Source organism: Narcine bancroftii, chromosome 3 (genome assembly GCF_036971445.1).
Source record: "Narcine bancroftii isolate sNarBan1 chromosome 3, sNarBan1.hap1, whole genome shotgun sequence".
Lineage (NCBI taxonomy): Eukaryota > Metazoa > Chordata > Chondrichthyes > Torpediniformes > Narcinidae > Narcine > Narcine bancroftii.
In genome coordinates, this window is record NC_091471.1 from 158,575,219 (window position 1) to 158,704,979 (window position 129,761).

At 42.4% G+C, this 129,761-nt stretch overlaps 1 protein-coding gene across 3 annotated transcripts; it reads left to right on the forward strand.

The window, feature by feature from the left end:
• Positions 1 to 4,180: 4,180 nt before the first annotated feature.
• LOC138757764 (broad substrate specificity ATP-binding cassette transporter ABCG2-like) lies at positions 4,181 to 120,519 on the forward strand. Of its 3 annotated transcripts, none has more exons than XM_069925599.1 (16): positions 4,181 to 4,393; positions 11,641 to 11,852; positions 14,472 to 14,531; positions 19,614 to 19,728; positions 21,766 to 21,918; positions 26,082 to 26,239; positions 60,717 to 60,868; positions 61,314 to 61,418; positions 66,209 to 66,462; positions 70,765 to 70,847; positions 77,151 to 77,240; positions 86,080 to 86,204; positions 103,750 to 103,904; positions 111,971 to 112,060; positions 113,661 to 113,761; positions 118,976 to 120,519. In XM_069925599.1, exons 2-16 carry the CDS (start codon positions 11,659 to 11,661, stop codon positions 119,121 to 119,123), a joined length of 1,983 nt encoding a protein of 660 aa, XP_069781700.1. In that variant the 5' UTR covers positions 4,181 to 4,393; positions 11,641 to 11,658; the 3' UTR covers positions 119,124 to 120,519. The 3 variants fall into 3 exon arrangements, with proteins under 3 accessions (XP_069781700.1, XP_069781701.1, XP_069781699.1); XM_069925598.1 differs by lacking the exon at positions 4,181 to 4,393 and adding an exon at positions 4,544 to 4,718; XM_069925600.1 differs by lacking the exons at positions 4,181 to 4,393; positions 103,750 to 103,904; positions 111,971 to 112,060; positions 113,661 to 113,761; positions 118,976 to 120,519 and adding exons at positions 4,539 to 4,718; positions 96,460 to 96,539.
• The last annotated feature ends 9,242 nt before the right edge of the window (positions 120,520 to 129,761 follow it).

A 129,761-nucleotide genomic window follows, 5' to 3' on the forward strand; every position in this document is an offset into this window, starting at 1 on the left:
CGCTCCATCCTCAACATTCATTGGAGCGCTTTCATCCCTAACGTCGAAGTACTCGAGATGGCAGAGGTCGACAGCATCGAGTCCACGCTGCTGAAGATCCAGCTGCGCTGGATGGGTCACGTCTCCAGAATGGAGGACCATCGCCTTCCCAAGATCGTGTTATATGGCGAGCTCTCCACTGGCCACCGTGACAGAGGTGCACCAAAGAAAAGGTACAAGGACTGCCTAAAGAAATCTCTTGGTGCCTGCCACATTGACCACCGCCAGTGGGCTGATAACGCCTCAAACCGTGCATCTTGGCGCCTCACAGTTTGGCGGGCAGCAGCCTCCTTTGAAGAAGACCGCAGAGCCCACCTCACTGACAAAAGGCAAAGGAGGAAAAACCCAACACCCAACCCCAACCAACCAATTTTCCCCTGCAGCCACTGCAACCATGTCTGCCTGTCCCGCATCGGACTTGTCAGCCACAAACGAGCCTGCAGCTGACGTGGACTTTTACCCCCTCCATAAATCTTCGTCCGCGAAGCCAAGCCAAAGAATCATGAACTCAACATTGACTATGGTCTCAGTTCAAAGAAGGAGTCTTCACCAAAGAAAAACAGGGGAGGCAACAACTATAATTTGTAGGGTCAGATATCATGATGGATGAAGAGACATGATCTTCTAATTCTATTTAAATTTGGAAGTCGAATAACATATTGATTTCCATGATTATAATGACTTCACTGTTGTTCTGTACTAAATGTATAATTTTAGTTCTGTACAGTCTTAAGTTTGAATTTCATTTTTTATGAGTGAAACTTGTTAATCCTTGTTTTGATAGTTTTATTTAGTTGGTAGATGTTATGGATTTTCACTTTCTGATTGATTTGGCCTTTTTTATGCACTTTGATCTAAAATGACATTCCTTTTATTTAATAAGAAAGTGAGCAATCTTATTTTGATCTATTTAAAACAACTTCTTTCAGTTAATATAGTTGCTTTTATATTCTATGCCACCATTTTCAATTTTCTCCCCATTTAGAAGATAGTCTGCCTGTTTATTTTTTCTACCAAAGTACATGACCCATACACTTTCCAACATTTTATTTCATTTCTCATTTCTCTATCCATTCTCCTAATCTGTCCAATCATTTCCTCAACATTACCTGCTCCTCTATTTACCTTCATAATCATCTGTAAACTTGGCCACAAAACCATTCATTCCATAATCCAAATCATTAATATACAACATAAAAAGATGTAGCCCCAACTCTGACCCCTGTGGGACACTACTAGCAACTGGCAGCAAGCCAGAATATCATCCCTATATTCTGTCTCTCTTCTTCCTGTCAATCAGCCAAAGCTCTCCCCATTCTAGTAGGTTTCCTGTTATACCATGGGCTCTTGTTCAATAACTTCATGTGAGGGACCTTGCCAAAGGTCTTCTGAAAATCCAAATGCACAACATTCACTGCATCTCCTCTATCGAGCCTATTTGTCACATCTTCAAAAAATACCAATATGCTTGTCAAGTAAGATTTTTCCTTAAGGAAGTCATGCTGATGGGGGCGTGGGCATGCTGAAGACCCAGATTGATGTAGGCTGGAAGAGCTCTCCATGAAGGTTGATTAAAAGATAGATTTAAATTCATCCAAATTTTTTTTGTGTTTAAAAACAAAGGATTGATGGGTAAAGAAGAACAAGACCCATAAAAATAAAACTGAAGAAGCTCAAAAAACACCGAGATTGCTGACAGAAAGTTCATAAGGGAGTGGTGAAGAAGGTGTAGCCATGATGTCGGCACAAACCCAAGGAAATGGGGGATCATCACAGGATTGCCAAAAAATGATAAAGTCTATGGAAGTTCTGAGTGAACGATTCTCCAAGGTAGAAAATGTGTTAAGAGAGGTGGCAGGAAAAGTAACAGAAATAACGACAGCAATTGAATGCTTGATTACTCAGGAGAGCCAGGTTGAAAATGACCTGATAATGACAAGACAATTAAAAACCCTGGAGGAAAATGCAAAGAAGTAGAAAGCTGCTGCTGGACAAAAATCGACCATGAAGAAAATTTCAGCAGAAGAAATAATGTCTGAATCATCAGGCTGAGAGAGGGGACTAAGGGGAAAGATCCGATGAATTTCTTTGAAGAGTGGATCCCACAAGCGCTGGGAGTGGAAAAATTCAAGGGAAAACTACTAATAGAGAGAGCTCATCGGATCTTGGGCCCCAGGAGGTGGATGACCAAAGACCAAGACCGGTCTTGGTGAGAATTTTGAGTTACCAGGATCATGAGGCAACATTGAGAGCAGCAGTGGAGTATGCCAGGGAAAACTGTGGCTGAGTCAAGAAGGAAGGAGGAAAGGTACTATTTTTTTCAAGACTTAAGTGCTAATTTAGTAAAACAAAGAAAAGAATTGGTGATGTTAAAAATGAATTAAAAACACAGAATATAAAATATGCAATGTTGTACCCAGTGCCACTTAAAGACCTCAACAATAAAGACGCTGTTTACATCCGGTACCGCACGGATGGCAGTCTCTTCAATCTGAGGCGCCTGCAAGCTCACACCAAGACACTAGAGAAACTTGTCCGTGAACTACTCTTTGCAGACGATGCTGCTTTAGTTGCCCATTCAGAGCCAGCTCTTCAGCGCTTGACGTCCTGTTTTGCGGAAACTGCCAAAATGTTTGGCCTGGAAGTCAGCCTGAAGAAAACGGAGGTCCTCCTTCAGCCAGCTCCCCACCATGACTACCAGCCCCCCCACATCTCCATCGGGCACACAAAACTCAAAACGGTCAACCAGTTTACCTATCCCGGCTGCACCATTTCATCAGATGCAAGGATCGACAACGAGATAGACAACAGACTCGCCAAGGCAAATAGCGCCTTTGGAAGACTACACAAAAGAGTCTGGAAAAACAACCAACTGAAAAACCTCACAAAGATGAGCGTATACAGAGCCGTTGTCATACCCACACTCCTGTTCGGCTCCGAATCATGGGTCCTCTACTGGCATCACCTACGGCTCCTAGTACGCTTCCACCAGCATTGTCTCCGCTCCATCCTCAACATTCATTGGAGCGCTTTCATCCCTAATGTCGAAGTACTCGAGATGGCAGAGGTCGACAGCATCGAGTCCACGCTGCTGAAGATCCAGCTGCGCTGGGTGGGTCACGTCTCCAGAATGGAGGACCATCGCCTTCCCAAGATTGTGTTATATGGCGAGCTCTCCACTGGCCACCGTGACAGAGGTGCACCAAAGAAGAGGTACAAGGACTGCCTAAAGAAATCTCTTGGTGCCTGCCACATTGACCACCGCCAGTGGGCTGATATCGCCTCAAACCGTGCATCTTGGCGCCTCACAGTTTGGCGGGCAGCAACCTCCTTTGAAGAAGACCGCAGAGCCCACCTCACTGACAAAAGGCAAAGGAGGAAAAACCCAACACCCAACCCCAACCAACCAATTTTCCCTTGCAACCGCTGCAATCGTGTCTGCCTGTCCCTCATCGGACTTGTCAGCCACAAAGGAGCCTGCAGCTGACGTGGACTTTTTACCCCCTCCATAAATCTTCGTCCGCGAAGCCAAGCCAAAGAAGAAGAAGAAAGAAGAAGGTGCTTTCAAGCTGCCTTGTAAAATGGGATTAACCAGGTAATTTGCCCTTTAGCGCCCCACTCACACGGCAACTTGAAAGGATCCAACCACAACCAAAATCAACGGGTCCCTGCCCTACCTCGGATGGTCAGGGAGCCCAGTTAAACTTACATCCTTCGGCAGCCTGGAAAACAAAATTGGCCGACTCAGTTACTCCGCTGGCGTCACAGGGAAACCTGGCTGAAGTGTCTGCGCTGATCGGGGGGGAGAGAGGGGTCGCTGCCACGGGGTGGGAGGGACACAATTGGGGGGGGGGGGCGGGGAGTGAGGTTGATGCCGCCAGGCGAGGATAGCACAATCGGTGGGGGCAGAAGGGTCGGCTGCCGTGGGATGGGGGTAGGGGGTGGGGGTGGTGGAAGCGCAATTGACAGTGGGAAAGAGAATGACATCCATGTAGGGGAGGGGGTGCGACTGACAGCTGGTTGGGGGGGGGGGGTGACGGGGGAGACCGACCACCGACAGTTTGCGTAACGCGTTTCTTACCGCGTCAGCGCAGGGGGTGGGTCCCCCCTGAAATTGCTGGGTTGGCGATGTAATGGGTCGACCCCCCTGCTGTTTAAAAGGTGCTGGAAGCACCTTCACCCCAGTAATCGCATCTGGATCCCAGGAGGGCTACCCAAGTGCTGCAGGCTCAGAGGAAGGGGCGGAGCTTCCCTGGGAGAGCACGGTCCCGAGTGTCACGGGGCGAGTGGAATAAGGCGAAGTACCGGGAATTTCGCTGCCTAGAGAGAGAGATCCGGGCTCCGCTGCAGAAGGGTGAGAGAAAGCTGAATTGTGCACATGTCAGACGGCAGAGCAATGCATCTCTGGAGAAAAGAGAGGGAGCTGAATCAGTAATTGGGGAGAGCGACTGCAGGGGAGGGAGAGCGAGGCGATCAGTGCATCTCCAGGGGGAGGGAGAGCGAGGGGGTCAAAGATCTAGCGGGCGAAGCAACAGTTTTCATTGCAAACATCCGAAAGCCTCGAGCGTTTGCACATTGTGTTTTGCTGCTGTTTGGGACGTTTTGTCCGTCCTTGCTGCAGAAACCTCTGGATCGTGGACACGGAGCTTTGGGGCTTGCGTACTTCCACCAGAGCTCAGGTAATTGAGGGGACTTCGTCCACGACGCAGTGACAACGGGTGGCTTTTTTGTTTTGGAGTAAGGATTGCGACCTGGTCATTTAGATGCTGTCACTCAACGGTCGGCAATGATTACAAATTACTGTATCTCCTTGCACTAGGGTTGGAATATTGTGGGTTGAGGTTGCATTGCAAAGACTAAACTCCTTGACTGGGGGGATTGTTGATGCAGGATGACCCTTCAGTCACCCACTTGGGGGTGGGGGGGGGGGGGGGGAAGCTGCACATTTTGCAACTACCCTCTTTGGGAGAAGCAATAAATGGAGGCTCCTGTTTGCCTCTTACCAAGCCACTACTTTGGAGAAGGCAGGATTTCATGTGAGGCTGAATCTATCACGTTTCAGTTTAGATTACTGTATTCGAATGTATTCATTTAGTTCTGTAAAGCAATTCCAACACTTACAACCAAACTATTATTAAACGTAACAAGGTGCAATGTGCAGAATTCGGATGTGGTGGGGGGGGGGGTGCAGAGGGAAACAGCCCAGTGGTGTGAAAATTGAAATTAAATCCTTTCTCCTACAGATCTCCTTTAAACCTCCTTCTCTCATTTTAAACCTTCTCATTTATTTTTGAAACCTCCATCACAGGAAAAGAATTTTGTTGTATAACCTATCTGTGCCTCTCTTAACGTTATAAACCTCTATCAGGTCACCCCCTCAGCTTCCTTCACTCCAAGCCCAGCTTGTCCAATCACTTTCATATCAGCAGTCCTCTAATCCAGGTGACAGCCCACCCCCATCCCTGCTCTCCCTGTCAAGGTCAGCTCTTTACCCCCCCCCTCCAATTCCTCATCCTATGCCCTCCTCCACCCCCATCCTGCCTCTCACTCTGTTACTCCCCTCCCTGGAAGTTGTACCCCTGTCTTCACTCTCCTATTAAAATTGATCTCTTCTATATTTTGAATGATTCATTTGTTCTTGCCGTCATGAACATTTTGTGGGTGGGCTGGTTCCACATCTTTTCTATGCATTGTGTATCCTGACACCAGTCTTGGTGTTAATTTTGACCCTTTATTGTGCAGATTTTCCCCAGATCTCCAGCAGAAAAATCTTTTCTCCCCCACCTCCTTCCATTGTAAATATCAGCCAGGTGGACGTCACACCCACTCATCCAAGTTAGTCTGTTCTAGCTCCAAACATAATATGTTGAGTTTAGCCCAGGCCATACCACATTCCATCCCTTTCACATCAGCCTCTCCTCCTTGTGCTGTCCACAGCGCACACAGTGCATTTGGGGTCGATTATCATACATTCTACATTGCTCGGTATCCAAGATGAAGTGTAAATTAGATTGGACTTTGGCTTTGCAGGAGAAGCCAGAGAATGACAGCAGATGATTGCCTCTCTGACTGGAGGCCTGCGACTAGTGGTGTGTCTCAGGGATCGATGCTGGGACCATTGTGTTGTTATTGACATCAACAGATATGGATGATAATGTGTTAAATTGGATTGGCAAGTTTACTGATGACACTGAGATTATATGTGTAATGGACAGTGAACAAAGTTTAAAGAAAAATGGCCTGCATGCGTGAGGTGTCTCTCTTTTGGAGGACAAACTTGAGTAGGATTCGCACGCTAAATGTTAGGGCACTTTGGAATGCAGTAGAACAAGGAGATTTTGAAAGATGTGTCACAGAAGGATAGTCAAAAAGGAGGGCTTTGACACATTGTCCTTCGAAAATCAAAATATTAAATACAGGAGTTAGGATGTTCTGTTGAAATTGTATAAGACATTGGTGAGGCCAAATTTGGAGTGTTGTGTGCAATGTTGGGTATGTATGGCTATGGTCAGGGTTGATGAGACTAACAGAATAATAGATTTAGGACAGACTGAATGGGCCAAAGGATCTGTTGCTATATATACTATGGCAATCTCTGGTTGCAAGTAATGCAGAGTTGCGTGTTCACCATTGCCCCTTTCTGCTGGCAGTGGTTTGTCACCACACAGTTCCCTAAATCCATGTTGAGACCATTACTCTCAGTCACCCTGAAACAGCTTTCTTCCTTTGGTCATGAGACAAAAATGGGCGGAAGTGGCTGGATGCTGCACTTCTATTCTGCTCAAACTGCAGAAATTTTGGTGAATAAATTTGGAAAAAGAAACCTCCACAGCTTCCTTTCTCTGCACCACTCAATTTCCTTCCAGTCACTCACCCTGCAGCAAGTGTGAGAAGGTCATGCACTCTGTCGGTTTCCTCTGCCACTTCCTCCCCTTCCCCAAGGTCACTAGGGGAATTCCTTATTCTATCAGTGATTTGGATGAGCATACAAGTTGGCATGGTTATTATATTTGCAGATGACATTAACACTGGTGGCATTGAAGAGGTTTATCTGAAATTACAAGTGGATTGAGATGAACTGGGAAAAAGAGGCCAGGAAAGGCAGATGGAATTTAACTTGGGGGGAGGGGGTGTGAAGTGATGCATATTGAGAAGTTAAACCAGGGTAGGACATGTACAGTGTGTGGCAAGGACCAGTGGAGTGTGTAGAACACAGAAACCTGGGGGCACAGAGACATAGTTCGATGAAAGTGGCGACAGAGGTAGAGAGGATGATGTTACATGCTTGCCTTCATCCGTCTGGGCACTGAGCATAGGAGTGGAATGTTATGTTATAGCTGTACATGATATTGGAGAGAAAATGTTTAATATTGGGCACAGTTCTGCTCACCCTGTGTAGGAAGAATGTCATTTAGCAGGAAACAGTGCAGGAAAGATTCACCAGAGTATCACCAAGACTGGAGGTCTTGAGTTACAAGGAGAGGCTGGACAGATTAGGACTTTCTTTCTGGAGTGTAGGAGGCTGAGGGAGGTACCTATGAAGGACTATAAAATCACGAGCAGCTTAAAAAAGATGGATGCTCTTAGTCCTTTTCACAGGAAAGTGGGCCTAAACCTTCCTTTAAGAGTGCCAAAAATCAGGCAAACACCTGAATAAGAAGGTGGGGCAGAGGTTTAAGGGGAAGGGGTCTGAGGGGCAGATTCTTCACACGGAGGGTGGTGGATTGTATGGAATGAGGAAGAAGTAGTGGGAACTAATGTAATGATTTAAACATTTGGACGTGAGTAAATGAGCAATGGTAAATAAATGTTCAGGCAGGCACTCATTTTAGAGAATGGGCAGAATTAGGATCTCTCCATCTCAGCATGTTGTTGAGGTAAAGTTCATTGATGGAATTGGGGATGCTGGGTGAATGTAGAGGGAATGGTGAGGTGAAATGGAACAGGAGGAGGTGCGTGGAGTCTCGACACTGAATGGAACTGCAGAGTTCAATGAGCTCCATGTAAATTGGAATATACAAGGATTGCGAGTATTGTGTAAAACATACTGTACTCATGAATATACATGTGATTTACACAATACTAGAGTCATCAAGTTCTACAGCACAAAAACAGCTCCTTCCACCAAACTTGTCCATGCTGACCAAGTCAAGGTACCATTTGGCTGTGTTTGGCCTATATCCTTTGAAAACATTTTCCGAGGGCGACAGTTGTATATGGATTGATATAGATCTCTTGTTTGGGGACGAGACCGGACAGGTGTCAGAAGTAGGTGGAGGGGAGCATTTGCCATTAGTTTCAACATAATTATGGAAAAGGACAAGTCGGGGCCTCGGGTTGAGATTTTTAACTGGAGAAAGGTCAATTTTGAGGAAATAAGATGGGATTTAGAATGCCTAGATTGGGATAAGTTGTCTTCTGGCAAGGCTGTGCTAGGTTAATAGGTGAAATTTTGAAAGTCCAGAGTTTAGGATTAAAGGCAAAGTTAACCAGCATAGGGAACCTTCGTTTTTGAGGGATATTAAGAAGAGAGAGGTGTATAGCAGGTATAAGAAACAAGGAACAAATGAGATACTTGAGGAATATTTAAAAAAAATACAAGAAAAAGCAAGAAGGAAATCAGGAAGGCTAAAAGAAGACATGAGTTGCTATGGCAGGCAATGTGAAGGAAAATTCCAACGGTTTCTGTCGATACATTAAAGAGCAAAAGGATAGTAAGGGACAAAATATGACCCCTGAGCCTCTTTTCCACTGGCACCCTGCCCCAGGAATAACCTGGGAATTTACTGGGACAAAGTCCAGTGGAAAAGGAACACTGTCCGAACACTGACGTCAAATAATGTCATTTCGTGCTGAGGATTAACCACCTCGACCTCTACTTGTAGAACACTCTGATCCCTTGTGTTCAGTGGAAAAGCAATTAGTGTCCTAGTTAAAGGTGACCCAGTAGAAACGGCACAAAGGGCTTCCTATCCCTGGGACACTGCACAGCCAATTAACTGGGATGCCAATGGAAAGGAGGCTCTTGAAGATCAGAGTGGCCAGCTATGTAAGGAGCCAGAAGAAATGGGAGAGATTTAATTTTTTTTTCCATCTGTATTTACTCAGGAATCTGGCTCAAATTCGAGGAAAGTGAGCAATGATGTCATGGAAGAGGAGGAAGTGTTTGTTGCCTTAAAGCAAATAAGGGTGCATAAATCCCCAGGGCCTGACGAGATATTCCCTCTGACCTTGAGGGAGGCTAGTGTAGAAATTGCAGGGAACCTGGCAGGAATAATGTCCTTCGCCACGGGTGAGCTGCTGGAGGATTGGAGGGTACCTCGTGTGGTTCCTTTTTTTTAAAAAAAAAGAGCTCCAAGAGTAATCCAGGAAATTAGAGGATGGTGATCCTGACGTCAGTAGGTAAATTATTGGGAAGGTGTTCTAAGCGATTGGATATATAAGTATTTGGATCGCCAAGGACTGATTGGGGATGGCCAATGGTTTTGTGCAGGGTAGGTCATGTTTAACAAACCTTAGAGTTTTTCGCAGAGATTACCAGGAAAGTTGTTGAAGGAAAGGCTGTGGATGTTATTTACACGGAGTTTAGTAAGGTCTTTTCATAAGGACCCACGTGGAAGATTAATCAGGAAGGTTTAGACCCTAGGTATTCATGGTGAAGTAGTGGACTACATTTGACAATGGATGGATGGGATAAGCCAGAGAGTAGTGGTGGATGATTGCTTCTCAGACTGGAGGCCTGTGACTAGTGGTGTGTCTCGCGGATCTGCGCTGGGACCATTGTTGTTTGTCGTCTATATCAATGATCTGGATGATAATGTGGTAAGTTGGATCAGCAAGTTGCAGATGACACAATGATGGTGATGTTGTGGGCAGAGATGAAGTCTTTCAAAGCTTGCAAAGGGATCTGGACCAGCTGGAAAAATGGGCTAAAAAAATGACAAATGGAATTTAATGCAGACAAGTGCAAGGTGTTGCATTTTGGAAGGACAAGCCAAGGTAGACATACATTGGAAAATGGTAGGGCACTGAGGAGTGTGATAGAACAGATGGATCTGGGAATGCAAATAAATAATTCCCTGAAAGTGACATCACAGGGAGATAAGGTTGTAAAGAAAGCTTTTTGGCATCTTGGCCTTCATAAATCAAAGTATTGAGTATAGGAGATAGGATGTTATGGTAAAGTTGTGTAAGAGTAATATTTGCAGTGTTGATCACCTAACTACAGAAAAGGTATCAATAAGATAGAAAGAGCACAGAGAAGATTTACTAGGATGTTGCTTGAACTTGAATAGCAGGGAAAGATTAAACTGGTTAGGACTTTATTCCCTGGAGCATAGAAGAATGAGGAGAGATTTGATAGAGGAACAGGTATACAAAATTATGAGGGGTATAGACAGAGTAAGTGCAACTAGGCTTTTTCCACTGAGGTTAGGTGAGATACAGTTCAGAGGACATGGGTTAAGAGTAAAAGGGGAACAATTCAGGGGGACCTTTTCACTCAGAGAAGTGGGAATGTGAAACCATCTTCCAGTTGAAGTGGTGAATGCACACTCAATTTTAACATTAAAAAAAATTTGGACAAGTACATGGATAGGAAAGGTATCGAGAGTTATGGACTGGGTGCAGGTCAGTGGGACTGGGCAGAATAATAGTTCAGCATAGACTAGAAGGGCCAAAGGGCCTGTTTTCTGTGCTGTGATGTTCTATGGTTCTAAATACCAGAGGACATCTGTTTAGGGCGAGTGGATGAAACTTTAAGAGGGGTATCAGAGGTAGATTTTTCACTGAGAGTGATGGGTGCCTGGAATGCATTGCTGGGAGTGGTAGTGGAGTCTGGTACAATAGGGACATTTATAAGACTCTCAGATAGATACATGAATGTAAGAAAAATAGAGCATTGTGAGTGTGAAGTAGGGAAAGGTTAGTTTGTTGTGGAGTAAGTTTACATAGGATAGCACAAGATTGTTAGCTGAAGGGCCTGTACTCTTTGTTCTTAATATTGTGTATCCTTCAATTTTGCTTTTTCTCTTGCTCTGGTAAGTGCAAAGTCTCTGTTTATTGTGTGATCAGTTTGTAAAAAAAAAAAAAAAAAAAATGGGTTGAAGGCTTCTGATAGTAGTAAATTTGGGAATGAGGTGTTTTTCCCCATCAGCTGCCCAGAATTCACCTCCTGGCATTCATTGACTTCAGCGCAACTGAATATTGGATCAGTCAGCATCTGCAGAAACTGGTCAATGATCCTTCATCTAATTAATCAATCCAATATGGACTTCAAGGAAAATGTCTTTCCTGTGTCAAGACTCCAGGAGTAATTCCCTGTTTCGGAGGTATTTAAAGATGAACATTAGGAGTAGAGGATGTACAAAATGAAGGGAAACTCGTGTGGAGCAAAAAACGCAGCTAAATTCAAAGGCCAAATTCTGTTTTGCATGTTAAAGCCATTTAGTATTCTTTCTTGAGTTTGATGAAAATAATAATTCCTACATTTCTACAATGTCCTTTAAGTGGACAATGCACTGTAATTTGCATGTTAAGTGATGGATTGAGGATTAGTTTATGGGTCTGTTAAACCTGCAAAATGCTTGTGTTTTTGTGTAGTGCTGTTAATGAACATACATGGAGCAGAAGGATCATACCAACACTGTGCATAACTTCTCTCCCACTGTGGGACAGAACAGTTTTGATGTCTCCAATCATGAAACATTCAATGGATCAACAGTCACCTTCAACAATCTCTGCTACCAAGTGAATGTCAAGCAGGGCTTGTGTCTACGCAAGACTATTGTGAAGGAAATCCTCCGTGACATCAAGTATGTCGAACAGTATGCGTTGGAGGGGCACCCAGCAACGGCGGAGAAGGGGAAGATTGGCAATGGGAGGGGGGATAAGTGAAAGAAAGGAGACCAAGACAGAGGGGTGTGTGTATATACATTCATATGTGCATGCATCTGTGTGTAATATGTATATGCCTGCATGTGCATTTACATGAGTGTATGTACAAATGTGTGAACATGTTTATGCATGCATATATGAGGAAGAGTGTGAGGGGCTGTGGAAAATGCAGCATTGCTTCTGGATCCTTGCATCTACTAACATCACTTTTAACTACAGTCATATCTTCTTAGAAGTCATCTCTTCACACATACTGTTCATTTTAGTTTTCACTTCCATAAATCTTTGATTTATCTGTGTAGACATCTGCATTGACCTATTTTCCATTTGATGAGGAATCCCTTCCAATATTGTAAACACAGAATCCAGTCCAGGTTCCATCACTTCCCCTTGAGGCCTACCTTCTCTGGTCCCAGCCCCCATATACTCTTTCTGTGTTGGTTCCAATAGTGCTGAGCTCTCTTTTTCTTCTGACATGATGATTCCTCTTCCAGTGCAGCTACGGGTCTGGATACCCGTCAACAGCACGCTGACCTCATCAGCTCGCCGTCTTTCAGGTTCCCCCACAGCCCACACCTTCGCTAACAATTCCCGAACTCATGACGTACCACGCATGCCTGGAAGAGTCGTCAACCGTGTAGGTTCATCCTCCAACACTACACTGCATGCCCCTAGATCACCAGGCACTAATGCAGACTCCTGCGCCTGTCCCTGCTCAGCCGACCTGCCTGGACTCAAGGGGGCGCGAGTCAGGGCCGGCCGAGCTCATCATAGAACCGGCGCCATCTTGCAGATGCGTGATCGGCGCCAATGTAATACTCAGCTGAGCAGGGGTCCTTTGAGGCTTGGGAGCTCCAGTCAGCGACTCCGTGGCTTCAACTTGGTAGGCCTCAATTCTTCAACACTTTTATAAGGTAATTTCTTTTGTAACTGAGTTTTTGATTTCTTCACTTTTGTAGCCACTTTAATCCTCCACTATTCCAAACTCTGTAAATACTATTTTTAACCACTTTTACAACTTTTAAAATCGGGTATTTAACTGGGGAAAGGTGGAACGGTGGAACAGCACGACTTCCCTCTACGCCATCTTGCCACGTCCCCTTGCTCCTGGATCCTTATCACCATCTGTAAATGCTGTATGATAGTCTCCAGAGTGACAGGTGGCAGGCTGGGAGGATTAGCATTAAAGTGGGGGTGCAAATATGCTGTGGCAGACCCACTTGGGGTTTTCCTGCAGTCATTCGGAGAAGTGGTCATAAGCAGTAATGGACTGAAGTGGTGTATGAATGAGATCCTGTGCCATAACACCTGAAGTCAGAAGGTAAGGTTTAGAATCTCAACCTTTAACTAAAATAGAAAATAGGAGCAGAAGAAGGCCATTCAAAAAATCCTGCAGATTTTGTGAACTCTTACCCTATTCCTGCTTTCTCTCCACATCCCTTCAGCCAGAAGGACCACATCCATCTCCCTTCTGATTATATTTAATGAACCTCCTTGAACAACTTTCTGTGGCAGGATGTTCCACAAGTTCACAGCTCTGAGTGAACAATTTCTTCCTCATCTTGGTCCTAAATGACCCCACCCCCCACTTCTCCTTAGATTGTATCTCCTTGTTCTGGAATGCAACATCAGGAACATTCTTCCTGCATCTAACTTGTCCAGTCCTGTCAGAAATGTATACGTCTCATTCTTCTGAATTCCAATGAGAATAACCCAAATTTATCATCTTTGAATCCTTTGCTCCTTCGAATGTCCTGAGATGTCTTTATCTGATGATCTGTTAGTGCGAGGTAACTAGTTAATGAAATACCTAGATTTATCACAGTGAAATTAAACCCCAAGACAATCTTCCCATGACGCACACACCAACAATGTGGACAATTATTCATTGACTTCACTCACTGGTTTTCTATTCCCTCTTTTCATGTTGAAATCTCTCAGCTTCCTCCTGCCAATTTCTTTTACCTCTATTGATTAGCAGGGTGTCACTTGGAGCCATGGAGCAACGAACTCTCTACTCGAGGAATTCAGTGGGACAAATACCATCTTGGGGAGAGAAAGAATGATTGATGTTTTGGGACAGAACTGTTCAAGGGTTTCAGCCTGAAAGGACAACTATTTTTCTCCCACTTGTGCTGCTTGTCCTGTTGAATTACTCCAGCAGATTGGGTTTGGCTCCAGATTTCAACTTTAAAGTCTCCCGTGTATCTTCCTTTGGCTTTTTTTAGAGTTGTATCGTGGCAATTAAACAATTGATCTTGCATCAGGTGGTATAATTGTGGGGTGTGCCTGCTTTAGTGTGTGATTAAAACTGGACTGTGATCATTTCTCTGATTCTTTTGGCCTGAATCATTCACTTTCCTGTGGACCTTTATTTTTAACTTTATGAACTATTGCCAGCTCAAGTCTTCTTTAATGCAGTGTTTGTAGCTATGAATTGTACTTGGGATCATTGTAGCAGCTCTCCACCATAGTTAATTTCCCTCTTAACAGTCTGTTGTAGTTACACAACTTTCCCTTGCTATTTCACTTTGCAGTGGCATCATGCGGCCTGGTATGAATGCTATTATGGGCCCCACTGGCAGTGGCAAGTCATCGTGAGTATTGCAATTAAGTACAGTCTGCAGCACAAGAGTAGGCCATTCAGCCCAGCCAGCATATCCAGGAGCATAGGAGGCTGAGAGGGAAGCTTATGGAGGTGTATAAACTCATGGGGGTCACAGTCTTTTTCCTCAAGATGAATCTAAAACTCGAGGGTAGAAATTTAAGTTGTATGGGGAAAGATTTAAGATTTGGAATGAGCTGCCAGAGGAAGTGATAGAGTTAGCTACAATTATAACATTCAAAAGATATTTGGACAGGTATATGGATAGGAACGATTTAGAGGCTATGCAGATGAATGCGATTAACTTGGTCAGGAGGGACATGTGGGGCTGAATGGCCTGTTTCTGTGTTTGTTCTGTGATACTCGTCAAATGTAAAATTCTGTAAATGTAACTCTTTGTCTCATTGTAGTGATGTACTGGTAAGAACCTGGGCTTAAGGTGTTATCAAGTTGCAGAGGCTACGTATTGAATTGACAGTTCTAAACCATGACAATGTCTTGGAGATTGCTTGAACACCATGTAATTTGAAGGGTGTAAAAGGCTGTTGGATAGCAAGTTATGTCTTTTTAATGATAATGAGTTTGTCATATACAATGCACACATGCACCAAAATTCTTACATGCTGCAAGTTCAACTTCATTATTATCTGACTGTATACCAAATCAACTCAAATCAAGGTTATTGTACAAGTATAACCCGATGAAACAGTGTTTTCCAGTCCTTGGTGCAAAACATGCAGTCACACAGCCAGACATAACACACATACAGACAAGCAATACATATGCAGGACAAGTATTTCATCTATACAAATAAATAAATATTGTTTCATGAATACAAAAGTCTTGATGGTTAGTGTGAGCAGTTCCTTTGGTCACTCTGCATTCTCACTGCCTGTGGGAAGGAGCTGTTCCTCAGCCTGGTGGTGCTGGCTCTGATACTCCTGTATCTCTTCCCCGATGGGAGCAGCTGAAAGAAGCCTGTGTGCAGGGTGGAAGGGGTCCTCAATGATTTTGCGCACCTTCTTCAGACAACAATCCTGGTAGATCACATCGATGGTAGGGAGGGAGATTCCACTGATACTCTCTGCCATTCTTATGGTCCTGTGGATTGACCTCTAAGCCATTTCTCTGCAGCAATCATACCAGGACACTTGATAGGACGCATATAGAAGGTGGTGGCTGGAAGCCTTGCCCGCTTCAGTCTTCTGAGCAAGTGCAGTCGCTGTTGTCTTCCTGACAAGTGAGGCAGTGTTGAGTGTCCATGATTGGCCACTAAGTGAACTGGAAGGAACTTGGTGCTCTCCTCTCTGACAGAATAGTTGATATGTAGTGGAGGGTAGTTGTTTTTGGTTCTACTGAAGTGCATGATCATCGCCTTCGTCTTCTCCATGTTAAGACTCGGGTTGAAACTCTCGCACTGTTTTGCAAGATTTTCCACTTCTATGAAGTCTGACTCATCATTGCTGTGATGAGACCAACTACTAATGAGTCATCCTCAAACTTGATGACACTGTTGAAGCTGGATCTGGTGATGCAGTTGTGAATCAGTAGCGTGAACAAGAGCGGGCTGAGCACACAACCCTGAGCTGTGCCAGTGCTCAGCGTGACTGTGTGGGCATTCTGGTACCAACCCGGACAGACTGTGGTCTTCCCATTAGGAAGCCGAGGATCCAGTGACAGAGAGGGGAGTTGAGTCCCAGGGAGGGCAGCTCCTCCACCAGCCTCTGGGGAATGATCACATTAAACACAGCTGGTCAATGAACGGCAGCCGGGCATATGAGGCGTTCTCCAGGTGGATCAGGCTTCAGCATCATCTGGAACAGTTTTTTCTATAGGCAAATTGAAATGGGTCCAGTGTCTCTGGGAGGTGTGCTTTGATCTATTCCATCACCAGAAGCGTGAAGCATTTAATTATGGTGAAGGTCAATGCCACTGGGCAGTGGTCATTGAGGCCTGTTATTGTTGCCCTCTTGGGTACCAGGATGATGGTGGCAGTCTTGAACCCTGCAGTTACAAATGACTGCTGTGATGAGATGTTGATGTCCATGAAGACCTCTGTCACTTGATCTGTTCAGTACCCAACCAAGTATGTTGTCTGCTATCTTGTGTGGGTTCACCTTTGATAGGATTCTCCTCACCTCGGCAACAGCTATGCAGGGGGCCCTTTCACCAGAGGTACACAGAGCTTTCTTTGGCGTCATCCTGCTCTTCTCATCGAATCAAGCATAGATGATGTTCAGTGTTTCTGGAAGGGAGGCGTCATAGTCTTTAACTCGCAAGGTTGACTTGTGATCCGTAATCGTCTTGATCCCTTGCTCATGCACTTCTTGTCGCCGGTGTTGCACACCGGTCTGTGGATCTTCCATGTGTACCCTCCACTTTGGCCTTCTGGATTGCACAGGAGACTTCACCCCTGGCTGATCTTAGTGCCATTCTATGTTCGACTTTGAAGGGAGCATCACGAGCTCTGAGGAGGGCCTGGATCTCTGTAACCAACCATGATAGCTTTGGTTGTGAAGCATTTGATCACAAGTGGTATCATCGATGCAATTGCTGATGTAGCCAGTCACTGACCTTGTGTGCTCCTCTATGTTAACATGACCATTGTAGGTGGCTGCTTCCCTGAAACAGCTCCAATCTGTGGTCTCAAAGCAATCTTGCAGTGCTGCTTCCTCCCTCCAGCCAACCACCCCACTGGCCACATTCTGATATCCCTGCGAAGTGACCTACTTTGCTTTGCCAGCAGTCTGTATGCCAAGGTTAGGAGGATGAGAATGTGATCTGAGTAACCAAGGTGGTGGCAAGGTGTAACCAGGAATTGAGAGAAATCAGTAATCAGAGATGAGATTGCTGAGTCTGGAATGGTGTCCTGGATCCACTTTTCTGTAATCAGATTTCAGATTCACATCTAGTGTCAAAGTACATACATGACAGCATATATACACTCTGGAATTCTTTTTATGCAGAAGGTGTTAATTCTCAGTCTATCCCCAGTGCTGGCCAGTTCCACGCTTCTGCCTCCTCCAGCAGTGCTTTCGATGGCCTTCCACACGTTTCCCATGATCTGCTCCGTAGTTTGCAGCAGTCTGTGTTCCATGCTTCAGTTGTTTAAACTGCGCAGAATCTTACTGATCCGATTCACCTACCTTCACGTACATCAATCCCACCCAGCCTCTTGCCATCTAACAGTTTGGGTGTACCAAGAGTTGGTTGTTATAAAATGTTTCCTTTTGTCAGTTAAATCAATGATTTGATGAGAACATTTAGATTATCATAGAATTCCCATAGAATTTAGTTCAGTCAAGTGTTTGATAGGTTAAATCATGACTTAGATGAATGGGAGAGCCCTGGGGAGTGTTGTCGAAAAGAGATATACAGGTATATAGTTACATGAAAGCAGCAATGCACTTGTCTTTATTAGTCAGGGAATTGAGTTCAGAACATCAAGTTACAACTGGATATGACTTTGTTGAGACCACACTTGGACTGTACTTCCAGTCACCCAGATGTCAATAAGCTAGAAAGGGTGCAGGAAAGATTTATGAGAATGGAAGTGGGACTGGAGGACTTGAATTATAAAGTAGTTAGGCTATGACTCTCTGCAGACTAGGAGGCTGAGGTGGGACCATATAGAGGTTTATAAACTCATAAAGGCCATATATAAGGTAAATAGTCACAATCTTTATCCCAGGGTAGGAAATCTGAAACTAGAGGGCATTGATTTGAGGAGAGGGGAAAGATTTAAAATGGACCTGAGGGGCTATCAGAAGTGGTAGAAGCAGGGACAATTGTTAGGTTCAGTGGTGTGTAAAGGTTTAGAGGGATATGGGCAGAACACAGGCAAATGGAACTAGCTTAGCTTGGTCAGCATGAGTAAGATGGGCTGAAGAGTCTCTTCCCATGCTGTAGAACTCTGGCTTCAGAAAGTGGAGAACAAAATCCCAGTTGACAGTGGCATTGGGCAGATGAGGAGACGCTGCATCCCCTGGGGAGACGCTGCATCCCCTGGGGAGACGCTGCATCCCCTGGGGAGACGCTGCATCCCCTGGGGAGACGCTGCATCCCCTGGGGAGACGCTGCATCCCCTGGGGAGACGCTGCATCCCCTGGGGAGACGCTGCATCCCCTGGGGAGACGCTGCATCCCCTGGGGAGACGCTGCATCCCCTTTGCATCCCCTGAGGAGACGCTGCTGAGATGAGAAATCAAGGCAATCTCAGGTGGATAAATTTTGGACTAGGTGAACAGTGGAAGTGATTCTCTGCTGAGTCTAGGCCAGTATTTACTACTTGGCCTTCATTACTGAAACAGATTATATCATAACTACCATATTTCTGTATGAGGGTTTCCTATGCACAAATCAACTGCAATATTTCCCACAGAACAATGTAGCTACACTTCAAAATCAACTGTGAAGCACATTGAGACAACTGGGGAAAATGAAATACTTATGCACTAAAATACCCACTCTCTAAACTAGTGGTTCTCAACCTTTTTCTTTCCACTCACATAGTATTAGTAAGGGATTACTTAAGGTGGTATGTGAGTGGGAAGAGAAAGTTGAGAATCACTGCTCTAGACCCAATTGTTACTGAAATATTTTGCTTGAGAAAAATTGTCATTGGCCCATTTCCTGTGGAGGTATGAAACCGTGCACATAACGGGTCAATTAGGTACGATTAAAACGGTGGTTTTCAAACTTTTTCTTTCCACCCACAGACCACCTTAAGCAATCCCTTACTAATCACAGAGCAACGATGGCATAGGGATTATTTAAAGTGGTCTGTGAGTGGAAAGGGAAAAGTTGAGAACCACTGCTCTAAACAGCTCATTTTCTTCAATTTCCAAATTAATGAGCCAGAAATGATCTATGATATAAAAACATAACAAAGCATGACTTTAGCTAGTGACTGGATTAGTTTAGTCAATAATCTTTTGCCCATCATTATCTCATGGGGCGGGGAGTGGGAGGAGGCTGGTTGTTATATTCAACTCTGAGACATGGGCACTGGGCTGTAAGAGAGCAGAGCAGCCAATTATGTGAATTTTATGAATGACGACTGTGTTATTTCTTAGCTTATTAGATATTTTAGCTGCCAGAAAAGATCCTACTGGTTTAAAAGGACAAGTGCTCATAGATGGTGCTCCACAGCCTACCAATTTCAAATGTATCTCTGGTTATGTGGTGCAGGTAAGAATCTTTTCTTTCTGGGAATAAAATTATTCATATTTCAGAGATTCGTCATAACACTTTCAGATCTACAGTGTTCTTTCCCTTGAAAATGGATTGACAGAGGGTGTGGGGGGGGCACAATTAGAGAGTCAGATGCCTGATCTCAGCGGACCTATTTTGAACCCTGGAGGGCTGGATGAAGAGTGTTGTCCTGGATTACTGTTGAAATGTGTTCTGAGAACCCAGCAAATGAAGGAATTTGAGTGGGTATTGATGTGACTGTTCTGGGAATCCCAAGAAAACTGAATGTAGGAAATATTCAACATCTGTGGAGTTTTCTTGCCTTGGAGACCTCTTTGGCAGTTTCAGTCCTCATTCAGCTCAATTGCCCCCTTGGTACTATCCCTGTGACTGCAGGAAATGCTATAATTTCTCTTTCACCCCCTTCCTCACCACTATTCGTGGCCCCATTCAGTCCTTCCAAATGAAGCAACACTTTGTGAATCTGCATGGGATCATCTAATGCAACTGGTGCTCCTGATAAGGTCTCCTCTACATCAGAGAAATTGGACATAGATTGTGGCATTGTTTCGTTGATCATCTTCGCTCTGTCGCTGCAATAACAGGGACCTCTTAGTGGTCAACCACTTTAATTCTACACACCATTCCCACGCCAACATGTCTGTCCATGGCCTTGTCCTGTCAAATTGAGCCACACACAAATTGGAGGAACAACACCTAATATTCTGGACAATCTCCAACCAGATGGCATTGGCATTGACTTCTCTGGTTTCTGTTAATCCCCTCCCTGAGGTCTCTTTTTCCTCATCTCTGTCTCCTTTCCTCCACCTCCCCTCCCCCTTCCTTTCCCTCTGCTATGTAGAGTTGACCCCTTTCCCTATAATTTCTCAGCTTTTTTATTCTTTTCCGCTCCCACCTGTATCCATCTATGACGTCTTAACTGTTGGTCTGTACTCCACCCCTGCCTCTTCCTCCCTCCTCTCACCCCCACCTCACCAACTATCTTTTTATTCTGGCACATGCATGTTTTTGCTTATCCAGTAGAACTCTTGATTATCCAAAATGATCGGGACTGGGCTTGTGTCAGAAAAACAGTTTTTTCAGAGAACAAGTCAATTTTTTAAAACCGCCCAGTAGCAACAGCAAATCACTTGTATCAGTGTTTAGATAACAAGGGAAGGCTTTTTAAACACTAAAATAATGTTTAATTCTTACCAAAAAAATGCTGGTCGCCACAGATCACCAACCCTTCCCCACCGAGGTCCCACTCCTGCCAGGAGGCTGCTCTCCGTGATGATGCCAGGATAAGGGATTCTTCAGACCGCTTGCGGCTGGGAGACAGTGGCATGCAGTTTGATGGGGAGAGTTGGAGAGGAGTCAATAGGGGAAGGTAAAGAAGAAATGGAAAGGGAGGGGGGGAGTGAGCTACCTAAAGCAAGGACCTTCGTCATTCTAATCTCATCGGGTGAATCTTTTTCAACCTCTGAGGTCAGTTCAGCTCCGTTTATATATTTTTTAAAAAAAATTTTGGATAAGAGGTTTTTGGAGAATCCCTATTTAGGATAACTGGAGTTGTACTCTGTGATGAATGACCAAGGCCTGAAATGTTGGTCACCCTTTTCTTCCTATGGATGCTGTGTGACCTGTTGAAGTTCTCCAGCCCAGGTGTGCATTGCACATAACCCTAGCATTTGCAGGCTTTCTCGTTCAATGCTGTTAGTTACCATTTGCAGAAGATATTCCATCCTTTACCTGTCTGAGCATTTCCCAAAAATCCTTGGAGAGTATGGAGAGTTTAAGGTTGATCCTTTTTTCCAAACCAGCCAGGATCAGTTTGCACTTTGTTTTCTTAGCCTTGTCTGTTAAGCTTGTTGTGGAGACCGGTTTAAATCCATTGTTATTGCTTTCATCTCTGAGCAAAGGACGTGCTTCAAGGTGTAACAGTAATATTTGTTGTAGTCTTGTGATACCCCATCCTGGTTGATCCGTGCAATACCTGTAAGCTGTCTGTTCATTGCTTTTTTCGTGTTCCAGGATGACGTGGTGATGGGCACGCTGTCGGTGAGAGAGAATTTTCAGTTTTCTGCAGCTCTGCGGTTACCGAGCACCATCAACAACAAGGAAAGGAACGAGAGGATTGACCAGGTCATTAAAGAGCTGGGACTGACCAAAGTTGCAGAGTCCAAGGTTTGACCATCTTTGTCATCTTTATTGAAAACTCCAGTTTTTTTTTGCCATTTCTTTTTAAATGTTCAGGATTTAACAAGAACCAGAACTCGCTGCGAAAAGAATGCAGTGTGCAGTACTGTTGTTGGCGCCTGACCCCTGCCAGAGCTTTTGTAAGGCAGGGATTGGTTGTGACTTGTCACTGCCAGTTTATTCCAATATAAGAAGTAGGAACAGGCTATTCGGTCTATCGAGCCTGCTGCACCAGTGAATGAGATTGAGACTGATCAGCTCCACCAACCTCCCTCTTCCCCATGACTTCACAGAAATCTTTCCAACTGCATTTTAAATGCATTTAATGAGATGACCTCCACTGCTTTTCTGAGTAGAGATGGAAGAGGAGTCCTTCCTTGGAAGAGACTCTCATTTGCTTTTCTTTCCCTAATCGGTGGAAAGGAATAGACAGAGGGACGAAGATGTGGGCGAGTGGGTTGTTGTAATGGAAACCGGAGAAGTCTATGTTAATGCAATCCGGTTGGAGGGTGCCCAGATGGAAGATGAGATGTTCCTTCATTTTTTGGGTGGTCTCATTCTGACAGTACATGAGATCATGGACAGACGTGTTGGCAAAGGAATGGAAGGCAAATTGAAATTGGTGGCCACTGTGAGATCCATACTATTGTGGCGGACAGAGCCGTGCTGCTCAACAAAGTGATTGCCCAATTTTTGATGTAGAGGAGATGACAGCGGGAGCACCGGATTCAGTAGGTGATCCCTGCAGATTCACTGTGGTGTTATTTCACATGGAAGGACTATTTGAGGTCCCAAATGATGGTGAAGGAGAAGGTGTGGTTGCAGGGGAGCATCTGTTTCGGTCATGGGGGATCGTGCAAAGGGGAAGATTGGTGGGGAAGGAGGAATAGATGAGGGAGTCATGGAGGTAGTGGTCCCTATGGAAGGTGGAGAGGGGAATATGTATCTAGTGGTGGGATCACGTAGGAAGTGGCTGAAGTGGCTCAGGAGGAAATGTTGGGTGGTAGATGAGGGCAAGGGGTATCCTGTCCTTGTTACATGTGCGGGTGGGGGAGCCAGGGCAGATGTGTGAGTTATGCAGTATATGTAAGTTAATAGTGAGGGCCAAGTTGATGGTGGTAGAGGGAGAGCCACGTTGTTTGAAGAAGGAGGATATTTCTGATGATCTGGCATGAAAGACCTCATCTTGGGAACAGATGAGATTGAGAGAAAAGAATAGAATGGGGACAGGGTAGGAAGAGATGCAATTGAGGTAGCTGTGTGAGTTGGTTGGTTTGTAGAAGATGTCCGTCGAGAGTATATCTCCCAAGATGGAGACAAAGAGATTGAGAAAGGAAGACTGTTGCTAGAAATGGACCAAGTGAATTTGAGATCAGGGTGGAAGATGGATAAAGTTGATGAGCTCATCATGGGTACATGAGGCAGCACCAAAGAAGTCATTGATGTAGTGGAGGAAGAGTTGAGGGGCCTTGCTCCACATAGCCAACTAAAAGGCAGGCATAGGTCGATGCAGGTTTTTATGGCTACCCCTTTGACTTGGAGAAGGTGGGATAAGTCAGAGGAGAAGTTATTAAGACTGAGGACAAGTTCTTCCTGCTGCAGGAAGGGAGTGGTGGAAGGGAACTGGTTAGGATTTGACTCACTGAAATTGAGAAGAATGAGAGGGGATCATATAGAAACATAAAAATATGAAAAGAATAGCTCAGATAGAGGCAGGAAGGTTGTGTAGGTGACAGTAGAACTAGGGGACAGAGCCTTGCGATTTGAGGAAGTAGCTTTAAAATGGATTTGAGGCAGAACTGCTTTTCACAGAGAGTGGTGAATTTAGGGAATTGTCTGCCCAGGGAAGCAGTAGAGGCTGCCTCATTAAATATATTTTAAACATAGATTTTTGCAATGTGTGGGGAATTAAGGGTAATGGGGAAAGGCAGGTACAGTGCCCTCCATAATAATAGATACTTTTTTCCTTGATTTGCCCCTGTGCTCTACAGTTTAAATTTGTAATCAAACAATTCACATGTGCACATTCCAGATTTTATTCAGTTATTTGTATACATTTTAATTTGACCATGTAGAATTTGCAGCTCTTTTTACACATAGTCCTGTCATTTCATAATGTTTGGGACATTATGGGACATCATAATGTTTGGGACATTTGGCTTCACAGGTATTTGTGAGTTCTCAGGTATGTTGAATTGCTTCATTGGTGCAGGTATAAGAGAGCTAGACTTCCTTCTATGCTTTTGATCACCTTTGGAGTCTGTAGTTGGCATTTTTCAACATGAGGACCAGAGTTGTGTATGTTTAATTACCTGAATTATCTTTGACCAAAGTCAAAGATTCCATTATGAGGTTGAAAATCAAGAATAAAACAGACATCACCCGAACATTAAGATTAGCAAAATCAACAGTTTGGAACATCTTTGAGAGGAAAGAGCATACTGGTGAGCTCAGTAATCACAAAGGGTCAAGAAAGACCCCCACCGCTGATGACAGAAGAATTCTCATCATAATGGAAAAAAAAATCCCCAAACATACTGTATGTCTGACAGATCAGAAACACTCTTCAGGAGGTGTGGATGTGTCGATGACTACTTCCTGCAGAAGACTTCATGAACAAATCACTGCAAGATGCAAACCATGGCAAGGGTGGTATGCTTTGTATCTTGGGCAGTTCTTTATGCTTCCACACTTTGCTCTTGCCGTCACTCTGATACCAATCTTAGTCTCATCTGTCCACAAGACCTTTTTCCAGAATTCTGCAGGCTTTTTTAAATACTTCTTAGCAAACTATAATCTAACCATCCTTTCTGTGGCTAACTAATGTTGTCTCTGAATTTCTGTTCATGGTCTTCTGCAGACAGTACTCATTGACATATCCACACCTCCTGTCTCCTGAAGAGTCAAATCTGTCAGATGTGTGTTTGGGGATTTTTCTTCAATATGGTGAGAATTCTTTGTCATCAGCAGTGGTCTTCCTTGGATACCAGTCCCTTTGCGATTACTGAGGTCACCAGTACGCTCTTAATGATGTTCCAAACTGTTGATTTTTGATAAGGTTAGGGTGATGTATCTTACAGTTTTATTCTATTTTTCAGCCTCATAAGGGCTTCTTTAACTTTCATTCCTCATGTAGAAAAAGGGCAGTCTCCAAAGGTGACCAAAAGCTTGGGAGCAAACCTAGCTCTCTTATACCTGCACCAATGAGGTAATTAAACATACCTGAGTACTCACAAATGCCTGTGAAGTCTAATGTCCTGAAATGAGGGGGTCTATGTATAAAAAGTGCTATAATTTCTACATGGACAAAACAAAGTGTATCCAAATAACTTAAATAAAATCTGGAATCTGTAATTACATGCGAATTGTTTGAATACAATTTTAAAACTGGAGCACAGGGGCAAATAAAGGAAAGTGTCTTTGTCCCAAACATTATGGAGGGCACTGTATGTGGAGCTGAGCCCACAGCCAGGTCAGTCATTATTGAATGGTGGAGCAGGCTCAATGGGCTGGATAGCCTCCTTGTGCTCCTGTTTCTTGTGTTGACCTTTGGCTCATCCATTGCCAAGGTGAGGCCAAGTGTAATCTTAAGGAATGATGTATCATAATCCTACTAGATAGCCTTGAACCCAAGCACATGAATGTTGAATTTTACAGTTTTAGGTCCTATTGTCCCACCCCCCCCTTCCAAAAAAAATCTTTGTCTGATTTCACTATTTCTAATCTGGTAATTATTCCCATCCTTAATCTCCTCTTTAGGCTTCCCCTCATCATCCTTTCCACATTGGTATGCTCCTCACCTGTCTCTCTGTCCTGTATCCGATCAATTTCTTGGCCACTCTATTCCCTCCGCAGCGCTTTATTCATTTTTCATACTCCATTGCTCTTCCTTTCTGGAGCCATCTCCACATAGACCTATGTAATTCCCATTTGATGCCAATGTTTTCCTGTTCTATGAATTTGTTTTTAGCTTGTTTTGACAGTGTTAACAATGTGAAATAAAAGTAAATTTGTCTTTTCCCTTTACCCAATTAGGCTACTTTGTAAGTCTGGATTGTTGCTAAATTTTTCTTAAGTGAATAACACAAACTTCTCCATGTCAGATGCGCCAAGAAGTCTTCAGTGGGTTTTCCTTTTAATGTTTTAAATAGGTTGGAACTCAGTTTATTCGGGGAGTGTCTGGTGGAGAAAGAAAGAGAGTAAACATTGGAATGGAGTTGATTATTGATCCATCAGTCTTGTTTTTGGATGAACCTACCACAGGATTGGATGCCAGTACAGCACTCGCAGTCCTGCTGTTGCTACAGAGGTGCCTTGTTATATTCAAGTTCGAGTTTATTATCTGACTGTACATGTTTCTCTGAAAACATACAGCACATAATTACACAGCACATAATTACATATGTATACACCCAGGTATAAAATATGTGTATAAGTATTTTATAATAATTTACTCAGTTTCATTTATGAGACACCCAAGATTACAGGATATCATTCATCAGTATCATGACCTGTGGTAAGTCACGACCTGTGGTAAGTAACTATTTCCCAGCCTGGCAATCCTAATTGTGCCTCCTTCCTGATGGTATAAGGTCAAAGATACTGTGTACTAGAGGATAGGAATCCTTAACCACTCTGATCTCATTTTAAGCAACGATCCCAGTAAATTTTGTCAGTAGAGGTAAGGGAGACACCAGTGAACTTCTCTCTGTATCAACTTCTGGTCCGATTCTTTGCAACTACCATTCCACACAATGATGCAGTCAGACAGGACACTCTTTATTGTGTTCCTGTAAAATATTGGCAAGATGGGGGTCAGTAGTCTTCCCTCCTCAACTTCCTTAGGAAGTGCAGGTGCTGCTACACCTTGACTAATGAGGACTTGTTGTGGTCCAGGGTAGGTTGTCCATTATGTGCACATTAAGGAACTGTGCTCTCCACAGTGGAGCCATTGATATGTAGTGGAGAGCATAAAGAGAGTTTACTTAGTTAACTACAGCAGATAATAGAAATCTCAGTTGAAAAGAGGTGCAAAGAAGGACTACTTTAACTTGGAATGCAGGAGAAATTCAGTTGTGGAAATTAAAAAACACAAGGGTTGAAATGGATAGCAGTGAGAGGAGGAATGGAAGGGGTGTATCGAAGGTGCTTCTACTGGCAGGAGATTTAGTGCTTGCACCTGCCGCCAGGGGAGAAATGGAAATTATTGACGATTGTGAGGATGCACTTAATTGCAAACTGTCTCCACATTTCAACTGGATAACTTTTGGTATATTTTCTCACTGTTTCCTCAACTGCAGCGAGGGTGCATTTTGCAAGATTTCTGTAAAGTTCAACACCGCAACCTGACAAATGGTTTTATAGTTTCCGTCTGGCATTTTTGGCCGTGAGAAGGAATTGCATTCAGGGATTTGTGCAATTAGAAACACGAGTACCTAATTTAACCCCATGACCACCTCTGCCATTCAATGAGATTAGAGAAGATCAACACCTCAGCTACATTTACCTCAGATTCTTAAAACAAACAGTTCATAATAAATACTAGATAAGTTTTCGGATGTTATCTGAAGAGACACAATATGCAAGTATTTGAATAGACATTCATTGAATAGGGCTTTGTGTGTGGAAGGTCATGTCGAACCAATCATAGAATTTTCAAGGAGGTTACAAGGAAAGTTGATGAAGGCAAAGCAGTGGATGTTTTCTACGAGAACTTTAGTAAGGTCTTTGACAAGATCCCTCGTGGAGGTTCATCGAAAAGTTTCAATCACTTGGTTTTCAGGATGAAGAAGCAAATTGGATTGGACATTGTCTTTGTGGGAGAAGCCAGAGAGTGGTAGTGGAGCCCTGTGACAATTGGTGTGTCTAAGGAATTAGTTAGTTCCATTGCTTTTTGTCATCTATATTAATGATCTGGATGATATTTTGGTAAATTGAAGCTTCAAATTTGAATGTGACCCTAAAATTGGGGGTGCAGTGACAGCGAGAAAGGCTGTCAAAGCTTGCAGTGGGATCTGAACGAGCTGGAAACAATTAGTTTCAAAATGGCATATGGAATTTAACGCAGATAAATGTGACGTGTTGCATTTTGGGAGGACAAACCAGGGGAGGGCATGCATGGTAAATGGTAGGGTACAGAGGAGATACATAATTCCCTGATAGGGTTGTAAAGTGAGCTTTTAGCATATTGTGGGAGTTGGAATGTTATGGTGAAGTTGTACAAGACATTGGTGAGGTCAACTTTGGAGTATTGGTGTGCAGTTCCGGTCACCTATCTACAAGAAAGATATTAATAAGATTGAAAGAGTGTGGAGACAATTTACAAGGTCACTGTTAGGACATGAGGAGCTGAGTTATAGGGATAGGATGAATAGGTTAGAACTTTATCCCCTGGAGTGCCGGAGAATGAGAGACAAGAACTAGAGGATATGGATTAAGGGTGAAAGTGGATATGTTAAAGAGGAATATTAGGGAGAATTTCTTCAATCAGTGGATGGTGCAGAATGAGCTGCTAGCAGAGGTGGTGGATGTGGGTTTGATTCACGCAAGAGAAATATGATATGGAGGGTTATGGGGTGGGGGTGCAGGTCAGTGGGACTAGATAGAATACAAGTACACAATCCTTTATCCGGAACCCTTGGGGGACAATGTGTTCCAAATTTTGGATTTTTCCGGATTTCGGAAAGCCAGATTAAGCCCGCCCCGCGGGCGCTGCCGGTCCCTCGCCCGCCCCGCGGGCGCTGCCGGTCCCTCGCCCGCCCCGCGGGCGCTGCCGGTCCCTCGCCCGCCCCGCGGGCGCTGCCGGTCCCTCGCCCGCCCCGCCGGCGCTGCCGGTCCCTCGCCCGCCCCGCGGGCGCTGCCGGTCCCTCGCCCGCCCCGCCGGCGCTGCCGGTCCCTCGCCCGCCCCGCCGGCGCTGCCGGTCCCTCGCCCGCCCCGCCGGCGCTGCCGGTCCCTCGCCCGCCCCGCCGGCGCTGCCGGTCCCTCGCCCGCCCCGCCGGCGCTGCCGGTCCCTCGCCCGCCCCGCCGGCGCTGCCGGTCCCTCGCCCGTCCCGCCGGCGCTGCCGGTCCCTCGCCCGCCCCGCCGGCGCTGCCGGTCCCTCGCCCGCCCCGCCGGCGCTGCCGGTCCCTCGCCCGCCCCGCCGGCGCTGCCGGTCCCTCGCCCGCCCCGCGGGCGCTGCCGGTCCCTCGCCCGCCCCGCCGGCGCTGCCGGTCCCTCGCCCGCCCCGCGGGCGCTGCCGGTCCCTCGCCCGCCCCGCGGGCGCTGCCGGTCCCTCGCCCGCCCCGCGGGCGCTGCCGGTCCCTCGCCCGCCCCGCGGGCGCTGCCAGTCCCTCGCCCGCCCAGCGGGCGCTGCCGGTCCCTCGCCCGCCCCGCGGGCGCTGCCGGTCCCTTTTGTAACTCCTTGTTCAGTTCAGACCTAAGGAATAACTTCACGAAATTCGGTGTTTTGCGGCACATCTTAGTGTAAACATTCATACTATAAACCATTTTACATCAATAATATACAAAAATAAAAATAATACTGCACAAAAAGTAAGGCAGTGTCTTTGGTTCATTGATCATTCAGGAATCTGACAGCAGCAGGGAAGAAGTTGTCCTTGTGCTGCTGAGTGTTCGTCTTTAGGCTCCTATACCCTTTTCCCCACTTGTAGCAGAGTGAAGAGGGCAGGGCCTGGGTGGTGGGGGTCTTTGAGGTTAGAGGCTGCTTTTTAAAGACACTGCCTCATGTAAATGCCCTCGATGGTGTGAAGTCTGGTGCCTGTGATGTCGCAGGCCGAGTTAGCAACCCTCTGGAGTTTTTTCTTTTCCTGAGATTTGGCGCCTCCATACCAGGCAGTGATGCAACGACCCAGAGTGTTCTTCAGACCCAATTTACTTTAAACCACACACCTTTTATTTGTAAGCTTGCATAGCTCTGTTGATGAACAGTCTTGCTCATGAAGCTTGGGCCAAATGAGCCCTGAACAAGGTCTGAGGCTGCTGCTTTGATGTTTGTCATGCACACCAGCACGTCTTTGCCAGATGCCCTTGACAAGCGATTTACAGCTATCTCATGCTGCAGGCATTTCCTACATGGCCTTGAGCACCTTAGCATTGATCAATTTAGCAAGTTCCCTGACAACCATTGTATGCATAACGAGATTAGTTCAGTCAAACCAACAGACAAGTGTGGTGCTTTTGTGGTCTAGTGCATTGACCTCTAGCTTGCTGAGGCCAGATGACAGCTCTAGGCACCTCCTACCCACCTCTCCCACAGAACCCCACCACAGCACATCAAGCCACTGTCTCCAACACCATCTCCAACCTCCTCACCTCCCTTCCACGGCTGCCAACCTTGTGTCTCCTATCCCCACACTGCTTTTTTCTACCTTCTACCCAAGATGCACGAAAACCAACAAGGTCGGGTCAGATACAGCAATGAGCTCTCTGAACCCTTCTCCATTAACAATGGCGTGAAGCAAGGCTATGTTCTCGCACCAACCCTCTTTTCAATCTTCTTCAGCATGATGCTGAACCAAGCCATAAAAGACCTCAACAATGAAGATGCTGTTTACATCCGGTACCGCACGGATGGCAGTCTCTTCAATCTGAGGCGCCTGCAAGCTCACACCAAGACACAAGAGAAACTTGTCCGTGAACTACTCTTTGCAGACAATGCCGCTTTAGTTGCCCATTCAGAGCCAGCTCTTTAGCGCTTCACGTCCTGTTTTGCGGAAACTGCCAAAATATTTGGCCTGGAAGTCAGCCTGAAGAAAACTGAGGTCCTCCATCAGCCAGCTCCCTACCATGACTACCAGCCACCCCACATCTCCATCGGGCACACAAAACTCAAAACGGTCAACCAGTTTACCTATCTCGGCTGCACCATTTCATCAGATGCAAGGATCGACAACGAGATAGACAACAGACTCGCCAAGGCAAATAGCACCTTTGGAAGACTACACAAAAGAGTCTGGAAAAACAACCAACTGAAAAACCTCACAAAGATAAGCGTATACAGAGCCGTTGTCATACCCACACTCCTGTTCAGCTCCGAATCATGGGTCCTCTACCGGCATCACCTACGGCTCCTAGAACGCTTCCACCAGCGTTGTCTCCACTCCATCCTCAACATTCATTGGAGCGCTTTCATCCCTAACGTCGAAGTACTTGAGATGGCAGAGGTCGACAGCATCGAGTCCACGCTGCTGAAGATCCAGCTGCGCTGGGTGGGTCACATCTCCAGAATGGAGGACCATCGCCTTCCCAAGATCGTGTTATATGGCGAGCTCTCCACTGGCCACCGTGACAGAGGTGCACCAAAGAAAAGGTACAAGGACTGCCTAAAGAAATCTCTTGGTGCCTGCCACATTGACCACCGCCAGTGGGCTGATATCGCCTCAAACCGTGCATCTTGGCGCCTCACAGTTTGGCGGGCAGCAACCTCCTTTGAAGAAGACTGCAGAGCCCACCTCACTGACAAAAGGCAAAGGAGGAAAAACCCAACACCCAACCCCAACCAACCAATTTTCCCCTGCAACCGCTGCAACCGTGTCTGCCTGTCCCGCATCGGACTTGTCAGCCACAAACAAGCCTGCAGCTGATGTGGACATTTACCCCCTCCATAAATCTTCGACCGCGAAGCCAAGCCAAAGAAGAGACCCAAGATGCACACCCAACCATCCAAGTAGACCCATTGTTTCTGTCTGCTCTTGCCCCACTGAACTAATTTCATCTTCCCTTATCTTTTCTCCCCGATCCAATCCCTCCCCACCTACATTCACGATACCTCACATACTCTCCATCTCTTCAATAACTTCAGATTCCCCTAACCAGACTACCTCATCTTCATAATGGATGTCCAATCCCTTTATACCTCCATTCCTCATACAGAAGGTCTTAAAGCTTCTTTCTGGACCAGAGACCCAACCAGTCACCCGCTACCACCACCCCGCTTTGCCTGGCAGAACTTGTCCTCACCTTAAACAACTTCTCTTTTAACACGTCTCACTCCTCTAAATCAAAGGAGTAGTCACATGGTCCCAGCTATTCCTTCCTGTTTGTGGGATTTGGGGAGAAATCCATGCTGCAAGCCAACACAGGCAAGACCCCGTGACTCTTCCTCTGGTATATTAATGACTGCATTGGGGCTGCCTCATGCACCACGATGAGCTCATCAAGTTCATTCATTTCACAACCAACTTCCACCCTGATCTCAAACTCTGACAACACTTTCCCCTTCCTAGATCTCTCTTGTCTCCATCTCAGGAGACCTACTTTCCACTGACATATATTTCAAGCCCACTAACTCTCACAGTTACCATGTCTACTTTGCCCCTGGAAGGATTCTATCCCCCTTCTCTCAATTTCTCCAAACCTGCAACATCTGTTCCCAAGATGAGGTCTTTCGGTCCAGATCTTCCGAAATGTCTGCCGCCTTCCACAAATGTGGTTTCCCCTCCACCACCATCAACTCTGCCCTCACCCGCATCTCCTCCATTTCCTGCTCATCTGCCCTGGCCCCCTCTACCCCGAGATGCAACAAACACAGAATCCCCCTTATCCTCTCCTACCATCCCACTAGCCTCCTCCTTCCCCTCTCCTCCTCTCTCTGCCTTCTGTAGTGACTGCGCCCTCTCTGACACCCTCTGGCACCTTCCCCTGTGACTGCAGGAGGTGCCACGCTTGTGCCCTCACCTCCTCCCTCACCACAGTCTGTCTGGTGCCACAAACAGGCCTATCAATTAAAGTAACACTTGTGTATCCTCTGGACTGATTTACTGCATCCTGTGCTCCCTTTGACCTTCTCTACGTCTGGGAGACTGGACGGAGACTGGGAGATCACTTCTCTGATCACCTTTGCTCCCTCTGCACCAGTGACAGAGACTTCCCAGTAGCCATTCATTTCAGTTCTATGTCACACTCCCACACTCACATGTCTCTCCATATCATTCAAGACCACCTGCAGAGTGGAGGAACAACACCTGATTTTCCATCTGGGCATTTTAAAGGAAAAAAAACATATAACTGATGTAATAGCTAACCCTAATCTCTTATCTGTGTGATTATAATCAAAGCCAGGCATCAACTACTAATTTCAATACTAATATTTCAAAAAATGAAGAAGAAAAAGATTTTTGATGAAAAGGAAAAAAATTGATCTATACATTTTGAAAATAGTTGAGTAAAGAACCCCAAAGAGAAGAAAATGTAATACTTGTTGTAGTAGTTGAACACCTAGAGAGAAGGAGATGCCATCAAATCCAATGACCATTGTGTACGTGAGGGAGGGACAACATCTTTCCATCACAGCAGAAGGAGCCTCCTAGCACTCAGGGAAGTAAAGGTGACCACATGGGATTGAGATGGAGTCAAAATTAAGTCCATTGGTGTATTCACTCCAAAAATAGCAATACAAGGGCTGAGAGATTTATATCAACAATTAAAGATACTGTGGTAAATACCTCTTTCCTGTAGTTACGAAGAGAAGGACATAGCCAGAACATATGATATAAAGTACCTTCCTGAGTTGTACACTTGTCAGATTTGGAGGATATATTGGGATAAAATTTAGCTAATTAAACTTTGGAGTAGTGGGCTCTCTGACCTACTTTAAAAAAAAACTGTAATAAGGGATGTCTCGCACAGAGAAGATGAATGTACGTTTTTCAATATCGACTCCCATGCATCTTCAGCAAACAGCTGTTGAAAGTCATGTTCCAAAACTTTCTTAATGCTTGATAAAGAACTATTACTAAATCTTAAAAATAGTCCATAAAGGGCTGAAATCAGTCCTTTCTGATTAGGTCTAAAATTATATTCTTCCCAAATAAGATTAAAATCTTAGTCTTGGGGAAACCTTAACATTTAAGGAATTTAAGAAACTCCTAGTTTTTTTTGAATATTTAGCAATTTTTAAATCACAACAGTAAATACATTTAATTCAATAAAGAACTTGCAAAAATTATACATGAAGTATTTTTTTTTAAATGTAGAAAAAAGAACTGGAGAATGTCAAGGGAATAAACTATATATAATCATAAAATTTCAAAACTGGAGGTTACGAAGAAAAGAGGTCTTCAGAGAGTCTGTTAAACATTCATATCCAAACTTTGCAAATATGGGTGCCATATTTTTCAAAATACATGATATTTATTTCATGAACTACAAGTAATCTTCTCAAGTGGAATGCACCTATGACGTTCCGTATCCCATCTCCATCCCTAGGTCTATGTCCGATTTCCAAGTTGTTGCTATACACTTCCTAGAAACTGCTAAAGCAATTTGTACAAATTCAATTTGATACATGGTTTCAATTTGGGTCTTAGAGTCCTAATATAACCCAACAAAAATAGCATTGGATCCTAATCTGTAAATAGCGAAAGAAATGTTGATTATGTAGTTTTAATTTGGCAGATAATTGATGAAAAGAGGCAAGGTTTTGGTCTTGAACCAAAGTTTTAAAAAAAATTAGTAAAATTGGACTAATTAATAAAAACTGATGATAACCAAAATGCTTTTGAAGTTGGAACCAAATACACAAAGTATGTCTAACTAGCAAATTATCAGTTAGTTTGGAGACCAAAAAAGGCTAATGTGCTCCCAGTATTAAGATAAGAGAGAGTCTTTTGATGGATTTAATCTCTAATTCAATTCACCTTGAGGCACCTGAATATTCATTACGATGTATTCTAATAATATCTAATATTCATTGCCCATAATAAGGTCTCAAATTAGGTAATGCCAAGCCCCCATTTTTCTTAATATTTTGAAGGAAATTTTTTTCCGCAAACAGGAAACTTATTTTTCCACACAAAAGAGGAAGTAATGGAGTCTAATGAATCAAAAAAAGATTTGGGAGCAAATATTGGAACAGCTTGAAAAAAATACAAGAACTTAGGCAGGGTGTTCATCTTAATAATAACATCCTCGAAAGAAGAGACCATTGAGGTAAAGATTTCTTAACGTGATTCAATAAAGTAAGAAAATTTTCCTTAAACAAGTTTTAGTTAAAGCCATCAATGAGTAGTTAAGGTTGTGAATATATTTAGACATGTTCCAATTCTTGTTCTTTTTTTTTAAATTTTTAATTTTTCACACCATAAATCACATTAACCATGGTACACACTTTTTCCTTTTCACACATATACAGTGCCATTTTCTCCCCCCCCCCCCCCCATCCCACCCTCCCTACCTCCCCCCTCCCGTCCATTTAAGGTATACAATCTAGGATACATTAAACCAGTCAGACAATGTTGTCATTCAATAAAAATACACCAGAAATTCAACTGAGTCCATTCTTTTCATTTCCTTTTCCTTCCGTTAACTTAGGTAATGATTGTCCCCGGTAGGTTTTCGCTATTGTATTTAATGTAAGGCTCCCATATTTGTTCGAATATTTCAATATTATTTCTTAAACTATATGTTATTTTTTCTAATGGAATACATTTATTCATTTCTATATACCATTGTTGTATTTTCAAATTATCTTCCAATTTCCAGGTTGACATAATACATTTTTTTGCTACGGCTAGAGCTATCTTAACAAATCTTTTTTGTGCATCCTCCAAATCAATTCCAAATTCTTTGTTTTTTATGTTACTTAGGAGGAAGATCTCTGGATTCTTTGGTATATTGTTTTCTGTTATTTTATTTAATATCTGATTTAGACCTTCCCAAAATTTTTTTACTTTCTCACATGTCCAGATTGCATGAATTGTTGTTCCCATTTCTTTTTTACATCGAAAACATCTATCAGATACTGTTGGGTCCCATTTATTTAACTTTTGAGGTGTAATGTATAACCTGTGTATCCAATTATATTGTATCATACGTAACCTCGTATTTATTGTATTTCTCATCGTTCCGGAGCATAACTTCTCCTATGTTTCCTTTTTTATCTTTATATTTAAATCTAGTTCCCATTTTTGTTTAGTTTTACCATTTGTTTCCTCATTCTCCTTTTCTTGCAGTTTAATATACATATTTGTTATAAATCTTTTGATTATCATTGTATCTGTAATCACATATTCAAGGTTACTTCCCTCTGGCAAACTCAAGCTGCTTCCTAATTTATCCTTCAAGTAGGATCTCAATTGGTAAAATGCCAGCGCTGTATCTTGAGTTATATTGTACTTATCTTTCATTTGTTCAAAGGATAAGAATCTATTTCCTGAAAAACAATTTTCTATTCTTTTAATCCCTTTTTTTCCCATTCTCTAAAGGAAAGGTTATCTATTGTAAAAGGGAGTAACTTGTTTTGCGTCAATATTCGTTTTGGTAATTGATAATTTGTTTTATTTCTTTCTACATGAATCTTCTTCCAAATATTGAGGAGATGATGTAATACTGGAGAACTTCTATGTTGCACCAATTTTTCATCCCATTTATATAATATGTGTTCAGGTATCTTTTCCCCTATTTTATCTAATTCTAATCTCGTCCAATCTGGCTTTTCCCTTGTTCGATAAAAATCTGATAGGTATCTTAATTGTGCAGCTCTATAATAATTTTTAAAGTTTGGCAGTTGTAAGCCTCCTTGTTTATACCATTCTGTTAATTTATCTAGTGCTATCCTCGGTTTCCCTCCTTTCCATAAAAATTTCCTTATTATTTTCTTTAACTCCTTGAAGAATTTCTCTGTCAGTTGTATTGGAAATGCCTGAAATAATTATAATATCCTTGGAAAAATGTTCATTTTAATACAGTTTATCCTTCCTATTAGTGTTAGTGGTAAATCTTTCCAATGCTCTAAATCGTCCTGTAATTTTTTCATTAGTGGATAATAATTGAGTTTATATAGATGACCGAGATTTTTGTTTATTTGTACACCTATGTATCTTATTGCTTGCATTTGCCATCTAAATGGTGATTCCTTCTTAAATTTTGAGAAATCCGCATTATTCATAGGCATTGCTTCACTTTTATTTACGTTTATCTTGTAACCCGACACTTCTCCATATTCCTTCAATTTCTTATATAATTCTTTTATTGATAGTTCTGGTTCTGTTAAGTACACTATAACATCATCCGCAAATAAACTGATTTTATATTCCTTGTCTTTTATTTTTATTCCTTTTATATTATTATCTGTTCTTATCAATTCTGCTAGTGGTTCTATAGCTAACACAAACAATAAAGGTGATAGTGGGCATCCCTGCCGTGTTGACCTGCTTAAGTTAAATTGCTTTGATACATGTCCATTTACTGTCACTTACGCTAACGGTCCCTTATATAATGCTTTAATCCAATTAATATACTTCTCTGGTAAACTGAATTTTTGCAATACTTTGAACAAATAATTCCATTCTACTCTGTCAAAGGCCTTCTCTGCGTCTAAAGCAACTGCTACTGTTGGCGCTTTACTCCCTTCTACTGCATGAATTAAGTTAATAAATTTACAAATATTGTCTGTTGTGTGTCTTTTTTTAATAAATCCAGTTTGGTCTAGATTTACCATTTTCGGTACATACTCTGCTAATCTGTTTGCTAATAGTTTAGCTATTATCTTATAATCTGTGTTAAGTAAAGATATTGGTCTATATGACGCTGGTGAGAGTGGATCTTTCCCTTGCTTTAGTATTACTGTAATTATTGCTGTTTTACATGAATCTGGTAAGCTTTGTGTTTTATCAATCTGGTTGATTACTTCCAGGAGGGGCGGAATTAATAAGTCTTTAAATGTTTTGTAGAATTCTATTGGGAATCCATCCTCTCCTGGTGTCTTATTATTTGGTAATTTTTTTTATTATCTCTATTCCAAATGGCTCTGTTAATTTATTTTGTTCCTGTATTTGTAGTTTTGGTAGTTCAATTTTAGTCAGAAATTCATCTATTTTCCCTTCTTTCCCTTCGTTTTCAGTTCGGTATAATTGTTCATAGAATTCTCTAAAGTTTTCCTTAATTTCTTTTGGATTATATGTAATTTGTTTGTCTTTTTTCCTTGATGCCAATACCATTTTCTTAGCTTGTTCTGTCTTAAGCTGCCATGCTAGGATTTTGTGCGTTTTTTCCCCTAGTTCATAATATTTCTGTTTTGTCTTCATTATATTCTTCTCCACCTTATATGTTTGTAGTGTTTCATATTTTATTTTTTTATCTGCCAATTCTCTTCTTTTAGTTGTATCTTCCTTCATTGCTAATTCTTTTTCTATATTTACTATTTCCCTTTCCAACTGCTCTGTTTCCTGATTATAGTCCTTCTTCATCTTGGTTACATAACTTATTATTTGCCCTCTAATGAATGCTTTCATTGCATCCCATAGTATAAACTTATCTTCCACTGATTCCGTATGTATTTCAAAATACATTTTTATTTGTTTTTCAATAAATTCTCTAAAATCCTGCCTTTTAAGTAACATGGGGTTTAATCTCCATCTATACATTCTTGGAGGGATGTCCTCTAACTTTACTGTCAATATTAAGGGTGAATGGTCCGATAGTATTCTAGCTTTATATTCTGTTTTTCTTACTCTATCTTGCATACGAGCTGATAACAAAAATAGGTCTATTCTTGAGTATGTTTTATATCTAGCCGAGTAATATGAATATTCTTTTTCCTTTGGGTTTTGTTTCCTCCATATATCCAAAAGTTTCTTCCATCGATTTAATTATAAATTTGGTTACTTTGTTCTTTCTGTTAATTTTTTTCCCAGTTTTGTCCATATTTGAATCCAAATTCAGGTTGAAATCCCCTCCTATTAATATGTTCCCTTGCGTATCTGCTACCTTCAAAAAGATATCTTGCATAAACTTTTGATCTTCTTCGTTAGGTGAATATACATTGAGTAGATTCCAAAACTCCGAATATATCTGACATTTTATCATTACATATCTCCCTGCTGGATCTATTATTTCCTCTTCTATTTTAAATGGCACATTTTTACTAATTTATATAGCTACTCCTCTTGCTTTTGAATTATACGATGCTGCTGTTACGTGTCCTACCCAATCTCTCTTTAATTTCTTGTGCTCCAATTCAGTTAAATGTGTTTCTTGCACAAATGCTTATCAATTTTTTCTTTTTTCAGTAAATTTAGCAGTTTCTTCCTTTTAATTTGATTATGTATTCCATTAATATTTAAAGTCATATAGTTCAACGTAGCCATTTTATACTTTGTTTATCTTCCCTTTCCGATTCTCCATTATTACCTTTCCTTCTTATCCATTTCTGTTTTCTTGTTTTGAACCCTTTATAAGACAACATTCCTAAAACATCAAACATTTTCCTTATTCTCCTATTTAAAACTTCTTTAGCCCCAATCTCCCCTTCCCCTCCTGAGTTGTCCTTTATCCCTTGTCGGACAACCACATCTCCCCTCTCCATTTGGATTTGCGAATTCACTCGCAAGCGTCAGCTGATTTTGCAGTGACCGCAACTCCTCCCCACCCAGCCCCCCCCCAGAAAAGATTTCACTTTTCATATGTAACAAAGGTCATTCTTTTAGTTCCCTCTTTATTCCCTCTATTCCATTTCCTTCCCTTATTAATTCTTGTCTATACTATCTATATTTTCCTCTAAATACGGATACATTTATGTATGCATCTTATACATATACACACATATACCTCTTTACCCACATACATATAAATCGTGGTCATTTTTACTCTTATTACATATCTTCATCTCTCTGGTTGTTTTGTAGTTGTTCTGCAAATTTCCTTGCTTCCCCTGGATCCGAGAATAGTTTTTTTTTCCCATAAGATCGTTTTCGATGTATTGAACTCCTTTCTCTTCTTCAGGAGTTCAAAACTTATGTGCCTTTTTAGTTCTCAGTCTTTTGTACTCTCGTTACACGTCTTCATCCCTCAGTCTATTTTGTTATTGTTCTGCAAATTTTCGTGCTTCCTCTGGATCCGAGAATAGTCTGTTTTGTTGTCCTGGAATAAATATTTTCAATACCGCTGGATGCTTTAGTATAAATTTATACCCTTTCTTCCATAAAATCGCCTTTGCTGTATTGAACTCCTTTCTCTTCTTCAGGAGTTCAAAACTTATATCTGGATAAATGAAGATTTTTTGCCCTTTGTACTCCAGTGGCTTGTTGCCCTCTCTTACTTTTTCCATTGTCTTCTCCAGTACCTTTTCTCTTGTAGTATATCTTAGGAATTTTACTAAAATAGATCTTGGCCTTTGTTGTGGTTGTGGTTTAAAGGCCAATGCTCTATGTGCCCTTTCTATTTCCATTTCTTGCTGTAGTTCTGGACATCCTAGGATCCTGGGGATTCAATCTTTTATAAACTCTCTCATATTCTTGCCTTCTTCATCTTCCTTAAGGCCCACTATCTTTATGTTATTTCTTCTGTTATAATTTTCCATTATATCTATTTTCTGAGCTAACAGTTCTTGTGTCTCTATAACTTTTTAATTAGATTCCTAATTTCTTTTTTAAGTCCTCTACCTCCATTTCTACTGCTGCTTCCCGCTCTTCCATCTTGTCCATTCTCTTTCCCATTTCTGTTAAGGTCATATCTATTTTATTCATTTTCTCTTCTGTATTGTTTATTCTTCTTCTTAAATCCTTAAATTCTTGCGCTTGCCATTCTTTAAATGACTCCATGTATTCTTTAATAAGAGAAAGTATATCCTTTATCTTGCCTTTCCCTTCTTCTTCTATTTCACTGTACTCTTCCTCTTCCTCTTCTTCCTCTGGGTTGACCATCTGTTGTTTCTTTGTTGCCCTTTTCTTCTCTTCTTTCTTGTTTTCGTTGTCTTCTATGTTCTCCTCTTGCTGCAGGTGTTCTGCAGCTGTCATTGCCGGCTGTGGAGATCGACTCCCCAGCTGGTCACCCCTCACACCGGTGTGTTTCTTTGCATGCGCATCGCGCATGCGCGGTTGCGCACTTTTACTCGGCTCAGCGAGCCATTTTTGTAGTCCACTTTCTACCGACCTGAGGGAGCGGGTTTCTCTCTCCACCGCGGGCCTCTTCGAACAGGTAAGGCCTTCTCCTTCTTCTTCCGTTGTCTTCTCTTCCTCTCTTCTTACCGTTGATTTCGATTTTTCTTTTTTCGTCGCCATCTTCTTTCCACCTTTATACTCACTTTTCTTTAATTTTTATTTTTGTGCCTTTGTATTTTCCTTTGTTTTTTCCGACTTTTCTGGAGAGGGCTGGAGTTCACTGTCCGGCCACTACTCCATCACGTGACTCCTCCCTATTTCTTCTTGTTCTTTATACAATTCATCATTCTTCCCTTTTGTCATTACATGACAACTAAGATTAGATTCTTAATATTGGGGGTTATTGTGCACCTTGATTTTCATAGTCATCTAGGAAGGGTGGATAATAACCGTTGAGATTGGCCAAAGGGTTCACCACATTGTAGTCTTTAACTGACTCATTGGCACCCTGGTCTCTCTGAGGTACCCTTTCTTCTAGGTATACTCTCTGTATGAATACCCCTATGGGTGTGGGCAAAGGCACCAGGCTGACAAGGGGCCACCGTCATCGCAGAAGTATAAATAACTACCTCTGCTTTGATGATGGCATAATATAGCACCATGCCACCCCACCCTGCGAAGATATCACTGGAAGGCCACTATTTCCCTCCTGGAACCCCTGCAGGTCAGCCCTGACCTTCCTGATTTTTGCCCATTTCTTTTTGGAAGTGAACAGCAAGAGAGGTAATATTCTCTGATTTGCCTGGGATATAGGTTCATGTATGAACCAATAATGGTTCATGTACCTTCTCTCTCAGCTAGGACAAAGTCAAGGGCCATCCAGTTGTGTAAAACCATCTGTCATAATGCTACCATTTCTGTAATGGTAGCCTTCATCTGGTCTTGGACACCATCCATGGACTTGGCAGGACTATTGCCAATTTATTTCTCAAGTTGTAGACAGGTTGATAATTTCCCTTGTGGATTCCACCCCCCCCCCCTCAAAAGTGGGGGAAAGTTGTAATCCAAAAATTCATTGGCTGAGATTTCTCATTTCTGCTGTAGGAGGGAGGATGCTGGTCCAGGGTGTTCAACATCCCTATGTGGGTAAGAAGCAACATTCTGTCCAATTTTTTATCCCTTTTTGGGGATCTCACTGACTAGCTGTTTCTCTTGGGAACCATAGATAGGCCCTTTCCCCACAAACCCATCGAGTTCTCTCAGGGGGTGTGGTGGTTCAACTGTGGTTTAAGTGGCACAAAGTACTTTTGCCTAGAAAGTAAGTTCTCTTGCCTTTGAAATTGCAGTAGCAGGTAGTATTTTCTGGCTGGTCCAACCATCCACAGCCCCCTGCCATCATATCACAGGGCCAATTGGCTTCACTTGTCTGAGTGACATTGCAAAAGGCTCAGTCTGACAGTAGCTCCCTGCTGTTTAACAGGATGGCAATTGGGGGAATCACTTTTACCGCATGGGGAGCAAATGAGTATGGACAGCAAATGAGTATGGACAACAAATGAGTATGGACAGCAAATGAGTATGAACAGCAAATGAGTATGGACAGCAAATGAGTATGGACAGCAAATGAGTATGGACAGCAAATGAGTATGGACAGCAAATGAGTATGGACAGCAAATGAGTATGGACAGCAAATGAGTATGGACAACAAATGAGTATGGACAGCAAATGAGTATGAACAGCAAATGAGTATGGACAGCAAATGAGTATGGACAGCAAATGAGTATGGACAGCAAATGAGTATGGACAGCAAATGAGTATGGACAGCAAATGAGTATGGACAGCAAATGAGTATGGACAGCAAATGAGTATGGACAGCAAATGAGTATGGACAGCAAATGAGTATGGACAGCAAATGAGTATGGACAGCAAATGAGTATGGACAGCAAATGAGTATGGACAGCAAATGAGTATGGACAGCAAATGAGTATGGACAGCAAATGAGTATGGACAGCAAATGAGTATGGACAGCAAATGAGTATGGACAGCAAATGAGTATGGACAGCAAATGAGTATGGACAGCAAATGAGTATGGACAGCAAATGAGTATGGACAGCAAATGAGTATGGACAGCAAATGAGTATGGACAGCAAATGAGTATGGACAGCAAATGAGTATGGACAGCAAATGAGTATGGACAGCAAATGAGTATGGACAGCAAATGAGTATGGACAGCAAATGAGTATGGACAGCAAATGAGTATGGACAGCAAATGAGTATGGACAGCAAATGAGTATGGACAGCAAATGAGTATGGACAGCAAATGAGTATGGACAGCAAATGAGTATGGACAGCAAATGAGTATGGACAGCAAATGAGTATGGACAGCAAATGAGTATGGACAGCAAATGAGTATGGACAGCAAATGTGTATGGACAGCAAATGAGTATGTCCATTTTGGAAGTGCTTCTAATTGACTGCAGTCAGATTGGTCAGCTACACTTGGAGGTTCAAATTTCTTTCTAAGTTGGTTCTTCATAAGAACAAAGTCCCTTGGGTGGACTCAATGCTCATCTTTCAGCTCCTCTTCTTCCTGGTGGCCTTCCTTTACCTATGAATGCAAACCTTGAGAGACGTGGTTAATGCCAGGAAATATCCTTCAACTTCATTCAACGTTTGATTCCTATCCATTTCAGGTAATTTTTGGGTCAGCAAGATAGCCTTCCAGGGTGCTCAATGGTCAGCCATATTATTTCTGCTGCTGACAGACCATGTTTGGCCTGATAATGAGTCCTCATCTGGTTCAAGAATACCTGTAACATTCTGAGCCAATTTTGACCAGTTTCTTGTCCCAGTTTAGCCAATTTGTTCTTCAATGTCCTATTAGCTCTTTCAGTCAGACCAGTGGCTTGGGAGATCAATGGAATGGCTGTTTAATACCCAGAGCTTGACACGGTTGGGTATTGATCTCACCTACAAAATGAGGGATTGTCAGATACATTTTGCTGTGGTGTCCTGAATCTGGGAATAATCTCTTTCACGAGATACTCACCCCAGAATCAACTTTGTTATCCACAGTGGGTTAGGCTTCAATCCATTGACTAAAGACATCAAGAATTACAAGACAATACTTCTAACAGTGCATGTGCGTAAATTTTTAAAAAATCAAGTTGTTAGTGGCAAAAAGGGTATCTTGCCAATGGGGTATAGCTCATTGGGCATGTGGTGCCTTTCCCTGGGTTATGTTCTTGGCATATCAGACATCATCTGGCCACATATCTGCTGTTTGCCCCAGGTCCAGGTTCTACCATAATTCTAAACATTATTCTACCTCCTTGCCAAGGTAAGTATTGGTATGTATAAAATCTACAATGTAGCCCAGTAGAGTTTCATGCACGCAGACCTGATGGGCAGGAGTAAGCCAAAGGTCCTCGGTCGGCGAATTGGAGCATCCAGCTGATTTCCAAAAGATTTTCTCCTTTTCAACTGCACCCCTCTGTAAAATGTGATCATCCTCAATTCTAGGCATGCCCTTTGATTCAAAAACAAGGAACTCCATTTTTCCCAGGCGATTCTTCATTTTTGGTAATATCAATGTTCCAGTAAAGGCCAGTTTGTTTCACAGTTGACCCTGGCAGTGATGTTCCTGTGGTCGATTTCAGTAGAATCCTTTGTGAGTGCGGAGCATTTAATGATGGCCAGTTGTGAAGGGAGGCAGATCACGGATAAAAGTATATCGATGTAAATTTTATTAGTGATGGATGTATCCGTGGAGGTGATAAAGTCCCTAGTTTTTCAGAGTTGGCCGAAGTTGTGAACGATTCCAAAGGTATACCTGGAGTCTGTGAAAATATTGGTCACATTTCCTGTGCCTAAGATGCACGCTCTAGTGAGCGCAAAGAGCTTAGCCTGCTGCACCGAGTGAGGGGAAAGAAAAGATGCGGACTCTGAGGTTCCTGTATCAGAAACAACTGCATAGCCTGTATGGTGTTGGCCTTGGTCATTTATAAAAGAGCTTCCTTCAACATAGAAAACTAAGTCCGGGTTATTTTTTTAATTTAAATTTATTTAGACATACAGCATGGTAACAGTCCATTTCGGACCACGAGTCTGTGCCACCCAATTTACACCCCATTAACCTACACCCCCGGTACATTTTGAAGGGTGGGAGGAAACCGGAGTCTCTGGAGAAAACCAAAGCAGACATGGGGGGGGGAACCCCTTACAGACAGTGTGGGATTCGAACCCTGTGCTGTCCATATCAAGGGAAAGGGGCAGGTGTGTGTCATATCAGTTCAGATCTCTTGTCAATTGGTGATTTATTGCTGTACAATCATGGCGCAGTGAGTTTGGGTGTTCTGGTGGGCATTCTAAAAATATGGCAGAGTTCATAGTAGAGCAAGGGAAGAAATAGGGAAGGTGGTTCTGCAAAATAAGGATTTCATATTTGGTAGGCAGGCCTGAGTAAGGCCCTGAGTCTGGTGAATATTCATCAATACCTCTACATCACGAGAGGTAAAACTATCTACTGGCTGGTGCAAGATAATATTGCTAAAACCATATTATGGACTGTGGGGAGAATTTGAGTATAAGAAGGCAGAAGTTATTGGGTCAAGTTTCTTGGAGAAGTAGGCAACAGGTAGTTGTTGGTCCCCATGGAGCTGGGAATGGATAGTGGTAGTGCATTCCTCCTTTACTGTTGCACACAGACCAAATAATGTAATGGTGGCCCAGAAAGGGGTGTGCTATCAAGGCTTGCTTGAGGTTTGTTAAATCCTGTTGGACCTGCTGTGAGAATTGGAAAGGTGATGAGTAAGGGGTGAGGGACTTGGTGAGAAAGATAATAGGAATCCAAGTGCAGCAGAAATGAACAAGGCCAAAAAATTTGTGCATCTGAGTCGGTGTAGAATGGGGGTTGTGAAACTCTATTAGAGTAGGGTGGCCAAACCGCAGCTCACAAGCCACAGGAATCAGACGAGCTGGTGATCACAATGGTCTTAGCTTGCGATTGAAAATATCTGGTATGTATACCATGTAAAAGTTGAGCACCCACCCCCTCTTTTGGTCGCAGGCCCCCTCCCTCCCATCCGAGTTCCTGATACCCCAGCCGCTTGCCTATCAGAGCTCCCAAAGCCTCGAACACTGACTTGCCACCTGGCCCCAGCCATCCACCCATCTGAACTCCCAACATTCTGAGCAGTGCAGGTACTTCCCACAGTCAAAAGTAGCGTGCATGTAATAGTCAATTTCCTAAATTTTACCCTAAAAATTGCTAGACTATTACGTATATTATACTTTTTGATTATTGAAATGCAAATTATTTTAAAAATTACACACATGAATAAATATTATTACGTACATGTTTTTATATAAAAGTTTTGTAACAAAATGTGCAGGTAAAAGTAAAAATGTGTACGTCTTATGGCTCTCTAACATCTGAAGTTTATTATATGTAGCTCTTGCATTTGACCACCCCTGTATTAGAGCCCAGAAATTTCACTGAGATCTGCACAACATGGGATTTGGAGGGGGGGGAATGATATAGCCACACTGATACAAGAATTTTAGGGTCCTTCCAGCATGCTTCCTCATTGGGACTGGCTATCAGGAGGTCATCGACAATATTGGATTACCATTGAGCCTTCAGGGAGAGTGAAAGTGGCCAGTTGGGACATCAGACACTGAGAGAAAATAGTGGGAGAATAGATAAACCCCTGGGGAAAGTTGCTGGCCCTTATAGGAAACAGCAGAAAGGTATTGGCACGCCTCTGCTTTTGGGATGGTAAAAACTACATTCTGCAAATTCACAAGGGAGAAGACTGAGGCCTCTAATGGAACGCAGCTCAATATGGTTGCTGGATTAGGTACTACAATGTGAATGGCTGTAATAAAATAGTTAATGGTTCTAATGTCTTGGACTAAGTGATGCTCTGAGCATGGAGGCTTCGGAACTTGGAAATTTGGAGTATTGCAGAGCGATTTGCGTGGTACAAGGATCCACTGTAGTAGAATAGAATGGATCACAGCCTCAATACCGGACTCAACTTTGGGCTTGAATGGGTTTTGTGGAACAGTGAGTCATTTTTATCCCTTCCTTAATGGCAATGTGGATGGGGTCGACAATGACCCTTCCTACATCTGTCTTACTGGAGGCCCATAATTCAGGTTTCATGTTACCCTTTGGGGTCATAGACTGATGATAAGTAAGTATGCCAGACGAGGGTTCCCTCAAGAAAATTTTAGGTAGTAAAGCACTGGAGATTAGCCTGGTTCACAAGGATATGGGCTAGGAAACCCAGATCCTTTGGTTTATGGTCAGGTACAACAGTAAGGGTAATAAGTGGAAAAACAAGGTGGAACTTTCCACAAAATGGGAACTATTGCTACCAAAAGGGCAGTTGCTGCAGGCCCCTCAATTTCTCCCTTTACTGAGAAGGGTTGCTTTAGTAAAGGAGTGTAGGACAATCTCAACTCTGAATTGCTGCCGGAGGTATCTTAGGCTAAAGTTACGTGAAGATCTTGAGGGACTGGAGATGAGGCCGCTGAGAGATCTTGGTCGAGTGCCCACCATTGTGGGATAGCAAAGATAGGGGACTGAGTCTTTGTCAGTGAGCCTGAGGTCGATATGCCCTTGCTGGTGCATTCGATTTGCACTCCCAAGCCACATAATACATTATTTGCGGCTATACATACCTTGATGTTGCCACACGCAGCAAATTCTATGGGAATGCTAGTTTGTGTGAAGGAGCTGGGTAACTAATTATAGAAACCTCAAATCCTTGGAGTGAGACAGTTTTGTAAGAAAAGGGTAGACAGACTGGTGTATGGAAGAGCAAAATTGCTCCATTGTCATCCATAAGCTTTAGAGGGTGTCAGCACCCCATGAAGGTAAGGAGGGGGTTCATCAGCCAGGTTGGTAGTAAGGATTGGCAACTCGAGGATCATTTGTCATGCAAAAGAGTTATGGGCAGAAAAAAAGGGACTGGCTTTTCTCTTCTAGGGCATTCAAGGCAGTCCCGTTTCCAAAGCCCCCTTCGAACAACAGTGGTAAAACTCATCTTGGGAAGCTCCCCTGACCGGGGAGTAATTTGATGACCACCCTTGGGGGGGGGGGGGGGGGTTGCCTCTAGCAGGTGGATAGTTTCCTGATGCTGAATTAGGTGGAGGATGATCCTGTTTTGGGTATGGATCCCATGGTAGGTCTCTGGCTTCTCCCAGGCGGGACATGTGGTTTGTGTCTCCTTCGCTGGATATACTCTATCTGAACAATGGTTAGGGGAGTGTTTTCAGAACTGTCCCAAAAGGCTTTCACAGTCCAAATAAGGTGGGCTTGTGTGGATTTGGACAAGTTCATATTGTTAACTTCAATTTTTTTGGCCGCCTTACTAGGCAGGACATAATACTGTGAATTCCTGATTGTGCAAAATAGACAGCATTAAAGTGCTCCAGGGTCTCTCCTGTTATATCTATGGAGGGAGCCAGAACCTGGAAAAAGGCATTCAATGTATTTTCAGCCACCTACAGTTGCGTTAGTCCAGACATGGCGAGCTAGTCATAGTTGTCTTATCCGAGACAAATGGAGAATCAAGTCTGCTCAGTGGGAGTGAGGGAGGCCGTAGCCAATGGAACAAATCTCTGGACTTGAAAGATGATTAAAACAGTTCTCAAGTAATTACAAAATTCTTGGGGGTCAACCTTTCTGTGTGGGACAGTATTCAGTATACCACAGGGTTCAGAAATGGTCCAGAGTTTATGGATTTGCATAGTGGGTACTTGTCCCAACACTCCAGCTTGGGGGTTAGGACCAGTCCTCATAAACACTGGATGTTGAGGCCGTATTGGTGGTGGAAAAATTAATGGCTTAAGTTCAGGTGTCTAGTCCAGGAAAGATCCAATCTGGCTGCGTGTGCAGGCAGAAACGGGGGTCAGGCTTCCCAACTCCCCGGGGAAAGCTACATCAGTTAGTGATGGTAAAGTGACTGCCGAACTGGGGTACCAGAGTGAGAGCAGTATGGTGGTGGGGAACTCAACTGTGGTAAAAGCAGGCTCCGACCCTCCTGAGGGTCATCTGCAAGGATTACAAGGTTGACTTGCTCCTTCCCAGACATCATCAGTGTCGTTTGCGGAATTGGTCTGAATAGAGGCTGGCTACCCCAGGTCTATTCCTGTTTTCCATTTCCTTTTCCACCTTTTTAATTATTTTTACCATGGTCAGTATCTTCTGTCTTTGTAATAATTTTTCCCCATCTCCTTTGACTCTTTCTGTCCCTTTTCCCATTCTTCACAAATTACTCTCAATTCCTGCCAACACCTGGGATTGCCTCTTTTGTCACATACATCTAGACCTCTTCACTTAGTTTTGTGAGCTCAGTAATTTGTCTTTTATCTTTTGTATCTGCCTCTTGCTGCCATGGACCAATCAGGTGAACATACTTTTCCCCCCCCACCACCCATTTCCTTTCCATAATCCCTGTTCCACTGGCCATATTAAATTTAAATCAAAAGTACCTCCTGAAGGTAGGTTGACTTTTCCAAAATATTTGAAGAATTAGACATTTGTCACAGTTTCTTCATAATTTGGATATTTTCTAATGTCTGCTACAGCAGCATTGCAGAATAAAGAGATGTCCATACGTGACATCAATCGCAGACTTCTCGGTAGTGAAGGAGGGCCCGGGCCATCTTGGGTCAGCTGACTGGTGCTGACCAGTCTAACTGCACAGTTGCTCGGCCTGCTACACCACCACCAACTGGCATTTCATCACATCCACCAGCAGTTCACGTGCCCGTAGGAAGTCTGCTCCGAGTAGGGCCTGTCCCATGGCTGTAATTGTGCACTTCCTGTGGAAAACTATGTCCGCGGTGTGGATTGTGACCTGGTGGGTTCTGTAGCTCAGGATGGAGGATCCGGTTGTGTCTGGCCTCAAAATATGTCAGTGGGACATGGCTGATTTATGTGCCCATGTCAACTAGGAAGTCCCTCTTCATCCGTTGGTCTCTGAGATAGAGTAGGCCTTTCAGAGCACCAACCACCGAGGCCACTATCGGTGGCCGGCTTGCCTATTTCCCATCGCCATGTTAGGTTTGGTAGTGGGGTATGAGCACTGCCGGGCATTTCGGTCCCTTCTGCGGTGATAGAAACAGTATTCGTTTTGTTTCTCTGGGTGCCTGTCGTGTTGTGGTTGTGTCGCGGCCACTGCTGGGGGAGCCGGTGGGGTTGTTGAGGTGGCAGTGCTGATGGCAGAGATGGGCTGCATGTGGATGGAGCTCTGCTGTGGGGTGTAGAAAATTCTGCTTCCTTGGCTACCAGGTACGTGGCACTGAAATCCATGTCGGAAACCACTGAGGAGAATGCAACAGCAATTTGGAAAGGAACAGGGCCTCAAAGAGGAAGCAGTCTGTGTGTCCATCCGCTAGGGTCACCATTTCGTGCATGAGCTCAGAGGGGTTCCTGTTGCCCAAGCCTGCATGTTTAAGATACGAACAGTGTGCTCATGCCGGCTGAGTTCTAGGGAGTCTAGGAAGAAACACCGGAATTGTTCGTACTTGCACTCCATTGGAGGGTTCTCCATGAAGGAGTTTACAGTGTCCATTGTGCTGATGACATGCCAGAACTTGCTACTAGCAGCGTATAACTATGAAATAAAATATAAACCAGGAACACTCAGCCATCCAGATGCCTTACCACGCATGCTGATACCCAAGACAGAGCAACAAGAAGAAATTATTACATGGACAGCAGAAGCAGCAGCCGTCAACCAAAAACATCTTCATCAACTGCCCATTACAGCCCAGATGATCAGAAAGGAAACCCGAAAAGAGGCAAAATTAAGCAAGATCCTATACCTTAATTGATGGTCCGAATCTGAAGTCATTCCAGAAGATATAAAAGCTTGCCATACACGCCGCCATGAACTATCAATCGAAGAAGGATGTTTACTATGGGGTACCCATACAATTCCAGCCAAATGGCAAACTACTATGTTATCAGAGCTGCATCATAACCATCCGGGAATGGTACAAATAAAAGCACTGGCCCTGATGCATATCTGGTGGCCTCCATAGACAGAGACATTGAAACAACAGTAAGGGCATGCAAAGTATGTCAGTCAATGCAGCCAAAAATGCCACAAGCCAAGGCTAACCCATGGAAATGGCCATCCAAACTCTAGCATCGGATTCATGTAGTCTTCACTGGACCATTCATGAATGAGACTTTCCTAATAGCTGTACATTCCAAATGGCCATTAGTTTCACAGCTGAAAAATGCCAAAGCAGATCCCACGATTGACTGTCCACAAGCTATCTTTGCCACTTACGGATTGCCTCATGAGTTATTATGGAGAATGGGCCTCAATTTACATCAGAACATTTTTTTTAAATTATGCGTGACAACAATATCAGACATATTTTGTCTGCACCCAAGTACTAATGGGGAGGCAGAACATTCAAAAAAACAATGAAACTTCTAAATGCCTCCTGGACACTCAAAATCACAGATTTCCTATTGGGATACAGACACAGGCCGCATTCTACCACAAAATGCACCCCAGCAGAACTAATGTTTGGCTGCAACTTGTGGACCAGGCTGTCCAGTTCATCCAAATCTGGTTCTCCAATTTAAAAAAAAACTGCATTGCACATTGGAAGTTGGCGAGAGAGTTCTGGTACAAGGTTATAGACAATATAAAGACCCTTGGGTGGTAGGAGTAATCTTACAAAAATTGAACCCCTGCTCACACTCTGTTCTAGTGGGGAACTGATTGTGGCAGTAACACATTGACCAATTATGAGCAATGACTGACACTAAGATCCATGAACTGCCTCATGAACTGGAGGAGGCGGAACCAGACCTGCCGTGACCTGTCCTGACCATCCCACCCCTCAGGCCAATTGGGGCGGGGGTGGTAGGGGGTGGCAGAGACAGTCGTGAAGCTGAGGAGTCCAGTAACTGAGACACGCAGCCAGGAGGGCAGCGAAGACGTGCAGTCGCCACTGAAGGTCAGCGAAGGCAGGCAGTCACCGCCAACCCGACTATCTTCAGGGCCCAAGCAAACTACGCTGAGGTGGTCCAAAAAAGAAAGAAAACCATCTGAATGCTTTAAGGACTATGTGCCCTAATTATTATTAAATATTTACCCTTTTATAATTATAATTATTCATGAGATGTATTCTAATTCTCACTTGTAGACCTGGGCCCGATGTAATCTTATTAGTTTGAAGGGTCCCAGTCAGCATTTATCCCACGGGGTGGGGGGGGGGGGGGTTGGGGGAAAGAGTGTTGGGCATAAGCCTGTCCTCAGCTGAACATGGTGGCACCAACATCATGATGTCACCCTTCCATATTTATAACCCTGTGTGTCAGTAGCCAGGTTAGTCTAATAGGTTGAGAAAGCATCACGTCTCTGAGTCTTAATTGTGTGAGTGCATACACAATGGTATCCTCTGAGACAATTCCCCCTGATGTAGAACTGTGACTCAGCCAGTTCCTGGGCTGGTTTGCTCAGAAGGGCATCAAATGCACGCCCACCACGTTGGTTGCAGCCGTTGTGACTAGTAGTAGCTGTATCTTGCATTCTGATGCGTTCGATGTGGGTTCCAAAACTTTGGAAGTGTTGGAGTCACCACTGTAGCATCTGCTACAGCAGCACTACATAATAAAGAGATGTCCATAGGGGTATCAACTGCGGGATTCTCAGTAGTGAAGAGGGGCCTGCGCCATCTTGAGTCAGTCGACTGGTACAGCAATTCGGCCCATCTAACCGTGCGGTCGCTTGGCCTGCTACAATTTGTCTATTATTTTCTCTAAAAGACTATTTCCCCCTCCCCCCTTATCCATTTGCATGCCCATCATTTTTACTTAATGGAATACTCGATTCTTGTGAATTTGAACTGCTCGTGTGCTAATTCTGCATTATTCCCTTTGGGTTTCCTGGCCAAAATGAGGAAACGAACAGAAACAGCAGGGAGGAGAGAGGAACCAAGGTTAAAGCTTACCTTGTAGGCCCGTTTGTCTGTGATTTGCTCCAGATTTCTGTCTGTCCAATTCTTCAGTTTTGGCAAGGGATCTACCACTTATTAGGATCCTGCTGGCAAAATGTGGAATTCCTCTTTCAGTTCAGACCCAGGGAATAACTTCAGACCTGATTTACTTTAAACCATACACCATTTATTTGCAAGTTTGCATCACTTAATTGATGAACAGAGTCTTGCTCATGAAGCATAGATATCTATAGCCAAGTGAGACCTGAACAAGGTCCGAGACTGGTGCTTATACATTTGTTATCATGCATACCGGCATATCTTTGCAAGATGTCCCTGATTAGTGACTTTCAGCTATCTCATGCTGCAGGCATTTTCTACTAGGCCTGAGCACATTGATTAGCTCAGCATGACCCTGTCAATGCCTTTGCTATCATTATACGCATAATGAGATTAGCTAAGCCATTAACAGTTAGTTAAGATTGTGACCCAATTCTTTACACAATCTCTCACTGCTTCCCTGGAGTGTAACCTCTTGAGGCCACTGCAGAACATCAGTGCCATCACCCTGGACCCAGATCCCGTGTTCGCAAGATTTTTAAAAAACTGTTAAGCTTGTTCTTTCAAGGAAAACAGCTTTATGTGGGTTTAACACTTAACCAACTTTATTTTCCTTGAGTTGTTTCAACCACCTTCCAGCAACGACACCTGCGACTCCTGTCATATACCACTTTCTGGTATCCACCCAACTGCAAGTTTGGAAATACAGTTCTTATTTATAGACATAATAATGCATCTTTCCCCTTTTTAAAAAAAACAAAAACTCAATACTATGTCATCATAAGAAAATATATACATTCTGTGGCCAATCTTTCCACTCAGTAGGTTTCAATCAGTGTCTGAGTTGGTTTAATTGTCCTTTTTAGTTTGCTATGCATTTTCACCGGCGTACCGCTTGGTGCTTTGGTCTTCTTTGGCTTGGCTTCGCGGACGAAGATTTATGGAGGGGGTAAAAAGTCCACGTCAGCTGCAGGCTCGTTTGTGGCTGACAAGTCCGATGCGGGACAGGCAGACACGATTGCAGCGGTTGCAAGGGAAAATTGGTTGGTTGGGGTTGGGTGTTGGGTTTTTCCTCCTTTGCCTTTTGTCAGTGAGGTGGGCTCTGCGGTCTTCTTCAAAGGAGGTTGCTGCCCGCCAAACTGTGAGGCGCCAAGATGCACGGTTTGAGGCGTTATCAGCACACTGGCGGTGGTCAATGTGGCAGGCACCAAGAGATTTCTTTAGGCAGTCCTTGTACCTTTTCTTTGGTGCACCTCTGTCACGGTGGCCAGTGGAGAGCTCGCCATATAACACGATCTTGGGAAGGCGATGGTCCTCCATTCTGGAGACGTGACCCATCCAGCGCAGCTGGATCTTCAGCAGCGTGGACTCGATGCTGTCGACCTCTGCCATCTCGAGTACTTCGACGTTAGGGGTGTAAGCGCTCCAATGGATGTTGAGGATGGAGCGGAGACAACGCTGGTGGAAGCGTTCTAGGAGCCGTAGGTGGTGCCGGTAGAGGACCCATGATTCGGAGCCGAACAGGAGTGTGGGTATGACAACGGCTCTGTATACGCTTATCTTTGTGAGGTTTTTCAGTTGGTTATTTTTCCAGACTCTTTTGTGTAGTCTTCCAAAGGCGCTATTTGCCTTGGCGAGTCTGTTGTCTATCTCATTGTCGATCCTTGCATCTGATGAAATGGTGCAGCCGAGATAAGTAAACTGGTTGACCGTTTTGAGTTTTGTGTGCCCGATGGAGATGTGGGGGGGCTGGTAGTCATGGTGGGGAGCTGGCTGATGGAGGACCTCAGTTTTCTTCAGGCTGACTTCCAGGCCAAACATTTTGGCAGTTTCCGCAAAGCAGGACGTCAAGCGCTGAAGAGCTGGCTCTGAATGGGCAACTAAAGCGGCATCGTCTGCAAAGAGTAGTTCACGGACAAGTTTCTCTTGTGTCTTGGTGTGAGCTTGCAGGCGCCTCAGATTGAAGAGACTGCCATCCGTGCGGTACCGGATGTAAACAGCGTCTTCATTGTTGGGGTCTTTCATGGCTTTGGCAAAAACTAGAGCGCATCGGATGTCCCCCAAAGTTCCTCAACATGATTATCCAACTGCACGAAAACCAACAAGGTCGGGTCAGATACAGCAATGAGCTCTCTGAACCCTTCTCCATTAACAATGGCGTGAAGCAAGGCTGTGTTCTCGCACCAACCCTCTTTTCAATCTTCTTCAGCATGATGCTGAACCAAGCTTTGGTCTATAGTTAAGGCATATTTCACATGAAGCAGTGGTCTGGCTTATGTCTTGGTTCATTCTTGGCCAGTACATACCTCTCGAGCTCTACGTTTGCACTTTTCCTCACCAAGATGTCCTTCATGCTTATTAACCATATAACTGTTTACGGCGTGGAAACAGGCCATGTCGGCCCTTCAAGTCCACGCCGGTTCACTTGAATAATGAAACAGATTCACTTCTTCCTGTAAAGTGGAAAATCTTAATGAAGTTAATTCTCAGAAATTGTTAGTTCCAGCAGGATTCGGAGTCTGCAATCAAACCTTTAACCCAAATTTTCTCTTAAAATGTCACGAACCTAAAGATTTTTAAATGTTGCATCAATAGGATTGTAACGCACATCTGGAGCATTTCCTTGCGTAGCAACACTGGAATCACCAACCTGTTCCCTTTGAAGACCATATCTTTCACTGCTGACAGTTCATCTCTGAATGACCAGTAATCCCGAATACCCATTGGAGAATCATTCTTAGCTGCTGGGTTTCTTTTCTGTATTGTATCTTTGAGCTCTTTCATCGTTTCACCTGTCTCTGTTCCTTTCCTTATCTGCTCTGTTATAATCCCAGGATAGTGGAAGTGAGATGATAATCATGTCAACATAGGCCTGTATATCTGCATTAACCTCTTCTTTATTGTCAACTGCTTGAGACAGTTTATCAGCTACAAACATGTAATTTCCTGGGATGTAGATCATTTTTACATTGTATTTCTGCAGCCTTATCAACATGTGCTGTTCTCACATAGGACAGTCATTCAGTGGTTTGGACAAACTTGAGACCAGTGGTTTATGGTCTGTTACCATTTCAAGAGCTTGTCCATAAATATATTAATAGAACTTTTCACATGCTTAAGTTTTGGCAAGAAGCTCCCTCTCTATCTTTGCAGAGTTGGCTTCTGCACTTCTTAAAGCCCTTGATGCAATGGCTACAGGTTGCCATGTGTCTTCATGCTGCTGCAGTAGTATTGCTCCAAGGCCATGTATGGATGCATCAGCCCAGTTTCTGGATCATAAAATTGTAGTACAGGCTCTTCTGTTAGGACACTTTTGAGAGCCTGGAAGCATTCTTCTTGTTCGTGCAACCAGATCCATTTTTTTTTTTTGGCTCAAGGAGTGACACTGTCGACATATGAGGGATGAACTTATCCAGATAAGTCACCATCTCACTTCCTATTTGTTTTGGGGCTTTGCACAATTCTCAATGGCTGATGTCTTTCTTGGATCAGGCTTCACTCCCTGTTCAGATACAACATCTCCTATGAAGGTCAGCATCTTTACACCAAACTCACATTTCTCTTTATTTAATTTCAAATTGACGTTTGTGTAAAGTCAAGCAGTTGCCTTAGTTGCATATCATGTTTATTCTTGGTGGACCCCCATACAATGATGGTCTCAACTCCAGATATACTTTCAAAGATCATGTGGATGGTTTTATGGTCGAATTCTGGTGTTGACGAGATCCCATATAGTAGCTGAAGAAAGCAGAATCTTCCTTGTGGAGTATTGAAAGTGCATATTCTCGAACTTACCTCATTGAGATTCATCTACCAAAACCTCGATGACACGTTGAGCTTGCTAAACCACTTGGTGCCTGCAAACTGGGACAAGACTTCTTCCCGTGTCGGCAATTTAAAATGCTCTCTCATGATGGCTTTATTGAGATCTCTTGGATCAAGACATATACGCAATGCTCCATTTTTCTTTTGCACGATGACTAGTGAGCTGACCCAATCTGTAGGTTCCTCAATTTTCTGGATGACTTTCATCCATTCCATGCATGCTAGTTTTTGTTTAAGTGTGTCTCTAAGTGGAAACGAAACTTTCCTGCATGCATGGACAACAGGTTCATCTATGTGGATCTTGTGTACGGCAGGTAAATATCGAAGCCCCTCAGACATCTGCGTACTCTTCCATAAGTGTTGTGTGTTTCTGTTCAGTCTGTGAAGCCACTATGAAAACTTTTTACCAATTTGAGCTCTTCACATGCACTCAGACCTAATATTGGCTGTACTTTCCTTTCTCCAATCAGTAGCTGTGGCTTTAGATGCTGCCCTTTGTATTTGAAGGTCACAATACACCCTCTTTTAATGGAACCTTCTCTCCAGTGTAGCCTGTCACTTTTAATTTCACAGGATAAATCTTGCTCTTTACGATGAGGATCTTGTAATTGTCCATAGATAGCAGATTCACCAGTAGCGTCTATTGTGAATCCATGAGGAATTTCTCCATTTCTTCATCCACCATGTGCACTTTTCTCTTGGTAGCCCCTGCTTTTCAGCACTTGGCAAAATGATTCTTCATTCCACATTTTTGCAGTCCTTTCCACAGGCAGGACACGTCCTTGGAATATGTCTACCTCCGCACCTGCTGTATTTGCTGTTTGAGATTACCACTTTGCTTTGTTGTCTCTTTGGGAAACTCCTGGTGCTCAGCTTCTCTGTTTTCAGCACGTGCACTGTGGTGTCTATTCTGTGCAGCTCCTTAGCATGTGCTCGTGTAGTCTCTGCTACCGTATACATATTCACAGCCTTTTCCAAAGTCAAATCTTTTTCACGCAACAGTCTTTCTCTTAAGTCCAATATCTGGGATTCTGCAAACTATTCGGTCTTTAATCAGTGAATTTTTCAATTCTCCAAATTCACAGGACTTGCTCAATGTGTGAAGCTTGGCCAAGTATTGGTCAAAGCTCATACCTTTTTTTTTGATCACAGGAGAAAAACTTGGATCTCTCAAATGTGACGTTTTTACTTGGGAACAAAATAATCCTCAAATTTTGTCATCAGAGTGTCCAGTGTGAAAGCTGTCTCATCAGTTTGAAAACTGTTGTAAGTGTTCAAGGTATCTTCACCCATCACGTGCAGAAATATAGACGCTTTTCATTTTCCATCGGTCTCTCCCATTCCACCAGCTTCAAAATAAATGTGGAATCACTGTTTGAAGTGTTCCAATTATCAATTACCAGTAAACTGCATCAGTGTTGAGAGGACTTAACTTATCCATGCTTACGAACTATTGTCTTTTCTTACTCATTCAGAGACTTCTGACACCATGTTATGCTCGTTCTTTCAAGAAGAATGACTTTATGTGCGTTTAAAACTTAATAACCTGTAGTTTTCTTGAGCTGCTTCAACCGACTTGCAGCAACAACGCCCACGACTCCTGTCATATACCACGGCTGGTTTCTGGCCAACCGCCTGCAAACCGTCGGTTCCTTTAACAGGCTGTTTAAAGCCTGTACGGAGCGTCAGTAGTTGGTCTGGGCGGTAGAACCCTGCGGAGGAGCTCTGTGTCTCCGCTCCCTACAGCTCCATCTTGGGGGTCTTCAACCAGACAGCATCAATATCAACCTACAATTTACTGTAACCCCCCTGCCCCCCATTTTTCTTCTCTCTCACCCCTCAGTTTCCCTTACCTCTCTAATTCCTTTCTTTGTTATTCCCCTGCCCATCCACATCTTCTTTCCTCCAGCTCCCCACCCCCTTCCTTTCCCTCCTCCTATTAGGGAGCATCTTTCTCAGTCCTGTGTCCCTGTTAAAGTCGAGCTCCTGTCGAAATACAAAAAGTACAACCAAGCCACACAGTACAATTCAAACAGACTTTATTCAAATAACGCTAGCGGGAATGAGCAGTCTATAGTGTTGGGTAGATAAGGTCACCTCATTAAGACTGATTCGTCTCATTCAAAGAACACAGTCACAGGGTACAATATTTAAGGCACATTCCTGCATACAAATTGAATAACATTTCTTTGAAGGTATTGCTCCAGCTTATGTTTTACATTTTGCATATCCTCTTCCTAAAGACAGGGAAATGATATGATGTTGGTCATTTAATCTCATGTAACAGTTATAATTAAGAACATCCTTCTGGTATACAAAAAATCAACAGAAAGGGTTGCTCACAGTACACATCACTATCTATTCTCTGGGGTCCTGATTTCTGGTTTCCAATTTACACACGTAAATGGCTCGTTTCATAGTAATCTTAGATTCTTGAGGTTGACAATGGTGACCAGAACTTCAGCACTGAAACAATGCCATTCAGGGACTGAGTGGTGCTGGATGCTTATTGCTGCCGTTAGATCGCATCTAACAGGTAGTAGTCAGTTAGCACTATTGTGTTAAAAGAGATCAGGCATTAGGATGTGGCTCAGTAGAGAATTGATTCCTGTATGGAATGTCCTTTGTTACTCTCTCTCTCTTTCTCCCAGCTTACATGGTTTGTTCATCATAATTCCCATAACTAGATATTCTACAGCTAATATCTTCACCCCCTCTCCATCAATTTTTAGATCCTTCCCTTTCCGACCAGCACTTGCCTATCCAGTAAGCCCATGCTCGCTTCCCCCCCCCCCAACCTTCTTATTTGGACATTTGGCCCATCTTTAGCATTCCTGATGAATGGCTCAGGCTGGAATATCAACTGCCTTTTGCCTTCTGCTGTCTCATCTGCGGAGTTCCTCCCACACCTTGTTTATTGTTCCAGTTCTCCAGCATCTGCAGACTCTTGTTCACGTACTTTCTAGTCAGTATGTTTCCGACATTTGATACTGAACTGCCCCTCAACCATACCGTCACCTTACATCAGTTCCTTGCTGAAAACTAAAGAACATCAAAGGCTAGATCACACCCACTCTTGGCAATATCTGCAAATCAGCTTTATAGGTAACAGATGCAGGACTTTGGTTAGGAAGAGGTGTAGTGAGTTAACTGTAAGTTAATAGATTTATAGAAGATGGCTGTAGATAAGATTTTTTTTTCCAAAACGGAGACTGTGAGATTGAGAAAAGAATATTGCCATAGGTGGACCAAATGAATTTGAGGTCAGGGTAAAAGTTGGCAGCAAAGTGAATAAAGTTGATGAGCTCCTGGGTGTAGGAGGCAACACCAATGTTACAGAGGAAGAGTCGAGGAGCTTGCAGGCTCCACATAACCAGCAAAAAGGCAGCCTTTACTTTATGGATACTGTGTGTCCTGCTGAGTTTCTCCAGCACAATTGTGTGTGGATTTGACCCCAACATCTGCTGATTTTAAAATGTTTAACACTTTTTTTCTTCAGTCTTACAACACACTTCGATCCATACATGACCTTGGAGTTTGCATCCTCGTGCACCTGTGATTTCCGCTGTTTCACCAGTCAAGTCGAAATCCCTGTTGCTCACCCTTTACTCAGAGATTCTTACCCTAAAGGTGTCCTGAACCTCTACTCCCTTGGTCAAACCTTTGGTCAGGTCCCAGCACCACATTATACAACTTGAATCCAAATTTTGTTAGATTCCGCTCCTGGGAAGCTCCTGAGAATGCTATAAGTTTATTTGTCACAAAATATATTGAACAGTGAGAAATATTTTTTCTGAGAGCAGTCTAATGGGTTATCTCTAATATTCATAGAAGGAACACAATTTACAGAGTACAGGTTGACAATGAAAAGGAAGATCAATGAGCACCAGGCATGGGTAGCATGAGAGCACAGTTATTACATTAAATACAAGGAATATGTGGTTTAGTTTATATGCTCCTGCTGATTGTCTTGAATGCTGTCTTCTTGCACGTTTCTGTTTCTTTAAAGCCTTGTTCCTAACTCTCAATTAGTTTGGTAGATAGTGCCCTTGGTTGCAGGCAGTGAGAGGAAGAACTTAATGTGTTCACCTTGGACTTTTCCCAGGATGTCAAGAAAAGGTCGAACAATTATCTTCTCAATCCATCAGCCCAGGTATGCCATCTTCAAGCTGTTTGGTTCTTTGACACTTCTCGCCAATGGCAGACTCGTTTACCATGGTCCTTCCAGGGAAGCACTGGACTATTTTTCTTCAATTGGTAAGTCGTTTGTTCATAAGCCAGTTTATTTTTGTGAAGAGTTTGGCTTAAAATGGCAGATGCATTTATTCAAACTGATGACATCTCAAGTTCAAGTTTATTGTCACTGATAGAGATTATTTTGTGGGCAAACCAGTGACTAATACAAGTCAGACACAGTGCAGGAGTGCAGAGAGAGATCAATTAGGCAAAGACAATTGTACTATTTTTGGGTTCCTTCAGGAGCCTGATAACGATGAAAAAGAAATTGCCTTTGAGTCTGGTGGCGCATGATCTTGTACTCGTAAATCTTGTTCCTGACGGGAGGAGAGTGAAGAGAGTGTGGTCAGGAGAGATGGGATGAGTCCTTTATGTTGGCTGCTTTACTGAGGCGGTGGGAGTTGTCGATGGAGGAGAGGGTTTTGTGTTTGTCTTGTTTTACTATTCCCTTTGAAACATTCAACAGGATACATCTGTGAGGCTTTTAACAATCCTCCTGATTTTTTTCTGGACATCATCAATGGAGACTCAACAGCTATGGACATGCAGAAGCCTACAGAACCGGACCCAGGTTAGTTACCTACAACACTGTATTAGCTGTTCATTCAAAGTACCACTTTCACCCACTAGGCTAGAATTAAATACTGCTTTTCTGTTATTTAAAAAAAACAGAGAAGTGGAAGTTACTGAAGGAGTAAGGTGAGAGTCTCTATGGTTTCAAGATTAATTTTTTAAAAATGTGGTCACGGGTTGTGAGAACCATTGAAAATAGTGACGGTTTGCCACTATTGTCCTAGAAAGATGGGGTGGGAACGATAATTGAATCACTAGAAATAGCTTCATGTAACCCATGTACTTACTATCCATTTTTAAGAGCAGTGAAGGGTCAACAGCACTTAAGAAAAAAGATAGAATGGATGCAGAAAATATTCACAATGCTCTTGAATTGTAAGGAGAAGCTTAAAAGAGTGAGGGGGGGGGGGTGGAAGCGTTATAGGCGTCTTCATGTGAGGCTTGAGTAAGGTAGATAGTCAGTCTTTTTCCCAAAGTAGCTGGGTCTAAAATTATGGGGTACAGGTTAAAGGTGATAGGGGAACGATTTAAAAAGGACATGGGGGCAATGTTTTCACGCGGAGAGTGGCACGAACTGCCAAAGGAAGTGGTGGAGGTGAGGACAATTTATAATATAAGGGCAGGTAAGGATGAGCCAGGAGAGATAAAGGAGACTGCAGATGCCAAAATCTGAAGCTAAACAAACTGATGAGTCTCCATTGACCTGTTGGGTTCTCCCAGCAGAGTTTAATGTTTGGAGAAGTTTGAGATGAATGCAGGCAAATGGGAATAAGGCAGATTAGCATTGTAGTCAACATGCATGAGTTGGGCAAAAGGGTGTTTTCCCTGCTGTAAAATTTGGAATCTATGAACTGCACTACCCAAGATAACCCTATGAAAGCTTCAAAACAATGAAGAGGCACTTTAATTTCACGGAAGTATACCAGCTGAAGACCTATTTCTGTGCTGCTATGTTGTATGGTTTTAACAGGTAGACGTAATGCAACTATATTTTAGGAAATGTCCACTTTATATCATTCTGTGAAAATTGACTCGTCATTCAATATCCATCTGTATTTGCCCATGAATTAGGTGCTTGTTAGGTTCAGATTCAGATTTATTGTCTGTGTAAATGCAAACAACTGAGTGTAGCCGTGCGCTACTCGAAGAAAGACGCACACGGGTATAGTATAGCTCTCTGTTTCATTGGGGCTGAAGCCCGGCTTTTATACTGTTGGCAACCGATGTCGCCGCCCGCATATCAATAGTAGGGCCCCCTTCTTGCATTACAATGCATTCTTCCCTGCGCACTATTCCCAAGCTGTTGGCTGTGCAGCGGGAGCCAGTGCCATATTGGGGATGCTGGCCCCTATGCTGTCTTAACCATACGATGCCAGGTCGCTTGCTGGGGCCAGTGTCGCTGAGTGGACTGCTGGCTTCCGGTTGCACTCGCTGCCTGGAGTGCCAGCTTGATTGCCGCGATGGCGTGCTGCTACTTGAGATGCAGAATCACTACTTAATGGTGGTGGAATAAAAAACTACACAGCATTTACATGTAAACAAATAAAGAACTCTAAACAGGTAGTGAATGTAAGCAAGCCAACTGTGCAATACAGAGAGAATTTATTTAAAAAAAATAAAGTAAGAGTCCTTAAACGAGTCCCTGATTGAGATTATTGTTGAGGAGTCTGATGGTGGAAGGGTAGCAGCTGTTCCTGTACTTGGTGGTGTGAGTCTTGTGGCACTGATACCTCTTTCCTGGTAGCAGCAGCGAGTATAGAGTGTGTGCTGAATAGTGTGGATCCTTTATGATCGCTGCTGTTCTCAGACAACAGCATTCCCTGTAGATGTTCTCGATGATGGGGAGTGTTTGGAGAGAAACACAATAGGCTGCAGATGCTGTGTTACAAACTAATAAAATCTTATTCGAACTAACAAAGGAACAGCAATGGAAAATTCACCAGACAATGTTAAATTCAAAATGATAGTTTTTAATTAAACTATTAATAACATAGCATGTCTTACTTACCTTTAAACTTAAAACCCCACTATATGCAGATGTAAGTGTGTGTGTCTGTTAAAGTCCAAAACCATTACAGTTTTTGCTGGATTCTTAAAAAGACAATTTTACAGTCCAGTTTCAAACATCTTATTCAACTTTTAGGATCTTTTTAAATATTGGTTCAGAAGTAATGATAAAGCAGGAGTGAAGCATGTGTTTTCTTTAAATTGTTGCTTAAAAGCAATATCAAGTTAATATTCAAGTTCTTAGATATTCCCAAACTCACAAATCTTGTTGAGTGTTTTCCAGGAAGAGATTTCTTCTTAATCTCTCACACTAGTTATCTGCAACTCCCTCTTATCTCCTTCAGTCACGAAGTTTCCTTCCACGAAGAGGCTGCATTCTTTATTCTCAAAAGAAAAGCAGCCAGAAAGTGGTCTCCCTTTTGAAATAGGGATACCTATTTCCCCTTTGATTAGGAGTAACACATAACAGCACCTATTCCAATTATTGCAATTCAACCCGGTCTTTCCCAAGGGTCCAACTCCTGTGTGTTCCAGAGTCTTTTTTTAATTAAAAAAAAATTTTCACACTATGAACCGTATTAACCAAAATACATACAAACATTTCCCTCTTGAATATACACAGTGTCATTTTTCCCCCCTCCCCCCTTCCCACCCCCCTCCCAAACCAATAAATATTCAACATATACAATAAACCCATTAAATAATGTCATCACACAATAAAAATAAACAAGAAAATTGTGTCATCTACTTTTACACACTGGGTCAGTTCATTTCGTCTTCTTCTCATTCATTTTAGGGGGTGGAGGTCCGCGGTAGGCCCTCTCTGTTGTGTTTCATGTACGGTTCCCAAATTTGTTCAAATAATGTGACTTTATTTTTTAAATTATATGTTATTTTTTCCAATGGAATACATTTATTCATTTTCATTTACCATTGCTGTATTCTCAGGCTCTCTTCTGATTTCCAAGTTGACATTATAAATTTTTTTGCTCAGCTAAGGCTATCATAATAAATCTTTTTTGCGCTTCATCCAGCTTGAGGCCTAATTCTTTACTTCTTATATTACTTAGAGGAAAGATCTCTGGATTTTTTGGAATGTTGCTTTTTGTGATTTTATTTAATACCTGATTTAGATCTTCCCAAAACTTTTTCACTTTCTCACATGCCCAGATTGCATGTACTGTTCTTCCTGTTTCCTTCTTACAGCGAAAACATCTATCTGATAATGTTGGATCCCATTTATTTAACTTTTGGGACGTGATGTAACCAATTATACTGTATCATGCGTAACCTCATATTTATTATATTTCTAATAGTTCTGGAGCATAATTTTTCCCATATTTCATTTTTTTATCTTTATGTTTAGTTCTTGTTCCCATTTTTGTTTGGGTTTACAGCTTTCTCTTTCTCTTGCAGTTTGATGTACATGTTCGTTATAAATCTTTTAATTATCATTGTGTCTGTAATCACATATTCAAAGCTGCTTCCTTCTGGTAATCTCTGTCTGCTTCCCAATTTGTCCTTTTAAGTAGGTTTTCAGTTGGTGGTATGCAAACATTGTACCGTGAGTTATTCCATATTTGTACTTCATTTGTTCACATGATAATAAATTATTTCCCAAAAACATATTTTCTATTCTTTTAATACCTTTTCTCTTCTATTCTCTAAAGGAAAGGTTATCTATTGTGAAAGGGATTAGTTGATTTTGCATCAATAATAATTTTGGTAGTTGGTAATTTGTTTTTTTCATTTCTACGTTAATCTTCTTCCAAATGTGTGTTCCAGAGTCTTGACTTCTGAACTGCTTCAAAATGTTAGAATTTGCCAATATATTTCTCAAAGTCATGTGACCTACGAAAAGTGTTAATTGGATGTGATAAGGGACTAGGTAGAATTGATCACATTTGTGTGAAGGGGGGGGTGGGGAGCAAAGGTTGGGGGGGGGGGTGTTTAACGAAAGCCAGAGAAGTCGATGTTAATGCCATCTGGTTGGAGGGTACCCAGTCAGAAGATGAGGTAGTGTTCCTCCAATTTACAGGTAGTCTAATTCTGGCAGTACCTGAGACCATGGACAGACATGTCGGCAAAGGAATGGGATGGAGAATTGAAATGGGTGGCCACTGGGAGATCCACACTATTGCAGCGGACAGAGCCAAGTTGCTCAACAAAGTGATCTCCCAGTCTATGTCCAATCTCTCCGATGTAGAGGAGACCACAGCAGGTGGTAGCTCAGAATTTATTATATTGCTTGTGTGTGGAGTCACCTACTGGCCAAGCAGGGTAAGAACAACCTAAAAATATGTGAACAAGTGCAGTACACAAATGTGCTGGAGGAACTTGGCAGAGCACGCACCTTGGCCCTTTATCAGGGATCATTTTGGATGACTTTGATTCACTACTCATCAGCACGTGATCTTAAGTAACTGTGCCTTTACATGCAAATAACAAGCTAAGAAGCACGGACTTTACCATTAACGGCTGAATCCGTGCGGTCAGCGCATGTTGTATTCTGCGGTTTTACACCCATGGACCCTTGAAGAATGACCAGTTTTACATCTTTCCTCTGCACAAGGAAACAATGCCAATCTATATCCACAAGCATTCTGTCCTTTTTTAATTAAAATCACTGCAGGTGATCACTCTCCATTTGCAGAATTTCCTTCATCAATTAGGAAAATAAAAATATTAAAATGTTAGTCTATGCTTCTTAAGCGATGTTGAGTTTAAATCTGATGGATTTGATTTGAGCAACAGAAATATTTACCTTTTTTCTCATTCAAGAGCTGGCTCTTGATGAATCGGATTTGAAGAAGGAAATGAGCTTAGCTGAGAACCTGGCAGAGGAATTCACCAAATCGATCTACTACAAGGAGATGATGTCCGAATTAAACAACACTTCTCAAGGCAAAGCTGGAGACTCTGTTTCAGTTTCTAGACAGATCACTTATGCAACTTCATTCTGGCACCAATTGAAGTGGGTGACTAAGCGATCGTTTAAAAACCTCCTCAGGAATCCACAGGCCTCAATTGCTCAGGTAAGATTTGGAATGTTATGCTGATTATTGGTTTAATGTGATGCAGTTCAGAAACTCCAAACCAGAGGTACAAAAATAGAGGCCCAACACTCTGATTTGGTGCTGTGGAACAGACCTTAATGTGTTCCTGTTTCACTCAGGTGGGTACGTGTGTTCTCATGGTTAGCACAGCGTTTAAAGCAACACTATCAAAGCATCAGTAATCTGGGTTAAAATTCCGCGCTAAGGAGTTTGTACGTCCTCCACATGTATTTTCCCTGGGGGCTCCGCCACCCTTCAAAAACATAGGCTTGTCGGTTAATTGGTGTATTTGGTGGGCACGGGCTCATGACCTGTCAACGTCGTCTGTCTAAATTTAAAATGTAAATTTTAATGCATCTCTACATTATACTTGCATATATGATAGAAAATACTATATCAAATCATAAATTTCAGATAATATAGGTGGAATAGGCCATTCAGCCCTTTCAGTGCAATCATGGCTGATCATGCCATCTCAGTCCCCTATTCCTGCTTTCTGTACATACCACTAGATCCATTTAACTACAAGGGCCACATCCAACTCCCTTTTGAATATATCTAACAATCTGGCCTCAACAACTTTCTGTGCCAGGGTGTTCCAACAGTTCACGACTCACTGAATGAAGAAGCTTTTCCACATCTCAGTCCTAAATAGTTTTCCCCTTTTCCTTAGACTGTGACCCCTTGTTCTGAACATGCCCAACAGGAACATTCTTCCTGCATCTGATCTGTCCAGTCCTGACAGAAACTTGTACGTCTCCATGAGACCCCAAAGTTATCCCCTGTGCCTTGAGGTTAGGATTGATCTCACTGTGGGATGAATTCTTCATACTGGTCCAGGAGGACCCACTGGCTGTGAACATTCATCAGAATTCAACAGATCCATCTGGCAACTGTTCCTGATATTCCATTAATTTCTAGGTAAAGGATGAAGAATCTGATCAGAACACCTCAGCTCAGACCATAGGCAAATTTCCCACCCCTTCATGAACTCCATCCATATCTCTACACTCTTCTTCCTCTTCCCATGAGGGGAAAGCTCAAAGGATGGAATTACACACCAGTCAGCTTAAAGATAGTTTCTTCTCCACATCCACCAGGCTTCTGAATGAATCTCACAACAGCGCTCTCATTCCTGCCCTTGCTAAGCAATCCTTTGCTTCATTGTGACTCTATGCTTTCTGATTTCCACTTGGTACAGCTGTGTGAAGGTTAGCGTTGACCAGTTTGCGGAAGTACCTTCTCGCTGTACCAGGTATCATGTGAGAATAAACATTAACCACAAACCTTCAGGAATGTTGAAATTTGGGAAAGGCTGGCACTGTATCTTAATTGTATTTTATAGATGGCAATTAAATATTTAAGTTTATCATAAAATACAGAGAGAAGGGTTATTCTGTGAGCAGATCAACAGGTTATCCCTGAAATTACATATAGCCATCTATAGATGTGATCCAGAACCATGTAATTCCCTATCATTTGTGTTTGGTATTCAGTTTTCATTGCAACATCAGTTACTGCACAGGCTGACCAGAGAAAGCCAGCCTAGCCTGCAGTGATCTGTCATCCATTCCTTGCTTCTGGAGAAACAAAGCAACTTCCCTGTTACTTGTGCTGCAATTGTCCTAGCCAACATTGTCATCCTTAGATTACCTGAACTTTACCTCATTACTGTTATTGGGAGATTCCTGTGTGCAGATTTATTTATTTTTGTTTAAAGATACAGTATAGCATGCAACAGGCCCTCTGGCACACGAGCCCGTGCTGCCCATGTGTGATCAATTAACCCACTAACCTCATGCGTCTTTTGAAACATGGGAGGAAACCAGAGCACCCGGAGGCAATCCATGTGGACATGGGAAGAAAGTACAATCTCCTTACAGACAGTGGTGGTTTTGAACCCAAGTCACTGGACCAGTAATAGCATTGCGTTAGCCATTGGTCGCTGTATTTCACAGCAATAAACTGACTGTATTTGAAAGAGTATTTGACTGATTGTGAGAATGAGTTGGGATGCCTTCTATGTGGAAAGTGCAATATTAATGCACCATCCTTCAAGTCAATATTCCCCTTGCCCCAGTTGTGAATTGCATTCTGACTTTAGACACAGTTGTGCATAGTCTCTCTTGCTTGAATGTTAGTTTTCCCATGCTGGTGTCTTTGGATAATGAGTTCAAGAAGTTGGTGTCTTGTTTGCTGAACATCTCAGTTGCTTCAGCACAGTGGTGTGCTCCATAGCAGTTTGAATTGCTGCACAGCTAAAGGTACAAGAACCAATCTGCTGGAAGAACTCAGCAGGGTTGAACGGCGCCAATGAGGAGAAATCAATGTTTCCGATTGGAACTCTTCATCTGGACTTGGTCTTGATGACGGAGTCTGACCTGAAATGTTGACCGTTCTTTTCTCCCGCGGATGCTGCTTGTCCCAGTGAGTTCCTCCAGCAGGTTGCTTTTTGTTTGTCTGCGATTTCCACATCTGCCTCAAGGTACCATGGATGCACTTTCAGGAAAAGTTTTTAGTAATTGAATGTAATATGTTCACAGTGTTGGTCAAGGTTCATGAACACCTCAACATTTGAAGAGAAAATCCTAATAGTTTAACTGGGTTAAGTAATTGCAACTATCTCACAGATCCAGGAAATGATGGGAACTCTCTCTCACAGATCCTGGAATCATGGTAATTCTTCATAGATTCTGGAAGCAGTGGTAACTATCTCACAGTTCCAGGAAGATTTATCTGTGATTATCATGCATATTATACAAATGCTAATAGATTTTAGGATGTCAGGCTAACAGTGGCTAACAGCCACAAACTCAAAAATGGACTCATGACTCATTTACAAGATGTGTACGTTACTATGTGGAGTTTAAAGGTCTTACTGTCGGGTTGGAGTCACAGTATTCTGTTTTCCTGCTTCCTGAATCATGACATATATGCATCTGTTCCACGGCTCGGCTGTAATGCGGTATGAAATCTTGGACCCCAACTACTGGGTTCTAACGAGGTTTTACTGTATTAAAAAAACATATAAACTAATTGAATTAAATTAAAAGAGTCAATAAATATATAAGATAGATAATAAAAATTCAGTGTAATCCTAGTCCTAAAAAGTGACTTGCAGACAGTCCTTGATTAGTGTACCAAGGAAGGAAGATCCACAAGTCTGAAGAGGTGCTGTTTTACAGGCTGCTGTACCTTCTGTCTGAAGGGACAGTGAGAAGAGGTTGGGACCAAGATGGCAAGGATCTGTTGTGTTGGCCCTTCACATAGTTGGCTGCAATGGATAGGTCAGAGCCTGTGATGGATGAACCTGGCTATGTTTGCTGCCTTCTGCATTACTGGGCACTGGTTGGGGAATATAGGAATCCCACATCTGACATATACAGCCCTTTAGGTTAAAGGATGAATCTATTAAAAGGTTAACAATTGATAACATTTTGAGTTGCCTGACCGTGGGGTTCTGGTAAAAACGAGATCAGGGTTAAACAAGGAGTCTGTAGACACTGAGGAAGTGGAACAACACACAATAGTGCTGGAGGCAGCATCCATGAAAAGCAATCAGAGGGCGACATTATAGGCTTGATCCCTTCATCGGAGATGGCACGGATTTTATTAGTGGCCAAAGAAGAATGTTGGAGTGAAGGGGTGAGGGGCACAGGCTTACAAATGATCGGTGAAATCCAGAGGGAGATGTAAGAAAGGAAAGGAACTGGGAAGTGGGAGAGGGAGGAGCAGAGAGCTGAAAGATGAACTAGGAGGAAGGAAGGGAAGGGATGGGGGAGCCAGAGAAAGGAAGGTGTGGATGCTGAACAGAGAAAAGAGTGATGAGAGAAAGCAAATGGTGGGGTGAGTTCCTGACCTTCCTCCAATCTGAGAACTTCTTTTATAGCCCCCTCCCCTTTTCACCTCAGCTCCTTTCTTTCCTTCCCACTCCCACAAGCATTCACTTATCATATGTAAGCCAGTGGTCCATCTCCTCACCACCCCCCACCCACCCATCTTCTTATTCAGACATATGGCTGATCTTTAGCATCCCTGATGAAGGACTCATACCTGAAACGTTGATTGCTTTAAAAATGGGTCCAGCATCGGATGTAGTGTTTCCACTTAAGTCTACCCTAAGACAAGGAACAGAAGTTACCCCATACCCATGGTATATGGTTTTGCACCATCAAAAAATTCAGAAGAGAAATTGCATGGAAAAACCAGGAATGAGAGAATAAAGGAGATCAGAAAATCCTCTTGATTTAATTGACCATCTGTTTTGCTCATCTTTATTAGGTGATGGTTTCAATTATTTTGGGATTGATTGTTGGAGCCATATTCTTTGGAGTGGAAAATAATATGGCTGGAATTCAAAACAGGTCAGTCAAAGGTTTCATCACCTCAATGGAATTCTAACATGAAGGAAAACCTGTAAAATATATCTGTGTGTGTTTCTATTTTTTTTTACTGTTGTCACACTAATAGTCATTAATTGATTTATATTCTGTATGTGTAGACACATGCACATATTTCAGATGTGTTGTCAGAGTACATACATGACATACATACAACTCTGAGATTCTTTTTTCTTCAGGCCAGGCAGAATTACCACTTAGTGTTGGTGCAAAGGAAAAAAAAACTGTACACAATGTCCAGATGTAAATAAATAAAGAACTGTAAACAGATTACGAATATAAACAAACTGTGCAATACAGAAACAATTACAAAAATCAAGTGCAAAGTAAGAGACCTTAAATGAGTCCCTGATTGAGTTTGTTGTTGAGGAGTCTGATCGTGGAGGGGTAGCAGCTGTTCCTGAACCTGGTGGTGTGAGACTTATGACACCTAAACCTCTTTCCTGATGGCAGCAGCGAGAACAGAGTGTGTGCTGGGTGTTGTGGATCCTTTTTGATTGTTCCCTGTAGGTGTTCTTTATAGAGGGGAGGGATTTTCCTGTGTCCTGAGCTGTGTCACTACCTTTTGCAGGACTTTACACTCAAGGATATTGGTGTTCTCGTACTAGGCCATGATAGCGCTGGTCAGCACACTTTTCACTACACATCTGTAGAATTTTGCCAGGATTTCTGGTGTCATACCACAGCTCACCTCCACAAACTCCTGACGTGCTTTCTTTTTTTTTTAATTAAATTTTTTATTTTTCACACCATAAATCACATTAGCCATGATATACACTATTTCTTTTTCACACATATACAGTGACTTTTTCTCCCCCCCCCTCCCTCCTCCCAAGCCACCCCCCCACCCCCCCTCTCGTCCATTTTAGGTATACAATCTAGGTTGCATTAAGCCAGTCAGTCAATGTTGTCATTCAACAAAAATACACCAGAAATTCTACTGAGTCCATTCTTTTCTTTCCTTCTCCTTCCATCAACTTAGGTAATGTTTGTCCCCGGTAGGTTTTCGCTATTGTATTTAATGTAAGGCTCCCATACTTGTTCGAATATTTCAATATTATTTCTTAACCTATATGTTATTTTTTCTAATGGAATACATTTATTCATTTAAATTTAGTAGTTTCTTCCTTTTAATTTGGTTATGAATTCCATTAATATTTAAAGTCATATAGTTCAGCGTAGCCCTTTTATATTTTGTTTATCTTCTCTTTCCGTTTTTCCATCATTACCTTTCCTCCTTTTCCATTTCTGTTTTCTTATTTTCAACTCTTTATAAGACAACATTCCTACAACATCCAACATTTTCCTTATTCTCCTATTTCTATCTTATTTATCCCCAATCTCCCCTTCCCCTCCTGAGTTGTCCTTTATCCCTTGTCGGACAACCACATCTCCCCTCTCCATTTGGATTTGCGAATCCACTCGCAAGCGTCAACTGATTTTACAGTGACCACTATTTCCCCCCACCCCGCCCCCCCCCAGAAAAGATTTCACTTTTCATATGTCACAAAGGTCACTCTTTTAATTCCCTCCTTATTCTCTCTATTCCATTACCTTCCCTTATTAATTCTTGTCTATACTATCTATATTTTCCTCTAAGTACAGATACATTCACGTATGCACATTGTCTCTATTCACTCTTATACCTCTTTACCCGCATACATATCAATCGTGATCATTTTTACTCTCATTACCCGTCTTCATCCCTCAGTCTATTTTTGTCTTTACCCACATACATATCAATCGTGATCATTTTTACTCTCATTACCCGTCTTCCTCCCTCAGTCTATTTTTGTAATTGTTCTGCAAATTTTCGTGCTTCTTCTGGATCCGAGAATAGTCTGTTTTGTTGTCCTGGAATAAATATTTTCAATACCGCTGGATGCTTTAGTATAAATTTATACCCTTCCATAAAATCGCCTTTGCTGTATTGAACTCTTTTCTCTTCTTTAGGAGTTCAAAACTTATATCTGGATAAATGAAGATTTTTTGCCCTTTATACTCCAGTGGTTTGTTGCCCTCTCTTACTTTTTCCATTGTTCTCTCCAGTACCTTTTCTCTTGTAGTATACCTTAGGAATTTTACTACAATAGATCTTGGTTTTTGTTGTGGTTGTGGTTTAGAGGCCAATACTCTATGTGCCCTTTCTATTTCCATTTCTTGCTGTAGTTCTGGACATCCTAGGGTCTTAGGGATCCACTCTTTTATAAACTCCCTCATATTCTTGCCTTCTTCATCTTCCTTAAGGCCCACTATCTTTATGTTATTTCTTCTGTTATAATTTTCCATTGTATCTATTTTTTGAGCTAGTAGTTCTTGTGTCTCTTTAGTTTTTTTATTAGATTCCTCCAATTTCTTTTTTAAGTCTTCTACCTCCATTTCTGCTGCTACTGCCCGCTCTTCCATCTTGTCCATTTTCTTTCCCATTTCTGTTAAGGTCATTTCTATTTTATTCATTTTCTCTTCTGTGTTGTTTATTCTTTTTCTTAAATCATTAAATTCCTGTGTTTGCCATTCTTTAAATGACTCCATGTATCCTTTAATAAGAGAAAGTATATCCTTTATCTTGCCTTTCTTTTCTTCTTCTATTTCACTGTACTCTTCCTCTTCCTCTTCTTCTTCCTCTGGGTTGGCCATCTGTTGTTTCTTTGGTGCCCTTTCCTCCTCTTCTTTCTTGTTTCCATTGTCTTCTGTGGTCTCTTCTTGCTGCAGGTGTTCTGCAGGTGTCGTTGCCGGCTGTGGAGATCGACTCCCCAGCTGGTCCCCCCTCCCGTCGGTGTGTTTTTTTGCATGCGCGGTTGCGCACTTTTACTCGGCTCAGCGAGCCATTTTTGTAGTCCATTATTTACCGACCTGAGGGAGCGGGTTTCTCTCTCCGCAGCGGGCCTCTTCGGACAGGTAAGGCCTTCACCTTTTTCCTCCTTTGTCTTCTCTTCCTCTCTTCTTACCGTTGCTTTCGATTTTTCTTTTTTTGTCGCCATCTTCTTTCCACCTTTATACTCACTTTTCTGTAACTTTTATTTCTGTGCCTTTGTGTTTTCCTTTGTTTTTCCCGACTTTTCTGGAGAGGGCTGGAGTTCACCGTCCGGCCACTACTCCATCACGTGACTCCTCTCCTGACGTGCTTTCTTCATGATGCCATTAGTTGGGTCCAGGAAAGATCCTCCGAGATAGTGACTCCCAAGAACTTAAATTTGCTCACCCTATCCACCTCTGATCCCCCAATAATCAATGGATTGTATACCTCTGGCTTTCCCTTCCTGAAGTCAAGAATCAGTTCTTTAGTTTTGGTGACATTGGTGAACCAATAACAACCTTTCATTCATTCAGCCAAGTTTACAACCTCCCTCCTGTATGTTGACTCATCACCTCTCTTTATACAACCCACTACTGTGGTATTGTCGGCAAATTTATCGATGGTATGGTATTAATGTTGTACTGAGCCACACAGTCGTAGGTGTAAAGTGAGTAGAGCAGGGGGCTAAGAACACAGCCCTGTGGTGCTCTGGTACTGATGGAGATTGTGGAGGAGAAGTTCTTACCAATCCTGGTCTGGAGGTGAGGAAAGCCAGGATTCAATTACACAGTGGGGTGTTGAGTCCCACGTTTTGGAGTTTGCTGATCAGTTTTGAAGGGATGATGGTGTTAGATGCCGAACTGTGGTCATAAAGAGCATCCTGGTGAATGCATCTTTGTGTGCGCACGCACGCACGCACGCACATGCACACACACACACGAGTTTCACAGAAAATCTGTTACTGAGCCTCTTTAATTATTTAGCCTTTTAATCATGAATAAGTAAATTAATTATGATGGTTTAGAAATACATGACACCTGTAATCAAAAAGCCAAATGAATGCAGCTGCTCGATGTATGAAATAAAAACAAAATGTTGGAGAAACAGATTAAACACCATGTCCATGATTTGGATATACTGTATAAGTCAACAATTGTGCTCAGGGGAAGGGGAGAAAGAGCAGAGGGAAGGTGTATACTAGGATCAAGACTAAATGTGTTACTGCCTGAGAGAGGGTAGTGAATGCTTGTTAATTATGGCTGACTTCTGGAGAAGAGCAGAGGTTGCAAAATGAATGAATGTAAGTGAGAGAAAGTTGATCTGTGTGATGCCCAACACAATGGTGGTTAAGATTCTGAAGTGAAAGAAATGCTGGAATTTCCAATCAGTCAGTGAGCATCAGTGGGGGGGAGAAAACCAATCTGCTGGAGGAACTCAGCAGGTCAAGCAGCATCAGTGAGTAAAAAGACTACGGAACGAGTCTGGTCAGAACCCTTCGTCAAAACCCGAAATGTTGACCGCTCCTTTTCTCCCACTGATGGTGCTTGACCTCCTCTGTTGCTCCAAACTTTTTTTTTGCTGCTGATTCCATCTGCATTCTCTCATATGTCTTCAGCATTAGTGAAGAACCTGTTAATGTTATAGACCTTGATTTGCAACTGGCCGGTTCTAACAAATAAAGGATAGACGTGTTATTTTTTAAATTTAATCTTAATGATATGGGGTGGTAGAAGGTGCTACCAGCCAAGGAGATCCATGCTGGCCAACTAACCTACCAACCCTGTACGTTTTTGGAAGGTGGGAGGAAAAGAGCACCTGGAGAAAACTCATGCAGGCCACAGGGAGAATATACTAACTCCTTAATCCAGATTTGAACCCGAGTCACTGCTGCTGTAATAACGTTGCTCTACTAACCCTGTGCCGCCTTTCTCTGAAATTGTTGAGCTCCGTGTTCAGTCCCGAAGACAACAATGTGCCAAAATGGAGAAGAGAAACTGTTCCCTGAACTGCACTGGAATACTGTAAAAGCTACAAACAGAGATGTCTGAGATGGAAGATCAGTTACCCAGATTAAGCAGTCACATCATCTGTAATAGGAACCGTACAAAACTTGGTTTTGCCTCATTTGGAGTATTGTATGCAGTTCTGGTTGCCCCATTGTAGGAAAGACATGGAGACATTGGGAGAGGGTGCCGAAGAGGGGTTCACCAGGATATTGTCTATATTGCAAAAGGTTAGCTAGGATTGATTTCTCTGAGGTTGAGGGGTAAAGTATAAAAAAATAATGAGAGGATTGGATAGGGTAGTCACTACCATTTTTTCCCCCCAGAGTAGAAATGTCAAATACTGGAGGACATAGCATTAAGGTGAGAGGAGGAAAATTAAAAGGGGACATATGAAAGAAGTTTATTTTTAAAACCTAGAGTGGCGGGTGCCCAGAACAGTTTGCCAGGGGAGGTGGTGGAAGCAGATACGTCGGTGACAATTAAGAGACATTTGGACAGGCATGTGTTCAGGCAGGATACAGACAGATGATATCAGTTTAAATGGACACTGGTAGGCACAGACCAAAGGGCCTATTCCGTGCTTTACTGTTCTTTGTTCTAAATTATTGTATGTTGCTTCATTTCTACATTGAGAAAGGCAAATGTATTTCCACAAGTGCTTTTTCTCAGTTTTTAATTCATGTAATTTCCCCCCGAAGTTCAAAGAAAAAAAAGCAGGATTCACTTTGTTTCAAACAAAATGAGGAAACCAGGAGAATATTCATCCATCCCATTGGTCTGCTGGCTGATTTTCCATATTTTGTTCCCTGTAAATTAGAGTTCATCCAAACCTCAACTCTTCCATAACCTTGACTGATCTGCATTTCCCCCAGTCAGACAATACTGTGATGTTAAAATCTCATCTGCCTGCAAATCCTTTGTTTCCCTTAAACCATCACCAAAATTTCTGATTTCCTTCAAAGTGGGCTCTTGTGCTTTTCCTATTGGTTAGAATAATTTTCACTGCTTGAAGATGCTTCCTAAAATCTTCCCATTTGGTCAAATGTTTACTGAGTCACTCCTACCACCATCACCTATACATTTTTTGTACAGATAGTTTAGAACATAACAGCACAGTACAGGCCCTTCAATTCACAATGTTGTGCCAACTTATATAAACCTTTTGTTTAAATTTCTTTCTTTTGTGTTAATTTCTTTCTTCTGGCATACAGTTTACAGTTGCTGTTATTTAGCAACTCTCCCTGGCCCACAAGAAGAAGAATCTCAGGGTTATATCTGATGACATGTATGTACTCTTTGACAATAACCTTGAACTTCGTAGCTCTGTATCTGATGATTTTGTTGAGAAGGGTCTTGGAATGTTTTAATATGTTAAATATGTTGATGGCACAATATATATAGAACTCGTTGTTGGTGTTCATTGAGCAAATAAGGTAATACATGATTCTTTCTGTTTTCTTTCAGAGTAGGTGCAATGTTTTTCCTGACCACTAACCTGTGTTTTTCCAGCATCTCTGTCATTGAATTATTTGTCCTAGAAAAGAAGATTTTCATGTAAGTAATAATTGATTTTTTTATTGTTGTATTTATACCAAGCGTTTTTGATTCCCAATAATTAAAGGTGGGAAAACTATTCGCTGACAGAGATTGGAAACTTTCAGCAGGTGAAAAGTGCAGTGAAACTGGTAGCATGGCATAACACAGTGGTTCTCAACCTTTTTTCCATTCACAAACTACCTTAAGTCATCCCTTACTAACCATAGGTGCTCTGTGATTATTAAGGGATGACTTAAGGTGATGTGTGAATGGAAAAAAAGGTTGAGAACCACTGGGGATAACGGAATGGATGTTTAGATTCTATGGGAAATAGGAGGTCACCATGGGGTGGTACTGATAGTTTCTCAGTGCTCTTTAGATAACAGGGTAGTGCTAGATTTCTGGAGAGAAATTAAAAGTGTTGTTCAAGAAAAGAGAATAAAGGAAAACAGACAACCATAGACTAGGCAGTTCAATCTCAGCAGTTTTAGAAACCTAATCTATGTCAGTGTGAGTCTGTTTTCATACAATTAAAATGTATAGATGCAACACAATTCTTTCTTGCTGCAGCCGACCAGGTACACAGGATACACAAACTACGACTACCAATTAAATTAGACAGAATAAAAGATAAACTAAGCGGAAGCAAATGTGACATTTCAGTAGTGCAGACAGGTTTGTTGGTGGTCACAGAGTCAGTTAGAGTTAGGGGTTTCAAGAATCTGATAGGTGCTCCTGAACCTGAAGGTGCTGGACTTCAGGCTTCTGTGCCTTCAACCTGATAGTCACCTAGAGGAAAGATAATAAGTCCACCCTGACTTGCCTTTATCAATTAGGGGCCAATTTTTTTCTGATGCTATAATAGGTAGAGTTGCTCAGGGTAATTGGTGTGCTGTACGGGAACATCAAGCAGGCTTTTGATAAGATCTTGCATAACAGGCTCGTCTGTGAAGTTGATGCACATGGCATAAAAGAGTCATTTTAGAAATTTAGACATGAAATTTTCTAAGTAACAAAATCATGATGAATGGTTGTGTTTCAACTGGAAGATGGTAATAGAGCCCAGAGAACAGTGCTGCGCTTTGATCTATATTAAGGCCTCAGTTTACAAGCCACAATTTTTAGATATGTGAATAACTCAAAATTCAACATTAATGTTAAATGCAAGGAGAATAGTGAAATAAGATGGAAAAAAAACAGATGATAGACCAAACACAGACAGTGGGACTAGCTCAGATGAGTTGGCTTGAACAAGAGCCTGTTCTATGGAGTAAAATCTTATTTTAGTTTTGAATATTTATAAAAGAAAAGAAACAGCCATGGTTACAAAAAATGAAATAGAGCAGTATATCAAAATTTAAACATGGTTACAGAAATATAAACTAAAAAAGAAAGTACGTAAAAACAAAACTCAAAACCCCCACCCCAAATCTAATACTACACCCTTCCTCTATCCTATATCTAAACCCCCTACCCATCTAAAAAAGAAGAGGAGAACACCAATTCATTTAATATGTGATAAGGAGACCCAGCGGCATTCAAAACCCTATCCTTAAATTTTCAAATTAAAATAATCCAAGTATGGGCTCAAAATCTTTTTAAATACATAATATTTATCCCTTAAATTATGTTATCTTCTCCATTGGAATACACAATCTTAATTCCAAATGCCATCTTTGTAAATTAAGCTCCATTTGATCTCTCCATGAAATAGCTATACATTTCCTCGCCTCTGTTCAAGCTAATCTCAAAAACGCCATTTGAAATTTATCTAATTTATAGAACAAACCCAATTCACTAATATCTGTTAATTTAAAAAAATTTTGTATCTAAATAAAATTTTATTTTAAAAATATTTTACCCTTTACCAAAAACACCTAACTTTATCGCAAGACCATACTGAGTGTAAAAACGTACTTTTCTGATCATTACAACAAAAAAACACAAATCCAAAACACTCAAACATTCTGAAGTCAAATATAATTGATCTATAAAATTATAGGTTACAAGTCTCTACCTAACATTTACAAATTTTGTCATATTGTCTCTACAAATATTTCTCCAATGATCATTTTCAAAATTAACTCCAAGTCCTTCTCCCATTTAAGTCGTGATTTATGTAACTCAGTTTTGAGCATTTTCTGCTGCAATAATTTATACATTTCAGAAATAAAATCTTTCTTTAGTGGAATTGGGGTTGGATAAGTTTCAGACAGTGTTTATTTGTCTAATATTGACAGTTGCTCGTAAATGTATTGCCATGTCTTGGAAAGATGAAGTGGAGTTAAGTTTAACTCGATGGCATAATGAGTTGAAGTCATGTATTTATATGGAAAAAATAACATACAATTTACATAATAATTATGATTTTTTTTGTTAAGATTTGGACACCTTAGATGAAGAATATGAATTTAAGTAATATTGTAAATTAATGAATTTTTTAAAAAATCCTTCTCTTGAGGGATCTGTTGTGGGAGGGGGTGGGTTTGTTTTATTGTTTTATTATTATTAGATTACTTATTCTGTAAAAGTATTCTTATTGAAAAATATTAAATAAAGTTTAAAAAAAAAAGAAATAAAACCTTTCTTTCCTCCATCATGGACCAACATTTCAAATTTCTATTCTTTAGATAAAAGCAAATGTCTCCCAAAATAATCATACAACATTGATTTAATTTGATATTAACAAAAAAAGTGTATGAGGTATTTGATATTTTTCCTTCAGCCTTTCAAATGATAAAAAAAATGACTTAATTCAAAGCAGTCATTTATTATCTTGATTACTTTCTGATCCCAAATTTTAAGAAGGTTATTATTAACCAGAAAAGGTAAACATTTATTCTGATATAAAGGAGTATATCAAGACAATATACCTTGATTACCAACGTCTTTATTTACCCCTTCCCAAATACCTATCAAATAAAATAAAATAGATGATTTATAAAAATTTGTTAATTTACTATTTCATTTATAAATAAAATAATCTTTCATCTTCTCCAATTCTCTTTAATTCTATATCTGTCCAAGTAAAAGGACTGTCCAAATCAAACATTCTATTTATAATTTTTAATTGAGCAGCTTTATAATAATTTTTAAAATTCGGAAGTTTCAAACCACCTAACTCGTATTTCCATGTTAATTTATGCACAGAAACTCTCACCAATTTTCCCTTCCATAAAAATTTCCTAACCATTGTATTCAAATCCTTAAGCTTTTTTGGTATATTACAAAGAATATTTTGAAAAAAAGGCTGAAGTCTAGGAAATATATTCACTTTTATACAATTCACTCTACCCACTAAGTTAACGGTAAATCCTTCCATTTGTTTAAATCTTTTATTATGGAAATTAATGATAAGTAATTTCTTTTTTCTTTGGCTTGGCTTCGCGGACGAAGATTTATGGAGGGGGTAAAAAGTCCACGTCAGCTGCAGGCTCGTTTGTGGCTGACAAGTCCGATGCGGGACAGGCAGACACGATTGCAGCGGTTGCAAGGGAAAATTGGTTGGTTGGTGTTGGGTTTTTCCTCCTTTGCCTTTTGTCAGTGAGGTGGGCTCTGCGGTCTTCTTCAAAGGAGGTTGCTGCCCGCCAAACTGTGAGGCGCCAAGATGCACGGTTTGAGGCGTTATCAGCCCACTGGCGGTGGTCAATGTGGCAGGCACCAAGAGATTTCTTTAGGCAGTCCTTGTACCTTTTCTTTGGTGCACCTCTGTCACGGTGGCCAGTGGAGAGCTCGCCATATAACACGATCTTGGGAAGGCGATGGTCCTCCATTCTGGAGACGTGACCCATCCAGCGCAGCTGGATCTTCAGCAGTGTGGACTCGATGCTGTCGACCTCTGCCATCTCGAGTACTTCGACGTTAGGGGTGTAAGCGCTCCAATGGATGTTGAGGATGGAGCGGAGACAACGCTGGTGGAAGCGTTCTAGGAGCCGTAGGTGGTGCCGGTAGAGGACCCATGATTCGGAGCCGAACAGGAGTGTGGGTATGACAACGGCTCTGTATACGCTTATCTTTGTGAGGTTTTTCAGTTGGTTGTTTTTCCAGACTCTTTTGTGTAGTCTTCCAAAGGCGCTATTTGCCTTGGCGAGTCTGTTGTCTATCTCATTGTCGATCCTTGCATCTGATGAAATGGTGCAGCCGAGATAGGTAAACTGGTTGACCGTTTTGAGTTTTGTGTGCCCGATGGAGATGTGGGGGGGCTGGTAGTCATGGTGGGGGGGGGAGCTGGCTGATGGAGGACCTCAGTTTTCTTCAGGCTGACTTCCAGGCCAAACATTTTGGCAGTTTCCGCAAAGCAGGACGTCAAGCGCTGAAGAGCTGGCTCTGAATGGGCAACTAAAGCGGCATCATCTGCAAAGAGTAGTTCACGGACAAGTTTCTCTTGTGTCTTGGTGTGAGCTTGCAGGCGCCTCAGATTGAAGAGACTGCCATCCGTGCGGTACCGGATGAAAACAGCGTCTTCATTGTTGGGGTCTTTCATGGCTTGGTTCAGCATCATGCTGAAGAAGATTGAAAAGAGGGTTGGTGCGAGAACACAGCCTTGCTTCACGCCATTGTTAATGGAGAAGGGTTCAGAGAGCTCATTGCTGTATCTGACCCGACCTTGTTGGTTTTCGTGCAGTTGGATAATCATGTTGAGGAACTTTGGGGGACATCCGATGCGCTCTAGTATTTGCCAAAGCCCTTTCCTGCTCACGGTGTCGAAGGCTTTGGTGAGGTCAACAAAGGTGATGTAGAGTCCTTTGTTTTGTTCTCTGCACTTTTCTTGGAGCTGTCTGAGGGCAAAGACCATGTCAGTGGTTCCTCTGTTTGCGCGAAAGCCGCACTGTGATTCTGGGAGAATATTCTCGGCGACACTAGGTATTATTCTATTTAGTAGAATCCTAGCGAAGATTTTGCCTGCAATGGAGAGCAACGTGATTCCCCTGTAGTTTGAGCAGTCTGATTTCTCGCCTTTGTTTTTGTACAGGGTGATGATGGTGGCATCACGAAGATCCTGAGGCAGTTTACCTTGGTCCCAACAAAGCTTGAAAAACTCATGGAGTTTGGCATGCAGAGTTTTGCCGCCAGCCTTCCAGACTTCTGGGGGCATTCCATCCATACCTGCTGCTTTGCCACTTTTCAGTTGTTCGATTGCCTTATATGTCTCATCCAGGGTGGGAACCTCATCCAGCTCTAGCCTTAGGGGCTGTTGAGGGAGCTGGAGCAGGGCGGAATCTTGGACTGAGCGGTTGGCACTGAAAAGAGATTGGAAGTGTTCTGACCATCGGTTGAGGATGGAGATCTTGTCGCTGAGGAGGACTTTGCCGTCTGAGCTGCGCAGCGGGCTTTGGACTTGGGGTGAGGGGCCGTACACAGCCTTTAGAGCCTCGTAGAAACCCCTGAAGTCGCCAATGTCCGCGCTGAGCTGCGTTCGTTTGGCGAGGCTAGTCCACCACTCATTTTGGATCTCCCGGAGTTTGCGCTGAAGATGGCTGCATGCGCGACGGAAGGCTTGTTTCTTCTCTGGACAGGACGGCTTTGTAAGGTGAGCCTGGTGGGCAGCTCGCTTCTTTGCCAGCAGCTCCTGGATTTCCTGGCTGTTTTCGTCAAACCAGTCCTTGTTTTTCCTGGAGGAGAAGCCCAGTACCTCTTCAGTGGATTGCAGTATGGTAGTCTTCAACTGATCCCAGAGGGTTTCAGGGGACGGGTCCGTGAGGCGGGTTGCAACGTCGAGCTTTGCTTTGAGGTTTGCCTGGAAGTTTCCTCTCGCTTCGTCTGACTGCAGGTTTCCAACATTGAACCTCTTTCTGGGGGCTTTATTGTTCCTGGGCTTTGGCTTGAAGTGAAGGTTGAGCTTGCAGCGAACCAGCCGATGGTCAGTGTGGCATTCCGCGCTAGGCATGACCCTGGTGTGGAGCATATCTTGTTTGTCACTTTCTCGCACCAGGATGTAGTCCAGGAGGTGCCAGTGTTTGGATCGGGGATGCATCCAGGTGGTCTTAAGGCTGTCCCTCTGCTGAAAAAGGGTGTTTGTAATGACAAGTCGCTGTTCTGCGCAGAGCTCCAACAGGAGGCGCCCATTGTCGTTGCACTTGCCGACGCCATGCTTGCCCAGGATTCCTGGCCAGGTTTCTGAGTCTTTGCCGACACGAGCGTTGAAGTCGCCCAGGTTGACAACCTTGTCGGCTGTAGGGGTACGTTGGATGAGGTTGCGCAGGTCGGTGTAGAAGTTGTTCTTTTCTGCTGGTTCCGCCTGGAGGGTTGGAGCATAGACACTGATGAGGGTGATGTGACGCTTGTTTTGAAGTGGGAGTCGCATGGACATGATTCGGTCCGAGAGGCCTGTCGGAAGGTTTTCGAGTTTGGAGGCAATGAAGCTCTTGACCATGAAGCCTACACCAGATAGGCGTCGTTCATCCGAAGGCTTGCCAGACCAGTAGAGAGTGTAGCCCGCGCCGCGTTCTTGGAGGCTGCCTACATCTGCCAGGCGGACTTCACTGAGAGCGGCTATGTCGATGTCAAGTCTGAGGAGTTCATGTGCAATGAGGGCAGACCGACGTTCAGGTCGGTGGCTGTCAGCCTTGTCTAGCATGGTTCTGATGTTCCAGCATGCTAGCTTGAGTTTGTGAGCATCTTTTGAGGGGGAGGACGTGGAGGGGGAGGACGTGGACCTGTCCTCGGGCCTGCGCAAAGGAGCTTTTAGGTGGAGTGCAGTGCGCGCAGTACTGGCCCCACCCTTTACACCCATGGGGCAAGGGGGAGACGGTGGCCCCGGCCTCGGCCGAGTGAGGCAGGCGGAGGCCCCGGTCCGGACAGGGAGTGGGAGGCGGCGGCCCCAGTCCAGGCACAGGGAGAGCAGCAGCGGCCCCGGCCCCGGTCCGGGCGAAGGGTAGACGGCGGCGGCCCCGATACGGGCAGGAGCAAGGGGGAGACGGCGGCCCCGGCCTCGGTCGAGTGAGGCAGGCGGAGGCCCCGGTCCGGGCAGGGAGTGGGAGGCGGCGGCCCCAGTCCAGGCACAGGGAGAGCAGCAGCGGCCCCGGCCCCGGTCCGGGCGAAGGGTAGACGGCGGCGGCCCCGATCCGGGCAGGAGCAAGGGGGAGACGGCGGCCCCGGCCTCGGTCGAGTGGGGCAGGCGAAGGCCCCGATCCGGGCAGAGAGTGGGAGGCGGCGGCCCCAATCCAGGCACAGGGTGAACTGCGGCGGCCTCGGCCCCGGTCCGGGCAGTATGGACCGACCTAGGAGGGGAGGCAGGCCCCTCCAGCCCGGGTAAGAAACCTGCATAGGAGAAGGCCACTCCGATATAAAACCTACGACCCAAGGACCTCGCTGCCACGTCCCAGCTTGCTTGGCCACGGCACACGAGGATAAGTAATTTATATTTACCTTATTACCTAAATACTTAATTTGATTTGACTATTTAAAACTGCTATAAAACTTTATGCCTCTAAACGTAATAAAGAGAATAAGGACCAGAGTTCCATGCTTTTTCCTTGTATTCTAGTTTTTTTTCTTCAAATGTTTATCTAATTTCCTATTCAAACACTGAATAGGTTTTAAAGACCACTGCAAAATTAAAAAAAAAATGAATAACCTTTGGTTTTCAGACCTAAACTATTAATGCAGTTTTAGTCCTGGCACTGATTGATAAAGAGATGAGAAAAAGGGTGTAGTACTGACAGGACACAACATGAGTCACCAATGTGATGAGCCAATTCAGAAGAGGTAACTGACTGTCTTCAATGAATGTGGACCAATAGTAGAACATCTGTGGCCAAATACCTTCACATGTGCTTGAGTGAATTGTTAAAATGTAGAGTACAGGAGAGTAGGTGGCTGGCTATCATCTTTCAAAGAGTGACTGTTAGTTCCACTTATCTATCTTCATATTCTTCCAACTTTTTTTTCCTGTCAAGTATTGATATAATTTTTTTTCCCAACTACCATTAACAAGCAGTGGGTTCCAAATCCTGACCTCTTGTTGAGAAAAAAATTGGAATGTTACCTTTTGTTTTGGTCGTCACCTTCAAGGCATTTTCTCTCTTCATCAACATCAGAAATGTTCATTGTCTCTCTAAGTCTTTTGCCAGAATGTGGCTGACAACTGAATTGAATTGTTTATTGTCACATTTACACAACAAGAGTAAGAAGCCTTGTGCTATTCAGGCAAGTCAACTCATTCAGCAGGAAGTGCAATAATAACAAACAAATGTAAGGAATGGTGTTACAGTCATCAAAGAATAGGGTAAGGAGAAAGTACGAAAGATGGTGTGGGGAATAGGGAAAAGTATTTTCTTCTTTCTTTGGCTTGGCTTCGCGGACGAAGAAAAGTCCACGTCAGCTGCAGGCTCGTTTGTGGCTGACAAGTCCGATGCGGGACAGGCAGATAAAAGAAAGTGCAAGGGCATCATCTTTTGCCAATGTGAGATCCATTCAAGAGCCTGATAACAGCAAGAAAGAAATTGTCCTTGAATCTAGAGGTTCATATTTTCAAGCACAAAGTGCTATTTGCAGGAATATGTAATACTTGGGCATTCAATGCATTTTGAACCTCTTTAGACTTTCTGTTTGCATGTAGTGGATTTGAAGGATCACATCCTAGGAACCAATAAAGTGAGCATTCTCTTTTATTGGAAACTTTGAACAAAAATGAAACTGAGTGCCAACTTAATATACTATTCATTTCAAAACTAAGTTCTTAAATTTCAGGTTTATGCTATCAATGGGTGAAGCTTCTGGGCAGCATAAAATTGATCCATGTGGAGATATTTAGCAGAGAGATCTGTCTATATTATTTGAGACACGTACATGCTAACTATTATTTGCATACCTCCAATTACAAATAGTAATTTGAAAATGTTATCTTTAACCACAGACATGAATATATCAGTGGATACTACAGGATAATTTCCTACTTCCTAGCAAAGCTATTTGTCGATCTGGTACCCATGAGGGCAATACCATCCATGATATTTACAGTTATTGTCTACTTCATGATAGGTAAGCAGCAAATTCCATCATTTTCAGTCTCGAGCTTCTGAGGCTATAATTCTTCAAGGAGCATACATGTTGTGGCACATAACATTGGTGAGAAATTTGAGGGATATTATAAATTGAAGTGCTCTTAGAGAAGAGACTCCAGAAGAGGTGAGTCCAATTTCAGGCGAAGACGTGCTTGTACAGGATGATGGACATCCAGCTAAGTAGCATGAATATTGCAGAAACCAAGACTGGTATCTGGATTTTGAGGTAAACAAGGAGTCTGCAGATGCTGGAGAACAAGAGCAGTACACAAAAGTTCTGTAGGATCTCAGCGGGTCACACAGGATCCATGAAGAGCAATAGGCTGTTGACATTTTGAGCCTCAGCACTGCATTCTTGGTTCAAAATTTCAACTGCTTGTTGCTTTCCATGGACGCTGTGTGACCCACTGAGTTCCTACAGAACTTTTGTTTATTTTATCTATTTATTTAAATTTACAGCATAGTGCAGGCCCTTTGACCCAGTGTTGTGACAACACTACCAACTGCCTAGAATTTCCTCACTGTATAACCCTCCATTTCTCTATGTTTCATGTATCTGTCTAATAGTCTCCTAAATTATCCTGTTCTACCTGCCTCCACCACTGTTGTCAGCAGCACATTTCATGCACTCACCACTCTGTATGAAGAACTTTCCTCTTTCATTCCCACCCCCCATCTTGTACTTACTTTAAAACTATGCCTCCTGGTGTTAGTCATAATGGATATGGATCTCAATCTTTTAGAATGATAGTAAGTATCTGAGAGGTGAATGGCCTGCTGTTCCAGTGTCACAAATACTAAAAGTTCATGACAATAATTTGAATGGAAAACATTTCTCTGCCAAGATGCAGTCAGTGTTTTGTTCAAGGATGGAGCCACACCCCACATCCCCCATTGATGATTTAAAATGTTCATGTGAAAAGTAAAAGAATAATTAAGATTCATATTTATTGTTGTCAGTGATGCAAAACCTAAGAGACTTATAATTGATGAATTGATGGCTGTACAAATGGACATGATCCTCATTTTTATAAGTTTAAAACAGGTGGCCAAACTGTGGCTCACGAGCCACATGCAGCTCTTTGGCATAGAATATGAGGCTCAGGGAAAAATGTTGGTTGAGACAGGGATCATAAGGGTCAGTGCTCACAATGATGGTTATAGAGGGCATGGCTTGCGATCACGTGATTGTGGTGCGTGGCGACCATGGATTCTTGCCTAGTCCCCGGCTGCCCACCCACCAGAGCTCCTGACGCGCCAGCTGCAGAATTACCAACAACAAAATGTTTGGTATGTTTACGTGTACTTTTTGATTATTAAAACTAATACAAATCAGCAGTTTAAAAATGACATACAAGAATAAATATTATATAAATGTATTTCTTAATATACAAAATGTAAAATGTGCAAGTAAAAACAAAAAAAGTTTGTCATTTTTTTCATGTCTTACGGCTCTCAAATTTGGCTCTTACATTAAGCAAGTTTGACCACCCCTCGTTTAAAACAATAATGGGACAAAGATTGGCTTGCAAAATTAAAATTGAGCTTGCATTCACCAATTCATCTGGCAGCTTATTCTGTACTCTGATCACTCTCTGCAAGTTCCCCCTAATATTCCCTTTAACCTTTTTTCATCGTTAACCCATGTCCTTGGGTTTTTAATCTCACCAAACCTCAATGGAAAAAGCCTACTTGCATTTACTCTATACCCCTCATACATTTGTAAACCTCTATTAAAATCAGCCCCCATTCTTTTAAGCTACAGGAAATAAAGTCCTAACCTGCTTAACCTTTACCTGCAACTCAGTTCTTCAAGTCCTGCAACATCTTTGTAAATCTTTCAGTTTTACTGATATTCCTTACTGATATTAAGTGACCAGAACCACACATAATACTCTAAATTTGGCTTAACTAATGTCTTGTACAACTTCACTGTAACATCCCAACTCCTATATTATGAAGGCCAATATGCCAAAAACTCTTTATGATGCTATCTGCCTGTGACACCACTTTCAGGGAATTATGTATCTGTATTCCCAGATCCCTCTGTTCTTCTGCACTCCTCAGCGCCCTACCATTTACTGTATATGTCCTACTTTGTTTGTCCTTCCAAAGTGCATTAAATTCCATCTTCCATTTTTCCAGTTGGTCCAGATCCCTCTGAAAGTTTTGAAAGCCTTCCACATGGTCCACCACACTTCAAATTTTTGTGTCATCTCCAAACATGCTGATCCAATTTACCACATTATCATCCAGATTATTGATACAGATGACAAATAACAATAGACCCACCACCGATCTTTGAGACACTCCACTACTCCCAGGTCACCAGTCAGAAAGGCTTCTCTATTAAAGCCAGCATCTAATCCAATTTACTACCTTACCATGAACAGATTTCAGATTTATTGTCAGGGTATATAACATGACATCACATATAACCCTGAGATTTACTGCAGGCGAGGCAGAAATGACCACTTAATAGCAGCACAAAAAAAACCGGAGTCAACCTACACATGTAAACAACTAAAGAAATGTAAACAAAATGTGCAATACAGAGATAGGGAAAAAAACATCAATAAAGTGCAAAAGTAAATCCCTGATTGAGTTTGTTGTTGAGGAGTCTGATGGTGGAGGGGTAGCAGCTGGTCCTGTGGTACTTGTACGTCTTTCATGATGATGGCATTGAGAACAGAATGTGTACTGGGTAGTGTGGATCCTTGATAATTGCTGCTCTCCGATGGCAGCATTAATTGTAGATGTTCATGATAGAGGGGAGGATTTTGCCTGTGATATCCTGGGCTGTGTCCATTAGCTTTTACAGGGCTTTATGTCCCCATACCAGACTATGATGTAGCCAGTCAGCACACTTTCCACTACACATCTGTAGAAATTTGCCAGGGTTTCCGATATCATACCAAACCTCTGCAAACTCCTGAGGAAGTAGAGTCACTGAAGTACTTCCTTCACGATGACATTTGTTCCATTTCTTCCCCGACGGGAGCAATGTCATTGCAAGAAGAGATACAGGGGTATCAGAGCCAACACCCAGGCTGAGGAACAGCTTCTTCCCAAGGGCAGTGAGAATGCAAAGGAACTGCTCACACCCACGAGCTGAGACTCTCATTTGCACATAACACTATCTAGTTATTTATTTATTTTTATAGATTTAATATTTGCCCTGCATGTGTATTAGTTGTCTATATGTGTATTGTGCCTAGTTGTGTGTCTGCATGTTTTTTCCACAGAGAACGTTGTTTCGTCGGGTTGTACTTGTACAATCAGATTACACTAAACTTGTGTGTTGGGTTCAGGAAAGATCCTCTGAGATAGTGACATCCAAGAACTTAAATTTGCTCTCCCTCTCCATCTCTGATCTTCCATTGATCACTGGATTGTATGCAAGTCAAAAAGCTCCTTGGTTTTGGAGACATTGAATGTGAGATTTTTGTTAGTGCTTCATTCAGCCAAGTTTTCAATCTCCCACTGAATGACTGAATTTTCCTGACTAACCTTCCACGTGGGACCTTGTTAAAGGCCTTACTAAAGTCTATGCAGCAACAAACACGACCATTCGTTCAACAATTTTTCTGGTAAAGCTCAAAACTATGAGATTGGTTAAACACAACCTACCATGCATAGAGTCATATTGACTATCCTTAATCAGTCCCTGTCTATCCAGATACTTACCTACTACTGACGTTAGGCTCACTGTACTATAATTTGCTGGATTATTTTTTGAGCCCATTTTGAACAAAGTAATAACAGGAGGAATCCTCCAATCCTCTGGCACTTCACCATGGCTAAGGCATTTTAAATACATCTGCCAGGGCCCCTGTAATTATATACGAGCCTCCGACAAGACAGAGGGAATACCTTGTCAGGCCTTGGGGGTTTGTTCACTCTCATTGCCTTAAGACAGCAAGCACCTCCTCCTTAACCTGTTTAAGTTGCATGACCTCAATGCTTGTTTGCTTCACTTCCCTAGACACTGTGCCAATTTCCTGAGTAGATCTGCCCTATCTCTTCTGGCCCCAAACATAGCCAACCGCTCTGATCTTCAAAAGGTCCAATTTTGTCCTTTTGCTTTTAACATACTTTTAGAAGGCCAGAGGATTTTGCCCTCACTTTGAATTGTTTATTGTCTCATGCACAGCTAGAGTAAGAAGCTTTGTGTTGCGTGATATTCAGACAAGTCAACTCATTCAGCAGATAGTGCAATAGTAACAAATAAATAAGGGAAGGGAGTGATGTTACAGTTACCAAAACAACTTAATGTCTTGACCCTCCTGAATCTTTCTTGCATTTTTTATACTTCTCAATACCTAATTTGCTCTTTGTTGTCTATGCCTATTGTACACCTCTTTCCTCTTAACCAAATTTCCAATAGCTCTCAAAAGGGTAGATCATATTTGACTAACCTATTAGAGTATTTTGAAGAAATCTCAGGTAGGATAGACAAAGGGGAGGCTGTGGATGTTATATACTTGGATTTTCAAAAGGCTTTCGATAAGGTGCCACATATTAGGCTGATAAATAAAATTAAGGCCCATGGAATTACAGGGACGATATTAGACTGGATATAAAATTGGCTGATAGGCAGAAAGCAAAGGGTTAAAATTAACAGATCCCTTTCAGGATGGCTGTCTGTAACAAGTGGTGTTCCGCAAGAGTCGGTCTTGGGACCGCTGCTGTTTGCAATTTATATTAATGATTTGAATTGTGGACTAAATAGTTTTGTGACCATATTTGCAGATGACACCAAGATAGGTGGCGGAGCAGGAACTGTTGAAGAAACCATAAAATTGCCGAAGGATATAAACACATTGGGAGACTGGGCAAATATATGGCAGATGAAGTACAATGTTGAGAAATGTTTGGTTCTACATTTTGGCAGTGGAAATAAACAGGCAGAGAACTATCTGGATGGGGGGGAAAATTTAATCCTGGGAGGTGCAAAGAGACCTGAGCGTCCTCGTGTAAAGTAATCTAAAAGTTAATGCCCAGGTGGGATTGGTAGTGAAGAAGGCGAATGCTCTGCTGGCATTCATTTCAAGAGGAATAATGTATAAGAGTAGAGAGGTGTTAATGAGATTCTATGGGGCACTGATGAGACCCCATTTGGAGAACTGTGTACAGTTTGGGGCCCCCTATCTTAGAAAAGATGTGATGTTGTTGGAGAGGGTGCAGAGGAGATTTACCAGGATGATTCCTGGAATGCAGGGGCTGGCGTATAGGGAAGGTTTGGCAGCTCTTGGGTTGTACTTGATGGAGTATAGGAGAATGAAGGGACATTTCAAATATTGAAAGGTTTTGACAGAGTGAATGTAAATAACATGTTTCCCTTGATGGGCAAGTCGAGGACAAGGGGTCATAGTCTTAAAATTAGAAGTTATCCAATCAAAGCAGAGAGGAGGAAGAACTTCTATAGTCAGAGGATTCATGGAACTCACTGCCGCACAAAGCAATGGAGGCCAGATCACTGGGAGAATTTAAACAGAAAATGGATAAGTATCTCATTAGTAAGGGTATCAAGGGATATGGGGAGAAGGCTAGAAATTGGAACTAGGAGTGAATTTAGCTTAGCTTAGTACATAGTCACAGAACAGACCCCATGGGCTGAGTGGCCTGCTTCTGTTCCTTTATCTTGTGAACTAAGGTTCTCTATGTCTATTAACCTTTCCTTTAATCCTGACTGGAGTGTACAAATTCTGCTTTCCCAAAATTTTACCTTTAAAGGCCTCCCGCTTACCAAGTGCATTCTTGTCAGAAAACAACCTGTCACAATCCACACTTTATAGATCCTTTCTCATTTCCCCAAAATTGGCCATTCTCCAATTTAGAATCTCAACCTGAGGACAAGCCTATCCATATCCATAATTATCTTGAAAGTAATTGCATTATGATCATTAGATCCAACATGTTCCTCTACACACACTTCAATCACCTGTCATGTCTCATTCCCTAATAGGAGATCCTATATTCCTCTCTCCTCTCTCCTCTCTCCTCTCTCCTCTCTCCTCTCTCTCTCTCGTTGATACCTCTAATTTAGAAAATTTTCCTGAATATAAAGGCCATCCAGGCCTTTTACAGTATAGGAGACTCTATCAACTTGTGGAAGCTTTCAAATTAGCCTATTATCACAACTTTGTTTTTTGAAGCTGTCTGCTATCTCTCTGAAGATTTACTCCTCCAAATCTTGCTGACTATTATCTGGTTTCTAATACAACCCCATTAATGCAATCATACTTTTCCCTTTGCTCAGCCACACTGATCTCACCCCAGCAGTCAAGCCCTCTAATCTGTCCTGTCTGAGCATTGTTGTGATATTTTCCATGACCAGTAGTGCCACCCTTTTCATCCCTCTGGCTCTATCACGTCTGAAACAGCAGAACCTTGAAACTTTGAGCTACTAGTCCTGACCCTCCAGGAACCAACTTTCACTAATAGCAATAATGTCATTATTCCATGTGCCAATCCACACTCTAAGCTCATCTGCGTTCCCTACAATACTCCTTGCATGAAATAGACACACCTCATAACATTATTCCCACCAGGCATCAGTCTTAACATGATCGTTTTCTACTCCCACTCCACTATCTTCTCTGGTTCTCATCCCCTTGCAAATCTAGTTTAAACTCTCCCGAGCAGCACCAGCTGCTCCAGTTCAGGTGAAAAACATCCCACCAGTACAGTTCCACCTTACCTGGAAGAGAACCCGATCATCCAGAAACTTGAAGCCCTCTCTCCAGTACCATATCTATAGCCACATATTAAGCTGCAGCATCATCCTATTTCTTACCTCACTAGCACGTGGCACAGGGAGCAATCCTGAAATCACACCCTGGAAGATCAGTCCCTCAACTTAGCACCTAACTCCCTGATCTCTCTTTGCAGGATCTCCTCGCCCTTCTTACCCACGGGAAGCTTGTCTCCATCTTGGGAGACAAGCTTTCCATTGACATATACTACAAACCCTCCAACTCCCACAACTTCCTAGACTTCTCTTCCTCTCACCCTGTAATGATTCCATCCCCTTCTCTCAATTTCTTCGTCTTTGCCACATCTGTTCCCAAAATGAGGTCTTCCATTCCAGAGCTTCTGAAATGCCTGCCTTCTTCCACAAACATGGTTTCCCCTCCTCAACTCAGCCCTCACTGCATTTCCTCCATTCCCCGCTCATCCACCCTGCCCCCTCTACCATCAGACGCAACAAACACAGAATCCCCCTCATCCTCACCTACTACCCTACCAGCCTCCACATCCAACACATCATCTGCCGGAATTTTCGGCAGTTACCTCAGGATTCCACCACCAGACACTTCTTCCCCTCGGCATTCCGCAGTGACTGCTCCTACTGCGATTCCTTCATGCACTCAACCCTCCCCACCCACTGCACCCCTGGCACCTTCCCCTGTGACCGCAGGAGGTGCAACTCTTGTGCCCACACCTCCTCCTTCACCAAGGTCCGGGACCCCAAACAGGTCTTTCACTTGAAGCAAACCTTCACCTGTATATCCACAGGACTTGTTTACTGCATCTGGTGCATCCTTTGTGGCATTCTCTACATCGGAGAGACAGGTCACAGACTAGAAGATCGCTACACTCAGCACCTCCTCTCTGTTTGCAACCATAGCAACCTCCCAGTGGCCAACCATTTTAATTCCAAGTCACACTCCTGCAGTCACATGTCTGTCCATGGCCTTGGGTACTGCCCCACCTTGACCACCCGCAGATTGGAGGAACAACGCCTTATTTTCCAGCTGGGCACCCTCCAACCTTATGGAATGAGCATTGATTTTACTGTAACCTGATCAATAACCACTCACAGACACGAAGTAAAGGCCAAAGGTTTTATTGATCTAAAAATCAAAGCATGCCTCAGCATCCTGCTCGCTCAAGTTCAAAGGCAGGTACAGTAAAACCTCGTTAGAACACAGTAGTTGGGGTCCAAGATTACATACCGCATTACAGCCGATATACGTCATGATTCAGGAAGGAGGAAAAGAGAATACTGTGACTCAAACCCTATAATAAGACCTTTAAGCTTCACATATTAACATACACATCTTGTAAATGAGTCATGAGTCCATTTTTGAGTTTGTGGCTGTTAGCCACTGTTAGCCTGACATCCTAAAATCAATGTTTGGGGTCCACAGATACCCGCGCTGTAAGCGATTCTGCGGATTAACGAATGGCGTTCTAACAAGGTTTCACTGTATGAGGGAGGAGACTAAGGCTCTCCGCCTTAAGGGGAGGGGCTACCGGTTCTGCAAGTAGGCCAGCCTCCCCAGCTCAGTGGGGAACATGCCCTCAATACCATGTTCCACCATATTTACCCTTCCTTTTTAGATAGAGTCCAGCGGGGTGATGGGGGTACTGTCTTTACGGTCCATGAGTTGCACAGTAATGTTCACAGAATTAGTTTCTCTGGTGGTTTTACCCGTTCGGACCTCCGCAGTCCCACTGGCTGTGTTTCTTGCGCCAATGGCTCGGTCACTGAACTGACCTTAGGGGGGGTGCTGGTGAACCGTGTCAATGTCTCCCAGGTCCATGGGAGTGGGGGGTTTAGTCGGTAACCGAGGAGGGGAACCCTCCAGTGGGGGGAACTGTGCTGGGGTTGAGATGTCTAAGTCCTCATCCCAGGTGTTCCCTGGGGCTGGCTGGTCGCTGCCCAAGGGTATCAGATGCACCTCCCGCACTGGGACTCCCGCTCGTGCCCGGTCCTGAATGGACAGCATGTCGTCCCATTCATCTGGATACCTTACCAGCGCATACTGGGGGTTCGCATTCAAGAGGTGCACTTCTCCACTAGTGGGTCCACCAACAGCTTGGTTCCTGATGCTGACCTCCTAGGGAAGGAGAACATTCTTACATGGAGTGTTGCATTCGTAGCCCTACAGAGTAGGGACCTGGTAGCATGCAGTACTTCCAGAAGTACTTCTTGCCACTGGGACACATTCATCCCTCTCATCTTTAGGGCTAACAGGATTGCCCTCCAAATGGTTCTGTTTTTCCTCTCTACCTGGCCATTCCCTCGGGGTTGTAGCTCATGGTTCTAATCGCTATGCCCCTGGAGAGGAAGTAATGTCACGGTTCCTCACTCATTAATGCTGATCCCCAGTTGCTATGCACGTATATGGGGTATCTGAACAGAGTGAATATGGTGTAGAGTGCTTTAATGACCAGTGCTGTGGTCATGTCTGGGCAGAGAATGGTGAATGGAAAGTGTGAGTATTCATCCATTATGCTCAGGAAATAGCTGTTCTGGTTTGTGGACAGAGGGGCCCCTTGGTCTATACTGAGTCGTTCAAAGGGGCGAGTGGTTTTGATGAGGTGGGATTTCTCTGGTCTGTAAAACACAGACCAGGCAATTGCATGTCAGCTCTCTGACTTCCTCCACAGAGTAGGGAAGATTACATGCCCTCACAAAGTGGTAGAGTCTTGTGACCCCAGAGTGGCAGAGGCTATCGTGAAGGGCGAGGCAGCGATCTACTTGCACCCCAGTTCAGGTTCCTCTGGACAGCGCTTCGGGGGGGGCTCATTGAGCTTACCTGGCCGGTACAAGATCTCGTGATTATAGGTGGACAGTTCAATTCTGCATTGTCATTCTTAATTTTGCCCCACTGTTTGTTATTAAACATAAAGGCGACGGCTCTCTGGTCCATCAGCAGGGTGAATGGCCTGCTGTTCAAGTAGTGCCTCCAGTGACATACTGCCTCCACTATAGCCTGTGCCTTCTTCTCCACGGCAGAGTGTCTGCATTTGGGGCCTTGCAGGGTGTGTGAAAAAAATGCCACTGGCCTGCCTGCTTAGTTCAGTATGGCAGCCAGGGCAAAGTCGGAGGCATCACTCTTCATTTGGAACAGGACCGACTCGTCGATGGCACCACTCTCCACTTGAAAAGGACCGACTCGTCAATAGTGTGAGTTCCTGCCTTGGCAATCTTGTCCCTGATGCTCTCGAAGGCTTTAAGGGCCTCTGCCAAAGTGGGGGGGAGGGGGGGGGAAGGTTGTGATTTTCACCAGGGGTTGGGCCTTGTGGGCATAGTTGAGGACCCATTGATATGAAAAGAGCCCCAGGCATTTTTTTCAAGCTTTGGGGTTCTGGTAGCGGTTATTTCAGGAGGGCATGCGTGCATTCATTGTCGGGGCAATTAGATCATGCTGCACCACATACCCCAGAATCACCAGCCATTCCGTGCTGAACATGCACTTCTTTTGGTTATACCTTAGGTTGAGGGCTTTTGCAGTGGACAGGAACCTCCACAGGTTGTCGTCATGTTCTTTCTGGTCATGGCTGCATGCGGTGACATTATCCAAATATGGGTAAGTGGCTTTTAACCCATTGTCATCCACCACGTGGTCAATTTCCCTTTGGAACATCGACACCCCGTTTTTGAGGCCAAAAAATTGGTACAGTCTACTGTTGGCCTTAAATGCTGTGTAGGGCCGGTCCTTTGGGCAGATTGGGATTTGATGGTACGCTATCCGGTTCTTCTCTGCCCCCTTTACCACCATCACCTGTGCCCTCCATAGACTATTACTGGGCTCTGTTATGCCCTCCCTCAGCAACCGTTCCAACTTGGACTTAATGAATCCCCTGTCCTCTGGGCTGTACCGTCTACTCTTAGTGGCCACTGGTCTACAGCCTGGGGTGAGGTTCTGGAACAGTGGGATGGATGGACCCGTAGGGTGACCAGGCTACATGATTAGGCCTCTCCAAAAGGGGGGGAGGTGGGACCTCCCAGAACTGGTTGTTCCTGACTGAGTGGAGGATGGGGGCTGTCAAACTGCATCAGCTCCCCTTTTAACTGGCACTGGAAATCCAATCCCCAAAATGGCGGGGGCGCTGAGATGGGGCATCACCAGCAGTCTGAAATTTTTCTATTTCGTCCCCCCGACGGTTAGGTTCATGTAGCTCTTCCAGCGGATTTCTGTCGAGAGGGACTCGGAGGCTAGTGCTACCTGGCCCTTCACAGGGGACATGGTCAGGGAATAGCGTTCAGCAGAACACAGGTGTATGAAACTCTCGGTATTCCCCGTGTCGAACAGGCAACCTGTGGTGTGACCATTTACCTCTATGTCCATCATGGACCGTCCCAGCTGGTGTTGTTGACTCTGGTCCAAGATGATCGAGGCTAACGTCAGTTCGCTGTCTGACCCACTGCTGTCACGTCGTTTAGTTGATGGCCAACATGATGACCGCCTAGGAGTTCGCAAATGGCCGCCTCCATGGATTGCACACAGTGGAGACCGAAATTGAAGCCGCACTGATGTCCCTCCTTGTGACATGGGCCCAGAAGTTTGGTTCTCCACAACAGGAAATGATGACTGGAGCTGCTCGGTCCAAAATGGCGACGCAGGTCGAGGTCTGCAAGCAGTGTTGCTCATGGGGGGTTTAGACCTGCATACCCTTGTGTAGTGCACTTTCCGCCAGCAGTTCGAGAGGCTGCACTACATGCAGGGCAGTACTTTTGGGCATGCTTGCTCTGCCCACAGTAGTTGCACCTCATGTGCTCTGCAGTTGTGGCAACCATCAGGGGCAGGGGCCCTGAATCCCAAGATGGCATCGCCCGTCCTGCTTATCTGGGGGCCACGTGACCCATGGCGTAGACCTAAGCATTCTTTTGGGCAGTCATGGCCCAGGCCATCTGCACCACCTTCTGTAGGGACCGACCGTCCTCCAGGAGTCGTTCGTGGATGTGTTGGAAGTGGAATCCAGCGACTAGCCTGTCGTGGATGAACTTGTCTAGGTACTCGGCTGCCGTCATGTCCCAGCACCCGCAGGCTCATCCCAGCTCCCACATGGCCCGCACGAACTTATTGACTGACTCACCCGGGCCTTGGTGTCAGGAGCCAAGCTAAATATGCGCGTACGTGGCATTCCTTGCCGCTCCGCATTGTTGAAGGAGCAGGGCCATCAGCTCCTCATACTCCATGCAATCGCAGATCAGTTGGTACACGAGATGGCCTACCACTGCAAATAGTAGGTCATTCTCATCACTGTCTGTTGTGATTTCGTTGTGCCTTGTGTAGGCCTTCAAGCATTGTAGCTACATGTCGAATTTCACAGAGGCCTCTGGGTCTTTGGGGTCAATCTCCAACCGAATTACCTTGTCCATGGTGCTTAAAACTTTAGATCAATAAATTGTAGCATTATCAATGACCACTCACAGACATGAAGTAAGGGCCAAAGGCTTTTTTGGTCTAAAGATCCAAGCATGCCTCAGCATGCTGCTGGCTCAAGTCCAAGGGCAAGTATGGGGGAGGAGACTAGGGCTCTCAGCCTTTATTAGGGGTCTTAAGGGGAGGGGCTACTGGTTCTGCAGGTGGGCTAGCTTGCCCAGCTCAGTGTAGAACGTGCCCGCAATACCATGTACCATCACATTTACTGCTTTCCAGTAATCCTGCTCGCTTCTTCTTCCCACTCTCCCTTTTCCTGTCCTTCCAGTTCTTTCACCCATAGCCCTACCATTCACCCCCCCATTGCTGCTAACCCCTCCCTCCTCCACCTATTATCTCCCTACTCTTTTATTCGGATGCTTGCCGGCATTTTCTCATACCTTGATGAAGGGCTCAAGCCTGAAATGCTGATTATGTATCTTTCCCTTTGCTACATAAAGGACACTGTATGGCCTGCTGAGCTCCTCCAGCATTTCATGTTTTTACTTCAACCACGGTGTCTGCAGACTTTTGTGATTTACCTACCCACGTCATTTGTCCCTACGTGGACCGTGACATCTGACTGCTCATCCTTCCTCGTGAGAATGCCATGAACTTGATCTGAGATATCCAAGACCCTGGTAATTGAGAGGCAATATGCCATATAGGATTCTTGACCTCTTCCACATCTCTGGCATGGAATCTCTCCCTCTAACTATGGAATCCCCTATCAATACAGCTCACCTCTTCTCCTCCTCGATTCCACGCCAGAGACCTGACTTTCTTGTATGTGATTGCTTCCCTGTAACTCCTGTCTATCACCCCCTTAGCCTCCCAAATTGATCCGGAGTTTATCCAGCTCCAGTTCCCTAACAAATTTCTAAGGCACTGCAGCTGGATTCACTTCTGAAGTCACCAGGAATATTGTTGGCTTCCCTAACTATCCACATTCTGTAAGAGGAGCATGTCCCTGCCCTGGCTGCCATTCCCACTGACCAGGAAATTTTTAAAAACTGCCCTTATTGGTGCCTTCTTTTTGAATCCTTTTGTTCCTCTATTGGACTATCTTACCTCAATTCCTGCTGGCCGCTGCCTCTGCTAGCTGAAGCATCCAAAGCCTCTTCAGTCCCACTCGTACAGTGGTCGCTCCACTTAAGCTCACCTTTTTTCATTGGCTGCACCTACTTTCCTGGTGCCTTTTAAATGCTCCTGTTCTCGTTCAAAGTACCGCTCTCACAGCTCCTGTCAAGACATTTCTAGACTCAGTACTATCTCCAGTAAGCACAAGTAAGGGAATATTATAACTCTATTAAACAGCACAACAAGTGGTAATCAAGTTTTCTTCAACCGACACTATGCAAAAGTATGAATCCAAATTAGATCTGAAATCTGGTCCTTAATTAATAGAGATTTTGCAGTATAAATTTGGTCATGTAAACATAGAAATAATACCTCGAACTAGTGTGCATTATTTGTAAGACTTGTTTCTTTTAAAAAATAGAACTTAGATCACTACAGCACAGTATAGGCCCTTCAGCCCTCGGTGTTGTGCTGACCCATATATTCCTTCCAAAAAAAATTACTAAACACTTTCTACCTCATAACCCTCTATTTTTCATTCATCCATGTGCCTATCTAAGTGTCTCTTAAATACCCCAAATGTTTCAGACTTCACTACCATCCCTGGCAAGTCATTCCAGGCACCCACACCTCTCTGTGCAAAAAACTTACCCCTGATGTCTCCCCTAATCTTCCCTCCCTTCATTTTGTACATGTATCCTCTCCTGTTTGCTATTTCTACCCTGGGAAAAAGGCATTGACTGTCCACCCAATCTTTGCCTCTCAGAATTTTGTACATCTTTATTAAATCTCCTCACATCCTTCTTCGCTCCAAAGAAAAAAGTCCCAGTGTGACGGATTATGTGATGTTTTATATTATGTATAGATATGTTTTAAAGGAGATAAATTTTGGGGTTTTTTTTAGTGTAGGTCACAAACAAACACAAATATTTCACAACACAGATCTCATTTAAGATGCCAGAAGTCTGCTCAAGCCAGACTGTTCAGGCTCCAAATGCCTTTGTAAAGACAATGAAAACTGCTTTGCTGAAGGACTTCACAAGTATGGACATGCTGTGGAGTAATGGATTATTGTTTTGGAAAGCAACAGATGAACAACTCAGAAGATTGTGTCCGGTGCCGCAGTCTGGTTTTCAGCAGTGGCTTTTGGAATCTTGTTTGAAAACCCGATTTTGAAGATGGGTTGCGAGTTCTGAGTTCAGTCTGTTCAAAGCCTGTACAAGAGGAGATGGCTAGCTGTATAACATTTTTCCTGAGATAAGGGAAACAGAAAAGAAACTCTGTGGTGACCTGAAAGAAAGAGGTTATCACCTGGAAAGCCCTGATGGGGCAAGTTTCTTTGGCAAGACACTGAAGTGGCTGATCTGAAGGAATCAGTTTGTGTGTGTCCAATGAGCAACAAATCTGTCTCTGAAAACCAACAAGAACTTTCCTGAGCTGTAACCATTTACTTTACAAGCACCAAAGCTTGGTGAATATTCCTAAATGTTAAATTCTGTGCACAATATAATAATTGCCTGATGCCAGTGAACTTGGTGGAATGAGAAGTGAGATTGGACTGTGAATCAAAGAACTTTTCTGAACTTACACACACATTACATACATGTGCACTTAGAATTAGAATGGGGTTAAGTTAATAGTAATAAGTTGAAGTTTGATCCTGTTTTTATGTTTAAAGAAAATTAAAATTTTCCTTTGTTTAAGTAACCATTTGTCTTGGTGAATTTCTGTTGCTGCTGGATTTTGGGGTCCTCTGGGCCTGTCACACCCAACTCTACTAACCTTGCCTCATAAAATATTTTCAAATCCAGCCAATATCTTAGTAAATCTCCTCTGCATCTTCTTCATAGCTTCCACTTCCTTCTATAATGAGGTGACCAGATATGAACACAATACTCTTAAGTGTAGTCTCACAAGAGATTTGTAGAGTTACAACATGACCTCTTGACTCTTAAACTCAATCCCCCTATTTATGAAGCCCAGCATCCCATAGGCCTTCTTAACTTATTAACTAGCATGGTTGGCAAGGTGGTTAGTGCAATGACTTTACAGCACCAGCAATCAGGACCAGGATTCGAATCCCACGCTGTCTGTAAGGAGTTTGTACATTCTCCTCATGTCTGTGTAGGTTTTCCCTGGGGGTTCCGGTTTCCTCCCACCATTCGAAATATACCAGGGATGTAGATTAATTGGATGTTAATTGGGCAGCACAGACTCATGGGGGTTCCGGTTTCCTCCCACCATTCGAAATATACCAGGGATGTAGATTAATTGGATGTTAATTGGGCAGCACAGACTCATGGGCTGTAAATTTAAATTTAAACTATCCTTTCAATCTGCACGGCAACCTTGATGGATGTATGGATTTGTTCTTCCACACTCTTAAGTAACTGACCTTTAACCCTGTACTCATCCTTCTAGTTTTGACCTTCCAAAATGCATCACCTCACACTTATCCGGATTGAACTCCATCTGCCACTTTTCTCTCCAACTCAGCATCCTGTCTATATCCTTTGTAACCTATGACAACCTTCACCTCCATCCAATTCTACCAGCCTTCATATCATCCTCAAACTTAATGACTCATCCTTCCACCTCTTCATTTAGGTCATTTATAAAAATCACAAGGAGCAGGGGTCCCAGAACAGATCCCTGTGGAGCTCCACTAGTCACTGACCTCATGCAAAAAATTTTTCTATCCACTATTACTCTCTGCTTTCTACACGCAAGTCATTTATTTTATCCACACAGCCAAGGTTACTTGGATCCTATGCCTTATGACTTTCTGAAGGCGTCTTCTCATGGGTGACCTTGTCATATGTCTTACTAAGATCCATAGACCACATATACAGCCCTACCTTCATCAATTTCTTATGTTACCTCCTCAAAAAAACTCTGTTAGGCTCGTGAAGCATGATCATCCCATCACAAAGGCATGCTGACCATCCCTGAGTAGACTGTACTTATCCAAATGCTCATTCTAAGAAACCTCTCTAATAGTTTGAATATCATTGACGTAGAATTCACCGGTCTATAATTCCCAGGATTTTCCCTATTACCTTTTTTAAACATTTGCTATTCTCCAATTCTCCAGCAACTCCCCTTTGGCCAAAAAGGACTCAAAGATCATAGTCAGTGCCCCAGCTATCTCTTTCTTTGCTTCCCACATCGACCTGAAATTTATCACATCAGGACCGTGGATTTACCAATCTTGATGTTTTTAAGAAGATCCAACACATCCTATTCCTTTATCTCCACATAGTCCAGCCCACAAGCCTGTTCTATTCCAACCTCACTCTGAACAAGGACGTTTTATCTTTTGAAGACAGAAGCAAAGTATTAATTTAGGACCTCCTCTGCCTCCAGGCATTTGTTGCCTCCATTATTCTTTCACGGCCCCACCATATTCTCATCATCCTTCTATTCTTCACATATGCATGGAACACATTGGGGTTCTCCTTAATCCTACCTGCCAAGGCTTTCTCATGCTCTCTTTGAACTCTCTTAAATCCTTTCTTAATTGCCTTACCATAAGCCATTCCCGTTTCCTGCTTCCTAAATCTATTGTTTTCTTTCTTCTTCCTCCTTGACTAGCTGCCTCGCCTGTTTTGTCAACTACCGATCCCGTTTCCTACCATCTTTTCCCTGTCTCATTGGGACAAACCTATCCTGAACCCAGTGCGTTTCCACATCTGTGCTTTCACCTTCGAACATCTGTTTCCAATTTATTCTTGCTAGTTCTTGCCTCATCCCATCATTATGAATCCTTCCCCAATTAAACACTTCCCCATTTTGTCTGCTTTTATCCTTGTCCATAGCAATGCTAAAGCTCAGGGATTTTCGGTCACTTTCACTGAAATGCTACCCCACTGAGAGGTCCACCACTTGATCAGGTTCATCTCTCATTGGCTGGTCCACACACTGTCAGGAAGCCTCCTTGAACATACCTGATAAATTCAGTCCCATCTTTTCCCTCTTGCAGTCAGGAGGTGCCAGTCAATATTAGAGCAGTTGAAGTCACCCATATCAACAACTCTGTAATTTCACCTCCACTCAAAAATCTGCTCGGTTATCTATTCCTCGTTTCACATAGAGTGCATCAGCCCCAAAATCAGACAGGTATATTTGTTTTAAATGTAAGGAAGCATCCTTTGCTGCATTGTGCACTATTTGGATGTAATTTTTGATAGATGTAGCAGAGCAAAGAAAATAGATTAATTAAATTAATATTTAATTAACTGTTATTTTTAAAATTACAACTGTTCTGGTTTTATTTTTCAGGCTTCAAGTTAGACACTGGTGCCTTTTTCATTGCACTGCTGACGTTGATCCAGGTGTCCATTACAGCCACATCTCTGGGATTGGCTGTTACAACTGGATTGAGTATCATTGGTGTTGCTCATCTCATTATTACTATAATATTTGTCGTCATGATTGTAAGTCACATTTCCCTGATTTATTACTGTTCCTCCAATGCCTTAGTTAAAATCCTTCAAACAGCCGCATAAAATGGGGTTAACTGGGCAATTTGCCCAGTTAGCACCTCAGTAATGTGGCAGTTAGAAAGGGTCCGATCTGGTCAACCCCATTGAAATCCAACTGGGTCCTTCACCTACCTCAGAGGTAGTCATGGAACCAAGTTAAACTTACCTAGGTCACGTCCACAGGCAATTTGAAGAGGAAAATGGCCGACCCACCTATTCCGGTGATGTCAGCACTTGCATGCACACGTCACCGGGCAGCCAGCATCTGAACATTGGACAGTACTTCTGGTGAGTGCGTGATACATCATTGCGGGGGCAGGATCCCCCTTAAATCGTCGGGTTGGTCATTTAATGGGTTGGTCATTTAATGGGTTGATCCCCCTGCGATTTGAAAGGTGCATCCAGCACCTTTGCCCCAGCAATCGCACTCAGGTCCCAGGAGGGCTACCCAGGTGCTGCAATTTAAAAGGGGCTTTTGTCACCTCTTCCCATCCTAAAATCTGTTCAACAACTAATCTTGTCCTCTTGTCCCTGAATGTAAACAAGGAGTGCAGATGCTAGTGGACTGGAACAATCCACTACATGTTCCCAATGTTGGGAGAGACTAGGACTAGAGGGCATAGTTTAAGTATACATGGAAGGCCCTTCAGGACGGAGATGAGGAAAAATATTTTTACCCAGAGAAGAGTATATCTGTGGAATGCTTTGCCGCAGAGGGTGGTAGGGGCAGATTCGCTGGATATGTTCAAATAGGAGTTAGATAAGGCTCTTGTGGGCAGAGGAGTTAAGGGTTATGGGGATAAGGCAGGGAATGGTTGATCAGCCATGATCTGAAAAATGGCAGTGGTGGCTCGACGGGCCAATTTGGCCTACATCAGCACCTACTGTCTATTGTCAAATGCTGAATGAACTCAGCAGGTCATGCAGCATCCATGGAAAGCACGAAGGTTAATGTGTGGATGCTACTGGGCCTGCTGAGTTCCTTCAGCACTTCTGTGTGTTGCTCTTGTACAAATAGTATTTTCATCTCTCATTCTCACTGCTAGCCTTTCTTCCTTCTTAGATGTTCCTATCAATGTGTAAAACTGAAATATTTAACAAAAGTTTTTAAAAAAGTGATTCTTTAGTGAAAGAAATTATGATTAAAGAATGAGAGAGGGGGCGTGGCAAGATGGCATAGAAGAAAGATGTGTGTTCCACCTTTCCCCAGCTGGATTATTAAATACCCGATTTTAAAAAGTATAAAAGTGGTTAAAAATAATATTTACAGTTTTTTGAATAACAGTGATTCATCATGGCTACCAATGTGAAGAAATCTAAAACTCAACTTCAGAAGAAATTACCATATAAAAGTATAGATGATTTGAGGCCTACCTGTACAGCTGAATCTACGGAGTTATTGTTGGGATTCTCCACACCTCAAAGGACTCCTGCCCGTTCAAGCTTGACCTCAGCGCCAATCCTGCAGTCATAAGATGGCGCCGGCACTTTGGTGAGTTCGGTCATAGCTGACCCGCGTGCACGTGAAGCCGTGCACATGGGCGGCCCAACCAACAAAGGGGCCCGTGAGCCCGCGACATTGCTGGGTGGCCCGGGGGCGCGCAGTGTAGCGTCGGAGGACGCTCTTGCGCATCCGGCGGTTCTACCGGGCATGTGCAGAGCATCTCGGGTCCGTGATCTTCTGGAAAAAATATGAGTTGTGGGGGAGTCCAAGCGCCAGCACCCCGATGTAGTCGGGGTGCGGAATCAGGTGTCTAGATCCGCAGCTGCACAGTCAAAGGACCTATGGTGACTGAAGGAGAAGTGGAACTTATTGGAATTTGCCCAGGAGGAGGAGCCTGCAGTTCAAGAAGGTAGACCTCAAAAAGTGGCTATGGAATCGGGATTGGACTCAGTAGTCACTGTTTTGGATGGGATTGCTTTCCAAATGGATAATATGTCAAAACAAATGTCATCTCAAATGACCCAAGGATTAATGAAGGTGAAAACAAAATTACATTGTGTGAAGAACTGTCAACTATGAAACAAGAAATTACTGTGGTTAAGAGTGATATTAACAGATGTATAAAATCTGTTGATATTGTACAAGATAACTTTAAAAAATTTGAAACATCCTTTTCTGAATGTCAAAATCAGGTGGAAAGCAATAAAGAAAAAGTGGAAAAAGTAGAAGGTTCTTTTGTAGATTGGGGGATTCAAAGAAGGGATTTATTGATGAAGATTGATTCATTGGAAAATCAAAGCCGGAGAAATAATGTGAAAATAGTTAGTCTTCCAGAGGACTTTGAAGGTTCTGATCCAATAAAAAAATTTAAGCATTGGATCCCAGAGGTACTGGGTAAAGAGCTTTTTCCTGAAGGTTTGGAACTGGATCAGGCCCATAGAGTGTTGAGGAAGAAACCACTTCCAGGACAAACACTGAGGGCAGTATTGATTCATTGTTTGAAATATCAAGATAGAGAAATTATTCAACAAATGGCGGTACAGAAAGCGCGGCAGAATCAATCCTTGATGATTCAAAATATTAGTGTTTTTTTGATGCCAATTTGAGTCAAGAGGTCATTAGAAGACGGCGGGAATTTAATTTGGCTAAAGATATGGTGAAAGGGCTATAAGTTTGCTTTTCGTTATCCTGCAATTTTGAAGGTTTTTTACGGAAACTTTCAATCTCAATTTTTTGAAAATGATCACGATGCCTTGGTTTTCGCTAATTCATTGCCAGAATTGCGAAGAAATGGGCAGTCTTCACCATCGTCTCCTAAGAGGAGGGTAAAAACAGAAATGGGAATGGGTATGGAAAGAAAAGAGCTGATACAAAGTCTTTGAAGATCCAGAACAATCATTGGGTGTGGAATCATTGGGTTGAATATATTTACTATATTTGATTGTTTTTAATTACATTATGAATGTGTATTTGGCTGGGGGGGTGGGGGCAGTGGATGACACTGAAAGCTTTGACTGTCATCTACACTAGTGGGTTTACCACACTCAGATCACCTTTGGGGATTTTTGGGGTTTTTTTAAATTTTATTGAGGGGTGGGTTTTTTTGTGTTTTTGAAGGATTATAAAGGGAAGTGTTATTTTATAGAGTGTAAATATATGAGTAGTTAGTAAAAATGTCTGCGATGAATTTTGCAACTTTTAATGTTCAGGGATTAAATAATCCAATTAAGCGAAAGAGGGTATTGGCTTATATAAAAAAAATGAAAATTGATATTGCCTTTTTACAAGAAACACATTTGTCTGAAAATGGACATTTGAAATTGAAAAGAGATTGGGTTGGACATGTGTTTTTTTCTTCTTTTAATTCTAAGGCAAGAGGGGTGGCGATTTTGATTCATAAAAATTTATCATTTGAATTGGAATCTTCAGAGGGAAATCTAGGTAGAGTTTTACGGGTGAATTGTAAAATGTTTGCTGAATCTTGGACTTTGCTTAATCTTTATGTGCCTAATATAGAAGATGAGCAGTTTATTTCAGAAGCTTTTTTATTGTTAACTTAAGCTAATGAAAATATTTTAGTTGGTGGAAATTTTAATAGTGTTTTGGAACCTTTATTGGATAGAATCCTGAAGAGTATAAGGAAATCAAAGATGGCAATACAGATCAAAACATTGATGAAAGATTTAAATCTGGTAGCTCTTTGGAGGAAGGTTAATCCTACAGAGAAAGATTTTTCTTTTTATTCATCACAACATGATTTGTTTTCTAGGATTTTTTTTGGGTATCAGCACACCTACAGGGTAGAGTACTGCAAGTTGAATATAAAAGTAGATTTCTATCAGACCATTCATTATTACTTTTCTCCTGTGAAAGTTCAGAAGCGGTACGTTCGTCGTATAGATGGAGGTTTAATGCAATGTTATTGAAAAAAACAGAGTTTGTTACTTTTGTTAAAGAGCATATCTCTTTATTTTAGACTGAGAATATTAATTCTGTGGATAGTTATTTTGTAATGTGTGGACGCGTTAAATGCTTATTTGAGGTGACAGGTTATTAGTTATTCTACGAAAGTTAAGAAACAATATATGGCAGAAAGTTTAAAGTTGGAAAACCAGATTGCTGAGTTAGAGAAAGATTTTCAGAAGGATGTGACCGAAGTCAAAAAAAGCTGCATTAGCGAAATTGAAATTACGTTATAATACTTTACAAAGTTATCAGTTCGAGTGTTTAATTAATCGAACTAAACAACGTTATTATGATTCGGGAGAAAGAGCTCATAAGGTATTTGCTTGGCAATTGAAAGCTGAACAGGCATCTCGGATTATTAATTCCATTAAAAAGAATTCAATAACTACCTTTAAGCCTCAGGAAATTAATGATCAGTTTTATTCATTCTATCAAAAATTATATACTTCTGAGGGGAAGCAGGATAATGGTTCTTTTGGATCTTATTTATCTAAATTAAGGTTACCAGTACTAGATGAGAAAGATATTCAAGAATTGGAATCTCCATTTACAGATTTTGAAATTAAGGAAGCTATACAGGAAATGCCAAATGGAAAGTCCCCAGGGGATGATGGATTTCCTGTGGAATTTTATAAATTTTTAATGATGATTTATCTAATGTATTTGGAGATGTGTTAAAACAAGTTACTGAAGAACAAAAGTTGCCAGAATCTTATTTAAGTGCCTTAATAATTGTTATTCCAAAAAAAGATAGAGATCCATTAAAAGTGTCTTCATATAGACCTATTTCTTTATTAAATGTAGATTATAAAATTATAGTCAAGGTATTAGCTAATAGACTTGCTACGTTGATACATACTTTTTATTAAGAACAGAAATGCATCAGATAATATTCTTCGATTAATTACTTTGGTCAATGCATTCCGAAAGCAGCATAACCATCCTATGGTGGTTTCACTAGATGCAGAAAAGGCTTTTGATGGGGAATTTTTATTTAAGGTGTTAGAAAAGTTTAAATTGGGCCCTTTTTTTATTGGTTTAAAGCTTTATATACGAACCCAATTGCTAGGGTGGTGACAAATGGTCAGATCTCTTTACCATTCATGTTGACTTGTTCAAGTCGGCAGGGTTGTCCATTGTCACCAGCCTTATTTGCATTGGCTATTGAACTATTAGCTCAGACTATTAGGCAAAATGATGAAATTAGAGGGATGAAGGCTATGATAAGATTAATTTATTTGCAGCTAATGTATTGATATACTTGACGGAACCAGTACGGTCGTTGAAGCATTTACAAGAGTGTTTGTCAAAATTTGGAGAACTGTCAGGATATAATGTTAATTGGAATAAAAGTGAAATTTTACCTCTTGGAATAGGAGATTATTCAGAATTTAAAATTATTACAAAATTAAGGTGGACAAATAAAATTAAATATTTAGGTGTGCTTGTAGATGTTAATTATCAGTCATTGTATCAGTTAAATTATGTCCCTATATTAAAACAGATTAAAGCAGATTTGATTAAGTGGAAGGATCTTCCATTGATTTTGATTGGTAGGATCAATTGTATTAAAATGAATATTTCCCTGAATTCAATATTTATTTCAGTCAATACTTTGTTTACTTTCAAAAGGTTTTTTCAGCATTTGAATAAGGTAGTATGAGAGTTTTTATGGAGTAAATTAGCTCGAGTGGCATTGTATAAACTTACATGGAAATATGCATTAGGTGGACTTCAGTTACCACGTTATCAAAATTATTATGAAGCGGCCCAGTTGAAGTTTATTAGTAGGTTGATGGGTCTAGATCAACCTCCTAGCTGGGCTAAGGTAGAAATGGCGTGCATTTCTGAGGTTGAGGTACATGAATTTATATTTCGTTGGAACTTGAATTTGTTACAGGAATATAATATGCCGGTATTGAAACATTTGTTAAAGATCTGGATTTTTAAAAATTAGGATTTTGGGATCAAAAGATAAATTCAATTTTAACCCCATTGTATAATAACTAACTTATTTATTTTTCAATGTTTATTAATTATTTAAAGAGTTGGGATTTTAAAGGTATAAAGACAATACAGGATTGTTTTGAAGAGGGTCAGTTTCTTTCTTTTAATCAATTGAGAGAGAGATTTGATATACCTGTAAATTCTTTGGTTGTGTATTACCAACTTAGAGCCTTGATAAAGGATAATTATGGTTGAGAGATGAATTTACCTACTTTGTCGAGATTTGAGTCTTTGATTTCATCTGTACCAAAGAAGGGTTATATTTCGGTTATGTACAATTTGTTACAAGATAATATGGATAAACAAGATTGGGATAAATCTAAACTTAAATGGGAAAGTGATTTAGTGTTTATTTTTCCTGAAGATGATTGGGTGGATATGTGTCAGGAAAATGTAGATAAGTTGACTAATTTTTTACATCAATTATATTTGACTCCGGAGAAACTAAAAAAATGTGGATTTAGTAATTTAGACTTATATTTTAAATGTGATACATGTATTGGAACTTTTTTACATGCTGTTTGGACGTGTTAAAGTTCAACCATTCTGGCAAGGAATTAAAGTGGTTTTGGAAAAATTGTATAAATTTACATTACCATTAGACCCAATGATTTACTTGGGTAATTTGATTTCATTGAGGGGATTAGGTTTGGATAAAATTCAAATTGCTTTTCTACGTTTGGTGTTATCAGTAGCACGTAAATGTGTTGTGAGTACTTGGAAAGACAATACAGAGATTAATTTTATTACATTGGCACAATGAATTGAAAACTTGTATTGTTATGGAAAAAAATTACCTATAATTTACATGATAATTATTCCTTTTTTTGTTAGTAAATGATCTCTGTATTTGGAATATATGCATTGAATTATTCTTAACATTTATAATTTTTTTTTGAATATAATTTATATTTTTGGCTCCCCTTAAGGAAGCTGGCTGAAGGGGTGGGAGGGCTGGTCTGGGGAATTTTTTAATTGTATTTTTTTGGTGATTTTATATTTTTTTTATTTTTTTGTTCTTTTTATATATTTGTAAAATTAATTTTTGATGATGATTGGACTGTATGTTATGTTTTTTCTATCTTTAAATAAAGTTTGAGGGAAAAAAGAATGAGAATATGGGTGATGTGATGATCATAAAGTTTTGCACTTGTTTCAAAGACAAAGAATACGCTGCAAATTGTTGGGCAACAAGAATCCAATGAAGTGAGAAACTTATGCATATAAGTAAAAAGAAAAACTGTAAAAACAAAAGGAGGAAGAATATACATTTAGTGTATAGCTGATTATGCTGATTATGAAGAAAATAATTTTGTAATATAATTTTTTATATGTAGCCTAACTGATGTATAAACATAACATTCTCACTCGTAGAAACAATGGTGAAAATAGTCTAAAGTGGAGCAGATATAAATCTTGAGGGAAAAATTATTAATATTGTACCATAGCTCTTAAAATTAATGTTGGAATGTTTCCCAGGAGTAATGATAAAGTATTTTTTATCATTATTTTTGATTCACATTTTTGGGCATAATTTTTACTGTTTATCTTGTTTTTGGATGAGGGATGATTACTGGATGCCCATAATTTATTGCTCATCCTTAATTGTCCCTGAGAAGATATTTATGAAACTGCTTCTTTCACCATTGTAGTCCTTTTAATTTTAATGAAACAGCACGCTAGAAGGCCTTCGGGCCATGAAACCTGGGCTGCCTAGTTAACCTACCAACCTCAACATGGTGGAGGTTGGGAGAAAACTGGAGCACCTGGAGGAAACCCACACAGTTACAGGAAGAATATGCAAATTCCTTACAGATATCACAGGTCACCAGTGCTGTAATAGAGTTGCCCTAACCATGTCGCCTCTACATTAACCATGCCAACTTGGTGAAGGTGCGCCCATGGTGCTAATTGGCAGAAGGATAGGGGCTGTGTTCCAATGCACCTTCTGCCCTTATGGATATTGAGTTTTGGAGATGCCAAGTAAATGACTTTCATGGATTTTGAAGATGGTGCACAAGGCATTGTTGGAGGAGGGACTGTGCAGTAGGGTTGATATGGTTGTGACCTTAGGCTACCAACTCTTTGTCATTGTTTCCAGCTATTTTCCGGCCTCCTGGTAAATCTGCCAAGTGTTGTAAATTGGTTGTCTTGGCTGCAATATTTGAGTATTCCTCATTATGGTCTCACAGTAAGTACCCAGGAATTAATAGTTCTTTAAGACTTCCCCCACTGGTCCTATCCCAATCTTTTCCTCCCCAATCCTTTTCCTACTGTAAATGTTTTCACTCTATTTTTAAAAGTTTAAATGACTTTCCTAACTTTGGTAAATGGTTCCAAAATAGGAAATGAGAAGTAATTTTCAGCGGGTACTAAAAAAGATAAATCAGGGCACTTTTTGAAGATTGAAAGTTGAAATAGTGTAAATTAAAAGAGACAAGAAAAGCAACGTAATTGAATGGTGTCCAGAGGTTGATATTCTTAAAGCCTTGGTTAGAGCATCCATGGAGTTATGAGCAATCCTGGGCAGCACACTTTTGGAAAAATATACTACGTAACCTGCAGGCAGTGCAATGTAGATTTTGCAGGATGATATCTAGATTTCCATACAAATTAAGAAGAGAGGTATAATATAACAAAGAATTTTGAAGATCTGACCTACATTTTCAAAATGTTAAGTAGAAGATTTAAGGTAATGCATAAATCCATATCTGCTGGGGGTAGTTGAGGATTGGGGGTTAGAGTTGAAATATTAAACTTGGGCATTTAGAGAGTGGTTAGAAAAACCCACTGCCATAAAGGCTGATGGAAGGGTTTGAATGGTAGATGAAAATAATGATTTTAACTTTAATTTAGATTTACAGCAAGATAATAGGCCCTTCTGGCCCATGAACCCATGCCACCCAAAGATACCCATGGTGTAACCAAAGTGATAAGTTGCTAGAAACATATCAATCAAGCCAAAATGTTAGAAAGAATATGGGGGGAAAAATAAAATCTTATATCAGCCATGTAATTGAATGGTATAACCAGATTTAAAGAACTAATTGGATTCATAATCTTGTGTTTTAGTGAGAACTTACAATACACAGTATACAAGTGCATCTAAAAATAATCAGAATTCAGTTTATTGTCACAAATATGTGTCACAAAACGTATTGTTTTGCAGAAGCAGTATTGTGGAGAACAAGGTGTGCAAAATTACTATAAATTACAATTATGTAAATACAAGTCAACTGAATAGAAAATATTTTCAGGGCTGGACGGAAAGTTGGTGAGAGTGGATGAATTGGGGAGTTGTACCAAAAATCATTATGTATGGACGAGATGAGCCTTAAATCTTTCTTCCTTCCGAATGGTGTAATTGAATCATTTGATGATATGGTCATAAACCATAATCAGCCATGAGACAGTTTTAAACTTTTGGTGAAGTGTTCTGGACAGCAGAGATGGTAGATTTAGAAGTGAAAACACAACGCTGGAGAAACTCAGCAGGTCAAACAGTGTCCTTTATATAGCAAAGGTAAAGATACATGAGCAACGATTTGGGCTTGAGCTTGATTAAGGGCTTTCTTACTTTGATGAAGGGCTCAAGCTTGAAACGTTGTTCATGTATCTTTACCTTTGCTATATAAAGGACACTGTTTGACCTGCTAAGTTTCCCCAGCATTGTGTTTTCACTTCAACTGCAGTGTCTGCAGACTTTTGTGTTTTACTTCATGGTAAACTTTTTTTTTGCCGTCAAGATCTTTTGGTGAAACTATCAGAATAATTGCTTTGGTTTTCCACAGGCTCTGGAGGTGAATGAATTTGTGGGTCTGAAGTTTTGTAATATTTCTGAATTGATATCTTCTCCAAGAACAAAAATTGATGGAACGCTTCCTGAAGTGATGTAAGTATAAACAAAACAAAACCTATAGAACAATAAATGGAAAAGACTAATTTCATTTCCCAAAGATCAGTTGTATCCTATCATTTTCTGACAAACCTATTGGATCTCTTCCCAATTTGAGCAGTACACTGACAAATAAGAGGGAAGGAAGGAAAGTGTGGAGAGAATGTCTGAGAGGAATCCACCAGAGAGGGGAATGACTGAGTTTGGAAAGATGTCATACTTATTTCCAGATTCCTTTATTGTCATGTAATAATACAGAACTTGTTACATTACAAGAAATTGCCTTTTGCCTACCATAAGGCGGACAAAAAGTTGCCATTAGTGTTCCCCGACATCCCTTACAGTACGAGAGAGAGAGAGAGTCACCGAGTGGAGGATATGCCTCCAGCATGCCTGCAGCTCTACAGCCGCACAGACTCCTGTTTGATCTTCAACAATCTGAGCTCCAGATAAAGCCTCCGATGCCATCGGGTAGCCTTCAGGGCCAAAAGCCCTTCAGTGCCCTCAACCTCCTCTTGAATTCCAGCTCCTCCACTACCTGGTTCCCATGAGCCAGTCTCCAACAGCCTGCACCCTGTATCAGTACCTCAGCCATTGAGCCCATCGCTGGTCTGGTGCCATTGTCACCTTCCATTTAGGTTCCTTCATCAACTGACCTCCTTGCTGTTCTGCTGCCATGGTCACCATCCTTCAAGGTCCTCTGCTTCTCCTCCTCAGTAGGGGAGGGAGGTGGGTGTTCTCCCCAATTCTGGTGCCCTATGCTGGTCTGCTGTTCCCTGGACTCTGCAACGCCATGTGGCCGCCGCCTAGGAAAGGCACCGCCACAGACGTGCGGTTGCAGGATTTTGGTTTAAAAACACCGTTGGCTCCTCTGACAGGTCATTAAATTCATTATGGGGCTGCCAGGAATTGGACCATGCAGTTGAACCCCTCAGAGCAGTGCTGTGTCTCCGCGCTATCGGGTCCACATCAGCAGCAGGGCTGCTGTAATAGCAGCTCCGGCAGCGCCATTTTTTTGTTTATTTTTTTTAATGACCATGAGAGTGAGCCTCAAGATAGTACCAACACTCAAAGTTCAGTCTCTGAACACTTTCCAAATGTGGTAGAAGTTGACTTCATAAATATGTACAGCATGCAAACGGGCCTTCAACCCAACTCATTCCTGGCAACCAATTTGTATGCATACCTAAATTAGTCATGAACATGTCCAAATGCCTGTGGCATGTCATAAATTAACTCCTCTCTACCATTTCTGTGTGGAAAAATTTACCTCTCAGGTCCCCTGTAAATCTTTCACTCTCACCTTAAGTCTATGCCCTCTCGTTTTAGATTCCTGAACCCTAGGATAAAATATGACTCTCCCCCCCACCCCCCCGCCTCATCTTTGCACCCCCACCTTGGCCTTCACATGGGGAAAGCAGTCCCAGTCAATCCAATCTCCTTCCAACAGAATTCCTCCAATCCTAATAATGCCCTAGTGCAACAGTTCTCCTTTTTTATTTCCATTCACATACCACTTTGTAATCCCTTACTAATAACTACAGAGCACCTATGGCATAGGTAGTATGTGAGTAGAAAAAATGGTTGAGAACCACTGTCCTAGTGAATCTATTCTGCACCTTCTCTTGCTTAATTACTGTTGTGTGGAAAGGGAAACAAGTTTGATGGGTTCCGAGAGCAACAAGTCTAGACACAGGCTGAACACAGGAATGATCTTTATTGAAAGACATGTAAGGGGATTCCAACAGGGATAGCACACTAATTACTCTCAATCACACAACACAGTATAATCAGTCACATGGGTCTCAACTGCTTACAGTCATACAAGCACAGTACAACGCAGTCACATCACATACAATGATTACAGATACCAGCAACTGTTTATACAGACTTGTGTCACAACCAAGGACTACAGTATGCTGCCTGCCATTCCTTGTCTAATGTGGAATGCGATCTACAACACTACAACAATATATAGCAGCCCTGATCCTTGTGCACATCTGACCAACGATTCGTCCAGTGTTGTCCATGGTTCATGCCCTGGAGTGGAGCAGGGTTCGTTTCAGGGCTGAAGAGCAAAGGAGGAAGAGCTACTCCACATGGTGGACTTTATAGTACAGTAAGCTGGAGGGTCCAGCCAGGTAATCACTAGGTGATTAAAGGGGCCAATGGTTAGGTGAGCGGGGTCCAACCTTAATTAGCCAGTGATGCAACCTCCCACTAGTACTCACTGGTAGGGTCACATGACAGGTGAGATTCTCCACACTATATTTACATCTTAAAATAACACACTCACACGCATGTGTATATGGGCATGTTCTGTGAATGTTATATTCGTAACTTAAATTCTATCCTATTTTGTAAAGTTCAGTGGGGACAGTAGAATGTTGTCTTGAGGAACTGTTTGAATACCAACTAGAAGATATACTGGAAGCCTTGTGGTGTCTTTAAGAACATTTTTTCAATAGAAGAAATTGGAAAAATAAGTGAAATTGGATTATTTTTCTCAGATGATAGCAATTTAGAAAGATTTTGAGGGCACATTCAAAATTTTATGAGGTACTGATCATGAAATGAAAAGAAATAAGACCTTGAAGTTGTAGGATGGTGAGAAGCCAGAAGAAATGTTTAATGTAATTCTCAACAAAGAGCAGGGATTTGTCACTGAGTTATGATCATCTTGAAATCTGTGGTTAGATAGGGCAATAGAAGCAGGTGCAGGAGCAGTCTTCAGAAGGGATTTGAATAAATACTTGCTTAAGGAAAAGGCCAGATTGCAGTCTTGTGGGGGGAGAAAAACAAGAGCAGCAAAACTACATTTTGTCTATATTCCACACAAGCCATCTCCCACCTCTTAATTTAACTCTCAACATACTGTCATTATCGTTCTCTCCTGTGATTATCTGGCTTTTCCTAAATTCAGTCTGTGCTGTTGCCAGCTATTCCTATGGTTCTTCTTTGGCTTGGCTTCGCGGACGAAGATTTATGGAGGGGTAATGTCCACGTCAGCTGCAGGCTCGTTTGTGGCTGACAAGTCCAATGCGGGACAGGCAGACACAGTTGCAGCGGTTGCAGGGGAAAATTGGTTGGTTGGGGTTGGGTGTTGGGTTTTTCCTCCTTTGCCTTTTGTCAGTGAGGTGGGCTCTGCGGTCTTCTTCAAAGGAGGTTGCTGCCCGCCAAACTGTGAGGCGCCAAGATGCACGGTTTGAGGCGTTATCAGCCCACTGGCGGTGGTCAATGTGGCAGGCACCAAGAGATTTCTTTAGGCAGTCCTTGTACCTCTTCTTTCGTGCACCTCTGTCACGGTGGCCAGTGGAGAGCTCGCCATATAACACCATCTTGGGAAGGCGATGGTCCTCCATTCTGGAAACGTGACCCACCCAGCGCAGTTGGATCTTCAGCAGCGTGGATTCGATGCTGTCGGCCTCTGCCATCTCGAGTACTTCGATGTTAGGGATGAAGTCACTCCAATGGATGTTGAGGATGGAGCGGAGACAACGCTGGTGGAAGCGTTCTAGGAGCCGTAGGTGATGCCGGTAGAGGACCAGTCTATTCCTATGGTAGTACATGTTCAATTCTCATGAGTTCCCAATTGTAGTCATCAGTAATATTCTACGTTGCAACAGGGATTGCCCTTTTCTTTAAAAGAATTAACTTTTGTCTTTCTAAATGTTACTGCAGACTTTGGACTCCCAAAAGATAGCAACAGAATTGCAACAGCCTTATTGTTAGAAACATTTTATTACATTGGGCATCAGCCTTGCCTAACAGCTTTTTTCAGTTGACTATAACTCATTTTTAAATCTCTGCTCTTTATTTCCAGTTCGGTTAAACATTTCCTCTGGTTAATCATCATCCTATAAATGCAAGCATTTTTTTTTCTTTTACCATCAGTAATTTAAAGTTTTGAATGTGCCCACCGAATCTTCCAAAATTGATGTCGTTTGACAAAAATAACTGACAGTAACTTCTCTCATTTCCCCAATTAGTTCAATCTAAAATAGCATAAACATCTGAAAGTTTAAAGCACCCAATTATGTAGAAATATCATTCAAAATTATTTATTTTTACTCAAAAGAGAACATCTTTACAGATATGATCACTGTCCTTGTATTTATGGATGAAGAGTATTGCTGGAAATTTGAGATGCTCACTTGATCTCAATAAATTTTCAACCAAGCTTTTGTGATTTTTTTTCTTTTTTTTGGGATCCACTGGACTTGAGTTCATCCAAAACTGCTGTTCGTATCCCAACGTACCAGAAAGCTTCACCTGTCAGTATTGCCACCTGATCTGCAGAATCTCTATTGGCCTTTTTGATTTCAAATCCCTTCCTACAAAGTTCTTCAATTATGTAGTCCTTAGCAATCTCTCCACTTTTCCAGTTCTGATTCCTTGCGCATCTGCATTTTGCCTTGCCCAACCATTGAAGACCAGTTCTCAAATCTTTCAAATCAGTTACTCAATTTTGTCCTTTATCTTACCTTAAATGCTCAACCAAGCATTTGGTTACATGCATTAATTCCTTCGTTTGTAACCCTTGATTTCCCTACAAAACATATGAGGATATTTTACTGAGATAAGGTAAAATTAAATTGAAGTTGTCTTTTCAGCGGTGGTGAATGCTGGTCACATTTTCCAGTCAACCAAATCTACGTGTTCAAATAATGTAATACACAAACGAGCTGGAGAAACTTAGCAGGTCATACAGCATAGGAAGTAAAGGATAACCAACGTTTCAAGCATGGGCTCTGTCCCTCGTCAGGTATAAGCAAAACAGGCAAGCACCTGAATGAAAAGGTGATGGGGTGGGGGGGCGAGAAGGAGAGGGAGGAATGGGCAGGGGGAGAAGCACAGGCCAACAGATAAGAGGTCATAGGTGGATAGAGGTGGGAGGGTAGAAGTGATAAAGGGAGAGAGCAGAAGGATAGCTCTGATAGGATAGGGAAGGGAAAGGAGTGGGGAAAGGGGAAAGGTGACAGAGGGATTGGGAAAGAGAGTGTCTTGGAGGGGGAAGTTAACGGAAATTGGAGGTCATTGTTAATGCCATCTGGTTGGAGAGGGCCAAGACAGAATATAAGGTGTTGTTCCTCCATTTTGGGAGAAGCCTCATTTTGACAGTACAATGGATAGACATGTCGGGTTGGGAATTTCTGAGGGATACCTATCCAAATAATGCATTTGTTATGAATAAAATGCCTTGTATTTTAGATGTACTGGAGAGCAATTTCTTGAGAAACAAGGGATTGAAGCAAGCAGATGGGCCTTGTGGCAGAACCACCTGGCAATGGCATTGATGATGCTCATTTTATTTACGATTTCTTACTTAAAGCTCCGATTTATGAAGAAATTCTCATAGTTATTGTACAAATAGGTGAGGCTAAATTTGTTTTGGCTGATATTTTGTATGTTCCTAATTTGTGTTAGATGTTGCCAAAAATTATATTTTTTAAATGTTAAATGATTTGTCACTCGTGTTAAGTAAGAAAATTGCATTTCACAGTTTCTGTGTGGATGTACATTTGTCACCAATTTCACAACTCAGGGATTTCATGCTGTCGCAATGAAGAACAAATAAATGCTTGTTGGTCTTGCAAACGAACAGGCATTTATTGTACATTAGACGTCACTGTTGGACATATTCCCAGTTCCTTTCGAATGATGGCCACCATACAGCCCGCTCTACCACCATTCATCTGGTGCATTTTCTTCACTCAGTTATTCAGAAGCCAATCACGTAAAAGCAGAGATTGCCAGAACACTAGCTGTTACACAGCATCTCTGGGGAGGTGGGTGGGGGGGGTGGGGGGGGTGGGGGGGAAGAGCTGAGTTAATGTTTCCGATCCATGACTTCTCACCAGAATGAGCCTCAATGGCTGAGGAACTTTAGCAATTTCAGTTTTTCTTACGGACTTTCTGCAGTCTTTTTTTGTTTTTCATTATTAATGCAACTGGGAACAGGAATAGACCATATAACCCAATGTGCCTATAATGCCATTCAAGATCTTGGCAGGACCTCTTCCATCTCCATATCTCTTCATGATCCCTATTTCATTTGATCCCCAGCATCTAATTATATATTGATTGCTATATATTCAGTACTTTAGCAACTGTCAGGTCTCTGGAGTTACGAATCCCAAAGATTTAGTCTTTTCAGGACAGAACTTTTCTTCATCTATGTCACCGAGTTCTATAATTTTCAGCATGTACTGTCAGACACCCAGACCCCTTTATTTTTTTTAAGTAAGATCACCTGTCATTCAGAACTCAAGAGGTTATGCCCATTTTACCCAAACACTGCTTGTACAACCCCTCAACCCAGAACTCAATCTGTTGACATTTATGCTTCACAGCCTCCATGGTAGGCACTTCCTTGATGTCTGACTATTTTAATGCCACTTGGGGAACTCCTTACTATTCCCCCAAATGCTGGCATCTAAATGAAGTGCCAAGTTATATGAGGAAGAATGCTGTTGCCTTGTTTTAAAATATATATACTTTTGAGATTTAAAAAATTGTACCTGAAAACAAAGTATGATTATGAGAACAAAAATTATGTTTAATGCAATGTTTATAAGATTTTCTTTGAATTATATATTGGTAATTATTTTAAATCAGCTGGTTTAATATGAATGTGATCGTCTTATTGAATGGATGTTTGCATTTAAAAATTGAACATTCAGTGGATCTTTATGGCTTTCACTTGATCTATGATTGCACACAGCTCAAATGCAAAGTAAAGTGGCTACAACATTCTTGGTTTCTGAACTGATTCCTTTGAGCACCTCACCACCACACCACAATTTTATTAGATTCCCTACTTTCCTTCAAGATTTGTAAGAACAAGGAGTAGGAATAGACCATGTGACCCTTTGTGCCTGCTTGGCATTTCATCTAATAAGAAAATGATGAAATTGCTTATCACTTCCTCACCCTCATGGTGCCATTTTCCAGCATTTCCCATTTCCTCTAATTCCCTGAATATACAGAAATGCATGTTGATAATCCTTCCTTTCCTTTGGCTTGGCTTCGCGGACGAAGATTTATGGGGGGGGTAAATGTCCACGTCAGCTGCAGGCTCGATTGTGGCTGACAAGTCCGATGCGGGACAGGCTGACACGGTTGCAGCGGTTGCAGGGGAAAATTGGTTGGTTGGGGTTGGGTGTTGGGTTTTTCCTCCTTTGTCTTGTCAGTGAGGTGGGCTCTGCGGTTTTCTTCAAAGGAGGTTGCTGCCCGCCGAACTGTGAGGCGCCAAGATGCACGGTTTGAGGCGATATCAGCCCACTGGCGGTGGTCAATGTGGCAGGCACCAAGAGATTTCTTTAGGCAGTCCTTGTACCTCTTCTTTGGTACACCTCTGTCACGGTGGCCAGTGGAGAGCTCGCCATATAACACGATCTTGGGAAGGCGATGGTCCTCCATTCTGGAGACGTGACCCAACCAGCGCAGCTGGATCTTCAGCAGCGTGGACTCGATGCTGTCGGCCTCTGCCATCTCGAGTACTTCGATGTTAGGGATGAAGGCGCTCCAATGAATGTTGAGGATGGAGCGGAGACAACGCTGGTGGAAGCGTTCTAGGAGCCATGTTGATAATAATGCAACGACTAACCCTCCACAGTAAAACGTTCCATCCTTTGGGGTGAAGAAACTTTTCCTCATCTCAATTCTGCACGGCTTTCTCCTTATTTTGAAACAGAAGCCCTGATCTGAGACTCTTCAGCTGGAGAAACATCATCCTATATCTATCCTGTCAAGCCTTTTCACAAGATCTCCTGTTATTCTTCTACATACCAGAGAATACAGGCCTGGTCTACTCATTCACCTCTTGTACTTCAAACTTGCTATTTCAAGATAAAGAGACTGTGGCCCTGTACAATTGCAGTAACATACTATGCCTCCTTCTCATTACTTGTATGTATGTTGCCCTTCAGTGACTTCCTTTGATCATCAACATTTCCTAATCTCTCTCCATTCATTTAGTCCGAATAGGTATTTGTTCTGTATTTTTGTCATCTCAAGCTTTTTACTCTGCCATGTCTTTTAATAGTTAATCTTATTTTGTCTTCCACGGCCATTACAAATTTTGTCTGGAATTCTCTAACCTGGGAAGTGGTTGAGGCTGCCTCATTAAACATATTTAAAATTCGGTTAGATAAATTTTTACATGATCGAGGAATTAGGGGATATGGGGAGAAGGCAGGTAGGTGGAGTTAGGTCATAAATTAGATCAGCCATGTTTGTATTGAATGGCGGAGCAGGCTCGATGGGCCATTTTTGGCCTACTCCTGTTCTTACTTCCTATGTTCCTATCTTTGATCATTCCCAGTTCTAATGAGAGGTCATTGAGCTGAAGCTTTAACTCTTTCTCCACAGATGCTGCTAGACTTCAAGTTTTCTTAGGATCATATGGTATTAATTTTGACTCCAAGGTCTCTACCAACTTTGACCGGTGAACCCCACATTTTTAAATGGTTCACCAATTGCAACTTTAGCTGTAAATACTCCTCTAAGTTTTGGAATTCCTTTCCTAAACCTAGCTTACTTTTGAGTTTTCTTTAAACCAAACTCTTTCAACACATTTTTAAGTTGTTGGCTTGCTAGTCATTTGTGTTTAAGTATCACATTTTGTTTAGTTATACTCTATATACATTCTTTGGAGACAAATTAATGCAAGCAGGAATAAAACGTTCCTTCCTTAAGACCCTGCTCTGTCACTCAGTCAGGTCAGACTGTAAGCTCAACTCTGCATGCCCATCTAGCCAAGGTAACCTTTTACCTTGCTTATCAAATGTTGTCGAAGACTTACTCAAAAGCTGATATTATTGGCCTTTGGGTTTGAGAGTTCCAATGGCTCACAGTCCTTGGAGAACATTCTTTGCTTCATATCTGCATTAAATGGGCAACAGTGACCTAGATTCTTCCGCATGCTCACCATATCCAATTTCTCCCAAGACCCTCAGGATCTTGTATGTTTCAGTGAAATCTCCTGTCATTCTTCAGAGCTCCATGGATACATCCCTAGCTTGTCCAACCTTAAGACAATCCAGTATTCCAGGTATTCATCTAGTAATTTTTTTCTGAATTTCCAATGCAATAGCATCCTTTCTTAAGTGAGGAAATTCTGTGCACAGTATTCCAGATAGGATCTCACTGATGCCCCATATGATTTGGCATAATTTCTCTCCTTTTGTAGAAACATAAGATTCCAGCAGTTGCAGTTCTTAAATGAAGAAAGACTTAGTGGGTTAGACAGCATCATGCAGAGAAGTGGTCAGGCAACATTTTGGGTCAAAGGGTCCAATGAAACTGTTCACTGATCATGTCCCTGGATGCTGCTTGACACATTGAGTGCCTGCAGCATCTCTCTGTTGTCTACTTGAGTACAATTTTTCTGGCAACAACATTCAGTTTAGCTTCCCTAATTATTTGCTACACCTGTGCATTAGTCTTTTGCAAATTCTGCTCAGATCTCACTAGGCAGTAGAATTCTGCAAATTCTCACATTTAGATAACGTATTTTTCTCACCAAAATGGATAATTTCCATTTGCTGGATCTTTGTCCCACCCTCTTTTCCCATCTACATCTTATTGTAATCTCTTTACATCCTTGACACAGTCTTAAGTTCCCATTTTTGTGCCTCAGCAAATTTGGCTACTGGGGTAGCCCTTTGCAGCTCCCTCACAGGGCCTCACAAAATGAAGGACTAACGTGACGATCCAGCAGGCTGCATGAGGCTCGCAGAGCTGCCCTCCAATTGGCCACAACCAAAGGAGCTTAACTGGCCTATCATGGAAAGCGAATCACAAACACACCAATCAGCGCTGAGAGGGTTTTGACCACACCTCTCAGCTTGAGAATAAAAGCAGGTCTGTGAGCCCAATAAAGCTCAGTGTTAACTACACTCAACTGGGTTTGTGTGATTCTTTCTGGGAACAGTGTTTCCGAGCTAACCTGCCTGCAGCTCTAACTTCTGTGCTCTAGGCTCTGCAGAGCCATAGCTTGTAGCAGCAAGCTACACTACCATATTTTTGATGCCTTCATCCAAGTTGTTTACAATTTTATGGCCGTTACTTTTAATAATTTATATAATAAGTGGTATGGTATAGGATTAATCTTGCCAACCAGAAAAGGTCCATAAATGGGTAATAGCTGTTACCCGTTAATCAGCTAATCTGTTATTCATATGCAATACACAAACTCAGCAGGTCATGCAGCATCTATAGGAAGGAACATTTCAGGCCTGCACCCTACATTAAGTATAGTTAAAAGTAGGCAGGTGCCTAATTTAAAAAGTAGGGGGAGGAAAGGAGGGACAAAGGGGCACAGGCCAACAGGTCAAGGTGAGAGGGTAGAAGAGAAAAAACTGAGAAGCTTATATTTGACAAGGGGCCCAAGCCTGAAATGTTGGTTACCCTTTACTTCCCACGGGTGCTGTGTGACCTGTTGAGTTTCTCCAGCATGTTTGTGTAGATCACCTCAGCTTTTATCTCTTCTATCTTCCCACCTATATCTATGTATGGCACCTCCAAACTTTGCTTGTTTGGGTGCTACTTACCATGTGTTGATCATTCTCAGGCAATATTAGACTATGACATTAAACATTACAGTATTAAAATAGTATTCATGCTGATTCCTGTATTGCATATTAAAAAAAAAATCAGGTCCACAGATACATTTCAATTCAAAACCTTTTGGAAGTTGATGCGAGTGATTTTTATTTAGTGCTATCGATGCCCATTTTCAAAAGCTTTCAGGGAAGTAAAGAGAGCAGGTCACATTATGCCAACTTAGTACACAAGGAGCTGAGCTGAATGCTGCTTCCTGGCTTCAGAAGTTGAGTGATGGTAAGTCAGGCTTTGAGTGTCTGACCTTGGGAATGGAGCTGCTACCAAGTCAGGTATCTGATTTCTGACCACATTTACACATTTTTATATTTAAATTTTATGTTTGTACATGATTATTATAAGACAGGAGCAGAAGTAAGCCGTTTGGCCCATCATACCCACTCCACCATTCCATCATTAGCTGGTCAATTCTCCCAGTTAGCCTTTCTCCCCATAACTCTTGATACCCTGACTATTCAATTATTATGTCAGCCATAAATCACTAACAATTCTGTAATTCCTTTAAGCACTTCTATTGATTAATCTCTCGATTTCCTACTCCATTAATTCAGCTGCTCATTTTCTCCAGCTGGAAGCTGCATCTCTCATTGTTCATGTACTGATCAATACAATATATATATATTGATCTGTCCCTATTTACTGCAGTCACACCATAAAGTTGGACTACTCATTCTAACTGGAATGATCTTCCCTAATTTCTGCGACTATTAATGTTTAACTTCAATCCTTTAATTTTATTCCATGTTGAATGATTCACCTTGATGCCATAAACAACATCATAGCATTACCTTATTCTGCATCAACTACTTTTGTGCTAATGTCTCACGTACACTAATGTTGCCAATAGATATAACTATTTCAAAGTACTCCAGGTTGGTTTCCCTTGCTCTACCAAATAATTTAACCAAGACAAATGCAAAGTGTTGCATTTTGTCAGGTTAAAACAGGGCAGGACATGAACAGTAAATAAGGCCTTGAAGAAGAGACAGGGGCTACAGGTATATAGTTCCATGGAACACAGGTGGACGGTGCTGAGCAAGATGTTTAGTACATTGGCCCTTTAATGATCAAGGCTCTGATGGAGAATATAAAAAAATTCAGCCGACTATTAGCCAAATGCAGGCTAATGGGACTAGCTTAGATAGAAACTTTGGTTGACTGGACTGAAAAGGCTTGTTTTTCTGCTGTTGAACTCTGACTCCAAGCTTAATTCCAACGTCCACAACTAGGTCCATATCACTGCAGGCATGGAAACAATTATTGTTTAAATACAATGAGAAATTCTTTCTGTTTCTGCTGTCCTTTCAGGCATCAAAATCCAGGTCCATGTTACCCTCAGGAAGAAAGATTTTATCATCTCATTTTACCTCGAATCTTCTGTCACTTAACTTTAAATTTATAGGTCCTCATTCTTGACTCCTCTGCTAAAAGAGAGATACCCTTTGTGGTAAACCATCTGTTGGGGCATACCCATTGGCTGACTGTACTTGTGGCTCCACCCACAGACTCCTGAATAAAGATAACTTCCACAGCCCCCTCCCCAGTTCTGGACAGTCAACCAGCATGGACGAGCTTTCATTCTATTGTGAACAAAAGCCTGTTAGTTTTGCATAACTTCCAGTCTTTTGGAGTTGTTGATGATGCATCCCTCTTCCTATTTACTCCTCTCCAGGCACTTGTTCTATTAGCCTCAATTTTTCCCCCCAAAACCTCTGTTGCAAAGAACCAACCCAGCCTTATAAATTTCACATCAAAGTTTTACATTAGTGATAATATTTTACATATTTACTCCAACTTGTATTAAGGGTTGTTCAGTCCTCCGGAAAGAAATGTTATGGAATAATCCTTTCAGTTTGCAGTCTTGGAGCAGCAATAAAATTTTAAGCACCATTTTATGTTTCCTTATTACATATATTCAAATGAGTACATGTTCACCACCTCTCCTCCAAATGATCAGTGGCCAATGTGAGGTGAGGGTTAGGCAAGGTCAACCCACAGAAAGTTGTTGGCTTGGATAACATTCCAGGTAGAGTTCTCAGGGGATGTATGGGTCAGTTGGCAGATGTTCTCACTGACATCTTTAACGTCTCCTGAGCAGCACCGTAGTTCTAATGTGCCTCAAAGCTGCCACTGTCATCTCCATGCTGTAAAAGTCATCAGCGTCCTGTCTCAATGACTACCGCCCTGTTGCATTTGCGTCTACCATCATGAAGTGCTTTGAGAGTCTAATCGTGGGGCATATCAAGTTCCTGCTACCCCCCTCACTGGACCTCCTGCATTTCTCATATAGATGATGATGCCATCGCCACTGCCCTCCATCTAGCCCTCACCCATCTGAGAAATAAGGACACGTACATTTGAATGCTGTTTATTGACTTCAGTTCAGCATACAATACAATCATACCTCACTACCTAATAGAGAGGTTGAGCCTGTTGGGCCTAAACACTTCCCTCTGCAATTGGATTCTTGACTTCCGGACGGAGAGACCTCGGGCAGCCCGGATCAAAAACAGCACTTCCAAGACCATCACACTGAACACGGGGCCCCACCCCCCAGGGCTGTGGGCTTAGTCCATTGCTGTTCACACTGCTGATTCATAACTGTGCAGCAAAACACAGCTCGAACCACATCAACTTCGCCGGCAATGCAATCATGGTGGGCCTTATCAGCAAGAATGATGAATCAGCATACAGAGATGAGGTACAGTCGCTAACGGGTTGATGCAGAGCCAACAACCTGTATCTGAATGTTAATAAAACAAGAGGAGATTGTCAACTTCAGAAGGATGTGAGGGGATCACTCTCCGCTGACCACTGACAGCTCTACCATTGAGGTCGTCAAGAGTTCCAAGTTTCTTGGTGTGCACTTGGCAGAGAATCTCAACTGGTCCCTTAACACCAGCTCCGTAGCCAAGAAACCCCAGCTGTGTCTCTACTTCCTGCAAAGGCTGAGGAAAGTTCATCTTCCACCCTCCATCCTCACTACAGAGGATGAACTGAGAGCATTCTGAGCAATTGCATCACCATCAGCTCAGACTGTAAGACCCTGCACAGAATAGTGGAGTCAGTGGAGAAGATCATTGGGTTCTCTCTTCCTACCGTGGCAGACATCTACGAGACATGATGCATGCAGAAGTCATATAACATTGTTAAGGACTTCACACACCCCTCCTGTAAACTTCTCTCCCTTTTGCCATCTGGAAGGAAGTACAGTAGCATTCGGGCCCACACGTCCAGATTGTGCAACAGTTTTTCCCCCAAAGCCATCAGGCTCCTCAATTCCTCAAACATATGTGGACTAGTATATTGTGGGGTTTTAAATGATTTTTAAAAGTTCATATTTATGTAAATCTGCTCTCTCTCTGATCCTGTTTTCTGAGCTATTATTAATTATGGTATGAACAATAAATAAAAGTGATTTGACGACATATACGATAAATATGGAATTGAATAAACAGAAAAATATTACTTGATTTCCACTACTATGTATTTACTGTACTTGCTGTGACTTCCTCGAGATATTTTTGACAAATACTGAATCAGAAGCTCTACATTCTTGATGCTGCCATAAAGGTAATAACAGACTTCTTTCCAGAAGTTGCTAGCTATGTCACTTAATTGATGTCATCATGCATCATTTTGAGGCTTTTCTTGCAGATAACTTTTCATCTTTTGCTGACTGACCCTGCCTCATCAACATTGTCAAAAATAATGAATGCATTATGTATGCAATTAATGCGATTCAAATGGGGGAAGGTGAGATTTTGTATAAGCCAAAAGAAATAAACAATACATTTTGTAAGTTCTATAAAGATCTGTGTAAATCAGAATCGGGGTTGGGGGGACCTGCTAAAATTGACGATTCCGTGCTTCCATTGGAACTTCCAAATTTGGATCAGGAAGAGAGAGAGAGAGGGTCTTGATGCCCCCTTCACTAGAGAAGAGATTGAGCACACACTGAGCACTCTACAGGTGGGTAAATCCCCAGGAGAGGTTGGGTTCCCTGCCAAATTTTATAGACAATTCAAGGACCTTTTAATGCCCCTTCTTATGAAGGTGGTGGATCAGGCAGCAGAAATGCATATCCTCCTGGAGTCTTTTTCAACAGCAATAATCACAATGAACCTGAAAAAGATAGGGATCCATTGAAGCCTGCCTCCTATAGGCCTATATCACTATTTATCAGATTATAAATTATAGCAAAAACATTGGCCAATAGGTCAGTGAAACACTTGGCAAAACTAACAAAACCAGATCAGATGGGGTCTGTGTGGAAAACGCAATCTGCAGACAATGTAGCTAGATTACTTAATACATCTGGCGCAGTTGGAGGTGGACCAAAGAGTGGTTGTATCCCTGGGTGCAGAAAAGGCCTTTAAAAGATTGGAGTGGGACTTCCTGTTCATGGTAGTGGAGAAATTTGGACTGGGACAAACAATTGGGTGAGGACACTATCATAAAACCCAGGCCAAAATTATTACAAACAGGCAGATGTCTCCAGTGTTCCTTTTGAGTAGATCCAGTAGAAAGGGCTGCCCATTGACCCCAGCGCTATTCACACTGGCCATTGAGCCATTAGGTGGAAGCTATTAGGTGGGATCCAGACATAAAGGGTTCAAGGTTGGCCTGGTGGGACACAAGATCAATCTTTTTGCTAATGATGTGATAGTGTATTTTATGGACCTGAGGGATAGGGGATTCGTAGACCAGACTGAGGACCACACTGGAGCATTATGGGAAGTTCTCAGTGTATAAAGTAAATTGAACAAAAGCGAGATCATGCCTTTGCTAAAAGGGGATTATAGACCCTACCAACAGGGAAGCCAATTTAAGTGACTGCAGGAAGGCATTAAGTCATTAAGTACCTGGGGATAAAAGTGGAGAAAGACTTACACTATGTATATAAGATAAATTATCTTCCCTTGCTCCAGAAGATCGAGGAGGACTTGGTAAGATGGAGAACTCTACCCATAACATCAGTGGGTAGAGTGAACTGTATAAGAATGAAGGTGATGCCAAGGTGGTCCAAAACTTCCAGATTTTAAGAAATATTATTGGGCATCCCAGGTGAGGTTTATTGCCTCACTTTTTGAAGGAGGGGGCCTTCCTTCCTGGGCACAAATTAGACTACATGCAATGGGGAAAAGATAGCAGGAGAATTTATATACAAATGGGACATTAAATTAATATCCAAAAAGACGGACAACCCCATACTAAAGCATATGCCAGACATGGCATAAAATAAATCAATGTATATGCCCTTGACCCAGAACAATTTAACAGCCATGACTGGGCAATAAGATCCTGGACATTTAGTGCAGAAAGGGATCAGGTGTATCAAGGAATGTTATGATCAGGAGCAGGTGATGTC

Coding starts and splice junctions, on each gene's coding strand:
- LOC138757764 (XM_069925599.1), top strand. CDS start 11,659: ATGGAGCAGAAGGATCATACCAACACTGTGCATAACTTCTCTCCCACT. Junction 14,532..19,613: donor ACTGGCAGTGGCAAGTCATC/GTGAGTATTGCA, acceptor GTTATTTCTTAG/CTTATTAGATATTTTAGCTG. Junction 112,061..113,660: donor TTCCTCATTATGGTCTCACA/GTAAGTACCCAG, acceptor GGTTTTCCACAG/GCTCTGGAGGTGAATGAATT.